At 32.5% G+C, this 144,179-nt stretch overlaps 12 protein-coding genes and 1 long non-coding RNA gene across 16 annotated transcripts; 11 read left to right on the forward strand and 2 right to left on the reverse strand.

The window, feature by feature from the left end:
• Positions 1-1,248: 1,248 nt before the first annotated feature.
• On the reverse strand, positions 1,249-3,764 carry LOC132750335 (small integral membrane protein 29-like). Its single transcript, XM_060740296.1, has 4 exons — positions 3,493-3,764; positions 2,905-2,930; positions 2,480-2,594; positions 1,249-1,757 (listed from the first exon to the last, which is right to left on the reverse strand). Exons 1-4 carry the CDS (start codon positions 3,646-3,648, stop codon positions 1,716-1,718), a joined length of 339 nt encoding a protein of 112 aa, XP_060596279.1. The 5' UTR covers positions 3,649-3,764; the 3' UTR covers positions 1,249-1,715.
• Positions 3,765-4,022: 258 nt separating this feature from the next.
• LOC132750334 (UBX domain-containing protein 6-like) lies at positions 4,023-13,114 on the forward strand. Of its 2 annotated transcripts, none has more exons than XM_060740295.1 (4): positions 4,023-4,150; positions 7,984-8,109; positions 9,046-9,220; positions 9,698-13,114. In XM_060740295.1, the coding sequence occupies exons 2-4, from the start codon at positions 8,053-8,055 to the stop codon at positions 10,810-10,812; spliced, it is 1,347 nt and encodes a 448-aa protein (XP_060596278.1). In that variant the 5' UTR covers positions 4,023-4,150; positions 7,984-8,052; the 3' UTR covers positions 10,813-13,114. The 2 variants fall into 2 exon arrangements, with proteins under 2 accessions (XP_060596278.1, XP_060596277.1); XM_060740294.1 differs by having other exon boundaries at positions 4,029-4,360.
• Positions 13,115-18,325: 5,211 nt separating this feature from the next.
• Positions 18,326-24,703, reverse strand: LOC132750336 (inactive selenide, water dikinase-like protein). The gene is made up of 8 exons (XM_060740297.1): positions 24,558-24,703; positions 24,217-24,460; positions 23,023-23,126; positions 22,121-22,270; positions 21,484-21,596; positions 20,891-21,081; positions 19,839-20,051; positions 18,326-18,705 (listed from the first exon to the last, which is right to left on the reverse strand). The coding sequence occupies exons 2-8, from the start codon at positions 24,218-24,220 to the stop codon at positions 18,521-18,523; spliced, it is 960 nt and encodes a 319-aa protein (XP_060596280.1). The 5' UTR covers positions 24,221-24,460; positions 24,558-24,703; the 3' UTR covers positions 18,326-18,520.
• Positions 24,704-32,419: 7,716 nt separating this feature from the next.
• On the forward strand, positions 32,420-36,154 carry LOC132750337 (uncharacterized). The gene is made up of 3 exons (XM_060740298.1): positions 32,420-32,561; positions 33,621-33,771; positions 36,031-36,154. The coding sequence occupies exons 1-3, from the start codon at positions 32,451-32,453 to the stop codon at positions 36,141-36,143; spliced, it is 375 nt and encodes a 124-aa protein (XP_060596281.1). The 5' UTR covers positions 32,420-32,450; the 3' UTR covers positions 36,144-36,154.
• A 98-nt stretch (positions 36,155-36,252) lies between these two features.
• Positions 36,253-55,734, forward strand: LOC132750326 (GRAM domain-containing protein 4-like). Its single transcript, XM_060740284.1, has 16 exons — positions 36,253-36,419; positions 37,494-37,549; positions 38,078-38,258; positions 39,850-39,875; positions 40,296-40,387; positions 40,643-40,734; positions 41,436-41,484; positions 41,847-41,915; positions 43,802-43,845; positions 44,607-44,716; positions 46,318-46,472; positions 46,963-47,101; positions 48,989-49,085; positions 49,610-49,691; positions 50,563-50,637; positions 54,810-55,734. Exons 1-16 carry the CDS (start codon positions 36,253-36,255, stop codon positions 55,005-55,007), a joined length of 1,632 nt encoding a protein of 543 aa, XP_060596267.1. The 3' UTR covers positions 55,008-55,734.
• Positions 55,735-55,738: 4 nt separating this feature from the next.
• Positions 55,739-57,114, forward strand: LOC132750338 (uncharacterized). The gene is made up of 2 exons (XR_009628532.1): positions 55,739-56,381; positions 56,534-57,114. It is a non-coding gene; the product is annotated as an uncharacterized LOC132750338 (long non-coding RNA).
• A 13,094-nt stretch (positions 57,115-70,208) lies between these two features.
• Positions 70,209-78,116, forward strand: LOC132750339 (mediator of RNA polymerase II transcription subunit 15-like). Its single transcript, XM_060740299.1, has one exon. It carries the CDS (start codon positions 71,422-71,424, stop codon positions 72,949-72,951), a length of 1,530 nt encoding a protein of 509 aa, XP_060596282.1. The 5' UTR covers positions 70,209-71,421; the 3' UTR covers positions 72,952-78,116.
• Positions 78,117-84,877: 6,761 nt separating this feature from the next.
• LOC132750340 (interferon-induced protein 44-like) lies at positions 84,878-91,892 on the forward strand. 2 transcript variants are annotated; one of them, XM_060740300.1, is made up of 7 exons: positions 84,878-85,034; positions 87,131-87,701; positions 88,226-88,296; positions 90,308-90,505; positions 90,748-90,891; positions 91,155-91,326; positions 91,560-91,892. In XM_060740300.1, exons 2-7 carry the CDS (start codon positions 87,170-87,172, stop codon positions 91,874-91,876), a joined length of 1,434 nt encoding a protein of 477 aa, XP_060596283.1. In that variant the 5' UTR covers positions 84,878-85,034; positions 87,131-87,169; the 3' UTR covers positions 91,877-91,892. The 2 variants fall into 2 exon arrangements, with proteins under 2 accessions (XP_060596283.1, XP_060596284.1); XM_060740301.1 differs by lacking the exon at positions 84,878-85,034 and adding an exon at positions 85,468-85,601.
• Positions 91,893-95,047: 3,155 nt separating this feature from the next.
• On the forward strand, positions 95,048-98,688 carry LOC132750342 (interferon-induced protein 44-like). The gene is made up of 6 exons (XM_060740302.1): positions 95,048-95,146; positions 95,794-96,370; positions 96,712-96,782; positions 97,643-97,840; positions 98,078-98,221; positions 98,554-98,688. The coding sequence occupies exons 1-6, from the start codon at positions 95,063-95,065 to the stop codon at positions 98,686-98,688; spliced, it is 1,209 nt and encodes a 402-aa protein (XP_060596285.1). The 5' UTR covers positions 95,048-95,062.
• A 14,960-nt stretch (positions 98,689-113,648) lies between these two features.
• On the forward strand, positions 113,649-115,615 carry LOC132750327 (interferon-induced protein 44-like). Its single transcript, XM_060740285.1, has 3 exons — positions 113,649-113,654; positions 114,980-115,177; positions 115,439-115,615. The coding sequence occupies exons 1-3, from the start codon at positions 113,649-113,651 to the stop codon at positions 115,613-115,615; spliced, it is 381 nt and encodes a 126-aa protein (XP_060596268.1).
• Positions 115,616-115,901: 286 nt separating this feature from the next.
• On the forward strand, positions 115,902-116,624 carry LOC132750343 (interferon-induced protein 44-like). Its single transcript, XM_060740303.1, has 2 exons — positions 115,902-116,032; positions 116,258-116,624. The coding sequence occupies exons 1-2, from the start codon at positions 115,999-116,001 to the stop codon at positions 116,512-116,514; spliced, it is 291 nt and encodes a 96-aa protein (XP_060596286.1). The 5' UTR covers positions 115,902-115,998; the 3' UTR covers positions 116,515-116,624.
• A 9,600-nt stretch (positions 116,625-126,224) lies between these two features.
• On the forward strand, positions 126,225-129,911 carry LOC132750324 (interferon-induced protein 44-like). The gene is made up of 4 exons (XM_060740282.1): positions 126,225-126,476; positions 126,781-126,924; positions 128,355-128,526; positions 128,745-129,911. Exons 1-4 carry the CDS (start codon positions 126,261-126,263, stop codon positions 129,065-129,067), a joined length of 855 nt encoding a protein of 284 aa, XP_060596265.1. The 5' UTR covers positions 126,225-126,260; the 3' UTR covers positions 129,068-129,911.
• Positions 129,912-133,556: 3,645 nt separating this feature from the next.
• LOC132750344 (calcium-activated chloride channel regulator 1-like) lies at positions 133,557-143,578 on the forward strand. 2 transcript variants are annotated; one of them, XM_060740305.1, is made up of 13 exons: positions 133,557-134,009; positions 134,969-135,260; positions 136,528-136,710; positions 137,478-137,617; positions 138,153-138,407; positions 138,829-139,026; positions 139,929-140,085; positions 140,362-140,453; positions 140,933-141,157; positions 141,461-141,728; positions 142,046-142,165; positions 142,666-142,905; positions 143,148-143,577. In XM_060740305.1, exons 1-13 carry the CDS (start codon positions 133,830-133,832, stop codon positions 143,414-143,416), a joined length of 2,619 nt encoding a protein of 872 aa, XP_060596288.1. In that variant the 5' UTR covers positions 133,557-133,829; the 3' UTR covers positions 143,417-143,577. The 2 variants fall into 2 exon arrangements, with proteins under 2 accessions (XP_060596288.1, XP_060596289.1); XM_060740306.1 differs by lacking the exon at positions 133,557-134,009 and adding an exon at positions 134,286-134,407 and having other exon boundaries at positions 143,148-143,578.
• Positions 143,579-144,179: the final 601 nt, after the last annotated feature.

A 144,179-nucleotide genomic window follows, 5' to 3' on the forward strand; every position in this document is an offset into this window, starting at 1 on the left:
TACTGTTGGAACCCATCTTTCCTGAATACCAACTTACAAACATTCAAAGTAAATATATGAAATGGTGGTTCTTTGGTGGGAATCAAACACTTTCAGTGCTCTTAAAAAAACTTCACAAAATGTTAAATGTCTGATAAAAATGTACATGTCATACTTAAAATGGTAATATTTTATTTTCATAAAAGTGTTTTTTCAAAAGCATAAAAGATGCTTTTGTAATTTGTATAACTATTGATTGTCCAAATCTTTTGTTCATATGTATGAGCCTCGTCACGACAAAACCAACGTAATGCATTTGCGACCAGCATGGATCCAGACCAGCCTGCGCATCCGCGCAGTCTGATCAGGATCCATGCTGTTCACTATCAGTTTCTCTACTTGTTATAGGGTTTGTAAGCGAACAGCATGGAGCCTGATCAGACTGCGCGGATGTGCAGGCTGGTCTGGATCCATGCTGGTCGCACACGCATTATGTTGGTTTTGTCATGGCGCGGCTCATATTTAAATTTAATAGTGGCTGATGCTTCCTCTTTATCACACACCCGTGCCGATTTTGCGGCTCCGCAAATATGGTATTGCACGACCGTGCAAATATTTTGATGTGACGTCATTAGTGTAATACAAACATAATGTTAAGACGCGCTAAATGTTAGCGTTATACTATAGGTGCGTCAATGAAAAATGAGTCTCGCCAGAGGATCGCATAATATAATTTTATTCAACTAGTGCAATAAATTCAGTCTTGAACTTACACTCATCCATTATCCTCTATTTATTATCATTATTCTTATAATTGTTATTATTATACATTTTGCTTAATTTGTGGTAACAGAATTAGAGAATATAAACTTAGAGTTCCAATGACAATCAATGTTGTGACCAAAAAAAATAAATATCTTAAATGGTAATTAATAACAAAGATATTAAAATTCCTTAAACTTAGAATCAACTTTCCTTAATTCAAAGCACATAAAATCTATAACACAAATTTAAGTGGTCAAGGGGTAAAGAACTTTAGTAATAATTACATAACAATCAATGTCCGATAATATTACAAACATCACAACAATACGGACAATTATTAAAAAATACACAAGTGACTTAAAACTTATCATTTAACAAAGAGTATAAAAGCAATACTAACATTCACATTTGTACAAAGCAGTATAAAATATTATGAGCTCTGATAGTGTGAAGCAATACTGCTAAATAAACAAATCAAATTTGTTTTTTTTTACAATTTCACACACATGATTTGATAAGAAACATGTACTTGTACTTGCAGGAATATATGCGCTGATTGTAATATTATGGTGATCAAAATACAAAACTAACAAGAAAGTATTATCTATAAATTGTGAAACGGTGGTACTTTTAAGTTTATTTTGCTGAATATGTGTTACTGTTCCAGTCATGATTTGTGATATTTACAATGATGTGTCAAAATTCGTATTTAAAATATTTATCATGAAAATTGTTTTTGGAGCAATGCAAAATATTGAAAATTTTAGATAATAAAGTACAATGTGTTATTAGCATTCCTTTTAAGACCATTTTTGAAACCCATATAATAATATCTGATGTACAAGTATAAAGACATTGTATGATGAACAAAACAGCGGTGATCATATGTGGCTCTAGTCCAGATATTGTAATCTTTATAATATCATTGATTGAGGGAATATAACAACTTCTCATCTGAGATTCTTTTCCTGCTAGGTATTAAACTGTAACTGTGGTGACATTGAACTTGTGCTCTGAAATAAAGAAATATATTTATATTAATGCAGGAAATGTATACTTTAATCCGTAACCTCTTGAATGGATTTACCCTGAATTGAATTTGGAACAGTCTATTTTCATACAGACATTATCAAAAGCAAGATTATCTTATACTAAAGAAGTGAAATTCTTGTATGCAATAAGCAATTCTTTAGTAATAAGTTTCTAATGTCAGAAGCATGGACAACCCAAAATAAAATAAAACATAACTAAACTTGCAAAAACTACTCTATGTAGAAATCTAAAACTGCCATTATAGTTTCTGTACATAACATTGCTGAAATAAAATTACATCTTGTGGAGTATGAAATGTTCTATTGCACCAACAGTGAGTTTATGTCACTGGCAAGATCACACTTAATAATCTTCTTCATTCAAAATTAAGTTAAATAGGATAATGTACATGAATATATGTGGGGAAATAAAAGTTTTTTATACACACATAAAGTACTCATAAAAAACTGAAAATTTAATATCATTATTTTAAGTTTAAATTATTTGTAATAACAAACATTTGCATGAGCTGATTTTTTTAACTGATGCAAAGTTTACCAGAAAAAAAACACACACATGGCTGTGCAGATCAACAGGCATATCTTCTTCTGAATCTTACAGTTGTATACAATATCAGGGCTAATAAGTTACTGAATATGGAAATAAACACATATTTTTATGAGTTTATTGGACAAGTTCATACCCCTTCTTTGTTGTACATTTTTCTGCCTCTATCATCAAGTAATTCAGATTCCCAGTCTTCTTCTTGTGGATCAAAATTATACAATGGCATAAGATGATGTCGTAATCTGTCAATTCTGAAAAATGAAATAACAAACATTAACAGTCATATATAATTATAAAAACAAAATACATACACGGAATGCCATGATTCTATATGACAACTGAATGAATTTTTTTTTACAATTCTATTAAAACAGCAGATATGGCAAAAAGAAGTTTACTTTTAAATGATATTGAAACAAATTCTTTAGTATAGTGTTTTATATTTGATAAAATACTTTGATGATTTTCAAGTCACTTTAGATTTTCAAAAAATAAAACAGCAATAAAAAATCAAAGGTTATTAAATAACAATTTATAATCATAAGAAGTTACAATACTTACCTATTTTTTCTGACAATTAACATTACCTGAAAAATGTGTAATTTATTTTATTACAGTTTTAGAAAATGAGTTTTATCCAAGGCATGTACAAAGTTTAGACAGTGTATATATATAAAAGATGGAGAAAGAAAATAACAATTATCACTAATAACTTGATGACAAATTATTTTAGCATTTTCATCAATTCTTTTCATTAAAAAAAACTAACAACTTTTTCATCATATCAATAAATCATTAAAACTTAAATATTTCCTTTTTAAATGTGCATGAATTCAGTCAATAATTTAAAAAAATGAATAAACAACAGCTCTCCATAAGAATGCATTCTTGACTATTGTCATAATAACTCAGTAAAAAGGGGAACTCAGAGTTATGGTACTGTGCCCACCATATGAAATAATCACCGAGAACAAGTGTGTAAAGTTTCAACCCATTCCCTTGAGTAGTTTTAAAGATCTGCACACAAAACTAAACCAAAGTTTGCCAGTAACACTGACATGAGTACAATAGCTATCCCTATTCTTCGGATAGGTTGAGCAAAAAACAACACTCATTATTATATGTTAACATAAAAAAATAATAACTTACTACAAATGCGATAATGACAACAACTGCTAGAGCACTGAGAGGCACAACAATATAGGCTAGAGTGTGACTTTCTTCTTTAACTATTTGTCCAGTTGACACAACTTCCACAGAACTCCCTGTTGTTATTATAGCAGTTTCATTAGTTATTGAACCCATATTGTCAAACAGATATCAACTATATAGCAATTATAAAACCTTATCTTCTGCAAGCTGTTGCCTATATGTCAAACGCGAAGTTCTGATTGGCTAAATAGAGAATTTCCTGCTACAGAAGCTTACTAGAATTAGGTACATGCAAATGCAATGATTGCTTGCAGTTTGATTCTGTCATTTTTATTCAAATTTTTACATTTTCAAAGAAAGAAGAACAAATGACAATCATCTAAAATGGTTCTTTATATATTTATACAACTGACTTGTCTTTTATTCTATAAAAAATCGACGCAGATAAAACGTAAAACGAGATTCTCTAGAAATAATGCAGCCTGACATTTCTAATTTGACATTTCACCGGAAGTCAATTTTGCCGAAGATGTCCGAGTACTCCGCGTGAGAATGTATCACTTCCGGGTTCACAATAATATCAAATTGTATTTATCAAACTGACAAATGGTCACATTTCTTCAGAATATAGAAACAGATTCAGCTGAGTCAAAAGGTATAGGCGATAAAGCATTGACGGACATTGTCTTTGACTATATAGATTTGGCTCGTGTAGCGTTAAATGAAGTCTGGGGGGTTGTTCTGGATTTTAATGTTCAAATAAAAGTTCTTCTGCTTTTGATTTGCTGGCTGATACTGACAGTTGTTTCTGTTAACATTGCCTGGAAGATATATTGCCCAAGTATACGCAATCCAGATATTCCGGGTAAGTTATGTTTGTGTTGTGTACACTGCAGTAAGAGTTCTGTTCTATCTACCCTATAATTTATTCCAAAATGCTGCCAGATATTACAATTTACATATCCTACCACTTTAACATTAATTGACAGTGGTTTAAACAATTGACTGCATTGCAATGATATGTGATAGGATTTTTATTGATAATTTATAAATGAAAATCCTATCACATTATATCATTGCAATGCAGTCAATTGTTTAAACCACTGTCCTAGCGGTTTCGAGACGTTTCGGCCCCAAGACGTATCGGCCCCAAACTACCCAAGACGTTTCGGCCCCGGACGTTTCGGGCCGGCCCTTTACCAAATCGGCCCCAGAATAAGTACTGTATTTTAAACCGATATATTAATAACATTTCAATAAAAAAATTAATCAATTTATATATATATATTTAATCATTTTGTATAAAAACTAGATTATTATAGTAGTAGGGGGAAAGTAATCAATACAAACAGAACAGAACATAAACTTTATTTGAAAAAATATATATACACAAACAAAAAATTATAAACCATATATAGATAATATTTTATTTGAATGATTAAGAAGCAAGACACAAAACAATACTGCCAATTAGCATAAAGTATAAACAGTTAATTAGTTACACTTTGAAAAAATTACGTATAGTTTAATTAAGATCAAAAGATAATGTTTTCTAAGGAAAAATTGTAAGTTAAACTTTCTTAATCAAGAAGTTTTAGTGGTTTGTTTTATAAGTAAGTAACCAGCCTTTATTGTTTGTTACACCTTTAAAAGCATTAACGTATATCTAAATGGTTCAAGAGATCAAAAGATAATAAATAATTATTCAAAGAATTAAAGTGTCATAATTGTTTAATTGTAATTAAATAAATTGTTGTAAATCAATCAAGCAATACACTATAGTGGGGCCGAAATGTCTCGCGGAAAAGGGCCGAAACGTCCAGGGGCCGATTTTTCGACTGGGGCCGATTTGGTTTGGGGCCGAAACGTCCTGTTTGCGTCCTAGCCCTTGGGGAAAGCAGGGACACATAGTCATTAAATGACCCTTAGTCCAACTTATAGTACTACAAGTACAATAGTCACCAATACATTTTGTTTGTAAATTCCTTCAAAAGGATTTTAACATAGTACAAAAAATATCTAGGAATCTAGCCTTTAGATGCCAAAATATTTTGACTAATGCCCCCCTCACAGTGACTGCAAGTTTGACAAAGGTCTTGCTGTTTTGGCACTTGCCCAACAAATTTTGTGCAGGGTTTTTTATTATATAAAATAAAATGATGGTTGCCTTTCGACTTTATAATACATTTGACGAAGAGTACGTTAAAACAGAAAGCTGTGTAATATCTATAAATAGTTTGTACATGTAAAAGTTGGTCTTGCAGTTGAAACATTGAAACTTAAAATGCTACCTTGATACTTAGTATTAGAAACCTGTTAAAGTACCTGAAGTATGTTGTGGGATTTGAACCCAAAGTAGTGAAAGGCAAGAGATTTGGTGTCAGCTACATGAACCCTATTAATGTTCAAAGATACTTGAACATAATATTGATGGGAGCTTACTGGTATATAAGATATGTGCGTCCTTATTAGCTCGACTTTTCTATGAAAAGGGGAGCTATCCTACTCGCCCCGGCGTCGGCGTCGGCGTTAGCGTTGGCGTCACACCTTGGTTAAGTTTTTCGTACCACCCCACTTTATTTCAGAAGTATTACAAGTATGGCTTTGAAACTTACCATACTTGTTCACCATCATAACCTCCATCTACAGACAAGAGTACATAACTCTGTCAAGGTTTTTGACAGAATTATGGCCCTTTTTTGACTTAGAAAGTGTATTGAGCTTGGTTAAGTTTTTTGTACCACCTCACTTTATTTCAAAACCATTGGAGGTATTGCTTTGAAACTGACCATACTTGTTTACCATCACGACCTTCATCAACAGACAAGAGGACATAACTCTGTCAAGGTTTTTGACAGAATTATGCCCCTTTTTGACTTAGAAAATACATTGAATATGGGTAAAATCCACTTATTGCCTTAACCCTTTGAGATATTGCTTTTGAAACTTTTAATGCTATTTCACATCATTACCCCCATCTGTACGCAAGAGAAGGTAACTCTGTCAAGGATTTGTTTTAAAAATTAAGGCCTTTTATCGACTTAGAATCTTGGTTAAGTTTTTAGTACCAGTCCACTTTTTGACTGAACTGTTTGAGATATTAATTTGAAAGTTGGAATACTTGTTTACCATCATGGTCCCAAAACATGGGCAGGAGAAGGTAATTCTGTTAAGGATTTTATTTGAATTATGGCCCTTTTTGACTTAGAAACTCAGTTAAGATTTTCATTCTTGTCCACTTGTTGACTTAACCATTTGAGATATTACTTTGGAAGTTGGAGTTCTTATGTGCCATCATGAGACCTATCTGTAAGCAAGAGAAGATAACTCTGTGAAAATGTTTCTTGATTTGTACTTAGAAATTCCTAGTTAAAGTCTTGTGTGCCCTTAACTGTCAAAGTTTTGTTTTATAGGCAAGCACTAAAAAAGTCGAGCGCGCTGTCCTTCTGACAGCTCTTGTAATAATGAGCCTGAGTGACTCAGAGTTAATGAAAAAATAATGGTCTAAATTGGGTAGATGATTTTATCACCTTTGGCTTTAAACTAGTGATGCATAAAGAATATTGAATGGGTGTCAATAACTCAATACTGAATTTATTGAGAGTTGAATAAAATTATGTGAGTCTCTTGCAAACATAGTATTATTTTATTTATTTATTTCATTCAGCAAGTTTTAATAAAATTAGTAATGAGGCTAACGACTATGATATTTTATCCAAAGTAAGACCTGTTCATACAGTAAAAAGAATCCTGTTTTCATTCTGTTGCTGGCTTTTTCGGCATTAATTGCAGCTATTTTTGGCAAACTGTGATTTATGAACAAATTGGCTAAAAGTCATTCATGAATACTTTACCACTGATGACTATTTGAAATTTTAAAAAGTCTGGAGTGCACTTAGAAATAAATAGTTCAAGTCATCATTTTATTTTTGGTCAACTGTTTCATCCTCAAGATCTGCTATTATCTTTTATTTACTTGACAATATACAGTATAGTGTCTTGCCATGAATCACTATGATTGAATAGACTTACATGTTCTCAGGAATTAAAAATATTTTGGGTTCTCCCAGCTAGTCCTGGGCTACAAACAAGCTGTTACAGTTACAGCTTAAAAAAATAATGCACTTGAAACAAGTTGACTTACCTATTGTGAATGATAGTATACCATGAAGATATTGCAGATAAAATTTTATTCTAACGGAGATTAGCTTGGAAAAAAGCACATTTTTTCACCTTAGTGCAATAACTGATTAACTCCTATTAAATCTAGAAGAACGTAATCTCTTACTGCATCTAAGGTGACGATTTGCTGTGTTCCAGATAACAATTACTGTCAGAATAAAACATTTCAATTTTGATGCACAAGTCTAAATTTTATAGTACGGCTGTCAATGTAAAAATCAATATGTTGAAAATTTTCAGATGCAAAAGTTACTATTATAATATGAATAATTTGTTGACTATGATCTCATTTTTGTTTGAATTTAGGTCTTGTCTCAAAATATTCCAAGCTGAATTCAAAGGAGTACAAGAACAAGAGCAGATAATTAATACATCATGGCTTCAGCAATCAAGAAATTCTTTCAGAAAAAGAAACTGGATGTCAAGTTTAAGGTATGAATCCCATTTCAGTTATAGCAGTGACTTGAAATTACACATAATTTACAGATCATTTTTATTTCATTATATGAATTGAACCTTAGATATCAGATGATTTTACTGAACATTTTATGTTCAGTCTATGTTAATTATAAGTAAGTTGCCAATGAAATAAATCAAGTTTGTGACATAAAAATATATTTCATATTTTGCTGGTAACACATGTATGGCTTTAATTATTGCTTTACAGTAAGGTACATTTATTATCATACATGTTATTAAGAATATATCTATAAGTGTGTTTATTTAAACATCAGTGCTGTGATATGTATATACGTGTGTATATGATTACTGAACCTGAAAATACATGTTTTTTATATCTTATTAAACTCCAAATGTGTTCAATTTAAAGTTCACACAGTATGTGAATTCTTGGTATATACAATTGTTTTCTACTTTGAAATTATGTGCATGTACATTTGACTTGGTTTTTCTGCTGCAGAAAATCAAGTTCATGTATAATATATTGTACATGTATATCCATTGTGAATAAGGATATGTATAGTAATTGTACATTACTGACAATTGCAGATCCTATTTACCATTAACATTGAATTGGAAATATATACATGCATAATATCTAATAAATATACTACTAGTATTTCAAAAATTTTAAACTTATTAATAAACAATAAATATACCAATTGTGTTCATTACTCACTGGTTGCAAATCATCCAATCACATTTCAGGAAGTGAAACTTGTTTTCTTTTAATACAGTCATGTAAATGTATAATGAAGATATAATATGTGTAGTTGTGAAAGTTAAGAATAATTTTTGGTTAATTAGCTAGACAGTTCTATGGTCACCTCTATTTATATGCTTTTACATAATGCATTTAAAATAATTAGTTTAAATAATTGTTAAACAAATGTTATTTGTATTTTATAGAAAGCAGGTGAAGGTCACAAACTGAGTGAAGAAAGGCCATCTAGCTCTCGCCAACAAGCATCAAGAGCAAGTGGGAGCGGACATAGAGACGTCAACTATGAAAGGTCACTGTCAGAGGAGAAAAAAAGGGCTGCTGAGGCTGCCCTTGCTAGAAGTGAGGGCCAGGCAAAGAGAGGTTTGTTCTGTTAGCCTGTTTGATATAATTACTAGATTGTTCACAATTGAATAAACTGAAAAAAAGTTTATAAAAAGTTATATAAATTTGATGTTTGATGTTTGTACATGATATAAAATTTCATGTTAATGCTTAGGCCACCATTAGAAATATGTTTTGGTTTTTCATCACAAGGCCCAATCTAATGATACTGTGTATGTAGATTTGTTGGCTTAAATCATTCATTAGTATTTATTATGCCTAAAGACCTTTTAAGATTTTGGAAAGAACTTTTGTACATGTATTTATTATACAACTGCATTGCTGTTAACAAAGAATTTTTAAAAGATCTCCTAAAAAACAAACTTATCACTACAGACTATACAGATTATGTGTTAACTATTCATGAAAATGAATATTTTGTTATTTTGCAAAACATAATACATTTTGTAACAATATTATGTTCTGTCAATGTAACACTTTTTATCACTTTCATAGGTCCAGACCCTTCAATGGCAGCCAAAGCCAGGATGAGACGAGAACACGAACTAGAGAAAAAGAAGGAGCAAGAAGCTATGGCCCTGGCAGAGAAATACAGTGAACCACAGGAGATTGTCAAGGAAAGTGCTCCAATGGTCCACCTTTTATTTAAATGTCCTGAAATCGGGCCAGCCATTTTACCGAAACACGAGATTGAAGCCATGATAAAGGAGTTTTTGCTGAGTCAGCTTGCGGAGGAACCCGAGATGGCATCTGCTTTAATGATTCAAACTCTAAATAAAGACAAAGAAAGAGTGAAGATTTGTATTGAAACATTGTGTAAGTATTTAGACAATGTTATGAATAATCCAGGTGAAGAAAAGTTCAGAAAAATAAGAATGTCGAATAAGGCGTTTACTGAAAGAGTTGCACCATTGGAAGGTACAGAGGAGTTTCTGCAGGCAGCTGGTTTTGAAATGAAGATGTTGCCTTTTGAAGATCACGAAGAGAGGTTTTATGTTATGGAAGAAAACTTAGCAAATGATATTGATAGGCTTAAGAATGTAAAAGATGTCTTACAGGCAGCGGAGCCAATCAAACCTCAACTTGACCGTGCAACCAAAGTTTTTTACCCGTCTAACTCTGCTGCAAACTTTACCATTCCAACAGAATTTTATATGATATCCCCTCATGAACTAAAAAAGGAACAGCAAAGAAAGCAAGAAGCTGTTGAAACACTCGGGATGTTGAGAACTAAAGCAATGAGGGAGAGGGACGAAAGACGGCAGCTGTTAAGATATAAATTCACACTCATTCGAATTCGATTTCCAGACGGTAACTTACTCCAAGGTACATTTAAAGCAACAGAAAAATTACCAGCATTGCACGAATTTGTGCGAGAAAATTTAGAAAATGACTGGATGCCTTTTCATTTATTTACCCAAATTGGTGCAAAATTGGATGACGAAAATAAAATGCTGGCCGAGTATGGCCTAACACCAGCTGCTGTTGTGAATTTTGAATGGGATAAAACTGTGTTACAAGAGGTGACGGCTCAACAAGGAACAACAGATAAATCATCACCATTAAAAAAAGAAATCCTGTCAGAAATACGAGAATTAGGAAATTGTTGATTGTAATCATGCATGTTTTATTTGATGTGTAAACTTTTATACGGAATGGAAAAAGACAGAAAAGTTAATTGTAGTTTGATTAATTAACTGATTAATCTGTTGCATTAAAATCAATAGCTTTAGAAGCCAACCCAATTAATCATAATTAATTTTCATCATCATTTGTTTTGTTAGATAGGTTGAAGGCCAAACACATTGACACTTACTGAAAACAATTTTTATTTGTCTTATTAACTTATGTAAAGAATTTTTAGAATTAAGCAAGAAAGTCTGTCTATTTGTCAGGGAAACTCCGGTGTTACATGTATATTACAAATGTAGGAGCATGAATGATCAAATTTTAACACATCATTAGAGTTTGTCAGATATATGTTAGAATTAATGCAAGATCCAGATAAAATCATTATACTTTTCTTGGTGGTGTAATAACTGACATTTTGCTTCTTCTTGTTGAACAAAGGTTTCATATTAATGCATCTAAAGTTCTTATGTTAGGAAACCTGTATGTGTGCATTTTTATAAAAGCTTAACTTTTATTCTTTCGTGTTGTGATTATTGCTTGCTCATATAGGTATAAAATATACTCTAAATTTTATAAGTAATTTTTCTTCAAATATGATAATGTGTTGCTATCCTTAATTATGGTTATTACTTATTAGTAGGAAGTTAAATTTGAGTTTTTAAGAGAGAAAATTTTACATTTGGCTGTATTTGTCCTGTATATTAATTGAGCCGTTACCATATAACCTGTATCTAAGTGTGTTTATTTATATGCAGACAGGGTTGTAAAAATTTAAGTTTAATCAAGATTTATTTCTTGCCTATGATGTAAAAAAGATATTGTGATATATAATGATTCAATATACTAGTAATTGCTTCACTACAGGATATTTTAGATGGTCTATAATAATAATGAATGGATTATAAAACAAAACATCTTTTTATAAAGACATAACAGTGGCACCAACAGGGTATAGGTCATATGACTTTCCAGCTTGACTGGTGGAAGAAAACCTCAGGTGTCCCTTTGTGCATTATTTCAGGCACAAACAGGCACCCGAGTAGAACTACTGATTTCTGTACCCTACCTGGATAGCTTCCTCACATGAAAGCATCCAAAGTCCCTTCCAGGATTTGTACAAACAGCGGTGAGGGGCAAGTGGTTTGATGTCAAGGACCTTAACCACTCAGCCATGGACGCCCCTGCATCAAGTAATATTTGATTTTATAACATTGTTGTAAAATGAAGCATTGCAGTTAATTAGATAATATAGTGTAGAAACCCAATCACTGTATCATTTATTGCAAGGCGATAAAATTCAATGTGTATGCTTTATTGCGAGCACAAGCACCTGTTACTCCTGATCATTCTATCATTAATTGCAAGCTTTCATATGTATGATTTCTTGCGAGCATAGAAGGAAGATGTGTTTACCAAGAATAAAAGTTGGTGATATCTGTATTACATAAAGAGTGCTGGAATATGAAAGACATGTATAATCATATATATATTGTCACAGAGATATGTAACTGTCATGTCTAATAGATATAGTGCTTTAAATTTCATTTTGTAAAAATGTTTTCTGACATAGTTATATTATGATTAGCTATTATATGTACAAGTCATTAAATGATGCGAGTCTGGTATGAAATCTGTGTTTAAATGTTATAACTGTATGCATGGGAAAGTAATTTATGAGTATTTATTAAACTAGGTCATTGATTTCTCTATTTCATGTTATGGGTTTAAAGCTCTACAACAGTTGTTTGCATAAATTTTATTTTTAATTCTTTGTGTCCATTAAACATAGAATTTAATAATGTTTTGTGTCTCAAAATTTAGCATTTTCTTTTTAATTCATAAAAATGACTTAAAAATGAACATGTCACTCCAATTGTGCTAAGAATCTAACAAAATGATGATTCTGGAAAAACAGGAAGAAAGAATGATTTTAAAAAATTTCACACAAGTTAATAGTTTAGACCTTCATCAAATGGTGTACAAATCTCGGAAAATATATTTTCAGTCCAGTCATGCCAAAAAACTTCAGTGGAGTCCCTTTAAGGGCTAATATTGTACAAATAGAATTTACAGTAAACAACTTTATATTTTATACTGTAATAATCGTGATTTGCATAATTATTTGAACTCTGTAAGCGGATGTGTGTAAATGAATACTGAATTGTCTTTCCCTCGCTTTCATGGCATTCCTTGAAAAAATATATAACAGGTGTAAATATTTCTTGCTGATATGTTAATGGTATATGTATGTATTAAGGAATAAATTTTGTTCAAATTAAATACATTTATTTGTTATTTCCAGCTTTATGTTGAATGTTAGGAAGGATATACTAAATTTGAGCTTCCTTACAGCAGCACCTGCAATTATTTTTAAATCGCAAGGTTCCAAGGTTAGGTATTTTTATTTCAATAACTGAAATTGAGTTACCCTTGGATTTTTCCCAGGCTTGGTCTTAAGCAGTAAACCTCTGTATAGTTACTGTTCGCAGAAATTATTTGTAACATCAGAATATGCAGATGTCTCTTACTTATAGATGGTAGAATTTTGGTGAAAAACTAAATTCTGTCATGTTCTGCAAAAAACATTCAAAATTTCACCTGCATTGAAAACATTTATACATTTCTTAAATCACATATATATTTTTCTTAAGTTTGATTTTTGGAGATTTTACTAGGTAAAGGTGTCGAGATCCACATCCATGTGATAATACATGTAGATAAGTTTGGTAACTAGGGGTTGCTGTAATTAAAACAAGAGAGTCATGATGACCCTGAATTGCTCACCCGTGATTCATGCAAGAAGAGTAAAGCCAGTTATGAAGTCACATTGGGTTCATTGTAACTTGGTGCTTGATAATTTCAAAAACATTTGAAGATGTCTATTACAATATGCTTTGTGACAAATATCTAAGCTCTTGGCATTGTAATTTCACACATGAAGACCGTTTTACTATGAAAAACTATATAAGTGACCCCCAGGGTGGGCCAGTTTTGACCTCAGAGGCATGATTTATAGATTTTTTTGTAGAGGACCACAAGCTGATGCTTCATGCAAAATACCTTAGCTCATTGCATTGTAATTTCTGAGAAGATTTTTTAAGACATTTTTCCTATTCAAGTCAATGTAAACTAAACAACCTCAAGGGTGGGGCAATTTTTAACATCAGGAGCATGACTAACTGAACATTTGTAGAAGTCTATTTGGCAAGGCTACAAGCCAAATATTTAAACTCTTGGCATAATTGTTTCACAAAAGATGACCTCAATATATTTTTCTATAAAAGTTTATAAATATTCTTAGTGAAACAAATGGTGGGGCCAGCTTTAATCCAAGGGGCACGATGGACCATAACGAGATGCTTCATGCAAAATACTAAAGTTCTGGGCACAATCTCACCAGAAACAACTGTTTTTCAGTGTTAGAAATAAATTTTTAAAACGAAAATATTCAGTAGAATCTACAAAACTGCAGATAAAATATGAAGGCCAAGATCGCTCACCTGACCAATCATACACATCAGAGCAATTACTTAGGTTTGATGACAATTGAGTCAAAATTGCAACTACTAGAGTAATAACAAGGTTTTTCCATATTTGGACAGTGTGATCTAGTTTTTTACCCCAGGTGACCCATATTCGAAAGTGATCAAATCATCAAATCAAACTTGCAGACCAATTTCCAGGATATTTGGGTAACAGTACTTTTATATTTATAGCTCCTGTGACCTAGTTTTTCATTAGATGACCCATATTTGAATTCATTTGAGCAATTATCTAGACAAGCATCCGGACTACTCCAGATTGGGAATGGACATTTTAAAATTCAAGGACCATCCCGGACCGGTGGGAACCCTTTTTACAAGTCTATATAAACAGAGTGACCATTGGACAGGGCCGATTTTGACCCCAGGGATATGAATTATTAAATTGTGATGCTACATGCCAAATTTCTAAGCTGAAGGCATTGTTGTAGTTTCTGATAAGTCGTGCAAGTTATTTTTACTATAAAAATCTATGTTAACCAAGTTACCTGTGGGGAACAGCCATTTTGACCCTAGGGACATGTGGCTAGTTGTCATGTATGATACTATCAACAAAACATTTTGTGGAATTATTGACATTTCACTTTAAAATTTAATGGACAGGTATTGATATAGACCAATTATTCTATCATATCTATTTTTAAGAAACAATGCCACAAAAACTCACATATTTTGATAATTCCATTACTTATATACATGTACATGGCAGACGAGCACCATTCCTGTCAAAAAGTGCTTGCTTCCCATTAAGAAGTGCAATAGGTTAGCAATTTTTATTCAATTTGACAAGCTTTATTTATTTATACGTTTTGAAAATGTCATTTTTATACCCCCTTAAAATACATGGATATGGGATAATTAAACTTGACTGGCTCTCTGCATATTGATATATACTCGCATTTCAAATATAAATCAATGCAAGTCTTTCCAAAAATACTGTGCAAATTGACAGACCAACTGAACGCTACAGTAATATGTTCTAAAAGGAACTGTGGCCAATAAAATTGTGCAGAAACTGTCATCTCTGGTTTTCTTCCAACAGTAGCAGGTAAACTTAGGCATATAACAAGAGTATAACTGCAGTTTTATAACGACAACAATAGGATGCAAGTTATATTTTAGAATAAAGCAACAACAAACAAGAATGACATACTTTCTTGACTTCTTTACTTTTTCTTGAACAAAAATGTGATAGCAATGAAATGGTAATATGAGGCAGAAAAAGTAGTCCCCAATTTAAAATGGCTTTTGTATAAATGAGCATGGGAACAGTATAGCCTCCTGTAACCACTCCTCTACCTTTGCTCAGACTCTTCAGTTACCTCCCCTTGGAAAGTGTTTTTCTGAAGGGCCGTCAAACAGAGAGAAATGGCACATGATGCAACACTGAAGGAATCTCATCAATGTTGTACGTCTGTGTGAGACCTGCTCAAAATCTCCACGTTCATACAGCAAAGATGGATCCTGGTGATAATGATCTCAAGGTTTGATGTACAGAATATAGCCAACATTTTGCCAGGTGTTCGTTACCATTCTGAACAACAACGTTCTTGATATGGAGGTGAAATCTGGGGACGTACTTATTCAGATCATGCCAAAACCCACAAAAAAGCAACAAAAAAAATGAACATGAATGTGTAATGGAGATATAAAAATGAAGAAAGCATGAGAAAAGTAATATGTACGCATAAAAATGACAAGATGTTGATATCAAAATCTACATATGATGTTGTATGTGTAAAAAAATCTTAAACAAGAAAGTTTGCTGGAAAAAAAATAATCTTAAACATGATTGGTTAACTAACAAAACAGATTACCAATTTCATCATGGTAGAAAGATCATTAACAGAAATTTTATACAGTCAATTTAACAAGAGGGCCATGATGGCCCTGAGGTCGCTCACCTGTATAGGCCCTGGAGTGGGGCCAGTTTAAACCCCAGGGCTTTTATTTGAACAAACTCGGAAGACACTCATTAGAAGATGTTTCACAATAATAAGTTTTAACTACACACATGTAATGAAAAACAATGATCTCACCCGCCCCCGTCCGGTCCTTCCCCCTCTTCCCCACCCCCCCTGGCAGGGCCAATTTTCACCCAAGGGCTTTTATTTGAACAAACTTTGTAGACATCCATAAGAAGATATTTCATGCTAAACATCTAAGCTCTAGCTCATTGGGTTTTTTAAAAGAAGATTTTTAAGTTTTTACTACACACTTATAGTTAAAAACAATGACACCCCTGGGGCGGGGCCAGTTTTGACCCCAGGGCTTTTATTTGAACAAACTTTGTAGCCGTTTACTAGAAGATGTTTTATGCTTAATATCTAAACTCTAGCTATTTAGGTTTTTTCAAAGAAGATTTTTTAAGTTTTTACTATATGCATATAGGGAAAATCAAGACCCCCCGGGGCGGGGCCAATTTTGACCCCAGGGCTTTTATTTGAACAAACTTTGTAGCGCTCACTAGAAGATGTTTCATGCTTAATATCTAAACTCTAGCTATTTGGGTTTTTTCAAAGAAGATTATTTAAGTTTTTGCTATACACATATAAGGAAAATCAATGACCGCCGGGGCGGGGCCAATTTTGACCCCAGGGCTTTTATTTGAACAAACTTGGTAGACACCCATTAGAAGATGTTTCATGCTGAATATCTTAGCTCTAGCTCTTTGAGTTCTTTCAAAGAAGATTTTGTAAGTTTTTACTATATGCATATAGGGAAAATCAATGACCCCCTGGGGCGGGGCCAATTTTGACCCCAGGGCTTTTATTTGAACAAACTTGGTACACACTCATTAGAAGATGTTTCATGCTGAATATCTTAGCGCTAGCTCTTTGGGTTCTTTAAAAGAAGAATTTTTAAGTTTTTACTATATGCATATAGGGAAAATCAATGACCCCCTGGGGCGGGGCCAATTTTGACCCCAGGGATTTTATTTGAACAAACTTGGTAGACACTCACTAGAAGATGTTTCATGCCAAATATCTAAACTCTAGCTATTTAGGTTTTTTCAAAGAAGATTTTTAAAGTTTTTACTATATGCATATAGGGAAAATCAAGACCCCCGGGGCGGGGCCAATTTTGACCCCAGGGCTTTTATTTGAACAAACTTTGTAGACACTCACTAGAAGATGTTTCATGCTTAATATCTTAGCTCTAGCTATTTGGGTTTTTTCAAAGAAGATTATTTACGTTTTTGCTATACACATATAAGGAAAATCAATGACCCCCGGGGCGGGGCCAATTTTGACCCCAGGGCTTTTATTTGAACAAACTTGGTAGACACCCATTAGAAGAGGTTTCATGCTGAATATCTTAGCTCTAGCTCTTTGAGTTCTTTCAAAGAAGATTTTGTAAGTTTTTACTATATGCATATAGGGAAAATCAATGACCCCCTGGGGCGGTGCCATTTTTAACCCCAGGGCTTTTATTTGAACAAACTTGGTACACACTCATTAGAAGATGTTTCATGCTGAATATCTTAGCTCTAGCTCTTTGGGTTCTTTAAAAGAAGAATTTTTAAGTTTTTACTATATGCATATAGGGAAAATCAATGACCCCCTAGGGCGGGGCCAATTTTGACCCCAGGCATTTCATTTGAACAAACTTGGTAGACACTCACTAGAAGATGTTTTATGCCAAATATCTAAGCTCTAGCTCTTAGGCTTTTTTAGAAGAAGATATTTAAAGTTTTTTCTTTCGGTTGCCATGGCAACCAGAGTTCTGCATGGAATTAAATTCTTTGAACAATTTTTAAAGGTGACCACCAAAGGAACATTCCTGTGAAGTTTGGATGAAATTGGCTTAATGGTTTATGAGGAGATGTCATTTAAAGTAAAAGTTTACGGACGGACGGACGGACGGACGGCCGGACGGACGACGGACGGACGCCGGACGAAAAGTGATCACAAAAGCTCACCCTGTCACTTTGTGACAGGTGAGCTAAAAATTGTAAGAACTAGTCTGTGTTAGAAAACACTTTATAACTGAAGACATATGTTTCAATGCAATCTGTGTGGAGACTGTTAAGACAAAAGAACTAAGTCTTCTTTTGAGAATAAAATTGTCTTAATAAAGGCGCTTAATGAAGGAATGTTTATATATACACATGACTGCAGTTGGTTAAAAGTTTGAACATTGGCTACCAAAGTTCTCCTTCACGGTCTTTGGCAGGTACTTCAATGACTCGAGGCTTGTCGATGATGCGTGCTGTTCTGTTTCCTTTCTCCACAATACCTATGATCCATGACTGATAACCTTCTTGTTTTTCAATGTCCTTACAGAAGGCTGCTGCTTGTTCCCTTGGCAATGCTATCAAAAGGCCCCCTGCATCGAAAAATATATTAATGAGAATTTATCATGATTGTCATTAATTACAAACTTTGATCAAAAGGAGACTTCTTGGTATTGTTAAGATCTCCAGCCAATCTGACCCTGAATAAAACAAGCTCATCATCTTAATTTAATTTTTAAGGCCTTTAATTGTTTGAAATTGTGGTCTTAAAGTTAACAGCTGATATTTTTAAAACTACTTATATTTAGGGCTGTCATTGAATATTGCAATATCTATGTATCATCGATATTCGTCATCCGGTACAATATTGATACACACTTTCAGATATAGATACAAGCTAAAATAAATATATTTCCCTCTCTTTTTTGCCTAATTAGAGAAGTAACTTTTTCTAGTTTTCTTGGCTAACTTGAACTTTAAATTTGGTTTTCAAATGTCAGTGACAAAAATAACAGAAAAAAACAAATTTTCTGTTATGTTAGTTTGAAGTATTTGCAATGTCTAATAGATGCAGGCATAACACCATGATCCCAATTTATAATATACATTTAAATGTTTTTCATTGCATTACTGTCAATGTCAATATATCGATATATCGTCGATATTTGTCCCTCGATATATCGATACAAAATATTCCATCAATGACAGCCCTACTTATCTTTATTACAGAGATGCACAATGAGCAACTGGTGGTAAAAACCTAACTTATGATGTATTTATAATCTTTGTGTCAAGATTCACACAACATATGTGTATGAAAGAGAATAAAGTGGTCACAGTGTTTTGAAACAGTGAAGAAACATTTTTCTAGTTCTTGCAACATTCTTGTCAATATAAAAAGGCTACTTAGCTTATCTATAATTTGTATAGATCTATAATAGTGACAAATAATGACAATGTTTTTAAAGGAATCCACATAGATTTTTGACATGACGGGACTGGAAATATTTTTTAAAGATTTATGTACCATTTAATGGATGTCTGGAACATAAACTTGTGCATAAAATTTCAGATCACTGACTTACTCTTGTTTATCCAGAATAATCATTATATATGTGCAAAATTGCCAAGTCACAGTTGATCTATGCAAAGATTTCAAATTTCATGTTTTTCTGTTTTTGGATCTCAGTAGAGCTCCTTTATTAATATAGCATAGTATAATTACCAGAGGTTTCTGCTGACTGTCCTTGGAGAAGACCAAACATGTTCCCACAAGCCTTGCTGATGGCCGCCATTTTTGCAATGACTGGCAAATTATGGATCACAAAAGAAACCTCATTTTTCTGGATGGACGCCAGATTCTTGGCATGACCCAGCAAGCCAAATCCTGTCACATCTGTTGCACCATGGGCATTGAACTTATGCATTAGTCTTGCAGCTGTAACATACATAATGTCTGACTCACTGACAAATAATGATGTATTCTTGAAAATGACAAAAAGCTATTCATTTTAGATACCCCTAGTGTATAATATGAATTTACATCAATTGAAATCTAAATCTGCATTATAAATTACTTCAAGATGTCCATATTTCATTCATTATCACTTTTCTGCAACAGAAAATAAAGCAGATCCCATAAGTCAGAGTAAATTAACAATTTTGCTAATGACGCAAATACTGTAGTTTAATTTATTATCACCTATACATTCTCTATGGTAATTCGTTTTAATCAATTAGACTTTATTGACTAAAATATTGCTCCTCCCCCTCTCAAAATTTTTATTTGAGTTCCATCACTTAATATTTTTATTCCTTTAATGGTTTATTGCATGTCAATCCTTTAGTTAGACAACAACATTGCAAAATCTCTACACTTCATAACTCTGTCAACTGGAGCTAAATTTTTTTATTCAACATAAACCAGTATAACTCTATAAATACAACTGTTAGTTTAAGTCAAACTTGTGACCAATCATATGCTTGTTTCGTTTAACGGTGCACTAACACAAATTAGGTCATATGGGGCCGAAACATTAAAGATGATTTTGACTAACCTTGCGTTTTACAAACTTAGAGCAACACCAGGGGTCAAAACCACCTCACCTACTGGCGTGAAGAGATGCATAGACTCGAGTAATTCCAACCCATTTTGTAGCCTCAGGCAGGGATAAAGAGTGGCTGCAATGCCGATGCCTCAACCCTTAATGACAACCCCTCAGCCACAAGGCAGGACAAAAAGTGTCAATATAAATATATATTGAAGTTGTTTATTACCTGTTCTATTAAGTCTTGCCATACTAAACATTGCACGCTGGTAGGCTTTTCGGACGTCATCTTCTGTGACAACAAGTTTTATTCTGTTCCAGCGTTCAGGTTGATCTAACCATTGGTAGGCATTGACAGCAACTTGTGTTCCTAGAGGTTTAGTCAAAACTAGAACATCACCGACCACTGCATTGTCTGGCCTGTAAGTAAATATAGAAAAATAACAGTAAAATAATAGAATTTGAAATATTCCTAAACAAATGGTTGTATCCCTGGATTTATTTCTTATTTAAGGTAATGGGAAATTCAACATTATACTTTGAAACATTCAATTTCTCTTCCCTAGTTACATCAAATTATCTTACTCGGTTACTTTTTTATGTCTTAAAAGTAATATACACCCTGCTTGTTTTAAATGTTAACCCTTTCTCATTGCAGGTTCTCAAGAAATGAGACACAAACTAACCATCGACTCAAAAACAAAAGACAAGTCAGTAAATTGAATTTGAAAGGTTGTATTAAAGGCACATAAAGCCTCAGAAACTAATGAAATTTTATCCCTGTATAAAGGTAAAGTAGATTTCAGAGTAAACACAACTTACATGATGAACTCATTTGGCTGACAGACTGTTGTCCCTACACCACCAACAGTTAACCACGGGTTCATCACAGTTTGACCTCCAGTTACACTAGTTCCTCCTTCCTCAGCTAGATCCTGTATAATATAATACCATCTGTTAATTATCTATAGAAATTTGACTTGAATCATTATTTTAAGATATGCATTGGAATTTAAACAATAAAATTTACCTTGGTGGTAACATTTTAACACATATCTGAAGATTATTGCATAGAATAATAGCAAATTGCCACATATATATTCATCATTGAAATCAGTTTTGTTTATTGGGTTTTAAGTAACAAGAACAGTTTGATGGTTATATGTGACTGTTGAAGAAAGACCTCAGAGGCCCCTTTTTGCTTTTTATCAGCAACAAGTAGAACCCCAAACTTTTAGCTAGCTTACATGAAATAATTCAAAGTCTCTAACTTATTGAAATCTACTTTATCTAAAGTTCTACAAACAAGACATATTGCCTTCCCCTGCAAGTACTGAAACAGAATCTTGTAACATTTTATCAAGCTTCTGCAAACTATTACACCATTTCCAATTACATTTTTAGCAACAACAAATTTGGCCAATTGCGTTGTGAATTAGTGAAGAATTACGAATCTTACCTTGAAGCCCCTCATCATCATAGGTACCACAACGTCCCTCTCCTTTTCTGACATCTTCTGACTGACAGCCAGTAACATCAACATGTTGTCACAGTCTGTCACTCCCATTGCATAGAGATCACTCAATACATTAGCACAAGCTATCTTGCCCTGTAATAATTATAATCATGTTGACCATGTTGAGGTTACAAAAAAGTTTTGTTTGTTTGATTTTGGGTTTTACGTTACACAGACACAGTATAGGTCATTTGGCGACATTCTAGTTTTACTGGTGGAGGAAGACCTCAGGTGCCCCTCCGTGCATTTTTTCAGGCACGAAAGGGCACCTGAGTAGAACCACTGACGTTCCGTAAGCTAGCTGGATGGCTTCCTCACATGAAAAAATCCAAAGTCCCTGTCGGGATTCGAACCCACAACGGTGAGGGGCAAGTGGTTTGAAGTCAACGACCTTAACCACTAGGCCATGGACGCCCCTACAAAAAAGTAATTCATTGGACATGCTTCTATACAGGTGTCACTGTATCAACTTAAGTTTGTACAGCTTCATTAGGTTGGTGTACAAGGCTTTAAATTGCTTTCCTTTAATGGATTCTAAATAATATACATGTATTTACACTAAACAGTTAAAATTGCCCAGAAGCCTAATAATAGTATTGTATGTGTATTTGTTGTTTTTTTTGTCACTTCTCCAACATCTCATATTGCACTGTACACATTAATGCAACATTTCTTCAAGAAGGACAAAGAATGAAAGATACCTTTATGCTAGGCATAAAAAAGTCTATAGTCTTCAATTCAAGTTAAAATATTTGATCAGACAGCACAAACAAAAATTCAAGAACGGTTTGAAATTTAAAGTAATCTTTAAGTCATGCAGTTCTTATAAAAAAATCAATACTTGCCATCATGTAGGGATCATCTACCAATGGATAGAAGAAATCTGTTGTCTGCACAAGAGACAGACCACCGTGTCGAAGTGGTGTCACCGATGCATCCATACCAATCCCTGGAAAAACAACAAACACATAAATTATTATCAAAAACACACAACAGTATAATAAATTTTATATACACAGCTGCTGTTTCAATTTTCTATTACATCTCACTTTTTTCTAAAAAAAAGAAGGAAGTTTGCTGTATTATAATTTGTTATATATATACCTAACAGGTTATATGACCGTACATACAGTTGCTTGCAATACAACCTGGCATGTCTGGTTATATATCCAAACAGACATTTATATAAGGGCCATATAACCCGTCAAAAATCTTGATGACTAATATTATAAATGAAAGTCAAATACATACAACAATTTTAACATTGCTTATTTACATTAAATAAAGATTTAAGCTAATACATTATTTGAAACATATCTAGACTGATGTCTATTTAAAGCCATTCAATCAAAATTAGAATTCTTAATTGACATATATATTTCAATTTGTTTAAGTATTGAATTATGTACATTTAATTTGTATTGACTCTATATCTAATTAAACACAACAAGACTACTAGGTCTGCAGTGTACAATTTTTTTCACAAGTCTATCACCTGTTAAATTATGCACACATAGAATTAAAAATATTTTAAGCATTTTCCTCTAGATTATCTTAAACACAACAAAACAATATTCTGTGGACAATATTTTACCAAATCAATAAATCTTTCCTGTGTTACTTTATTGGGTTAAAGCCCAAGTAAAGGTTGAATAGCAATTTGCATAAACATTTTGTACTTAAAATCAATTAATGAAAATTATTTAAATGACAACCGTGTTTGTACCACCTATAATACTATAAATAGAAACCATGTGACCACTAGACCAGACATCACGTGACAGCTCCACTTTTCACCGGCCATCTTTGTAATTTGAAGTTCGAAAGGAAAACAAATATTTCGCTCGATGAAATTATTTTACCAATATATGCTCATTCTATACATCGTAACATTATCACAAATTATAGTAACAAAAATATTATGTATAGTATGGCTTTGTCCAAAATATAAAGAATACATTTAAAAGAAAAACTATTTGACCAATGTAATTTCCGACAATGGCGAATGTCTCGCATAAAAAAAGCTAAAAAAAAGTTACCCATGCGCGGGATCTGGGCCACATACTGGAAATGCGCCTGTTCCTGAGCCTGGGCATTGCTGTCCTGTTGGAGTCCCTCAAGAAGCTTGAGCAGTGCTTCCTGAGGGACTTTACACCCTCATCCCTTCAGGTCAGCAAACTTTGTAAGTCGGAAATTAGGATCCAACTCGTGTGCCGCAGGATCAAACGGACGGCGCAGAGCCACAGCGGGTGCAGGTTCCATTGCCATGAGTCAAAACTAAATCTGAAACATAAATAACGAAACAATTATCAAAATGTATCAATGTTACAGCTGAAATAGTCTCAAAAATGTCAAAATATATTTCGAACACGGAGCACACTCTAAGCACTGCGCTGTAAAATATGGCGACCTCCCTCAACGGTGTGACGCGCACTTTCAGTTGCCCGGATGTCGATAAGTTTAACGTAAGATTTTAAATCACGTGATAGCTAAGGGATCAGTTGTTAATAATTTAAAGCTTAAGTTGCGAAAGAAAAAATGCGACGTATCTGTAGTGTTTTTTTTTTCTCAAAACAATATATATCTTACATCGTCAAATAAGCAATGCCACAAAGTAATACATGTATAACCACGGATTTATATAAATATAATGTAATATAAATCCGTGGTAAAACCCAGTTTAGACTGCATCATTACATCTAAAACACTGATTCGTTTTCCAAGGTAAACTTAATTAATCTTGTGGTAATTAATTAAATTCTGCATGTTCCTTTTTCGCTTTTTTTTTTAGTCTGCAATTTAACAGTGACAAACAAGTTAGCCTATTATATAAATATGATATTTCTTACATTATAAAATGCTGTCGCATAAGGCACGGAAATATAAAATAAATTGGGTGATTCAAGGTAATACAAGACACACCTGCTTTATAAATCACAGACTCTTGGGGGTGTTGAGCTCAAAACGCATTTAAATTCCAAATAAAATGTATATTTGTCAATCCCAGCACATGTAATTATCATTTATAATTTAACAAACTTATATAATATAAACCGTTTTGAAAAAAAAAACATATTTCAACGTTTATAATGATACACATAAATATAGACGTTGAAATATGTTTTTTTTTCTTTTCAAAACGACTTATATAAATTTTTTTATATATATGACCATTACATGTGCTGGGATTGACAAATATACATTTTATTTGGATTAGGCGTTTGAGCTCCACACCCCAAGTGTCTGTGTATCACAATAATTCAGCGCATCTAAATATAATTAGATCTATATGAAGTTCGCACATAGAGGATATATTTTAGTTTTCATGCAAGAATAAATAAATAAATGGCTAGGAACGTTTTGGGTCGATTTTGGCCCACAATTTTGAGGAAATTAAATGTTGAATATAAATAAATTATTTTAATTAATATCAATTAACAAAGCAACATAGACCCTATATGCAATTAAACAAAATATATTGACAAAATATGTACAGATGACATCAAATTGCAAAATGGTTGGCCTCAATAAATACAAGTGTAAAGTAAAGAAAATGTAATTTTTTGTAAATTTGTAAGATCGCGGCGAGGTCTAAAACTTAAAATGTGTGTGTGGATTGGAGTTGGGGTGGAAATCCTCATCACCCATAAGATTCGGTCTTCTTACGAATTACGCCCTTGTATTATCATTCGTTTTTATTTTCTCTACATCTCTACATCTACATCTACATTATACTGCTTAACAATCAATTCTGATTATGACTAGCACGCGCGTTGTCAGGGAACTGTTAATAAAAGAAATTATTTATATGCAAATTAAAAAGTTAAAAGAATAAAAGTACTACAAGACTATTAATTTAAAAGACATAGTGTGCAATTTAGAATTTATAGAATGGGTCAAGCCTCTCAGTAAAGATGTTTAAACTGGGACTAGACTGAACAGTTAGAGGAAGGCTATTCCAAAGACGTATGCTCCTAGGAAAGAAAGAATTTTGATGATATTCTGTGTCCTTGAGTAGGGTAGTTCAGATTTCTTGTTTGAGTAAGGTTTTTAATCATATTTTCAAACTAGTAAGAGGTATATCTATGTATTTATACTTGTACACGGCTACATTGAAGCTACATTGTATGTGTAAGTAACAAGTGGTACACGCAAAATGTCAATGGATTATTGTTAAGAGTCGAAGCCTTGTATCAATTGGGTCAACGCGGTTTTGGCGCCAAAAATGGCAAGGGATATGGCGATTACGGGGGTATAGTAAAATGAGCTAACAACACTATCAGATACAATATTTAGAGTTATATATTTCAAGTATTTGATATAACAAAGAAACTTATACCGAAAAACATGTAAAATTACGCATAACCAAGAAAAAGAAAAAGAAATAAGTTAACCGACCAAAAGATAATTAAATTTCTTTCTATTATTCCACAATAGATCTATCACTGAAAATAGTCTTAATTCGGTTGATATTTACATATCTCCACGGTAATAGTTATTGAATAACACGTTAGTACAATAACAAAGTCGTAATTTTTATCTTTTATATGTATATTGTCATATATTTACCAACCTAATTTAGTGTTCTCAAATATATTCATAAAATAAATTAGCGGTATGCAACCTATTATCACGAAACACTGTCGAGAACAAAATCTCAGGTAAATCTCTTTCTCACTTTTTGTTGGAAAATTTTTAAGCTATTATTTTCATCTTCTTGAAAGTGATAATCAAACGATGTAACTTAATTATCTAAATAAGCATTTAAAACTTCTTGGGGTCAATGTTTATATAGAAGTGTTATGTTTCGGACAAAACTTTTTTCGGATGTCAGCAAATTCAATAACATATAATTTTTATCGTACGTAGGTACGCATTTAATAAATGAAAATAAAACTTATATTGAAATTATTTCTGGTAAAATTTTCTTTTAAAATAAAATAAGCAAATAGCAAGTAAAATATTACATTTCAAGGGTGTCGTCGATGGTCCGGCCGGTCCGGCCTTGGCCGGACCAATATTCTGGCCAAAAATGATAAAAAAACAAACAAACAAAAAACGCATTTTTAGCGATTTGACACTTAACTAGCCCCTTATGCAAATTGCGCGGTAATATACAAACATGACGCGAAGGAACAACTGTACACTGTTTATTGACCAGGTACATGTCGGTGTCCGCCAAAGTGAAGTGTGAAATTATCTTAATTGGCATTAATTGACATCGACGTGGCTTCCAACAGTTCACTGTATTTTGTTTATTCAAAATAGTAACATCACAATTCTTTAAATTTTACCTCTGTTCACATACAAGTATCTTAATATGAATAGTTTAAGATAGTAAAATATCATGATGTTTGACACAATTCCATCGGAACCAAATCAACCAAAATCATTTTCGTTTCCGAAACGAACATTTGGTGAGTACATTGTTGGCTACCACCCCGTTACAGTGCAGGATGTGTTCCGCCCTAAGTACTTTGAAGCAATCGATCTTGCCATGGCCAGTGTTAAAGAGAGATTTGACCAACCGGGATATCGCGTACTTCAGAACGTGGAGGATTTACTTATTAAGGCCGCACAACCTTTGAAGACCGAGTACACTAGAGAACTTGGTTTTGTTTGTGATTTCTATTGAAATGATATTAACCGAGACATCTTAGAGGTGCAGCTTCAGCTGCTACGTTCACATTTTGACAAATCAGAAAATAGTACTATTACTCTACCTGACGTTTTGAAAACAACAGAACAGTCGGTGCTAGAACGAGCACTGTTCTCTTAGGTCGTTGTGTTGCTTAAGATTTTGTAAGTAATTCCTGCTACTAATGCTACCAGTGAAAGGTCATTCTCGGCGCTCAGAAGAATAAAGACATACCTGAGATCGACAATGTCTCAAGTACGCTTGAACAATCTAATGGTGTTACATATTCATAAGTACAGGACAGATTCACTCAACTTACGTGTAATTGCCGATGAGTTCATTACCACTAGAGAACGACGGCGATGTATTTTTGGCAAATTTACATAGAATGAGACTCTTTGTTGTGTAAGATGATTGTGAACAAAATACAAGTTAATGCTAAACAAACGGTGGTTATTGTTGACTCATAATGTGCTGTTCTTCCATCATGTCATCGATTGTTATTTAAGCTTATACCATTGTGTGATTTATGTTAAACAATAATCCTAGTACTGTAATATTTCTTGTATTTGTTTATTTATAATTATCAGATAAAATACATCTAAAGAATTATAACAACATCAGTTATTGTTTGCTTTTCATTTGCCAAATATCAATTACATGTATTCATCTTTTATGTACACCTATCCGTCCTTCACGACGCACTTAAATCTGTAAAAAATCGTTAACATATTACTATAACTTGTACTAACGGCAGACTGTAAACTGTGCCAAATATACGGGAAAACGGCCCTGAGAGCATCCTAGAATAAAAAATTTTCCGGGGGAGCATCCCCCCGTACCCCCCTAGAATCTGGCTTAAACCAAGCAAATTGGCCGCACCAATCCCAAAATCGTGACGACGGGCCTGCATTTTATAAACTTGATTACACTCATAACTGAACTGCTGAATTGTGTCCAGGGTCTTTCAGATAGAATTCTTTTTGAAAGACCCTGTTGTGTCTGAATTTGTAATGAACCATTGAGTTTATCTCATCTCTGTACTTACAATTATGCTCCCATTCGAAGAAGTGAGGGTATATTGCTTTGCATTTGTCTGTAGGTCGGTTGGTAGACCAAATGGTTTCTGATCAATTTATAACTAAAGAACGCTTAGGCCTTAGAACTTCAAACTTGGTAATTTAATTGTTCATGACCAGAAATTGACCCCTATTGCTTTTGGGGTCTTTAGGTCAAAGGTCATGGTCAAATTGACCTTGAATGTCAAAATGGTTTCAAATTAATAACTCAACAACTCATGGGACTTTGACCTTCAAACTTTACAGGTGCATTGGTCTTGGCAAGTAGATGACCCGTATTGATTATGAGGTCAATGGGTCAAAGGTCAAGGTCATATTGACCTTGTAGGTAAAAACGGTTTCCAATCAATAACTTGACAACCCATGGGTCATTGGCCCTCAAACGGCATAGGTGCATTGGTCTTGGCAGTAGATGAACCCTATTGATTTTGGGGTCAAAGGTTCAAGGGTCAAGGTCATATTGACCTTGTAGGTTAAAACTGTTTCCAAACAATAACTTGATTAATCATGGGCTTTTGGCCCTCAAATTTCCTTAGGTGCATTGGTCTTGGCAATGACCCCTATTGATTTTGGGGTTAAGGGGTCAAAGGTCAAGGTCATATTGACCTTGTAGGTCAAAATGCTGTCTGATCAATAACTTGAGAATCCATGGGCTCTTGGCCCTCAAACTGCATAGGTGGATTGGTCTTGGCCAGTAGATGACCCCTATTGATTTAAGGGCCAGGCAGTCAAAGGTTAAGGTCAAATTGAGCTTGTGTGTCAAAACAGTTTCCTACCAATAACTCGACAACCCTTAGACCCTAGACCTTTAAACTTCAGATGTATATTAATTTTGGTCAGAAGATGACCTCAATTGATTTTTGGGGTCAAGGGATCAGAGATCAAGATCACATTGAATGACCATATAGGTAAAAACAGTTTTTGATCAATATCTCAACAACTCGTGGGCCCTTTACCTTCAAACTTCATAGGTGCAAGCACTGCATTGGTCTTGGTCAGTAGATAACCCCTATTGATTTAAGGGTCAAAGGTCAATGTCACATTCATCTTGTACATAAAAACGTTTTCCGACCAACAACTCAACAACTCGACAACTCAAGTTGCCTTGGTTGATATTTTTATTTAACTAAAAATGCTTTTGGTGTACATATTTCAAGGTGTGATATAATAAAACAAGTTGCTGTCATTAATGTGGCCTACATGACTCAAAAAATTTATGCATATATTATTTTGTACTATTTGTGATAACTTTATCATAAAATTGCTGCACACAACCATTACTCTCACATTGACCTAGTGACTAGTCTGTCATGACCAGTTAATAGCCCCTATTAATTTTTGGTCACTAGGCCAAAAGTCAGTCACAACAACCTGGCCACATGACTAAAGCCCCAGTCACATTAGAGCTTACGACCAGTGAAGACCAGTTCACGATCACCAGTGACCTCTGGTCGCGGACAATCTTTAAAACGTCTTACGACGGTCATCGGTGATCTTTTAACAGTCGCAGGTTATCTTATTTAGGTCCCACAACCAATTTCAGTCGTAGATCAAAACAGGTCGCTAGTGATCTTATAAGGTCTTAAGGCTGTCCACAGGAACTTGACATTTAAGTGATATAGCCCTTATCTCTATATAAAAAACTATAGAGATAAGGGCTATATCACTAATACACGTATATTTTGTGATCTATTGATTAAATGTCAAGTTCCTGTGGTCTTACGATACTCGCAAAAGTAAATTTATCTGTGCAAAAATGGTTTTGCTCGCAGACAATCGCTGATGATCATCAGTTTTACAAGTCGCCGGTGGTCGCAAGTAATCGTAAGCTCTTTTGTGACTGGGGTTTAACTGGCTGCAGGTAGAGGGCATACATGTTTTATAAACAGTAAACTAAGCAAATATCTATTTGTAGCTAGGCATTGTGTTATATATTTGCAGCTGTTGGCTGCTAACTTAGTAAGAATTATGTTATATATTGTAGCTAGGAATTGTGTTTTACATTTGTTGCTGGAAAGTTTATATACCGTATTTGTTGCTAAGATTTGTGTTATTTTTAGAAGCTAAGAACTGTGTTAAATACATATAACAAAGAATATTGTTATATATTATAGTGAAGAATATTGTTTCACTTAATATATTTTTGTTGTTATGAAATTTTGTTATTTGTAGATAAAGTTATTTTCCCCTACATGTATTATATTTATGAAGACAATAAAGTACTGCACACTTTACTAAAACAAAATAGTAATCATTGTTGTGACTCATTGTACAATTTCAATCATATTCATTCTTGGTCACATGACTTAATATTTAGTCATTAAACAGTTATAGAATAAGGGGTATTGTTTTGTTAATGTTGTGAGTTGCTATTGTTCAGTAAACTGTCTTGTTTTATCAATTGTAATGTTGTCAAGTATTGTCAAGTATTGTCCAATAAACTTATATAAAACTTAAAAAGTCAACCATGTAGGTTTTTCCAAGCTAAAACCGTGGTACAAACAAACTCATAATGAAAATGCTACACAGTGCACTATCAGTCACAATAGATTAGTAAACCTGTTGCACTTATTCATGTATTCTTCAAAGTTTTAACCGTGAAAGTTTGTAACCCCTGGATTTGCTTGTAAAAACCAAAAAAGTTTCAATTTCCAGAGTAAGTCTTTTATTTATTTTTTTTATATTTGGTAAGAGTGCATATAATTGAATGAGATACTATTTTTTTACATTGAATATTAATTTCCTTATCAAGAGGTGCGAGAATTAAGAACTTAGCTTCAGTTGAAATTCATGACCTTCACAGAATGGTCTACTGATCAAATTCTATGCTGAATGTAATTTAAGTTACTTCTGTACAGAACATAATTTGATTTTATACATTGATTTAAAATAGAAGGTAAGCACATTGTACCGGGTAAGGTTTTTTGTTTCATATTAACTTAAAAAGAAATAATTTTATACTTTGAATTGATTTGCTTTCAATTATTTGGAATGAAATATTGAAGTGATATTTTAACCTATGTTCTATGTATTTATAAATGTGTTATTTATATAATGGGCTTTTATTATTTGTGATTACAATTGTAAAGCCAGGATATAGCATTGTTATCTATTCTACCAACTCTAGTCTACATTATATATTTGTAGCTAAGAAATGTGTGAAATATTTGTAGCTAAGAATTGCATGTTATATTTGTAGCTAAGAATTGTGTAAAATATTTGATTAAAACTAGGAATTGTGTCTAAATACTATCATATTTTCTAAGAATTGTGTTGAATGTATATTTGTAGCTTAGAATATATTGTTTGTTAGACAATAAGTTATCTCATCTGATGCTGTATTATAGCTGATAATTGTTTTATTTTTGTAGCTAGGAATTTTGTGATATATTTGTAGCTAAGAATTGTATTATATATTTCAAGCTGGGAATTATGTTATATATTGCAGTCATATATTTGTAGTTATGAATATTTTGTAGATAGGCAATAACTTGATCTCATCTCATTGTGGGTTATGTATACATGTATTTAGCTAAGCAATAAGTTTAATTCATTTATGTTATATATTTGTAGCTCAGCAATAAGTTTATCCCATCTGCGATCAAAAATCCACAGGAGGAAGGGAAAAAACTCGGAGGCCAAATATGCACCAATGTATGATGACCAGGTAATGATTATAGAATGGCTGTTCTTTACAATTGTGTTCATTAACCTTTAGTTGATTTATTTATTGATGAATTTATTTTAGTTGATTGTTTAGGCAGTTATAAGCTTATAGGCACACTCTCTAATCTGTTTCCGGAACAAAACAGTACAGAGCTATGAGTATAAAGTTTCTTGCTAAAGGAAACAATACTTTGCCCTGACAGGGTTTAAACCCACACAAAGATCCTTACATTACCAGTCTGATGCATTAACCACTCGGCTTTGTTGTGACAACCTTTTGTTTGAAATATTTGTGACTTTTCTTTCCTAGTTTCTGTGAATAATTTGAGTGATTGTAAGTTAATTGGTCATAAATACCAGTCATAATGACCACTCAATATTGTTTTCCAGTTAATAGTTTATGTTAAATATAGCACATTTTCCAGTTAATAAATATGTATTGTTACATCCACCAGTTAAATGAATCTGTACATACATGTACATCATGGTGCCCGTAAATATAAGTCATGATGACCCACATAGTTCCCTGGTAATAGAATATGTAACATACATTAGCTCCAAGATAATAGAAGGTGTGTAAAACACTTTGTTTGGTTCCCTAATAGAATTGAATATATAATAGCTATACCATGAGTGCACATATACATGTATGTGATTTCATAGACCTCAAACTTTTTTGTCACGTTAGTGTTTATACTTCCAAACTTGGTTTGTGAGTTCAAAACCTTGTTAAAACTGCAAATTCTAAGGGATGATTATTATTATGCTTAAACCCCAGAAATGATAAGCTTGATAAGCTGTAAACATTCAATATAAACAATTTGAAATTTAAGTGACATATTAGTTGGGCTTTAAAATCTCTATTTTAGGTTAAAAATGATGAGCCAGAAATTTCTATTTCACAATTTAAGTGACATAATAGTTGGGCTTTAAAATCTCTAATTTAGGTTAAAAATGATGAGCCAGAAATTTCTATTTCACAATTTAAGTGACATAATAGTTGGGCTTTAAAATCTCTATTTTAGGTTAAAAAATGATGAGCCAGAAATTTCTATTTCAGTTTTACGACATACCAAATGACACAGCAGGTGTGTCAGAAAGTACGTCTCCTTCCCAGTTTGTCAACAATGGTGAGAGAGAGGTATTTGAGGAACAGTTAGCCAAGATACAGGAGCAACTTGTGTCAGTGATGATAGAGAAACAAAACTTAGGTCAGTACCTGTAGTATAATTTTACTGTGGTGTTATAAATTCACATGTGTATAATTGAGCCGTATCATGACAAAACCAACATAATGGGTTTGCGACCAGCATGGATCCAGACCAGCCTGCGCATCCGCACAGTCTGATCAGGATCCATGCTGTTCGCTTACCAACTCTATTACAAGTGGAGAAACTGATAGCGAACGGCATGGATCCTGATCAGACTGCGCGGATGTGCAGGCTGGTCTGGATCCATGCTGGTCGCAAACCCATTATGTTGGTTTTGTCATGACATGGCTCAATTATAATCTTGGATATAATAAAATGGGTCAAGCAAATGGAGATAAGTGCTGTTTTATATTTAAGTCCATTAAGGGGCATGCTCTACCATTTTGTCAGGACCTTAAATTTTTGTGGCTTCACAGACATGCTTTTTTGATATTTACTTCTATTTATATCTTTCAAACTAACCAGAACAGTTTTTAAGTTCTTGACACTGACAATGTCATTAGTAAATGTTATAAAAAGATGTCACAGAATGAGGTAAAATGTGCAGTGTGACTGAGACTCTAACCCGGGACCCTCACAATAACGTATCAGCTGAGCCACCCGGCAACTTACACATTTTCTCTCCAGTTTGTGGACAGTTTTATTTACTGTGGCAAAGAAAGAGCTCTTAAAAATATTTTTTTATAAAAAATCCCCATATAAATGAGAAAATAGACCGTAAATAATTAAATTATTAAATATAATTCATACAAAAAAAAACAACTTAAAAAAAAACAATCATACATGACCTTGAAATAATAGAATATTAATGCATACCTGCGTTTAATCCTCTAACCATATATATCTTCTGTTAACTAAATTCTGTTCTGAAAGTAAGATAAATTTTAAAGTGTATAAATCTGATATACAAGTCATTATGGAGTTCAAAGTTCATTCTATACATGAATGGCTTAAAGGTGTGTAAAATCTATAAGCACCATTTACTGCATGTAGTATTGTATATCAGTATTGTATACATGTCAATTATTACTCTACAATAGGATTTGATTAGTAAGCATTTTAAAACAGTTAAGATATTGTCATAAATGTCAGAAAGAAAAATTGGTGAAAATATATATTTAGAAAATGAGTATGCATTGTTTTTGTGCAGGGTGTAGCATTTATCTGAAATCAATGTTCAATAAGTTAATCATTTGTACTGATTATTGACTTTTTCCCTTGGTAATTTGATCTTCCTCTATTAATACCAGACAAGGTGTTTTAAATAGATTTAAATAATTACATTGCAATGAGCAGTAATATAATATAATAAATGTCTGAAAGTAAATAAATTATAATATATAATTTTCTAGTTTAGCAACTTTTAATAAAGTCATGTTTAACAATGATAATAATTAAAATAAAAATTTTATTAATAGAAATGATAATTATAATATCAAGCCTTAAAATTGAATTATACTCTTCCCACAAAATGTGGAGAGGGCTATACTGGAAAGACTTTGTTATATAACAGTCGGTCAGTCCATCTGTCCGTCTGTCTCCATTGAGTTTGCACTATCAATACTATACCTCTGAAGGATTTTTTTTGAGTTTGGCTCAAATGTTCACGTAATGAGTGGAATCCATGTTCCAGCTGTGCTGGCTCAAGGTCATCCTGAAGGGTCAAATATCTGATTATTTTAGTGCCCGAATTTTAAATCCTGTACTTTTGAAGCACTATCTGAATGTCCAATTCAATAAGGCAGTGTGTGGAACCGAGATCAGGTCAACATGTTAGTCTAGTACTGGTGTAACTCTCCAGGAACGATGGTTAGGAAACTACCCGCCTATATGACTGAAATACTGTTGGGAAAAAGCGTAAAATGAAACAAACAAACAAACAAAACAAACAGGTCAACATGTAAGGTTAAAATTTAGATGTTTTGTGTCTGTTCTATAAATTGCACTATGTAATGTTTGTAATTGTAATACATTATGTCTTATGTCATAGAGATCGATCAGAGGGGGTATTTAAACTCCTGTGCAGCTCTAAATGGACATTACTGTCATTCTTATTATAATGCCATTATTATTGTAATTTTCTTCTTCTTTCTCTTCTTCTAATCTTCTTTTTCTCCTTCTTCTTTTCTTCTCTGTCTTCTCCTTAAATGATTGTATTTATGCTATCACTGTTCATTGCTATCACAAATCTTTATATAAATTTTATTCCATTGCTATACTTATCTTTATTTTTACATTTTTTTTAATTTTCCCCCACAGAACAGGAACTGAAACAGTATAAAGAAAATGTAGCTAATGAAAAGTTGAAGGCAGAATTAGAGGTAGAAAAGAAGAGAAATAAAACACTTCAAGATAAACTCAAGAGAATGTGAGCTTCCTTTTTAAGCTGTTTTGTATCTTACTTTGTTAGTTGTTTTTAGCTAGAACATAACTTCACAATTAATTTATTTACAATTCATAGTTTGAAGAAATGTTCAAAGTATGCATATCTTTGACTCTTTGTTCTGTACTAGTTCCCAACACTTACAGATTGTAAACATTGAGAGTGTAAGTTGTAAACGTGTTAGCAGGAATAGTGTTAGAATTAACAGCATTATAATCAAGAGTGTTAGCAGTAAACTTGTTAGTAGCAAGTTCATTAGCAGCAAGTGTGTTAGTAATAAGAGTAACTGTAGCAAGAGTATTAAGAATTAAAGAAAAAAAGAATAATAGATTCAAGTAATAGTTTACATGCTGTATACGATTAATGACTGATTATGCAATATTGAGTATCATATTTCTTCTGTGTGACTAATGCAATAAGGGCAATTTTTTCATCTGACCTCTTTTGGGAAATTAATATGGACTGTAAGTGCCATTTGCAATGTGTGAATTATACTCAACTTCACTAATTCTGCGTCATCACTTATTTCACGGTAATGGCATATTTTTATGTGACCAGTGTTAAAATTGGTCAGAATTGACATATTTTATTCATACATGTATAAACAGAGTTTTTGTGCAAAATATTTTAAATCTCTAGATTTTTACATTTTACAAATTTCTGCTAAAAACAATAATAGTCCATTAAATTTGTGCGTATGTCTGATTCAATCATCATTTTCCAAATGTTCTTGTTTGTTGAAAAAATAAATTTTGAGTTACAAAGTAAGGATAATTCTAATATTTAAAATCAAGCAATATAACATGTAGAAATTTTATCTGAAACATGAAAAAACTAAAATGTAACATGATTACCGCAATTTAAATGATGACATACTGTTTTCAAAATGGCCGACATATGGTCTACGTTTGGTCCATTAAAATTGACTTTGACTGAATATATTGTTGTTTCCTTGTGCCATACAGCAGAAAATACCTTTATGTTATACGTTATGACAATTTTTGTACCATAAGTTTCATTTGTTGTTAATTTTCTGGTTTCAAAGCATTAAGTACCGTGAACTAAGAGGAGCACAGTATTTATACATTCTTTGTTCACTTTTCAGTTGTTTTCTTTTAAATACAATTTCAAAATTTTCTTGAAAATAAGCAAGATTAATTGGTATGCAAAAAAAACAACAACAAAACATAAATTGTTCCAATATCTATTTTGTCATGGCATAATATTTCTCCAAAGTCCCAAATTTGTTGAGAGATTTTTTACTTGTTTTGTTAAAATAAAATGTTACAGAGAGAGATCAACATACAAAGGATTTTTATTTGTAAATTTTCTATTTTAGATCTCCAGCAGGGACAAGAGTGACAAAACCGAATGCTTCATCAGTAGGAGAGTCTGGTAATGATGATTTTTTCTTTTTTCTATTAAAAAAATTGGAGTATTTCATTGTGGATATAAATTGCGTGTGTTAATTAAATTCCCACAGACAATTACTTAACTTTTTAATTAAAGTAGCTTCTTTGAGCCTAGCAAGTGAAGGAACTAGAACATATATTATTATGGGAGTGTTGGCCTAGTGATTAAGGTATTTAACTCCAACTCAGGAATCTAGGTTTTATGCCATACTTGGGTTACGGCCATGTTTTTCATGTGACATCATTACTGGTGAGTTCCAAGACGCAGAATCAAAAGTGGTTGATTTTCCTTTTTGCATATTTCTTATTATAACAAATTTTTTGTTATCAAAATTCTAATTTGAAAAATCTAAAAAAAAAGAAAGAAAAAAGGGCTTGCTTGTAGTATGCATTTCCTATTCATTTTGTGATCCTTTTCATTCCTGCTCTATACTGATTTCTTCTAAACAAGGTAAAAAAACTTTCTTTAATCTTGTAAATTGAACTAAAGCAACAATTGTTTGGTATCTAGGTGAAGGAAGTCGGGTTGTACAGCCTGTTTTAGAGAATCAAGTTTCCCAGCCACGTTCCAGGTTTGATAAACTGTTTGAACGTACATGCGAGGTTGTTTATGATGTCCTTGAAGATTTTAATGACATGACCCGTCCAGATGACAATAAAGGACAACCAGATGAACCACTCAGTGTGAAAACGTAAGTTCTTACTGTTTCTATAGTTACTGTGTTATGATTTTTATACAATTACTGATGTTTTAAACATGGTTGAAAAGTTTTAAGCTTCATTTATTTTGAATCATTTATAACTTGTTCATTTCTCAGTCACTTATTAGCTCGACTATTCGAAGAATATGAGAGCTATTGTAGTCGCCCCGGCGTCGGCGTCCGCGTCTGCGTTGGTTAAAGTTTTTTGTAAAGTCAAATATCTCAATTATTGCTTGAGATATTCAATTGAAACTTACAATACTTATTTATAGTAACAAAGTACATCAGATTGACAAGTTGGATAACTCTACCTACAATATTGACAGAATTATGCCTCTTTTTAACTTAGAAATTTTGGTTAAAGTTTTTTGTAAAGTCAAATATCTCAATTATTGTTTGAGATATTCAATTGAAACTTACAATACTTTTTTTATAGTAACAATGTTCATCAGATTGACAAGTTGGATAACTCTGCCTACAATATTGACAGAATTATGCCCCTTTTTAACTTAGAAATTTTGGTTAAAGTTTTTTTGTAAAGTCAAATATCTCAATTATTGCTTGAGATATTCAATAGAAACTTACAATACTTATTTATAGTAACAAGGTTCATCAGATTGACAAGTTGGATAACACTGCCTACAATATTGACAGAATTATGCCCCTTTGAAACTTAGAAATTTTGGTTTAAAGTTTTTTTGTAAAGTCAAATATCTCAATTATTGCTTGAGATATTCAATTGAAATTTACAATACTTTTTTATAGTAACAATGTTCATCATTTTGCAAAATTGCATAACACTGTCTGCAATATTTTCAGAATTATTTGCCCCTTTGAAACTTAGAAATTTTGGTTAAAGGTTAAAGGTCTTCAAAAGATATTTACTTGATACTTTACACATGTACTTAGGGTCATAATTTGAGGGTCATAATTGTATGTCACTGAGCAAGTTCCATAACTCTATCTTGCATTAAGGCTGATTCATATCCCTTTTCTACTTAGTCTCTTGGTTAATGTTTATATGCAAGTTTTACATATCTCAATAACTATTAAAGATATTTATTTAAAACTTCACATATGCAATTAATGTCAGAATTGTAGGTCACTGACAAAGATCCATTAATTCTATCTTGCATTTAGGCTGATTTTTCTTCCCTTTTTCAACATTAGAAATTCATGGTAAAGTTTTTGCTTGTAAGCTGTTATCTCCAATAACTACTGAAGGGTTTGTGCCTTTTTGGGACAATTTTATGCATTCATTAATAATTAAAGCAGTGATTTACTTGATAAAACATCTTAATACCTTTTCTGTCAATTTTATGTATTCATAGGTAATTAGTATTATTATACTCAATAAAACACCCTTGTGACATTACCTTCCAAATAGTCAAGCCAATACTGTATAATTAGACTCTCTCTAAGGCCTATAACATGAATTTATAAAAAAATTTAGCCCTTTTGTGAACTTAGAAAATTTAACATTATCAAGGCTCTTTAACTATCAAGCACTTAGAATAGTCGAGCGTGCTGTCCTACCGAATTTTATTCATTAGTTCTATTTCTTGTTCTGTATATTTTTCAGGTTAAAGGAAAATATCAGAAGGTTCAGTAAGTAATGATTTCTTTTTGGACTTATTTTTTTTATAAGGATACTTGTATTTTTGGAAGAATGATAAAAGCAAAATAATGTGTTTACTATATGTAAATATTCATTTATATTGAGAAAATAAACCCCCAAAAACACAACTGCATCTCATATCTTATAAATATGTCCACCTAGAACTAAGTCATGTACAATTATTCAAGACTGTATAAATAAATGAATTATTAAAATTTATTCGAATTTTTATATGTTTGATTATGAGGCCTACCATTGATGGAATATTCAGATCAGAAATGTTAATACATGTACATAATGAAATTTGGTCAGAGTTATGGCCCCATGTAGAGCAATGCAGATATTTCAGAATTTGTTTCCATATACCAATAGTTTGTGGTAAACCAGTGTAAACTTGTTTTGTATTTCAGAGACTGCTGTGAAACCTATAACAGACACCTGGAAAGGTTTATTCAATCTTTTCAACTGGAGAAACCGGTCTTATACTTTATTTGTCTTCCTTGTAAGTCATGTTTCATATTAACATTTATCAGCTTAGCACCTATCTTAGTCTACTTGGGGAAAAATCTCCTGTAACAATAAAACATTGTAGCAAAAACATCTCACAAAAATACTGCGCTAGTTTGCTCTTAAAGCTCAATGAATTAGGAAATTTAGTGCATTCATCTGAATCCAGATCATTAACCTTCAAGGATTCATCTTCATCTGAAAATTGACATTTGATTTGAATTTGTGAAATTCTCATTTTTTATTTCAGATACATATGTATTGTGTTTGGAGAGGGTGGTTTTTGCCACTTCTTTTCTTTCTTGGTGCAGTTAGAATGGTTGTTAATTTTCTACATTTTAAGTAAGTTATCTTAAAAATCTTAACATTAACATTTCAGTCACAATGGTAATAATATTGCTAAGAATTCCTGCCAGGTTCCACTCAGAAATTCAGTGCCACACTAATGGTAAAATAGATGACATGTTACCTAGCAGTTTTTTTGACAATTATTTGTTTCAAACCATTGATTTACCACCTGATGGGGTATTTTTACATAGTGTACAAAAATGCATGGCTTAACCGGAGACACTGTTTCATTTACAAGTGTTTGTTTGTCAAAGGTCAAGGTTGAACAGTGATGGAGTACAATCAGCATATAGGGCAACCATATTTGGATAAATTTTTTTAAAAAGTATCTTAAGATTATTAACATTTTTGTAAGTTAACACTGATTTCCATCATCATAAAGTTGAGGTATATTTAGTGTGAACTGTATAGTTTAACATATTAATTAACTTGTTATGTTGACATACAGAAGTAAAATTCTCTACAGATTTATTTGAAAACTCTCTTGAAAGTTATTTGTTTAAAAGAAATGTGCTAACTAGATACATGGATTAGAAATATTGCTGATAACACTTTTAAAGAATCATTCATAATGGCCTTTGTATTATCATATATGATAATACAAAGGCCGTATGTGAAACATTCTACATTAATGTTGTGTCATTCTGTTTATATGTGTAATTATTTTTAGAAAATTTTGTGATCTATATTTTTAGAGGATACACATTCCATTTTGCATACTTGGATTCAGGTGAACTTGAGAAGGTAAATCAAACTTTTTAGCTTTTACAAACAAGAGAAAAATTTGATTAACATTTTACCAAAATATAATTTATCTGAATTTCTAAAAGTTAAATTGGATTAGACTTCAGGTTAAGTTTATATAAATATAAAAACAACTTTTGAAATATTTTTGTATGTCATTTACATCGAAGTTAATTATAAATATCTGCAAAAAATGTAAACATTGATGTTTGAATTATTTGAACAAACTTTCAGTGTAAAAGTGCTTAGAGTAATGTGTAATGGCCATATGTGGGTAGTTTACAGCACAAACTTGAATTGCGAAGGTTGATAGAATAATTGAATTTTAGTAAAAATAAACATTTTTTTTTGTTAATTTTCAGGAAACAGATGATTCTTTGGGTCTGTCAGATAAATTTAATCTTGTGTTGTTAGTAGCTACCAAAGTTCAGGTAAATATTTTTGTGAAAAAAAAATATAGGAGCTGAACATAAAATTCTAAGTTTGGTCAAAATGTATTTTTTTATGCTTTAAAAATAACATGTATATATTGTCACCCTCAAGCAGTAATGGGTTGACTCCAATTGAATTAAATAAGGAGTTACTGTTACTGTGCTAAGGTGACCATAATTATGTCTATTTTTAGCTCACCTGTCACAAAGTGACAGGGTGAGCTTTTGTGATCGCTTTTCGTCCGGCGACCGTCCGTCGTCCGTCCGTCCGTCGTCCGTCCGTAAACTTTTGCTTTAAATGACATCTCCTCATAAACCACTGAGCCAATTTCATCCAAACTTCACAGGAATGTTCCTTTGGTGGTCACCTTTAAAAATTGTTCAAAGAATTTGATTCCATGCAGAACTCTGGTTGCCATGGCAACCGAAAGAAAAATCTTTAAATATCTTCTTTTAAACAACCCTAAGAGCTAGAGCTTAGATTTTTGGCATGAAACATCTTCTAGTGAGTGTCTACCAAGTTTGTTCAAATAAAAGCCCTGGGGTCAAAATTGGCCCTGCCCCAGGGGGTCATAGATTTTCCCTATATGCATATAGTAAAAACTTAAAAAATCTTCTTTTAAAGAACCCAAAGAGCTAGAGCTAAGATATTTGGCATGAAACATCTTCTAGTGAGTGTCTACCAAGTTTGTTCAAATAAAAGCCTTGGGGTCAAAATTGGCCCCGCCCCGGGGGCTCATTGATTTTCCCTATATGCATATAGTAAAAACTTAAAAATTCTTCTTTTAAAGAACTGTAAGAGCTAGAGCTTAGATATTTGGCATGAAACATCTTCTAGTGAATGTCTACCAAGTTTGTTCAAATAAAAGCCCTGGGGTCAAAATTGGCCCCGCCCCAGGGGGTCATTGATTTTCCCTATATGCATATAGTAAAAACTTAAAAATTCTTCTTTTAAAGAACCCAAAGAGCTAGAGTTAGGATATTTAGCATGAAACATGTTCTAATGGGTGTCTACCAAGTATGTTCAAATAAAAGCCCTGGGGTCAAAACTGGCCCCAACCCCGGGGGTCATTGATTTTCCTTATATGTGTATAGCAAAAACTTAAAAATCTTCTTTGAAAAAACCCAAATAGCTAGAGTTTAGATATTAAGCATGAAACATCTTTAAGTAAATATCTACAAAGTTTGTTCAAATAAAGGCCCGGGGGTCAAAACTGGCCCTGCCCCAGGGGTGTCATTGTTTTTAACTATATGTGTATAGTAAAAACTAAAAAATCTTCTTTTAAAAAACCCAATGAGCTAGAACTTAGATGTTTAGCATGAAACATCTTCTTATGGGTGTTTACCAAGTCTGTTCAAATAAACAAATAAAAGCCCTTGGGTAAAAATTGGCCCGGGGGGGGGGGGGGGGGGGGCTATATACAGGTGAGCGACCTCAGGGCCATCATGGCCCTCTTGTTTTTAATCTCATAGAAGTATTAGTACAGCTTGAAAATAAAACTGTGCCGGATAATTTTTGCCATTTAGGATATTTCCTATGTCTCAGCAAAAAGGCAAAAGGTCAAGATGGGAAAACAAAATAAAAACTTGTTTTCAGCCTTTTATACAATTTCAAAAAAAATAGATAAAATATTACACCTGAAATTCTTCCATACTGGCCATAAAGTTGTTATGTCAAGTTTAACTAGTTGTTTCCTAGTAATGATTTGCCTGAAATATATTTAAGGCATTTCAAATTATGAGTTAAAATGTTTTTATTTTGAACCTTTAAGAAATTATGATTTGATACCATTATTTATCTGGATGAGATGTATTTGGATTTAGACTCAGGTATGAGAGAACTGTGCTATGAAACAACTAACATTTGTATGTTTTTATATCTACAGAATGGTTTAGGTTCTGTGGCTGACAATCTTGAGAAAGTGAAGAAGTAAGTTTTACATTTCTGCCAGTGTTTATTTACCATTTAACCAAGGTTTTATTAGCTCCAGTTGTCACACAGTATTATTTATATGTTTACTGTCATTTAATTTGAAAGTCACTTTTTGTGTGGATTTTCAAGTGTGTTAGATCGTAAAATGAATATATTTTTTTTAGTTTAAATGAATGATTTATCTTATTCCTGTAGCATAATGAAAACTTATGCCTGTTACTGATTAAACTAATGTTAAAAATGAGTGCACACCTACCTTGAATGCCATAAAGCCTCTTCACAACTGGTTCTTTGGCTCAGTGGTCTTATGTTTATATTTATTGTGAGTTAGTGGTTGTAAGTTTGAATCTCTATGGAATTGGGTTACGCATACAAAATTGTCAGGTCTTATTTAGCCTGCAGAATGTTGATGTTTCAACTTGGGTGCCCCTTTGTGCCTGGAACCCCCCCCCCCCCCCCCCCCCCAAGAAAAAAGAGGGGCACCTTAGGTCTGTCACCACCAGTAAAGCTGTAAAGTCGCCATATGACCATTACTTTGTTGGTTTGACATAAAACGTAATAAAAAAACAAAACAAAAAACCCAAACAACAACCTGGAGGCTAAAATAATATGGTATATCCACAGATTTCACAGAAATTCATGACTTAAAGATAAGATATAATATACATGTATATTGTTTATTTACTTTATTTATTGTTTATTTACTTTATATATTTTTTATTTACTTTGTTTATTGTTTATTTACTATATTTATATAGTATGTTAACATGGAGACATAGGGAAGGATCAAAGCGAGTCCTCCTAGTTTTATGTATGGGTTTTGTGATGACAGCTATAATGCCTACCTCAATATTCTGGAAATTTATAGGTAATACCATCTTCTTGTTTGATTTAGGAACAAACTTCACTAGTTCACACTTCATTTAAATTTCTCAAGACTGTTGAATAGAAAATTTTAAATAACTAAGAAGTCTTAAATAGAATCAATGTAAGAGCCATATGATTATTATGGATATGTAAACAGCTCTGTTAACCTTTTACCCCATGAGCATATTGCGAAAAATGGCCGTTTTCATTGAAAAGCCTCCTGTAACAAGTTCAAACTGCTATGAACTATGAATCATGCTTCAATACTGATGAAACTTGTCACAAATGTTAACTGGACCATAAGCTCTGTAACAGCATGCTCAATCGTACAATTCCTGTTACCATGGCAACGGGGGAACGTCTCAAAATTGCGAAAAATCACTATTTTGCATTGTTTTTATTTTCCATCAAAACTGATTTCAAAGTGCCGCAACTTCTCAATGAATTGAGATAGAGTAGAAGGCTACAAGTTACCCTAAGATCGACCTGAGGCCACTTTCAGCCTGTCACATATCCAAAATTTTCTTGGCGATGAGGGGGACTCTGCCCCCCTTCAAAACCCCCAAACAGAAGGGGGATGTGGCAACCCCCTGATGTAACATTTGGATTGGGGACGGCGCCGAAAAAGTGGTCAAGCCGAAAAAGTGGTCACTTTTTTTAACAACATTTCTCAAACGAAAACCAGTGTTTGAGGCCTAAATATGGCATTTTTTCACTGTTTGAGGCCTCAAGAAGGGGGGGGGGGGCAAAAAGCCGTCGAAACACGCTTTTATGAGGGAAAAGGTTAATGCTCGGAAATCAGCTCGTTTGCAGAAATTAAGCGGTCTTGATTACAGTGAACTCCTTAAGATTAAACCTAACAATGCTCATATATATCAATGTAAAACATATATCACTAGGTTGATTTGTTAACACTAAAAAAATAACTCTTTGGGAAAAATTGCAAATTAAGTTTTATGTTTAATTTTTTATGTTTTAATCAGTTAACCAAATAAATAAGTTGCCTAATTGAACTCTTGTCACTAATAACCACAGTCTTGCTTAAAATAATGACCATACATTATTGTACAGATTACATGGATGTAGAGCCCACCATCCCATTTTCAAACATTATTATTGAAAATATCAGGCATGTTATATGATTGTGGTCATTATTGACTAGTGTAGATTGTATTTAAAGTTGAATTTACCAAAATTAGGATAAGAAGTTGCTATAGTACCATGCTATAACCTTTGAATAATGTTTAAAATCAACATTTCTATTAGTAAAACATATACTTTTGAAATAAATCCGGTCCAAGTCATCAGCAGTCAATGCATACATACTTTACAACACTGTTGGCAGCTAAATTTTAGTATTTTGAGAGTCACAAGTTCAAAACTTCAAAGTCAGAACCAATCCTCATCATACAACATGAAATAATGATTAATCAGTATAGGCAGTGGACAATATTTTATGTTCTTGAACATTCCAGTGAATATGTCTAAATTCAAAGCAGCAACCAATCTCTCATCATACAAAACAAAAGCAGGAAATGATTCATCAATTAAGATAGTGTATAATACACTAGTCTAAATCATAACAATATATATAAATTCCAGGTCTAGGATTTGGTGTGAAGATATTTATAGTGAACTACATCTACAATCGTTACCCGAGGATCAAGAAAAGATATGATTCAAACTATAAACTCTGGATTACAGTGCCCACTGATGCTCAATATGAGAAAAACTTTGTTAAAGCTGAGATGGATAAGGTATTAATATAAAGTTTTTTTCTTGTTTAACTGGTTCATATGTTATTCAAAATTAATGAAACATACAAATGTTTTAAACAGCAATTATATCTTGATAAACCATTGCCTTGTTTGCTGACCATTAAAAAACCCATTAAATTGGAGCTATCTTACCCTGATGTTAGTGTTGGCCTGACACTTGCTAAAAGTTTTGCACGCAACAGTAAAAATAGAAGAATTTTGTGAGTGTGTATTTGCTTATAAAGATAAATGTGATAGTGAGGTTTCCTTTTAATAATATTGGTTTATATTATAATTTTAGTTCTAGAAACTTCACATATTCCAAAGTCAAGTCATTTTAACTACCAAACTGTTTCTGTATGTTTTACTACATGCAAGTTTAATGAATAATGTATGTTTTAGCTGAATCATGATGATTAAAAAAGTTTAATTATACATTCCAATACAGGAATATATATGTTTAAAGCAAACTCATCTACTTCATTTACAGTATATAGTAATCCCGAGATCGGACAGTGAGTTAGAGAGATCTATGGAACACTTATCTGATTTAGATTCTAGTGAAGATGAGGACAGTGCTGAGTTCAGACAGGTGTTTTCCTTGCCAATTACAGAATGTCCACAGCGAGGTAAATACTTTTATTCTGGGATATTGTTAGTTTGAAATGACAGTTGAAGTCTTCATTTAAAAATCAGGGAAAAGGGTGATCCATGAGGCACTAATCACAACAAAATTACATGAAATTTGCAGAGGGATAATGAAAAAGTGCAACATCCTTCACGCCCTCTAGCACCCACCTGATCAGTACAAGACAGTATTTCAGAGATAAACAGATGATCACCTCTATGCTCTGTCCCTTGCTGCATTTGGTGCTAATGTCAATGGCAGTGATAGACAATTGTAATGTAAAAACATGGCCCATATAGAAAGTTGTATAGATATGACATTTTTCGAAAAAGAATTCAAATATGTTTGTCATCTACTGGTTGGGGACCACCAAAACTGGACAACCACCAAACCCAGACGGCCCCAAAAATGTCTGATTTAGTTGTTTTCTTTGATCTACTAGTATCAGTCACTTTTTATCAACAATAAATGCATGTTTCTTCTATTATTAAGTAATTAAATTTATTTCAACTTTCAATAAACTGTAATATTTTAATGTCTATTTCAAAAATGTTGACGTTGGAAATTTAGACGTCAAGAGTGCAATGCCTGACCTCCTATACTAGCTATAATCATTTGCAGAATAAAGAATAATAATATCTGTCATATTTTGCGGTTCGGATCGGAATATCCGTCCCGAGGTGACCCGCCCATTGGGCGGTAACGAGGCTTGCCGAGTTACCGCCCATGGGCGGGTGACCGAGGGACGGATATTCCGATCCGAACCGCAAACATATGTCAGATATTTTTTCTTGCATATTCTACCATATTCCATTATATTTTAAATTCTTTATCTTTATTTTCAATGAAAATTTATATCATTACAACCGTAACTACTTTTTTTCAACAGCGTATGAAATACAAAATCATTCATAACGGTAAAATGACGTCTTTATCGTGCCATTGTACAGCACGCGACTCATCTGGAACCCCCCATGCCAGATGAAATTTCCGGCATGGGTAAAACTAACGGAAACACCAGTCTGATATGCAAGAATAGAATATCCAAAACTTCAGCATTTGCTGCGGATATATTGTATGTCATGTTAATTTAAAATAAAAACACCCAAGCTTTTATCTTTATTAAATCAATGTCATTACATATCTGTCCAGACACATGGTACTGAACCATGTACAATTTAGGTAATTTAGATACCCTCCTTGACAGGCCTTAGACATAAGTGTCAATATAATCAGAATTTAACAAACTAGTTTATTTATAAGGAGAAGAACCTAGCTATACTGTGTTAAATTTTCAGATCTGTAGCTTTGAAAATATGAAATCTGTATGGAAAAATGTCCAAAAAGTGTCCGGTTGATGTTGCCTGACCAGTAATCAAATTACTCAGAGAATTGACATTCTGATATTATGTATTGACAATGTGAGGGTAGGGAGGAATACTGCTTTAGCTATGTCTGTTTGCAGATTTCTGTTCCTGGCCACATCTTTATTATTAACGCTAGAGCTTCATATTAGGACACAACCTGATACTATATCCTTTACAGCTTTATTTCCACATCTTGAAATATGATTTCTACTCCCTAGATAACCTTGACCTTCAAGGTCAAAGTTGATCACATTTTAGAAATTCAGGAATTTGCAACATAACTGTTTAGTTTATGAAAACATTTTGGACTGGGGCATGTTTATGCTAATGTTGAAGCTATGAAAAGGGCATGACATAAATTATCTTTGGACATTATTGTTTGTTTCTCCCCATTTCAGGTATATGTCATTGTTTGTGTAGTTCTGATTTAAAAATAAATAAATAGGGAATTAATTTTTCTTTAAAAAAAAAATGGTATCAGCATTAATTCTAAATTGAACTCTTTTAAATTGACTTTTCAGGATGGTTAAGTGGAAAGAGAACTGTGCTGATAGGAAAAGACAGATCAGTAATTACCTTACTGTCCAAGAAAAGGGGAAAACTTTTCCTTACTAATAGGTAAAGAAAAAAACAACAGATAACATTTCTTAGCTTTAAACAACATTTAGAAATGGGTAGTCTCCCTTGGATAAGTATAGACCACAGCCTCACATCCTGCATGTAAAATTGTCAATCTTATTTTAGTGTCATACTTTGGAAGATTAATATTTTGGAAGCAATTATTGTTTTCCCTAGCATGATTAAAATGACTGCATTGAAGTGCAAGTAATTAAATCAACATTTAAACTTTATAACAAACAAGTTTTTTTATTATCATTGGTGGCGTTTAATATGGATATCCTGACAGGGACTTTGGAATCTTTCATGTAAAGTAGCTATACAACTAGCTTACCGAATGTCAGTGGTTCTTCCAGGTGCCTGTTTGTGCCTGAAATAAGAAATGGAGAGGCATCTGAGGTCTTCCTGCACCAGTAAAACCAAAAAGTCACTATTTGTCCCACATGTATTCTGTGTTGAGGTGATGCAGAACCCAAGAAAAATAATCATGTGGATATTTTTATATATGATCTTTCTTGTTACAGTTTCCTGTGTTTTGAAAGGGAGAAAACTCCATCTGCCAGGAATATTGTTATACCTCTTCAAGATATAGTCAGAGTTGACAAGGTTAGTTGTAACTTTTGTATTAGATTATGGTCGCTTGTTGACAACTATAACACAGAAATCAGATTGATATTCGCTCTAAGCAGCAGATACATGGCCCAGTGGTAACACGCTGTTCTAGTTATTGTGGGGCTGCAGGTTTGACTTCTGCTTGACCACAGAAAATACTTATTTTAGATAAAACATAAAAACCTAAGTTCCTATCAGGCTATGTATCACTGCTCTATGCAGGACATGTAAATTAATCAAGGTTGCCTCTGAAATAGGGCAAGTGACGTATCTATGCCCTTGCTTGGAGGCATCTAAAGTATGACAGTAAATAATTAGAAAATGAATTCACTCAAATTTGTTGATTGTTTACAAAGTTTTAATTTGATTAACCAAGAAATCTATGTGAAGTACAGTTCTAAATTGATAAGTGGTGAAAACCAACTGCTAGCATTAGACTTGTTATAATTGAGTCACATAGTTTATTGTTATGCTAGGTGCCACTATGTGATATTTCCATCCAATGTTTTATTTTATTGAAATCATTCAACATTAATTTGTTGATCATGTTATCTTTTCTATCTATGCATTTGACATATCTTATTTGCAGCTAAGATTTTACATATTTTAATAAGACATAATTTTTAACAGACTTATACCATTAGTCGTGAACCAGACCAGCTTGCTCATCAGTGCATTCTAACCTATATTATAGTAGTTTGAATCTTAAATCCCCTAAACTATTAAAGGACTATCCCAAACTCAAAGGCAGGAAAGTTTATTACACAGTATCATTAGGATATGGGTTAGAATAAGTAAAATTTAATCTTTTGCACTCAATGGCAGATTAAATAGTGTTTATTCTAATTTATATATTCTATTTCAGGTGAAAATAAATCAAAGGATGCCAGGTAAAGGAATGGCCATTCAAATACTCATAAATAGTGAAGGAAAAGAAAACGTATGTTAAATTTATTGAAAGTATTATTGTATTCAGGGCCTGTGAAGATCTTTTTCTCAAACAGTTTTTTAGCTTGACTATTCAAAGAATAGGGAGAGCTATTGTACTTGCCCTGGTGTTGGCATCACATTTTTGTTAAGTTTGTTGCATGCAAGTTGGTATCTCCAAAAACTGTTGAAGGGAATTTGTCTAAACTTCACACACTTACTTGAGAGTACACCAGGGGGTCGTTATCCAAGGCCCATAACTCTTAACTTGATTTTTGACAGAATTATGACCATTTTTGAGCTAAGAAATTTCTTCATTATCAGAGGCTCTTGTTTTACTATCAAACACTGAGAACAATCAAGCACGCTGTAATACTGAAAGCTTTTGTTATTTTTTTTACAGCTCTGGCAAACATATTTTTACCCTGTATTGATGATTTTTAACTCACTCTGATAATCTTATTATCTATAACATCAAAATACATGTAGCTATATAAGTATATATTTTTTTAAAGGAACATTAAAGTACAAGACTATTTTCTAAAGTAAAATATTAAAATGTGGTATGTTTGTGTATATACAAGTAAATCAATCGTTGACAGTGGTGTTAATTTAGATCTGTGAAACATAAAAAACCTCAACAATGACATTTTTGCTTGTGTTCAAACATCCACAAAAACTTTTTGATATAGCCAAGATTTCTTGTGAAATAGTTTCAAAAGAGAATGAAAAAATGGATAAACTGGTTGCACTTCCATATACATGAAGTCTTGGTATTGACCTTCCATTCTTCCTTCAGATTTACTGTTTCTCATAAAACCAACCTTTTATTGTACTGATATCTTATATATTTCATTGTTGACTTTAAATCATTTCTGATGGAAACCTTTGATTATTTCAAGCTGAGACACTATCCAGGTAGCTTTTGGTAGGTATGCTGTTCTACTCATAATTTGTTTCTTGCCTGAAATCATGCATGTAGGGTCATTTGATGTGACTTGAGACCCAACTAAAACAAATAAAATAAAAGTAAAAAGATAATAAGCTTCTAACATTTGTTAGAATTTCAGGCTGATTAGACCACAGTTAAGGTCACTGAGGGGTCAAACAGATTTTCTTACTTTTCTTCGTACATGTAGTTCAGCCATAAAATTTGTTGTGTTAAAGTCACATTGTGGAACGTCTATTAGTGTATATTCTCAGAGTATAAAAGTCTATGTTTATGATGCCTTTTTAACCCTTAACCTGCTGAATTTCTTAACTGGACTTGTCCAGCTTCCATTTTTGGGACAGTCCATTATCAATTTTGAAGATACCAAAATGAAAACTTTAATTGGTCAATTAACAGTATAGATCCTGGTCAGACTGCATGGATGTGCAGGTGGCCTGGCTCTATATAGGGGTAGCAAAGGTTAATCACTTTAGGTTCCAGCAGGTAACAGGTTAATGGGGTTTACTATAAATTTCTTTATTATGGATATATATCATCCTTCATAATGTACATGGTACAATTTTTTTTATGAAAGAAAGTTGGCAGATAGTCAAACTTTGATTGGTTTCTATTTCTCTGATGTTTTGTGTAATATATTACATCAAATAAAAACTGGTAGATAACATCTAAAATACTAAATGAATTATGTATTCTGATTTAATATGTTTAGATTTTTTTTAATGTCAAATTGAAGGGTGAAAAAGAGTAGGTTTTTGTAGGTTTCTGTTATGGTTGAGATGTTGTATTATCTGTAATAGAGACATCTGTAATAGTAGTGAAATAGAGACATCTGTAATAGTAGTGAAATAGAGACATCTGTTATAGAAGTGAAATAGAGACATCTGTAATAGTAGTGAAATAGAGACATCTGTAATAGTAGTGAAATAGAGACATCTGTTATAGTAGTGAAATAGAGACATCTGTAATAGTAGTGAAATAGAGACATCTGTTATAGTAGTGAAATAGAGACATCTGTAATAGTAGTGAAATAGAGACATCTGTTATAGTAGTGAAATAGAGACATCTGTTATAGTAGTGAAATAGAGACATCTGTTATAGTAGTGAAATAGAGACATCTTTAATAGTAGTGAAATAGAGACATATGTTATAGTAGTGAAATAGAGACATCTTTAATAGTAGTGAAATAGAGACATCTGTTATAGTAGTGAAATAGAGACATCTGTTATAGTAGTGAAATAGAGACATCTGTTATAGTAGTGAAATAGAGACATCTTTAATAGTAGTGAAATAGAGACATATGTTATAGTAGTGAAATAGAGACATCTTTAATAGTAGTGAAATAGATACATCTGTAATAGTAGTGAAATAGAGACATCTGTAATAGTAGTGAAATAGAGACATCTGTTATAGTAGTGAAATAGAGACATCTTTAATAGTAGTGAAATAGAGACATCTGTTATAGTAGTGAAATAGATACATCTGTAATAGTAGTGAAATAGATACATCTGTAATAGTAGTGAAATAGAGACATCTGTAATAGTAGTGAAATAGAGACATCTGTTATAGTAGTGAAATAGATACATCTGTAATAGTAGTGAAATAGATACATCTGTAATAGTAGTGAAATAGAGACATCTGTAATAGTAGTGAAATAGAGACATCTTTAATAGTAGTGAAATAGAGACATCTGTAATAGTAGTGAAATAGAGACATCTGTAATAGTAGTGAAATAGAGACATCTGTAATAGTAGTGAAATAGAGACATCTGTAATAGTAGTGAAATAGAGACATCTGTAATAGTAGTGAAATAGATACATCTGTAATAGTAGTGAAATAGATACATCTGTAATAGTAGTGAAATAGAGACATCTGTAATAGTAGTGAAATAGATACATCTCAAATATAGACATTTTAAATAGTGAAATAGACATCTGAAAAAGAGACATCTGAAATAATGATGATTGAAATATATACATCTGAATACAGACATTTAAAAATAGAGACTTCTAAAATAGAGTCATCTGAAATGTAGTCATCTGAAAAAAGAGACATTTGAAATAGTCTTATTATAGAGACATGTTTTTGAAATACAGACATCTGAAATCGAGACATCTGAAATACAGACATCTGAAATATAGACATCTGAAATAGAAACATCTGAAATAGAAACATATGAAATAGAAACATCTGAAATAGAAACATATGAAATAGAAACATCTGAAATAGAAACATATGAAATAGAAACATCTGAAATAGAAACATATGAAATAGAAACATCTGAAATAGAAACATATGAAATAGAAACATCTGAAATATAGACATCATTTACAGTGATAATTATATACCATCAAATTGCACAGCATTAAACGTGGCCTTTGATCTAATGTAGAGAATTAAACGCACAGATCCTCTTTCATAATTACATGCATGGTTGAATTTGAACTTTGACTAATTGATTTCACGAGAGTGTTGGATGTCTGAATGATACGTGGATAAATTGTACATTAAATCGCTCGTGTGTGAATTTAAAGTGGCTGCTAGATTATTTGATAATTTGATTTATGTTGTTATCAAATTTGAATCCAGGCATGAAAATATGTTAAATGTTTAAATCAAATTGAAGTTTTTAGGTTGTTTAATGAATATATTTATGTATAGAAGGGTTTTTTCTATGAAAAAGAGAAAGTTGGGTAAGGTTTGTTATAAGGTATGGGGCGAAAAATTTTCATTCTTTAATTTGTTTTAAACATGTACGTTCAGGAAAATTTTTCCCATTGATAATTATGAGTTATATTTTGATATCAAACTTCTGCTTAAAGTCTATAAAGCTGTTTCTGATGAAATATTATAAAAGAAAATAAGAACAGTGAAAAAAATGTTTTCATAATCTTGTGGTTTTGTCTTGAATGATTTGTAACAAAGAATAAGTTAATATACATGATATTGTACGTAAAAAGAAAAATGTTCTGGAACAAAATATTCAGTAAGTTTTACGCTGATTCCATATGTGCCCAACTTGATTCCAATAAAATATACTGACAAGTTTCTTATTTTAAATATTCTGTAATCATTTTAATCACATTTAAAACCCACAAGCAGCAAATATATAACATTTGCTTGTGAAAATTTATGACTTTTCTCTCTGTTTTTTTCTTCCCTTTTTATAACGAAATTGTGTTTCACCAACACATGTACAGTTGCTTTTATTATTACAGCAAGATTTAATTTTTCAGGTTCTTACATTTGGGGGTGTTATTGGTCGAGATGAAGTTGTCAAAAGTATAAACCAGTCTATAAGAAATGTAAAGCAAGAGAGACAGTCACCCAGACGTTCCAGTGATAACATCAGCAGACGGTCATTAGACAGTGTGTCGTCAAGGATACAGAATTTTACATTCGGAGCATATTATGTTGATTCTGATTCCGATTAAAATCAATCTATTTTATATCTTGAAATATTTTTTATATTTCTGAAATCTAATACTCGGCCATTTTAACTTTTATTATGCCAACAGCATAAAATAAAGTAAGACCCTGTTACACATACACCATGGTACAGTCTAATCAAACTCAGGTACTTCTAGCTGTGTAATTGGTGTGTGATTAAAATTTCTATCAAAACCAAGGAACAGTGTAAAAACAAGAACTATTTTTTTACACAATTTAGTTAGGAGTGGGTGGGGGTGTGTTTGGGAATAAATTTCAATGGACATTTCCAAATTTAAAGCAGGGCAAGTAGTGAAATAAAGTTATTAGAGATTATTTTAAAGACTACAGAGTTATTCCATTTAAGAAGTAACAGAAGGCTCTGTAAAGGTGAAGCCATTTGTTGATGTAAGCTTAAAGGGTAAATGAATAAATACACAGCACCTGGTTTAAAGTCAAATTTGAAAGAAACTGATATATGTAGTAATTTTAGAACGGGTAGAAGGAGGGATGAACCTGCAACCTCTTGTTTTGTAGTCATACAATGAAAACATTGGACCACTGTATGTAATTGTTTATCAGTTTAAAAGGCCATAAGAGATTGCTCACTTACATTGCTTTATGAAACATAACAAAATAGTGCATAATGAAACATTGCCCAATGAAACTGCTTCATAAAACATTGCTTTATGAAACATGGCTCCATGAAACATCACTTTATGAAACATGGCTTTTTATTATATGCCCGAAAGAATTTCGGACATATTATGTTATACCCCCTGGCGTCCGTCTGTCCGTCCGTCCGTCCGTCTGTCCGTCCGTCCGTTAGCAATTTGGTTTCCGGAGCATAACTTAAGTTCCATTTGGCCCACAATATTCAAACTTCATAGGATGATTGTCCATATTGAGTAGAAGACCCCTATTGATTTTGGGGTCATAAGGTCAAAGGTCAAGGTCACTATGACCTTGAAACTGAAAACGTTAGCAATTTGGTTTCCGGAGCATAACTTAAGTTCCATTTGGCCCACAATATTCAAACTTCATAGGATGATTGTCCATATTGGGTAGAAGACCCCTATTGATTTTGGGGTCATAAGGTCAAAGGTCAAGGTCACTATGACCTTAAAACTGAAAACAGTTTCCGGAGCATAACTTAAGTTCCATTTGGCCCACAGTGTTCAAACTTCATAGGATGATTGTCCATATTTGGTAGAAGACCCCTATTGATTTTGGGGTCACAAGGTCAAAGGTCAAGGTCACTATGACCTTAAAACTGAAAACAGTTTCCGGAGCATAACTTAAGTTCCATTTGTCCTACAGTGTTCAAACTTCATAGGATGATTGTCCATATTTGGTAGAAGACCCCTTTAGATTTTGGGGTCACAGGTCAAAGGTCAAGGTCACTATGACCTTAAAACTGGAAACAGTTTCCGGAGCATAACTTAAGTTCCATTTGGCACACAGTGTTCAAACTTCATAGGATGATTGAGGATATTGGGTAGAAGACCCCTATTGATTTTGGGGTCACAAGGTCAAAGGTCAAGGTCACTATTACCTTAGAACTGAAAACAGTTTCCGGAGCATAACTTAAGTTCTATTTGGCCCACAGTGTTCAAACTTCATAGGATGATTGTCCATATTGGGTAGAAGACCCCTATTGATTTTGGGGTCACAAGGTCAAAGGTCAAGGTCACTATTACTTAGAAATTGAAAACAGTTTCTTGAGCATAACTTTAGTTCCATTTAGCCCACAATATTCAAACTTCATAGGATGATTGTCCATATTGGGTAGAAGACCCCTATTGATTTTGGGGTCACAAGGTCAAGGTCACTATTACCTTAAAACTGAAAACAGTTTTCGGAATATAACTTAAGTATCATTTGGCCTACTGTGTTTAAACTTCATAGTATGATTGTCCATATTGGGTAAAAGACCCCTAATGATTTTGGGGTCACAAGGTCAAAGGTCAAGGTCACTTTTACCTTAGAATTGAAAACAGTTTCTGGGACATAACTTAAAGTTCCATTTGGACCACAATATTGAAACTTCAAAGGAGGATTGTTATTTGAAGGAGGTAATACTTTATTTTAGTCCCATGTCTTACAAATGCTTCATCTTTACTAAAAAAAAAACCACTTTCGGGCATATAATGCTCCGCCTAGTGGTGCTCTTGTGAAACTTTGCTTCATGAAACATGGCTTCATAAAACATTGCTTTATGAAACATCACTCCATGAAACATCACTTTATGAAACATGGCTTTTTATGAAACTTTGCTTTATGAAACATGGCTTCATGAAACATTGCTTTATTTAAACATTGCTTCCTGAAATATTCTTTGAAAGCCATTCCCATCCAAGTGCCATCATTTTTTTTTTAAATAACTCCTCATTTTTTTTGTCTGTCATAAAAGATTGGTTTATAATGCCCAATGGTGGCCCATTTTTAGCTCGACTTTTCTATGAAAAGGGGAGCTATCCTACTCGCCCCGGCGTCGGCGTCGGCGTTGGCGTCACACCTTGGTTAAGTTTTTCGTACCACCCCACTTTATTTCAGAAGTATTACAAGTATGGCTTTGAAACTTACCATACTTGTTCACCATCATAACCTCCATCTACAGACAAGAGTACATAACTCTGTCAAGGTTTTTGACAGAATTATGGCCCTTTTTTGACTTAGAAAGTGTATTGAGCTTGGTTAAGTTTTTTGTACCACCTCACTTTATTTCAAAACCATTGGAGGTATTGCTTTGAAACTGACCATACTTGTTTACCATCACGACCTTCATCAACAGACAAGAGGACATAACTCTGTCAAGGTTTTTGACAGAATTATGCCCCTTTTTGACTTAGAAAATACATTGAATATGGGTAAAATCCACTTATTGCCTTAACCCTTTGAGATATTGCTTTGAAACTTTTAATGCTATTTCACATCATTACCCCCATCTGTACGCAAGAGAAGGTAACTCTGTCAAGGATTTGTTTTAAAAATTAAGGCCTTTTATCGACTTAGAATCTTGGTTAAGTTTTTAGTACCAGTCCACTTTTTGACTGAACTGTTTGAGATATTAATTTGAAAGTTGGAATACTTGTTTACAATCATGATTCCCAAACATGTCCAGGAGAAGGTAATTCTGTCAAAGATTTTATTTGAATTATGGCCATTGTTCACTTTAAAAATACAGAGATTCTTGTATTGCCTTTTACTGCAAAAACTTTTTTTATTGGCAAGCAATAAAAAAGTCGAGCGCGCTGTCTTACGGACAGCTCTTGTTAAAAGTTGCCTAATCAAATGGACAACACTAAAATGTATTGTTGTGTTAAAGTTTAAATGTTGAGTGAGAGAATTGACATGTTAATGAATGTGTATATTTAATTTCAATGAATCATTGATGCCATATTTATATATTGTTACATTTTTTATGGTTAATTGTTTTTATATATGTTGATTTAGAGATTTTAGGTTGTTAACTTTAAATCATATGCCCCTTACTGCTGTAAGTTCGAATTCTGTTAAATAACACTCATTTTGATGTTTTATTAAAAAATTTAGATGTACATTGAATGTGCCAGTTAAAGATTAATATTTCAAATGTATTTTGTTGCTACAGCTGAGGTAGAGAATTTATATGTGGTTAACATGAAAGTTTCAATGTGATACTGAAGTAGAGAATTCATATCTGTATAACTATAATTGTTATACTGAATAAAAGAATTTATATCTGGTTATCCTGTAAGTGTAAAAAGAAAATTCATATGTGGTAAGTGTGTAAGCTTCAGTGTAATTCTTTATATTATTGGTTATAAAGATTGTTGACAGGTTATATGGCCCTATATAAACGGCTATTTGTAAATATAACCCGAGCTGCAAATAGTCATTTATATACAGCCATATAATTTGTCAGCAATCTTTATAACGAATTTATAATACTGCAAACATCATTTTTTAGAGAAAAAAGTAAGATTTCTTCATAAATCGACAACAGCAGTGTATAGAAAACTATATAAACGTCACGATTATCCAATGAATAGCGATGTTACAAACGTGCAGTATTATAAAGATAACATAATTATATGTGGTTTGTAAATATGTTTCAGTGTAATAAGTAATTTGAGAATTTATATTTTGTTAGTGTGCATGTTTCAGTCCTTTGCTGAATTAGAGAATTGTAAGGCGTGTTTGTATATGTTTCTTTTTATTGCTAAGGTTGAAAATCAAAATCATGTTTGTTATTTCATTAAATTCCTCAAATTTATATACAGCTAGATTAGGGAGCAATTTTGTATAGTTTTAAATATTTTTATAGAATTCCATTTGTCTGTGATAATTTTACCCATCATGCTTTGTTATGATATAGATATATTAAAAACAAATATAATAGCTTTATTTTTCATATAGAAATCATACTTATTGATATAAATTTTACTTGTTTTTTTTATAGATATAAACATGTATATGTGAATATTAAAAATGTTTTTAAAATTTATTTCATAGAAAAAATGTACCAAAACATGTTGTAATGTACTATTTTGTAATAATATATATACATGTTTGTTTTATTTAATAGACATTTTATTGATGACTATCAAAGGTTTGTTATGTTAAATTAACGTTTAATTTTAAATGTAAAGGTTTGAATGCTTTTATGTAACTTATTATTATCACACAAGTGGCTTGTTTTCAATTTATTAACTATTAACAAGTTCTTTATATATGTATTATACATAGTAAACACTTACCTCATTAAATATCTTAAATGGACTTGTCCATCTTTATAAAAAAAAAAAAAAAATAATAATAAAAAGATTATTGTTAGGGAGTTTTTCAAAATAAGGCCTTAATAAACCCAAACTGAATAGCAAACACTACAGACCATGGTGTGATGTACAGGCACTGATCACATGGATTGCTGCTTGTGAGTTAAAGGTTATTATTAAAATTGTCTGTCAAACGGTGTTCCAGCTAAACTTGGTCTGAACTGGTCGCATGGGTAGAAACTCTTGCTGATAGGGAGTTAAGGGTTAATTTTGAAATTGCCTGCCAAACATTGATCGGCATTCAGGCTTTATAATAAAAAGAATTTTGTATTTGTTTTCAATTGTATACTTGGCCACAGGCTTATTTTTACAGTTTCCTACACTTGTTTCATGTAAGTTAACAAGGAATGACAGCGCATACTAGATTCTATGTAATTTGTATTAATATTTTTGATAACAAATTTATTTGATTAAGAAATTATATTTACTAAGATCTGTATACATTTCATGCAAGATCTTAGAAAGACAAGACAATCTATGTCCATCAAATAAGGCTTATAAGCCCATGATGACATTATAACAGCATATTTACAAGATAACAAACAGTACATATGTAATGTACAAAACATTATCACCATATAATAATGACTTTAGAAATATACATGCCAAAAGAATTTTCTCTGGTTATGCTGTTAAAAAAGTCTGAGACAGAAAAAGTACAAAATTCAAACATTTTCTTGCCAATACTGATGATGAGAAATTTGTAAATCAATTCAATTTTGCCATATTATTGATACAATTTGTCTATGAATAAAATGTATGAATTATCTTAAAAATCTGTTTTTATTCGTTTCTATCGTTTCTATAGATACAATTTTGTATGGTACATATATTTATATTTTCGAGTTTATCCCAATTTCCATCCTATTCTCCGTTCTTCCATATTCTTTGCAAATATTTTGTAAATAAACTTTAGTAGGATCAAACAATGACTTGGAAAGACCATAATAATTAGAAAATACGATATATAAGCATAAATTTGTATGATCCCCTACAGTGAATCCTATACAATACTGTTGTAATTCTTATTTACATACAAATGTACTTAAATAATGAATGACTAAGTTACCGTACATAACTTAATGCCATAGTAATATAAAAAAAAATAATCTAAAAAAGATGCCCTTTACAATAAGAGTTATTTTAGCTTCAGGCTGCTCAATTTAGTGGTCTTTGTGTCGCTATATGTAGTCACGAAGTTCATTTCCATTCTTAGTACAAAATACTTAAAAGCCTTAATCTTGTGATTATGATGGGGATATCAATTAAATGGTTGTTTACATTCAACTTTAAACATACTTGAGTGGAAATATGGAATGTATAATTGTACAAATCATATGATTTTTTGCTATATCAACAAAGTGGTTACCTTTGCAACGAAACAAATTTAAAGTAAACTGTTGGTATAGTTTTCCATGAAAATTTGAAAATAGATAAAGGATAGATTAAGGGACTAATCTTTTTTTCTTTCCTGGATCAGTAAATCTTGTTACACGTTCATGATTTAACTTTATTGGAGGAAAACATTTTTTCAAGGAATAATCTTTATCTGATTTTTCAAGGAAAAATCTTTTTTTTCCCTGCATTCAATTAAGATCAAGTTAAAGATTTACCTGTCATTAAAATAATGTAGTTCATGGTACAAGTGGTAATCGCAAGGAGTAATGGGGTATGCAGACGACATTTTTGGAATAACGAAAACGAGGTTGTCAAGCGTCTCGAGGACATGTATTTACCGATAATTGATTTGGCCTAAAATTGTTCAGCGATTATATAACAGATATAGTGTGTCGGGGTAAGATATAATTGAGCCGTGTCATGAAAAAAACCAACATAATGGGTTTGCGACCAGCATGGATCCAGACCAGCCTGCGCATCAGCGCAGTCTGATCAGGATCCATGCTGTTCGCTTATAAACCCTATAACAAGTAGAGAAACTGATAGCGAACAGCATGGATCCTGATCAGACTGCGCGGATGCGCAGGCTGGTCTGGATCCATGCTGGTCGCAAACCCATTATGTTGGTTTTTTTCATGACACGGCTCAATTATGTATATTTGACATATATAAACATTTGGTATTATTTATGTGTTACCATGTCTGAAAACTGTAAATATAAAACTTTGTTATTGATGTTGTTTATAAACCGTGCATAGCAGAAAGTAAAAACTGTCCAAACGTGATATTATCTAAATTTTGCACACTAAGCTGTTTTTGATGCTAATGTTATATGCCATTGAAAATATATATTTTATGAAAATTAAGTAGGTGCTAAATAAGGAAAAGTAGGTGCTAAATTACCTTTTACTTGTAACAAAATGAAAAGGCAAAACTTGTTTCATATATTTCACCTACTTAATATGCCTTTTTAGTTGGAGGGACGTATGTTAGTATGCCAATCGTATGTTAGTATGCCAATCGACTTTTGCTGCGTTTCTAGTTTATATCTGTGCGCGTGCATTAAGAACTGAAGCATCAGAACCACAGGTGCTAGTCTCATATACTGTATTTTATCTAAAATGTGTTTAATATTGTTATTTATGCAATATAATATCCCATATATTCTGATTTTCTTTTATATTGTTATAAACCTTTTTAATATATGGATATTATATTGCATAACTAACAAGATTAAACATATTTTAGTAAAATCAATTGAAGCGACTAGCACCTGTGATTAGAACAAAGTGGAATTGTGTTTTGTTATATGGACGAGATACGTTCACGACAATCCGGATTTTACTACTAGGCGGAACAGAAAGTTGATCTATTTATAATTAGGTTGAATTAAAACATTTTCATTGTTCTATTTCATGATTTGTTCTCGAATTCACTTGTGCTGGACTGAAAAACGTTAAAGAAATAGACCAACCAGTCTATGACCCCGCATTGCTTGTGACCGGTCTTTTTTTCAAGACACAGCTGAAAAACAACAACCTTCGCAGCTACCGGTATAAAACTCTTCACTTGGCTCAGCAAATGACCGTTAAATAAGTATTTGCACTACGCATGCTTTAAATGACCGAGAAAAATCGTCCCTAATACATCTCTGACCTATTTCATTTCTTCTCAGATACGTACTTTTAACTACCTAACGGTAACGTTGCATTACCCCGAAGCAGATGATTATAACCTGAATAAGTCATCGCTAACAGATGTTAAAAGTAAAAATATATGTTACTTAATGACGCTGTCAGTCACTGTTTCATATGAATGTTGCCAAGGTACAGACTCATTTGTTCTCGTGTCACTTTTAACTTTATGTTACATTCTACAACATTTAAACTAATGTAATGATAATTAAAGTCATTTGTTTAAATTGTGTTGCTAACTATTTAAAGCGTTAAAAGCAAGGGGAGTTTTCTTACACGGCATAAAAATCTAAGACATCTCAGCTTACTGTCATTCTGTCCCTGTTTTAGGAGGAAGACCCCCATACTCTTCAGCGCATTAATTATTTCAGGCACAGAGAACTAACGGCCTTTCGTTCATGGACGAATAAAATATAGTGTTATTTAAAGTGAAGATTTGCATATCTTTGCTTTTCAAAACACCCAGGGTATATCGTTTTCATCTCACGAAGTAAGAAGATTCCATTTACGTAACGAACGTAACATAATGAACGTGAAGCCAAAATGCTCCTTTTACATCTAAGAACATAATGAGACTAGAACCAAAATGTTTATTTTACATATAAGAACAAAATCAAGATCTTAGAACATTCGGAACATGACCGAATGTTCATCAGAACAAAACGAACCAAAACTGCGATAAATTAAGCCAAAATATTTTTTTCATGTCTTAGAACATGATGAACTTAAAGCCAGGAACTTCTAGTTTTATTTATCTTGAAACAATATGAACATTAAATCAGAATGTTATTAGAACATAACGAATAAGAAACAGCAATGTAACATTTACATCAACGTTTAGTCAGAATGTTCCTTTCACAACCTAGAACATAATTAAAGTGTAGCCAAAATGTTCCTTGGATCGTGCAATGAAAACTGAAACATTCCTCTTCTTACCCGAGTTCCGTAAAATATGGGGAAACGGAAGCTTATGTTTTACTTAGACAAAAAAGAAAATGAAAGCGTATTTGGCAAACCCGGAAGAGTATGAATTCGAGACATTCTTCAATTAAACTGCATTTATCTTTACTGGTAGTTGTTAAAATTGTAACACAGATAATTATTGCTTGACAACAGGAAAACACAGGACAAAACTACCCCTGAAAAAAACATACGAAGAAAAAGAAAAGAAAAAAACCTACAACAAACAGACAAAAAACAAAACATATCAATTATACACGAGGGAACATTTCATTGCTTTTTTGCACTCTTTTAACCTTTGTTAACCTCCCTGCCTTTCACCATTTTTCAAGTTTTTTTTATCAGAACGTTACTTTACTGTACGTGATAATTACTAGAGAGGCGGCTTCAAACGCCCGTACTAACCTCTCAGGATGAGTTATTGCCCTTGTCCATCGTAAAGTAGTTATTTATCATATGCAAGTGAATTTAGCTTCATGCAAGTGCATGTATAATGTTAACGAAACATCACTCGAAATGTACACGAAAGAACATTGAACTATAGTTTGGTAAGAGTATTGTCTCGGCATTGTTTCTTAGTTTGTTCAGTAGTGAGACATGTTTGTGTATGTGATAAAGCCCACTTTATCGCTGTATATATTTATTTAGGAACGATATATTGTTTTCCGTCTGCATACCCTCACCACCCCACGTGGGTACTTGGGATTTTAAATTGTTTTATAAAAAAAACGAGAATATAATCAAACATGGAATCATTTTAACGACTTTTTTACACGCTCTGAAAACCTTCTAGATGTAGTAATTTCATTGATCTAACTCAGTAACCGGATGTTCAATCAGATATGGTTAGCACTTAACCACGTATATCCCACTCTACCCCCCCCCCCCCCACACACACACACACTTTCCCTCCATTGTTTTGTCGACATATTAAGGGCCTTGTGTCTGTTTTATAGGCAGATATCACTTTTTCTACAAACTTTTTTTTAATTTTCTAAAGGAGGGATATATTTGTAATATATATGTTATGTTATATATGAAACGGACTATACATTCACGCTTGACTAACGCGCACGAATAATTAATCTCTAATAATCAACACTTGTGTTTCTTTGGCTATACATTCAGCACTTACATTTGTGATATAACGATACCTTCAAAACAACCTCAAGTACGGCTGTTTTGTAATGTGATATTACATGTATCGGTTACTGTAAACAAAATAAAATATCCACACATAAACATGTTATACATCTCAGATTACATGTAAAATAACGTCGAATGAGTGATATATTGTATGATAAATAAAGATTTTATTATTTTATTTTATAAGTAATGATGGTGTAGATTTTAATCTTAATTTAATATTCACCATAAACACACCACCGATACGGAAATGATAACCAAAGTCGATTTTTATGACATTGAAAAGTAATTAATGCATATTTTACTGTTTTGAATTTTAAGTGAGATTGAGTGCATTTGTAAATGTAACACTGATATTATTATTTAAAAAATCAATTTCCTACATTTCTTTTAAAACAACAACACGACAACAACAACAACAACAACAACAACAACAACAACAACAACAACAACAACAACAACAACAACAACAACAACAGCAGCAGCAGCAGCAGCAGCAGCAGGAGCAACAACAACAACAACAACAGCAGCAACATCAGCAACAACAACAACAACAGCAGCAGCAGGAAATTAATAATCATACTGTTTGTAGAAATGATAACACTGTTGGCGGTTATGATAATATTGTTCATCGTAAAAATACTTTTGGCAATAATGATAATATTGTATACCATTGGAAGATAATAATGCGTATGGTCGTTATTATACTACTATTGATCTTTATTATTATATTGTTTGCCATCGAAGATATAATCTTAATATTTACACTAAACAAGGACTCGAACGTGAAATTCCTTTCAATCAAAATGGAGAGTTGGTGACGAACAACCACACATATATAGGCAATACGACCTTATGTGATTTGTCGCTCACGTATCTCATTTTTACGTTTAAAGGCACACCATGCCTCAGAAACAAATATATTTTTTTACGTCTTAAGAAAGGGCGAACGTAAGCTTTATATAATGTTTGAATAATGGTTTATGAGCAATGAAAAAAGCAGCACCGAATGTGAAATTATGAAGTCATGAAAGTAGCAAAATGTTAACAAAGTAGTATTTTGACTTCTATTGAAAATACGAAATAACATTTCAAATGAAATGAAAACTAAATGACTATAATTGTACTAATTTTCAAAAAAGCAAGAGAAGCAAAAGAATATTCAGGTTAATGGCCAATGTGTAACTTTTTGGAACTTATATCAGGACACCAAATATAAAAAAAGCTGTTAAGAGATAGAAAAATTGAAGCATTTCTGGGGCATGATGGGCCTTTAACAATATGCATTATGTGAACAGACAAAGAGCTAGTTCCAACATTTTGTTTGATTTTTTTTTTCAATTTTGTTTTAGGACATAATAAGGAACATTATAAAGCAAATAATATCAAAATATTGATATTGATTGGTTATCGTATAGACCAGGATGTGGTTATAATAAAATATATTGTAATTATTTGCTAATCCGATCAATAATTGAATAGAGTCATGTCTTAACGCCTACCTAGAATGTATATATCAATATGTATAATTAAAAACGCTAATTTGAATTTGCTGTATTTTTCGACCTTCAAGTCTTCTTGAGCGGCATTTATTATACATAAAAATATATTAGGACCTTAATAAATGCCGCTGAAGAAGGTCGGAATGTCGAATTCAAATTATATACGGCAAATTAGAGACTTTACCCCCCCCCAAGCAGTAGATAAATAAATAAATAAATAAATAAATAAATAAGATAAAATATATAATGGATATAGAATAAGTTTTAAGAATTAACAACACTAGTTGTAATTAAATTATTCTGGAACGGTCGGTTTTTCGTGATACTAATTTCTGATTATATGAGATGTAAAATGGAGTTTTGGAATGGTCAGTGTTGTATTACAAAACTGTCTCTCAAGTTATTTAATATAGAGGTTTCTATTTTTTCTAAAAGAGACAGATGTTTCACTTACATTTAAACAAACGTTTTGAAGTGACCATGTGTGAATACCTGTCATTGAGATATAACTAATGTCTCATTTAAAGAGTCCCCACCTAAATAAATGAAAGTATGTCAGTAAATAAAAACATTCATAATGGTAAAGTAGTAAAAGTACCAGCAAAGCGGTGGTACATTTCATCAGCCCAACTGATATGAAAACACATAATTGCTTTTTTATTATCTAAATCGTTTAAAAGGGGAAGGAGTCATTAATGCGTAAGTAAAATAGCACAAATGTAGTCATTGTTTAAAACATTAACTTAATTACAAAGATATGGTTTTGTAGTGTTGAGATATTTTGTGTATTGATATATAGGTAACCTTTAGTGTACTAGCAATTATAGTGGCTCGTCTATGCTATAGGTAAGAACCAACCCTGCCAGCAAGCCAGCCAATCTACCAGCCAGACAGCCAACCAACCAATCTACCAGCCAGACAGCCAACCAACCAATCTACCAGCCAGCCATTCTTATAGCCAGGCAACCAATCAACCAGCCAGCCAGCAAATCAACCAGCCAGCCATGCAATCAACCAGTCAGCCAGCCATTCTTATAGCCAGACAGCCAATCAACCAGCCAGCCAAATAGCTAGTCAGCCATACAGCCAGCCAATTTATCAACCATCCAGCCAGTCAGTCAGTCAACCAGTTAGTCAGCCAACTTCAAATTATATATCAGGACAAGTCCGTGTCGTATATGTATATGAAATAACTGAGCAGTTAGATCTAGGCACAGTTATTCTTTGTTCGAATAGTAATTGTACGTTGGTAAATAAAACAAAAAAAAACAACACTTTTTTTGGAGAAGAAGAAAAAAACCCACCAACAACATCTTGGTTTTCTCTAGTTTCGTAGCCGTGACCTTATATTGTAGAAGTAGATTATTTTTTTATGAACACTTAAGTAATTTGTCACGCCGGGGGGCAATGTTAACATAAACGTCTGTGACATTGAGATATATCTTAGTGTTTTTTTCGCGTCCGTCACATTATGTTACTGATGTAATTTATTGTTTAGACCTGAATGAAAAAAAAATGTAACGCTTTCATAGTTTTAAGGCATGCCTTCCCTCAGTTTGCCGCGTCTTTATCAAAGCACAGGTTGACGGATCAAAGGTTTCTGACAAATATTATTTTAACATGATTCAAAACACTCTATATTGTAGCTTATTTAATTATTACACACGCATCTTGATCATTTATTATTAACAGCATCAATTTTCACGCAATGTGTGGTTCTTATTTTATTCATTTTTCTTTTTAATATTCAAATTAATCCTTTTTTTACATTTTTACAGTATAGCATAGCTTTAATAATGATAAAAACGTAAACAATGAGTTAAGGGGTTTTAAGCCTCCCAGCTCAACTAGTCAAAGTCATATGGCTATGTCGTTATTATGAAACCATACCAGCCTGCGTATCAATTGTACTGCGCGACGAGATATTGTGCTATTTTCGTGTCTGGGCAAGATTCTGCCCCAGAACGAAAATATCTCAGAATCAAGCTTTGGCACGTCAATATATTTTGACTAGCGTATCAAGTAGCAACTCATCTATGTGCTTTAATCAAGAAAAAGAAGAAGAACAAGGTAAAGAACAAGAAGAAAAAGAAAAACAAGAAAAAAAAAAGATGAGAAGAACAAGATTAATAAAAGCAGAAGAGTAGAAGAAGAAGAAGAAGAAGAAGAAGAAGAAGAAGAAGAAGAAGTAGAAGCAGATGGAGAAGAAAAGATGAAGAAAAAATAACAGGAAGAACAAAAGCGATAAGTATAATGAAATGAAGACGAAGAAAATTAAAGTAGGTGAAGAAGAACAAAAAGAAGAAAACAACAATATAATTAATAAAAAAACAACAATAATAAAAAACAACAACAACGGAGGTAAATGATCAACATTTCGTCCTTCAAAATTAACCTTTTAAGGGTATGACTAGTGACATGTGTGAGGTTCGAACTCGACAGCGAAAGCTGCATTTTGTGCCTGAACGGTCAGATATAGACCCTCATTACACACATGCGACAACATGAATTATACAATACAATGTATGTATGTACCTCTGGAATGAAACCACCTGTATCATAAATTACATGCTTAAATGTGAACTTGATAGATATATATATAGCGCAGTATTATCTGTATCGTAAAGTGCCCATTGGTGTGATTCGAAGCATGTTTTTTATTCGCGTGTTTTTCCGTGCTCCTACTGATGCCTGCATTGATCAAAGTATCGCGTTTATTGACAGATCAGCTTTGTCGACATTTAATGATGATGCCCAGTTGATAAATTACATAATTGAAATATATTACGTTTTACTGGTTACTACAAAATATAAAGCCGCACCCGACTGATATGTATGGTGAGTAGTATTGTACGACTGTTAAATGTCTTAACCGGAAGTTGTTTGCGAAAATTAATTTCAAAACTCTTCTCGGTGATTTCCGTCAAACTTCGGATAAGAGAGATGTTCCGATTGAGTCTGATTCCCCTCACATCCATAAATATTGGAAAACTTATATTGAAAAAATATCTACCATTTCGTAAGAAATAAAACCCATTTATAGCAATTGAAGAGAACGCGAAAACATAGATTTTCTTTTTAAATCAGTATTTTCTGACGTGTTAATTAAATCTCGAACATGTAGTTGAAGATTTTCGGGTTCAACTAACCACTCCCTACCCACCCCCTTCCCGCCAAAAAGGACAGAAAAAAAAGATAGTATTAATGCAACCAAGCAAGTAACCAAGCGAGCAAACTTAAGAACGAAAGAAAGAACGTACGAACGAACGAACGAAAGAGCGAACCAACCCCAATTATTTAAAAGCATTAAATATTGACAAAGGCTTTAGATCTACTAACTGCTAATGTTTGCCATAAATCATATAAGGAGTCGAACTCTTGACCTTCGAGTCCATGGATTTTCAAGTCCATGGGTCTAACAGAGAGTAAAACACTACACATTCAGCAGAAATTTGCAAAATCTGCAGAGTGTCACAGAATAAATGATCAAGTGCGCAAAGTATTTAGATACACAATAAACATGGAGACACAATACGAAATTACTGCTTTTAACAATATCACTAACAGAGCAGAAATACCATTATGTCCCGTTTAACACACCGTGGAATGTGTTTGTCTATTTGTTAATCCATAGACTAACAATTAAACAGTATAAACTACATATTTCCGTATTTATTTTAATAGTAATTCGTGCTGGCATATTGGTGATCGATAGTTTGAAATAGTTATAGAGCTAAATATATATAAATGCTAGGTCCGTTGTGGATTATTTAAATAACATGTCAGTTATTTCAATAACGCGTTACATATTGTGTTCTACAAGAGACGGATTTAGATAATAAACTTCTTAAATGGAATTACAGTTCTGTTGATTTGTCGTTCTTTTCATGTAAGTGACGTAAAAGATATAAACTATAAAAGGCGTGAAGGATAAAAAACAAAGTGGAATTTTACGCATGAATGGAATCTATCTGTAATATATTATCTATACGTTATGTATAAAGGACCTATAATGACATTCTTTACTAAACAGGCCATTTATTATTATAATAAATCTCGCCCTGTACTAAAGGGATTGTAGTTAGGTAGTCTCTCATTATAGGTGTCCACTCGAGCGTGCCACCTTCTATTCGCTTATTTAGAAAAGTTGATATATATTTCACCACTGTAAGATTTTGGCCGGTTTAATTTATCTGACATTTGGAAAATAAAGTCTACGACACCTGTCTTGGATTATAGCATTTTTATTCTTTCACGAGCATTGTCGGTCATTTTTGACAGATCGTAATCGATCATGTACTATTGAACTGTTGGAATAAACCGAATTTAAGTGTAGGTTCGCACTGGAACTGGAATTATTTAATTTTTTAATTGCACCTGCGGTATAAATGAACACGGATTTTGATATAAAAATAGATATAAGTGATTACGTTAGACATTAGCAAAACAATAATAAAAAATAAACTGACAAAAAATATTTGTGTTATGTAAATGCCAGTGAAGATTGGACATTAGTATACGAATGACAGAGGGACGTTTTTTTGCGCTGACACTTGGGTGGGGGAAACTTAATGACTAATAGGTGTACCGTTTGTAAACAGAGGCCAAAATAGTGAAAGTGTGTGTCTTTAAAGTCCGCACCTTACTTGAATTGCGGCGCGTTCAAATACCAAAGAAGTGAAAAGTTGTAATTTATTTGATAAAAGTATCTGTAATTAAAATCATTGAGGTTTCACGCCGTACTGAGCCCGTCAATTGCTACTTTAAAGTGAAAGCCATTCTTTAAATTGAAGGATTATTGCGTACACTTTATGACTGGATTTTTGTGTGTTTCTAATGTAATCTAAGTGAAAGGAATTTAAATCTTATGATGGAATAACAACTATTATTGAAGCAAAAATGGATCCGAATCTTTATCAAAATCAAAACCTGGCGGGATCCATGAACTTTCAAAGTTCTGACCCCCTTAATATGTCTGGTAACCTTGGTAATCTACAGAGTTATACGCCGGAACAGTTAATTCAACTACAGCAGATCAGTCAACAGCAAATACAACAGTTACAAGCCCAGCTGGCCAAGGTCCAGCTAGCCGGTTCCACAGTTGCCTCGAACCCATATGCAAACACTTTTGCCGCTGTTTCACCTACATCGCCAGTTGGAATTAATACGGGACCATTGTATGCACCTAATGCTCAGAGTTCACCAGTTATCAATCCTAATTTTATACCGGCATTTCCGGTTGGGAATTCAAATCCAGCAATGTCACCAGGAGGCGGACCGATTCCACTTAACGCTTCTATGAACATATCTTTAAATGGCCAAATGCCAAATATTTCACAAACAAACATGAACACTTCAAGTTATAATCAAATGACTTATCCTAATACCTCTATAGGGATTAATGGTCAGTTATCTAACCAGATTCAGGTCCAAGTGCCAAAACCGTCAGAACAATTACAGGGTCAAGCACGTTTCGTTTCCGCTCCGAATAGCCTGCATCTTCAACAAATTAATCAACCGCGTAGTTTATCCAGTAGCAGTTACAGTTCATCGGCACCATCAACACCACAAGATTCCCCAGCTGTGTCGAAAAAGGAACAGCAATCTATTGCTACTGCTAACGACGTGCCGATCTTTATGCAACGGCCACGGCAACAGATAACCTCTCCTCCATCAGCGCGTCCCCCGCCAGCGACAGCATCTGACCGAAGTAGTACCTCTTCTTCCATCCCAGGCTCTCCATCGAGCTCGGGGAATCCACCGTTTTCTCCAGATGGAAGCTTATCCGACTCTTTTGGACCAATCTCTCCTGAAGGCACACCTAAGAAAGGTATAAATGGTGAAACAAAGCTCGGTAGCCAAATAAAGAATAAGCCGCTACATATGGAAACTAGGTATCCGCAGGACAAATGTTATCATTGTATGAAAAAAGTTTACCCGATGGAAAAATTAGGACCGGTAAGAGGGGTGGTGTTCCATAAAATATGTTTCAAATGTAGCACGTGTAATACTACTCTAAATATGAAAAACTTTTCTCATAATCAAAGTGATTCATTCGATAAATCTGTTTACTGTAAGTCACATCAGCCGGTCTCAACACATGCAGGCCCTAAACTTGATACAAACAGTTTTGAAATAAAATCTGCTCTCAAAGCACCAAAAACGGGAGGAGTTACTCCGGAATCAGAACGGGTACCGATACATAAATACAGCTATGACGTAACTAGCAGAGAAATAGAGCACGCGCGGAAGGTTCCAGTAGCAGACCTTCAGTCAGGAGTAAAGGCCAGAAACCATGCATGGAGTAAGTCTAAAAGGGAGAATTACAATAATTTACCAACAAATATTGTTAAACATGACGAACAAGTTCCCGAATATGACGAGGAAGGATATCGTAGGCATGTTGTAGAAACACAACCTGACTATTAACATAGATAAATTTACATGAAATCACATTTTCATGTTATTCACGTGGTTGAAACATAAATCTCTGCCAAATAAAGCTATCAATATAGTTATATATTTTTGAAGAATGTTTGTCAACAGACAGAAAAGCAATATGTTAAGTGTTGATAAAATCTGGGACTAAAGATAATAGTATTTAAGTCCCAGATAAAATGCCTTGGAAACCGCGATACAGGAATATTATCGCACACTTTTGAAAAAAGATAGAGAAGATTTTTAATGTATCTATGCAGAGTGATGCAAATACATGAATATCCAAGACAGCTGAGTATACCAAGCAATGTTCATATGCAGATTTAGATTAAAAGATGTTAGTAACGTTTTAGATAAGAACATCGCATGAACTGTTATATGTCTAAATATGTGTCCCATATGTATTACTGTAAGAACTCTGTTACTCTAGTAATATCACATAACATTTTACCTGTTATATAGGACGATCAACAGTCACAGTTAGTTATATTCTATAATATTCAACGATTTATGGCATACATGTACGATAGAATTATATTATCAATAATACGTATTTATATGTATATCTGTATAAATACACATTACATGTCATTTATCTTTCTTAAATATCTGGATCTAGCACAACAAATGCCATTCAGCATTTTGAACATTAATGTATTTTTTCCTAATTCAGTTTCTAGTTTCATTTCAAGTCTTAAATTAAATAAATCTTCCAAACTTTGGTAATATCATAACAGTGGTCCTATTTTAAGCCGTGTATTTATTTTTCGGATTTTGTTTTTCCTTTAGACGGTCTCCTTTTTGTCCATTGCTTTATTGAAAATGGTGAATAGAAACTGGCTTTAAATTCAATTTTTCTTAATTCTTTTTGAATTGTTCATATACAACTGTTTGTTCAATTAACTTAAAGACGGAAAAGTAAATATTATATTAATGTACTATTGCTGTTATTTGAAACGTTTCTGTTTCCTAAACAATTTTTACTTGCTTTTAATTCAGGCTTACTAATATAAACATATTTTGAAACGTTACATTTACAGGGCCTTTAAATTCTTAGAAACAGCCTTGAAAATTGTCATATACAGTTATGAATCAATATTTGCCATGTCATTTCATTAACTATATATAACTTGTACTATTTTAAGATAAATTGTATTGAAATATGATTTTCAATTCTTTTGAATCTAATGAAAGGTAAAAAAAACTCCAGTGTTCATGCTTAGTTGAACGAATTTAAGGCCACTATAAGAACAAAACAGATAAATGTCACAAACTTAGGTATATAGTGAGATTGTACAAAAGTATGCGATATGTTATACCATTGTGTATTTGTTTGAAATCGATATTTTTTCATGCAATGCAGACATTCAATACCCCCCTTTTTTAAGAAGCAATATTATAGCTTTTAATTGTGTGAAATTATTCAGATATCAAACTACTCTTGTATTTGTTTTGTATAAATGTATTCAATAGTAGATAATATGTTAAGTATGTTATTAAGTGTACCGATTTACAAGACCTAAATCTTTAAAATAGTCATGAATAAGAAATAAATAAATAAAAAACCAACCAAACAAGTGCCAAAAATGTACAGTTTAAAGTATATCTTGATAGTATATCGTAGAAATGTGGGTTCAGATTGTTCTACTGATTATAATGGTATAGTAATACATTTGTAATATGTATGTAATAGTAATGGTATACATAAATAGTCTACAGGGTTTAACAGGTTACAGGTGAATGTTGGGATTTTTGTAAGATTATTGAATTCCTTTATTTAAAGCTGAATTTGTTTGTCTAATATTGCTATTAATATAACTAGTTATAACACACACCTCAATGCGTAAACTTTTGTTACCGAATTTATATAGAAAATTCCAAATTTGCGTTTAGCGTAAAATACGTGAATAACATGCAGAATTGTGTTTTTATTATAATGTATGTAACCATATTTATGTTGTTAAAAATGTGACATGTATTAATTGTTTGTGGTATTTTAAGGCAAGGAAACATGAGTAGACGCTCCGATGACAAACATATTTTGTGTATTTTCCTTCTATTTTATGTCGCGGCAGACGATATATACATTGCATAACACGAGTGTTTTCTCTCTAAACTTTCGATTTAATCGGATATAGATTGCTTGCTGAACTGTGTAAATTTCATTTCAAATAATGTTTTCAAACGCACAAGTCCGTGTAAAAGATGTAGATTATTTCTTTAAGGTAAATTACATTCTCTTAATTGATACTAAAGTTGGTGTAACGCAAGGCGGTACGATTGTTCGCAGCATTTTAGACGCTTGTTACTGGCGACCTTTACTGACCGCTTTAATTTGCACTTTTAGTTTAGAGATACAATGCTTACCTTAGCAATAATCTTCATCCGGGAAATATTTTATTTACTACGACCCAATTATTCAAGAATTAAAATAAAAAGAAGGTATCTTACAAAATAAAGTATGGAGGACCGTTGCCACCAAAACTTGTTAAAAATCACATAACTCATCAGAAATGAAAACTATTTTTATTCTCTGAAGAAAATGCAAGTATGTGGATTTTATGATTTTTAATGTTTGAATACTTGATTTAGAACATGTTACATTATGGTCACGTGGAGCTAGAATGCCTTGTTGAACGGGCCACGAAGTAGCAAAAAATAGAGTGGCACTTTGTCTTCCATACAAAAATTAAATCGCTACAACTTTATTTACTTTTGACCTGAAAGCAAAAACGGATTCAGGGTTTTACGGTTGATGAGTACTATTTTGGAAACTGTAAAAGAACACCAAAAATAAATATGTTCTGAGATATAAAAATGATAGCATTCTTTATTTAGTAGACCTTAAATAAATCTATTGACGATAAGATCTATTAGAAAGTATATATTAATTTATGATCATGATAATTCAGCAGTTAACACTTTTTTATTTTAAAAAATCATTCACTTTATCTAACCATCTAAGCAATGACCTTTTAACCACCTAAAAGTAAACATTAAGCTTAACATTGATATAAAAGTTAGCATGATGTAGGAAAGAGGTCACTGAATTGCAGAAGTAAGCACATTTTCAAAATGAATTTACAACCGAATATGTAACTTATCTTTTTACTGTATATGCGTACCTCACATAATGTACAATACTTAAAACTTTTGTATGTGATCTTTACTGGAGACGTGAATACATATTTACATATATAACATAGTTTGTGTGTTTAGAGGTTTGAACATAAAACTGATCTATTTATATCATTTGTTATAAGGCCCCTTAGAAATGCTTTCATTTTATAGCTCAAAAGCTTTTTTATTTTGATAAACTTTTATAGTTTCCAAAAGCTTACTGATTGGCCATCTTTTTCATCTGTTTCTTTTTTGGCATTAAGTACAGTTATATAAATGTATATTGAATTAGTATTTTACATGAAAGTCAAAAATACTATTTTGTTTACATTTTGCTACTTTTATGACAAATTATTTCATATTTATCGCTACTTTTTTCAAGTAAAAAAGCCTTTACCATTCTCCAAAACCATTATTTAAACATTACAAAATTCATGCTTGACCTTTCTAAAGAAGTAAAAATTTATTTGTTTCTGAGGAATAAAGTGCCTTTAAGAAGGAACTGTGTAAAGAAAACACATGAACTATAGTTCAGAGATATGTCCCGCGAATGATTGATAAATGTATGTTTTCACAGCATCATGCCAACACATATGTTATAGCTTACACTATATGCCATATAGATTCTACATGTTATATATCATATGTATATTTAGTACACTTTTTGATATAGATGTTTTGTATGTTGAGCAAAATTAATATGTTTTATGTTTAATTTTCCCTAGTAATGATGATATTTTACCAGACTTTTTACACGGCGTTCATCACTTAAATATTTCTGCATTTTAAACACTTAAATTAATGAAAACATTTTGATAAGCGTGAAAAAAAAGAGATTTGAGTTTCGTCAGTCATGTATAAACCTGTGATATGGATTGTGCTTTTATATTGTATTCTTTAGTGTAAGAAATATATACATGTATTGTATTTATGCCTTGAATTGTTATCACTCGGGATTACCTGGCGATATTAACATAAATGTTTGTTTTAATACTCATAGATTCCAATAACCAAAGAATTTGTTTGTATATTTTGTTTGATATATAGTTTCAAATGTTAAGAGTACTTATGCTGGAAAGGACAAGAGTTTGTCCCAGTCTGCAATGTATTTTAGAAATGGGAAATAATGTTTTTGTTTTCGGGTAATATAAATATATAAGAACTGTGATTGATGTTGAAATGTCAGATAGACTGATAATTTGATGTTGCTTTTAGAACACCAATGTCAATAGTGTTAATTACTCCCGCAATGTTATCTTGATAAAACTGTTTTCCAGTGAAACATTAACGATCAACCTGTTGCAAAATTTGTCCAACTGAACTGACATAGCTTTGAATTCGGAATAGTCCGTTTAAATTTTTAAGGGTTTTCAAAATACAAAAAACTTGACCTGGCTCTATAATGGTCTTATAAGCTAAAAACTGTCGGTTCCGTTAATGTTTATCTTGCTTTTTGAAACAACCCCTCAGTTTGTTTATAATTTTAATTATAATATCAATTTTTTACTATTAAATTTTATGAGTTGTAGATCTACAGTTTCTTAAATATGAGAAGCTTAGACTTCACGTTTAAACTACGTTTAAGTCTAACAACAACAACAACAACAACTGATAGAAATAGTTGATATGCTCTATAAATGTCACAATCGTAACTTTTCGGCCCTTTCCGTCAGTCTTCGGATAAGGTTTCTGTTTACATCTGAAACTACTTTCTTGTTTCCGAGGTTATTATAGATAATAGCCGAGGATGTTCCGATTGTAAATGTCGTATATAAGAATTATCAAAAAAAGCTGAATGCTCGGTTCGCTGTAAAAAAAATAGAAATAAACCGTTTAATAGTAATGAGCTAAGGTTTATCCAAAATATGTAGGGGATGTTTCAATACACTTATTTTGTGTCAAAAAACATGTTATTTCTTATACATGTACTCACAGTAGTTTGATATTTATAATATTTATAATGATTTTATGATATTATTGTTACAATATGTTATTGTTATGCACAACCTTATATAAACTTGTTACCTATGTCATAATTTGTTGTTGTCATTTTTTAATTTCCATATGAATGGTGATTTTATAAACATCTTTATCTCCAAACAAAATGTGTTATACTTGCAGACTCTGCAGACTCTGCTATAGACTGATGGACAACGTCCAATCTCTCCGAACGTGGGATTGAAATTTGATATAAAAGATATTTTAAGACATTTACAATATTAATGGTATTAAAAATCACCCGCTGGTGTCAACTGGACTGGAAATTATTTTTCGATATTTGTGTACCATTTAATGAACGTTTGGACAAATAACTTAATGTAGGAACAGTAGTAAAGTAGTAGGACGCGCGCTTAGGGATCGAGAGGTCCCGGGTTCGAACCCCACCAGGGGCACTCCTAATTTCCTTGAGCAAGAAATTTACCTGCGATTGCTTCACTTCACCCAGGTGTAAATGGGTACCTGCGAGGGTGGTATAATTCCGTTGCGCCAAAGTGTCGGCTGCACTAAGCGGATTTAAAAAGACTCCCCAGGGAGATTGATAGATAGATACCAGTAGCCCGATGACCAGGGGTAATAGCTGTTAAGTCGGTGAACGTGCGTAAGCATGAAACTTAGACTATAAAATGCAATTACTTAAATCTGTAAATCCCTCACTCCATTTATTCAGAATAATCATTTTTATTGTGCAAAATGACCCAAAAATGAAAAACGTTGCAATGATTTTCTCTGAAATTTGGGTAAGAATCGCACAATATCAATATTCAATTCAATTCTGAGTATATTTCATCATTAGTCTTTGTGCAGATTTTTTCCATTTTAAGTGCTACTTGATTCGTGTAAGAATTTCCAATGATATATTTTTATGCTTTTTGATCTCCGCGGAGTTCCTTTAAAAGAATACCTGTTCTAATTTACTCCTATAATTAATAAATGATATTTTACCCAGTATCTGTATACCATTATTGACCTCTTTTAAGTATTGTCTCCAATTTTCCAAAAACATATTGATTTAGAAAGAATTCAGTTTTAACACTGTTTTTCATGTCAACATTAAAGGGACTCCATCGAGTTTTTTTTTAACATGACGGGACTGGAAAAATACCCATTCGATGTAGGTCTTGATCAATAAATAGAATGCAAAATTTCAGAACATTCGCTCATTACGTTTTTTTCAGAACAGTTTCACAAATTGTGAAAAATAACCCGAAACTGAAAAGCGTTGTAACGTTTTTCACTCAAATCGGGCTAAGAATATCCCAGAAATACGATTTTCAATTCATTTCTAAGTATATTTCTTAATCATCTTTTTCATATCCTTCTCAGTTGATTTGTGTAACAACTTTAAATTTTATGTTTTTGGTTTCGGGACCTCTGTGGAGTTTCATTAAATTTTCGTATGTTTTTTTTTATAAAAGCATTTCTTTTTCGGAAGCTGGAAACCAAAATAATCGACAGATTTACAGTTTTAGTCGGATTATGAGTGAAACTTTTAAACTGTAAAGATAAGAGTTGCTTGCTTCCACATTTTCCCCTTATAAATGATAAGCAACTTGAACTCATAGGAGAATGCACATTGCAACTTTATACATGATGTGGGGAGAGTTCAATGTTAGCATTTATATAAGATTGGCCAAAGATCGATTGTATGAACCACGTTATAAAAACGCCTGTCAACTAAACATGAAGAATAATTGAGAAATTATGAAGTGAATTTTTCATTATAATAAGTTATTTTAAATATAGACATCAAATTCTAAACTGGAGCAAGCATGACATCGCATTTTTCAGTCGATTGGGTTTTCATAATTTTTCAGTCTGATTCAGTTACATACATTATCAAAAGCCTTTTCTATGGAAACCAGTCACCCGAGTTCTTATGTGGACAAGTAGTTTGTATGTAGGTAATTTTGCATGATAAATGATCACCATCAAAGTAAAATGCTGGTGTTTTAAGTGACACAGTTTTTATTTCGAAATATGTTCTTATAACATTTCTGACGATTATTGCTCTGTAAAGTGCCCACATGAGTTGGTCTTTAAAATGAGGTATTGGTCAAGTTTCAGGCCTCATATAATAACTTAACGATTCCGAACTAAATATATCAAAAAGGAACAAGTATAAATAAAATTAAGATAAAACAGATCCCGACAAAGTCCATATTAACGGCGCATAAAACATGATGTATAAAACGCAGGTAGGTTATGTCATAGTTTTACTGAAACTTTAAAAGATGATCTCCCACATATTGATACTATACATGGTCGATGGTGATGAAGAGCCAGCGAATAAAATATCCAGCTTTGGTGACAAAAGTCTCTTTTGCTAGCCGCAGGTAAACTATAAGTCACTGGACTGAGTACTTCCGTGCCTGATATACAAAAGAATTATCTAAGTTCTTCTGCTAAAGTTCTTCTTCTACAAGAGAAAGAAAAGCTGAACCATCTCTAAATAGGCTTATATATAGTTCGGTTAAAACATACTTATTTAACCCTTTCACTGCCATAGGGACGGCTTAAGCCGTCCCTGTTATTTTCAGCGTATTTGCCATATGGACGGCTTTAGCCGTTTCTATAATAATAATAGTAATAATAATAAATTAATAAAAATAATAATAAAAATAATAATAAATATAAAGATAATTATACCATCGACAATAATTATTATTATACTAACAGATTTGGAAACATATATAATTATTATAATACTAATAACAAATAATAATAATTATATTAATTAATCATATAGTAATTTCTTAGAAAATCCTCTGGCAAATAGGTGATCAATAAATAAATAACCCTCTGGCAGTGAAAGGGTTAAGCTTGATTGTGAAATAATTTATATTAATCACTTTAGAGTCCGCATCCTGGAACCAACCAGTACTGGTGTCATATGAAGAAACATCGTCGTGACCCGAGATCTCTGGCTAAGGGGCAGACACCTTAAATGAGCTAATATATATATAATAGGCTTATATTACCTTAACAGTGCCATCGGGCTAAGAATAGCACAACAGATTTTTAATTTATTTCTCAGTACATTGCTGAATTATCTTTTGCATGCTTTTTTCTGTTTTCAGTGACCCGGTCATTTTTGTAAGAAATTCAAATTTATGTGTATTTTTTTTGCTCTTGGGTCTCATTTCAGTTCCTTTATTGTTATATTTTTGGGGAAAAACTTCTATTTTCAAAACTATACCATAAATACAAGCCATAAACCTCATATACGCTATTTTTTTCATTTTTAATTTTCTCTTCAAGGTGCCGTACTGTACACTATTATTTGAAGGGTAAACCGACAATGATTTTTGAATTTTGTTTTGTTAATATCCATGCTTAAACTTACAGAATAGCTAAGCTTAACGTTTAGACACATATAATAAGGATCTTACACTGGCTGCCGTAACATACCTAATTTGAGGGTAACTGTTTGCGGCGGAGGCCCAGTCGAGTTTCCGCTCAACAGTAAGCCGAGGGCTAGATATTTCCGTTTGTGACGACAGCCGGTGCTTGATTCGTTTTCTTGCATATTGCATTTTAGTAATATTTCAAATAAAGATTACGAAATATTTTTAAAAAGCATCTTTTCCCAATTTACAACTTCATTCAAAACGGCAAAATAACGTCATCATAAGAAACGTTCTTCATTTGTCGAAGGCACGCTAGAATGACGTTAATTTAAAATCATCTGACTTGTCTTGGATGGATATGGGGTGGGCATGGAGAAAGGCGGAGTGACATGCTTTTCTACCACCGGTATATACAAGCCTGTCTGATGTTGAAAAATGTTTATTTGAGTGTAAATGAACTTAACGTCATGAAGAATAGAGCTCTAATTAAGATCTAATGCAAAGGTATAACTTCTACTTTTACATCCCAAACACTGCACGATATTTATACTCAAACAGCAAACTTTTCCTTTTGAAAAATTGATTACATAAATATGCAGATAATATCAAAATAACGTGGGTTTTGATTAATGTAGGTGTTTAGGTAAGTTGTCAAGATTACCTTTTGCGATTTTTATGGTCATGTCGAGCTTTATATTTCTATTTACACCATGATGTGTTGTGTATTTTAGTCTATTTATTATCCGCTGTAAAGGGATATTTTGATGGGTAGACAATAATCTGGCAGTTGTAAACCGTGAATAGTTTGTGGACAGATAGTTAAAAGATGATTGAAAAATATGTCAACATAGGTTTTATCTATTCAATAACATGAGATAGGAAATACGATAGCCCATTTCATTGAAAACCAACATACCAATGAAAAAATTCAATTATCTACCTGATATAAGACCGTACCGTCTATAAATAAACATTTTAAACCAAGATTACAATCTATGTATACATTCTATAAATCGTTTTAAACATAGTAAATGAAATTTTTAACTTAAAATTTACCAACACACTCAGTCCGTTTAAGGAATTTAAAGGGGTATAGCTACTATTAAGTATGTAAAATGGAATTCTAAGTGCAATATATTGAGGGTTTCGTTTAAAGTCGGAGAAAATATGGCCGCATTCTAGCCACATATGACTAGAAATATATTAGTAATTTATCATATTAATAGATAAAATAAGATACTGTATAAACTAAATCGTGATAGAGGACCAAATTCTCCCCCGACCTGTCTGTCCATTGCCCGTGTGCTGTTTTATAATTTTAGTACTTTTATACGGACACTTAATTGAATCGCAGACATTTCTCAAACTAGACGTCAAAATACAAAATAGATTTAATAGATCAAATCTGTTATAAGTTACTGCTATATATGCCTGTATAGAACATATATACATTTCTTAAGTTTTACTGTGCGGATCACACAGCAAAATGCATTAATAAGTTCGCTCCTTGCAGTGAGATATTTATTTGTATTATTTGTGAATATTTTTATTCATAAATTTACGTACACAAAAATAGGCATGTTATTTTTTTTAGGGTTATATGTTGTATAAGATATATCTTCACCTAAACATTGCCAACCAGATTCAGATACCCGCAGAAACGTCAATAAATCAGCCGCGTTACGACAAAACCAACATATAGAGGATATTTGTTTGTTTGTGTGTAAGATGAAATTTTATTTCATCGAGTGGGCTTTAAAAACAGTATTCTCACGAGTGGCGAAGCCACGAGTGAGAATACTGTTTTTAAAGTTCACGAGATGAAATAAAATTACATCTTACACAACAAACAGACAAATTTTCTTTTTATTTTATGCTTAAAAACAAGTTAAAACGAAATTTCCATAATTTTAACGTTAATATTAAAACTGTTTCCCCCATTGAGAGCCCCATTTATCCGGAATTTCTCATAAAAAAAGAAGTCTTGAGCTGAAAAATAAGTCCGCCAATCAACATTAAATGACGGTGATATTTATTAATTTTATTAAAAAAATATGAATGATCGCTTGTTTTGATACTAAAAACAAACAATTCTTGTAGGAGAAAAAGTCCAACCATCCATCCATATTTCTGTTACTTAGTGCGAATTTATATTAGACCTGGCTTTGTAAATTGTAAGCGGCAGCCATTTTTTAAAGTTGTGTATTTCATGGGAGGAAAATAATTGTGTAAGATTCAGAGGGATATAATTTGGATTTGTTAGTCATACACATTTTTAAAAGAAAGAAAACTTATTTGAGGATTGTACAGATGTGAAAACATTCAGAAAAGGAGCTAGGAAAATGGAAAACTTGGAAACCTGCTCAAGAACGCTGGGTTGATTTAACTTATTCTTCGAGTTATGCCTAATGGCTGTCAATGCTTTCAATTTTTCATAAAGCATACGGCAGTTATTGCTCGTAGGATACTTTAATATGCCCAAATGTCATCAAGAGCAGTTTTGCATGGGGAAGGAATGTATTTTTTGAGACTGTCAAAATGAAACCAAAAAAACGAAAAATTGGTGATTGGAATTTCATGAATTTGAATGAATAGAAGTAAGTTTTTCTTCTTTTTATTACTTTTGACATTTAAGTTATTTATCAATTTCAGTTTTGCTTTTTCTTTAAACAGCCTGACATTGTCAGAATTGTCAGCAAAAATTAAAAATTGAGGTACCACATGGGGAAAATCTTAAAAAAGTAGTTTCGTCATTGAAAAGAGTGAAATTATATTTTGATAATTTTCACTGTGAAATTACCAAATATAATTTTCACGGATAAATCAGTAATCCACTGAAAAGCATAAAATAAAGTTGGTTATCTGTACCAGTAGAAAGCAAAATAGATCTGTCAGCTCGAAACCTCAGGTCACGTGTTCACTAAGATAAGATCACGATTACGATCAAATTATCCTAATTTTATTTCAATTGTTTTATAAAAAATAATCGTTAATAAAAGTAAACTTGATCGTATTTTAGCTCAAATTAAATGGTACATAAACAAAATGTAAAAAAAATGCCGATTTGCGGAAAGCTTCCTTTTTTGTGATAAAATTGACAAATAACAAAACAAATACAAAAATAATCGTATCAAAATAAGAATGAATTTTAAAACTGTAAGATATCCATATCTTGTCAAATAGCAATAAATTTATCCTAAAATTAAATTTCATTAACATGCTGTTTCAAGATAATTTTTATCAAGTTTATAATCTATTATGATTAATAATGAGAATATCTGAGTTTGATATTGTTCCTGATCTTTTATTCTTAGTGAAAAAGTTACTGTTGTGAAAATAACACATTCGAAAAAATATATCCTATTTTTAGATACAAGGGTCGTATATGCAACAAAGGGAAAGCAAAAAATGATGATAAAAATATAGAGTAGGAGCATTTATCTACCTTCGTCTAAACTAAACTGATAATTTCATACTTCAGTGGCTTCCGTATTTTTGGAAAATTGACCTTTAGATCACTGCCTTGATTAACAGCCACCCGGCTCTTTGCGGTATTTATTCGCCTGTCAAAGAAACTAAATATACGGCATTGCACTGTTTGTAAAGGTAAGATTTTTACTTATAATTATAATTATGTTAATTCTGTGTTTTTGCATATTTAAATATTATTTAATTAATTAGATTTAGCCCGTTTTAATAAGTTTAAGTCACGAGTTTCAGTCTTATTAATTCGTGTGTCTTGGTATGCAGCTGTAATTAGACATCGATTCCTAATTTCAACATATCAAAAGATGATTAAATGATTTTTATAAATGTACATGTCTACTTTCGGTTTCAACTTCCTTTGTTAAATAGAGTACGAAAGCCATAAACGCACATATTTAAAACTTGACAGAGCAATTGGAATTGACATGTCTTTTATTCTTCCTTCTCATGAGAAGAAAGAACTACGTTTCATGAAACTCACTGAGACGTGACGATATTAAAATTCACCTAGAAATCCAAAGCATTCAGAATGCATAAGAACTTGTTATATGTATTTTCTAGAACACGGGGGTGGAACCCCATGTGAATCTCAAAATTGAGCATCGGTAAACAATATATGTGAATTTCCGCTGCTCAGTATGTGCAGTATAACTCGATATGCAAAGGAGTAAATAGGTCAATCACAGGGTAAATTTTAAACATTTTAAACATTTATATAAAATTCAAAGCTTTTTTAATGAAAATCAAAATGTGATTCTACCCTCCTGGCTTTCCTCTATATTTACCCATTTTTGTTCGGAATTTTATGCAGTCTTCATAGAGATATTGTTTCCGTCGTGGGTTCAGGTGTGCCCAAAATATGCAGCGTGCTAAAAATGCCCTACCCCAGTGTAGAAGCACTGGACTGACAATTATGTACACATTAAAATATGATAACGATCAGATTTCAAGCTTCAGATCAGTAACGTATTGTCATAATTATATCATTTTACGGAGTATACGGAGATACCATAAATTTGACAATCGTATAAGATCGAGTTAAACTATAAATTATATGATATTTATAATAAATAGAATGCATCAAGTAATAGAAAGAGCACCGAAACACGAGGTTATCTGATTTGTACGAGGGGGCGTAGCCCCCGAGTATTAATCAGATTGCCGAGTTTTTGGTGTTCTTTCTCTTTTGTATCATAGTCAAACATAAAAACACGTTCCCTGTTGTCACAATATGAAACCCCGGCAAAAATGAACCAATGAACGAACATCTGAATATGATATTTCTGTCGCTTTCCCTTTCTCTGCCGTCACAAAATGTAAACCCCAGCAAAAATGAGCCAATCAATGGGCATGCTCTGGAGTGCGGGTAACTAATACCCGCACTCCAGTTAACGCACTGTGCATGTATATGTATACAATTTAACCCTGACACATTTTCAACAGAAAGGTCTCCAAACTATGATACAAGACATGTTTGTATCATAGTTTGGGGACCTTTCTTTTGAGTTAAATCGTATACATATACATGCACAGTGCGTTAACTGGAGTGCAGGGATTAGTTACCCGCACTCCAGAGCATGCCCATTGATTGGCTCATTTTTGCTTGGGTTTACATACTGTGACGGAAGAGAAAGGGAAAACGACAGAAATATCATATTCAGATGCTCGTTCATTGGTCACTTTTTCCCGGGGTTTCATATTGTGACAACAGGGAGCGTGATTTTATGTTTGACTATGAACATCAAAACACTCGGCAATCTGATTAATACTCGGGGGCTATGCCCCCTCGTACAAATCAGATAGCCTCGTGTTTCGATGCTCTTTCTATTACAAATCATATCACTTTGTCTAATGATCCTACATTCTGCATTTCCTTGTACAAATGGGGAAAATCAATTTTCTGTTTGGGCTGTAAAGTTAATGGCATATAATTTTTAGCTCGACCTTTTTTGAAAAAAGAAAATAGAGATATTGTAACAGTCAGTTCATATATGAGCCGCGTCATAACAGAACCAAGATAATGGGTTTGCGACCAGCATGGGTCCAGAACAGCCTGTGCATCCGCGCAGTCTGATTAAGATCCATTCTGTTCGCTTACAAACTTTATTGCAAGAAAGGAATCTGATGGCGAACAGCATGGATCCAGATCAGACTGCGCGGAAAAGCATTACTTTGGTTTTGTCATGACGCGGCTTATATGTATTTATCTGTAATAGGTATTGATCGTGATAATTGGCAACTCATCATTCGATAAAATGGAGGGAAAATTGACGGAAAAATATATGGACCAACTCGAGCAATGGATAGGTACAGGGCCCAAGACATTTACACTCCTCTATGCCATAACACGTGACGGATGTGACCCTGCGACATTCAATCAAATATGTGATAACAAGGGTGCCACCGTCACAGTTTTGTATAACCAACATGGGTCAGTTTATGGTGGTTATACTAGTGTCAGTTGGACGTCAAAAACTGGAGTTCGTGTTAAAGATGATAAAGCGTTTTTGTACCAGCTCAGGTATAGTGGAAGTGACAATATAAATAAATTTCAAGTAAAAACTCCGGATCATGCCGTTGTTCATAATAATCAATGGGGGCCATTATTTGGATATAGTAATGAGTTGTTCACATTTAATGGTAGAATAAACAGATCTGGAAACATCTTTCCATTAAATGGAGGTATGAATAATTTCGGAAATACATACAACAACCAGGGAATGACAGCTGACCAGATAAATAACGGTACAATGGAAGTGACTGAACTTGAAGTTTACATGGTAACAGGTAATATATCAAATATTATTCTTTCTTCATAACCTGATTAATACATATTCAAAATTGATTTCATTTCCTAAAAATCTAAATTGACTCAATTTTATGGAATAATGTATTTATCAAACTTTTCTTGTAGCATAATTTTGTATGGAAATAATTTTTTTTTAAAAGTTCATTGCAAATGAGTGAGACCTATGTATTCTGAATTATCATTGCTATTAGACGACATAAATTTTATTAATTTAATCTTGTAGGATTGTTAAATACAAGGAGTAGAGTATTCTAAAAAAAAACCCACAAAAAACAAGAGTTTGATATTTTAAACTTTGCTTGACCTTCTCATCGAAATAATATTACTTAAAATTAAATACAGTTCATCCTCACAAAGTTTGAATTGGGATATTGTGCTTCTTTTTTGTTGTGACTTATTATGTGTACTGTTTATGTATATGTAAAATGATTATGTACATGTACTTATATTATACATGTATGTATTTGTTCTGACAGAAAATGATATTATCATGATATTTTAGATGGTCAACGTATAAAGAAAACAGAGAAGAAAAGTTCACCTTGGCGAAAAATTAAGGACTGGAACGAAAAGGTAAGATAGATCAAGATTAAATAATTTTGTACTTGAAGGTAGGGTGTATTGTGTTTGTGCGGAACGACTTAGGTCTCATATATTGGCCGAGATTGTGTGAAATATGTATTAATGACATATAATGTAAATATAAAAGTTACATTTATTAAGATGTATTGCGGTAAATAAACACTTGATTTCAAGAAATGTTGAAGTTCTGTAAGGCAGCGAGAATAATTCTTTCAAGCAGAATTGTTATTTAGATAGCTCATAAGAAATTTGATGATAATAATGGGAGACAAAAAGTTAAATTGCCTTACCTGGGCCTATACTTTTGTTATGTATGAGAGGAAAACAATAAGAGACAAAATACAAAAGTACATATGTCTCATGATAAAAGAAAAAAGTACATATGTGGCATTATAAGGGAAATGTACATATGTCTTATGATAAGAGAAAAAGTACATATGTCTTATGATAAAAAAAAGTACATATGTGTCATTATAAGGGAAAATGTACATATGTCTTATGATAAGAGAAAAAGTACATATGTCTTATGATAAAAGAAAAAAGTACATATGTGTCATTATTAGGGAAATGTACAAATGTCTAATGAAAAGAGAAAAAGTACATATGACTCATGATAAGAGAAATAGGACATATGTCTTATGATAAAAGAAAAAAAGTACATGAGTGTCATTATAAGTGAAAATGTACATATGTCTCATTATAAGAGAAAAAGTACATATGACTCGTGATAAGAGAAATAGTACATATGTCTCATGATAAGAGAAAACGTACATATGTTTCATGATAAGAGGAAAAGTACATATGTCTTATCATAAGAGAAAAAGTACATATGACTCATGTTAAGAGAAATAGTACATATGTTTTATGATAAAAGAAAAAAATACATATGTGTCATTATAAGGGAAAATGTACATATGTCTTATTATAAGCGAAAAAGTACATATGACTCATGATAAGAGAATTAGTACATATGTGTCATGATAAAGAAAAAGTACATATATATCATGATAAGGGAAAAAAGTACATATGTCTCATAATAAGAGAAAAAGGACATATGTCTCATAATAAGAGACATAGTACGTATGTCTCATGATAAGGGAAAATGTATATATGTCTCATGATAATAGAAAAAGTACATATGTCTCATGATAATAGAAAAAGTACATATGTCTCATGATAATAGAAAAAGTATATATGTCTCATGATTAAAGAAAAAAACACAAATGTCTCATGATAATAGAAAAACAACGTATGTCTCATGATAATAGAAAAACAACGTATGTCTCATGATAGTAGAAAAAGGACATATGTCTTATGATAAGGGAAAAAGTACTTATGTCTCATGTTTAAAGAAAAAGTATATATGCCTCATGATAATGGAAAAGTACATATGTCTCATGATAATATGAAAAGTACATATGTCTCATGATAAGAGAAAAAGTATATATGTCTCATGATAATAGAAAAAATATATATGCCTCATGATAAGAGAAAAAGTACATATGTCTCATGATAAGAGAAAAAGTACTTATGTCTCATGTTTAAAGAAAAAGTATATATGTCTCATGATAATAGAAAAAATATATATGCCACATGATAAGAGAAAAAGTACATATGTCTCATGATAAGAGAAAAAGTACATATGTCTCATGATAATAGAAAAAGTACATATGTCTCATGATAATAGAAAAAGTACATATGTCTCATGATAATAGAAAAAGTACATATGTCTCATGATAATAGAAAAACAACGTATGTCTCATGATAATAGAAAAACAACGTATGTCTCATGATAGTAGAAAAAGTACATATGTCTCATGATAATAGAAAAAGTACATATGTCTCATGATTAAACAAAAAGTATATATGTCTCATGATTAAAGAAAAAAGACATATTGATACCTCCTCTGAAATGTAGTTTAAATGTAATGAATTGAAATGAAAAAAAATGCCTTATATGGACAAAATATACCAGTCTTATCAAGTGCTTATACTGTTTCAGTTTCATGATGACCTTAAAGAAGAGATGGTAAACTTTAAACCTATCCAAGGTTCGAATGTAAGCGATGCTCGAATCTTGATGTTAGGGCCGGTTGGTGCTGGAAAGTCCAGCTTCTTCAACACTATAGATTCAATTTACCGCGGGCGAATCACACAGCGAGCTGGCAGCGGAAGTTCAGAGCACAGTCTCACCACTGCAGTAAGTACCTATGATGAAATTTCAAGATCTGCACATACTATTTCGCATATAGTTTTTTTTATCTAAATAAAGGCTCCACAACTACCGTTCTAAAGATTTAACAACACATATTTGACAAATAACAACCAATTCTTCCATCAAAAGAGCAACAATGAAGCAAAAGAACAAAAGCAGACAATAAAGTGAAGAATTGATGACTTCACCATTAGTTAGATAATGTAACCTGACTATATTTGTTTCAGTTTGTTCCGTATTCTATCGAAATTTGTTCTGGGGCTACCTTGAACTTCCGGTTGTGTGATACACGTGGTCTAGAAGAATCCATGGGTATTGATGTACTGGAGTGTAACTATCTACTTGATGGAAACATACCGTACTATTACGAGGTATTTTTCAATAAGTTCTTTACATTGTTGAAACCACTATATGCTGAAAACATTAAAACATTACTGTGCAATATGTTAATTTCAATGTATTATAGCCCATTAATCAAGTCTAACTAAATTTCAAAACCTTATTAAAAAACAACCCAAAACAACAACAAAAAAAGAAAGAAAACAACAGCAACAACAACCCTCAAAAAATAATTTTCTAACTTTTAAAAACAACAACATTTTTTGTCAATCTCTCATGGCATATCTAATTTTAGTTTAACCCCACGAGACCAATTACTCCAGAATCGCATGGGTTCAAATCTGACCCTACTGGGAATGACAAAGTTCATTGTGCAGTGATTGTAGTTGACTCTACAACATTAGAGGTGCTGTCAACAAAAATTGTTGAGAAAATGAAAGGCCTTCGTGGACTTATGAATCAAAAAGGTAGATTTCAAAGTTATCAAATACATAGATTTTCTAAAAGGTGAGATTTTCATTATATTTAAAGCTTCTATATTGTATATCACTGTTACTACAATGCTATTGTATCATTCTTAGATTCCTGTTATGTTTGAAAATGTGTTTTATTCTCGCAATAAGGTAAGTTCATTTGATTTGATTTAAATCTTTGTTAATGTAACTCGTACGTTTAATGTTTCCCGTATATAAACTTTCAGGAATACCTCAACTTATTCTCCTGACAAAGGTGGATAAACTCTGTGATGACGTTCAGAAGGACCTGTCTCAGGTTTTCTACAGTTCAAAAGTGGAACAAGCCGTAGATAAAGCGTCACAACTTCTCGGTCTACCACGTGCTAACATACTTCCGGTGAAGAATTACGAAAACGAGGCTGAGCTTGACGACCACATTGATATACTTGCTCTGTTGGCTCTGCGTAAAATGCTTCATTGTTCTGAAGATTTCATGCTGAACATGAAACACAGGGAGAAAGATGTGCAAGGGGAAATGGGAAAACTGAAACTTGAAAAGTGATTTTGAATGCTAACATGTGAAACTTTACAAAAAAATTAAAGAAAAAAGAAAGGCTGTATAATGTACGCATTACATAAAATTGTTGTTGCATATTAATGAATAAACGAAAACAAAAATGTTTTGAAAATGTACAATACTGGAAATAGATTAATTGTTATATGTATGTCCTTGCAACATTTGCACATTTAGTGTAATCCCATTTTTTATTTGTATATATGTACCGGTGCATACACAGGCACATGCATGCACACACACACAATAAAATGCAATAATACATTATTACATAAATGTTAATATGCAAATAGCTTAGGCCAAAATTCTAACAACATAATCTAGGGCCCTCTATTGTTTTAATGTAATTCAAAGATGCTTTACTACAACAAGAATTATGTAAAATACTACATTTGTTTAAACTGAGTCATATATATGCAGAAAAAAGACAACATTACTATTCCTATAAAATTATAACATATTAACTCTTTAATGTTTATGAATTAATATCATCAGGTATCGCTTTTGGATAATGATAACAAAATTTATTTCACAACATATAAAGATAACCAATGAACTTCCAGCGTTTGCAACATTTCATGTCCCTATTTAAACATTGCTTCAATTTTCCCTCGTTTTCAATTTGCGAGGTGGAAAAGTTCATGTCAATTCATTATTGTACTTTGACTAGCCTTGTTTTATTATTCAGTGCCTATTTAATTCAAATCAAAAATTCAAAAATAAATAAGTCGACAGCTCTGTACTTATATAATATAATTTATAATATAACTCAGTATTATACTCAATAATAAATATAAACCTTAATAATATAAAATTTTCGTGATTGTTTAAATACCGTATAAATTGTATAAAAACAAAGCATATGTTGCTGACCAAAAATGTATCATTGTAAGAGCTGTCAGTATGACAGCACGCTCGACTATTCTTAGTGCTTGATAGTAAAAGAGCCTTGATAATGTAAAATTTTCTAAGTTCACAAAAGGGCCATTTTCTCAATCCATGTTACAGTTATAGGCCTTGGAAAGAGTCCTATTATGCTCTCAAAGAAGTGTATGAAATTTCAACTTGTTTCAAAGCAAGATGTCAATGAAAATATCTGAGGTAGTAAGCAAACTTTAACGTAAATTCTAAGTCGAAAAAGGGGCTTTATAATGTCAAAATGCTTAATAGAGTTACCTCCTTCTGTCTACAGATTGTAGTCATGATGGTGAACAAGTGTGCAAAGTTTCAAAGCCATATGCCGGTGGACTTTGAAAAAATTTACAGGTCTAAAGCTTATATTCAGTATGCAAAATGGAACCTATGCGCGATGTGGGCTTTGTTTGGGTTGGTTGGTTGCGTTTAAAGCAGCACGCCTTCAGATTCATGCTAATTTTCATGAAATGTTTGAAAATGTATTAAAAAGCAAAATATTGTGAAGTAAACAAAGAAAATAATTTTAACATTGCAAACAGCATTAACAACCCATGTAAATTACCCAAAAAGAGATAAAAATATGCAATAAGTAGCCCATACTGCGTTAGTAACGCATTAGAAAAATGGTAAAAAATACTGCAAAATCGGTCATAAATCGCTTATAACATAGAAATTTTACTTTTATCTTGAGTATTTTTACTTTTCTTAAAATCTCTTTTTACTCATGTTTTATTTTCTTGAAATATTTTTTGCTCATCTGGAGGCATGCAGATTTAAAGTCACATCGGCATTGTGGAGAAAATGCGACAACATTCTAGCCATATATGACTAGGGATATGTTTGTAACTTACCATATTAATAAATTAATGAAAAGTACTGTACTTAATCGTGAAAGAGGATCCAAGTCTCCCCCGTTCTGTCTGTCCATTGTCCGTGTACTGTTCAATAATTCAACTACTTTAATACGGACGCAGACATTTGTCAAAGTTACCACAATATAGAACATATACATCTCAAGTTATACTATGCCGATCCTACAGTAATGTACATGTATAAGTATGTTCCTTGCACTGTGCTATTTGTGAATAATTTATTTATAACATTACATCTACTAAATAGGCATATTTGTTTTTGGTTATCTGTTGTTTAAGATATACCTGCACATATCACTAAAAACTATGATTACAGTTCATTTATTGTCAACATGACCAGTAAGGTAATGTCTGTAAAAATTCATCGGCAAAAAAGTAAAAATTGATATAACTTGATTAATACAGTACTTAAGAGGGTTATACCCGCTTTAAACAGAATGGGAGAGTACATGTGACAGGAAAAATCAATAGCAAGAGGTAACCCGTGTCGCTGAGAAACCGAAAGTAAGGTGTTTTTATGAATCTAAAATACATTTTCCACTTTTTATTTATATTTGTCCGAGAATAATATAAAATATGATTGCATGTAAAATTAAAACATTGGTTCATTTTGGTCCAAAGAACATGCCGAGTCGGTGGGTGTGGCCGCGATTTTGTGTACCTTATTGTGGAGTTGCAGTAATTGAATAATGGACACATTCCTTGGAATGACATAGTTAAAACATTCTAGTGTTCCACGGTATCATTCTTTTCCACTCGGCATACAACCTTTATCAGTAGAATGAACATTTACTAGATTGGTGTATGTCGCTTACTTGTTTTCAACAGATAATGACCTGTGCATTTGCAAAGAGGGTACCGCTTTAGTAAATTTCGCAAACAGGGTACCGATATGGATATTCACCATGTCAATTCGACACTGAAAAAATAGGCATAATGTCACTTTTAGAAGTAACATGTAAAATAATTGCAAAAATACTTGTTATACATGTACATCAGTAGAAAGCACAATTACATAATACTTTTTGCTCATCAGCCCGAAACATATCATCGAGTTAACTGAGTGAAAATAACACAGCTAGAACACGAAAAACATTCATTTTTATTTCGGCTTAGTTTGTTACGTTGTCGTCACATGAGTCGTTACATGCAACAAAGGGAAATAACAAAATGATGACGATAATAATTTAGATTTGTAGTATTTATCAACCTTGGTTTGAACGTTTTATCTTTATTTCTTTACAGTTACTAAATCTGTGACCATAATATTCTACTATCTATGATCTAAATGTATTTATACAAGATATTATAATTCAAGGTTTGATATTACCAAAAACATGGTTGATGAGCAAAAACAAATACATACTTTACTCAAGTTATAGCCATTATGTCCTTCAACGGCTTCCGTAATTTTGGAAAATTGACTTTTGGGTTAGTGACTTCCTTTTTTTCGGAAAACGAAAACAAACAGGTAAATCACTTTCTGTCTTATCGTGCCAAATGATATTTATTTGCGTTTAAAGGAACTTAAATTTACGGCATTATTTACCATGATTTAAAGGGTAAAAAACCAATTGTTTTTATTCTTAGCACTAAGCATATCAATGTATTATCAATCGTGTGATTCGATTTTAGGTCATTTCTAATAAGTTTTGTCTTGAGTTTCTGTATTGATTAAGTATGCGTTATTGACTAGTGTGCCGTGGTATGTAGTTGTTATTAGACTTCATTCAATCAGTTATTTCAATTAACAACACATCAACACATAAATGATTCCATACATGTATTTGTTTACTTTCGGTTTCAACAACCTACGGAAGCCATTACAGAATTCGACGAAGACATTTTTATACATTTTATGAGACAACTAGCTCTATGTCACTTTTATTCCGTCATATATCATTTAAAGCAGAGTATACGTAAATGCCCGAAGTTTGACAATTTTGTTTCAATATCACATGGATAATCTAATGAATCTACTTCATGTACTTGCTGTGTTTCATGCAAGAAGTGAAAAAAATATTCATATATAAAATCATGTATGCGACGTTTGCTGCCTTAAAGAGAGTACATGCATTAATTATAAAAAATGTTGTTCCTTCTTCTTTTCTTTCACAGGCATTGATTGTAATAATTGACAACTCAACAGTCGTTAAAATGGAGGGAAAATTAACAGAGAAATATATGGACCAACTCGAGCAATGGATAGGTACAGGACCCAAGACATTTACACTTCTCTATGCCATAACACGTGATGGATGCGATCCTAAGACTTTCCATCACAAATGTAACAACCAGGGTGCCACCGTCACAGTTCTGTATAACCAACATGGGTCGGTTTATGGTGCTTATACCAGTGTCAGTTGGCAAGTAAATTCAGGGTCGTACATTTACGACAATAAAGCGTTTTTGTACCAGCTTATGTTTAATGAAAGCTGTAAGATGAATAAATTTCCAGTAAACAAGCCAGACAACGCGGTTATTCATAATGATAACTATGGACCAATCTTTGGCACAGGTTATGATCTACACACTTTTAATGGTAATACGACAGTACACAGATCTGGAAACATCTTTCTATTAAATGGAGACATGGCAGGGTTTGGTAATGTGTTCAATAACAAGGGAATGACCGCTGACCAGATAAACAACGGTACAATGGAAGTGACTGAACTTGAAGTTTACATGGTAACAGGTAATTTATCAAATATTATTCTTTGTCAACAACATCATAACCTGATTATATTTTCAAAATTTGATTTTTATATCAATATTTCATATTACAAACTCACTAATATCGAAAAATGGTTTCTCTCCCCCCCCCTTTACTTACCATACACAACTCACTGTAGCATGATTTTCTAACGAAATAATACTTAATTTCAAAGTTCACAGTAAACAAGTGAGACCAATGCTTTCTGAATTATCATTGTTATTTGTTTAATCCAATAATAATTTTGATATATACTATTTATGTATATGTAAAATGGTTATATACTTATAGTACAAGTCTTATTCTGACAGATTATATTTTAGATGGTCAACGTACAAAGAAAATAGAGAAAAAACTTTCACCGTGGCGAAAAATAAAGGACTGGAACGAAAAGGTAAGATAGTTCAAGATTAATTGATGTTGTACTTGAAGGTAGGGTTTATTGTGTCCGTGCGGGACGACTTGGGTCTTATATATAGGCGGAGATTGTGAGAAATATGTATATAATGGCATGAAATCTAAATATGAAAGTGACGGCTCGGGTTATATTTAAAAATAACTGTTTATAGAGGGCCATATAACATGTCAACGATCTTTATAACTAATAATATACACGTGATTTCAAGAAATGTCGAAGTATTTAAAAGCAGCGGGAATAATGCAAAATTGTCCTTATAGATAGCTCATAATTTGTAAGAAATGTAAGGAAAATAATGGGAGCCATTTTTTCTGCTTGTATGAGAGAAACTGCTTTCAATTGGTCTCATGATAAGAGTAAAAGTACATATATCTCATAATAAGGAAAAAGTACATATGTGTCACGATAACAGAAAAAGTACATATGTGTCATGCTGAGATGAAAAGTACATACTTGTATGTCTCATGATCAAACAAAAGGGTACATATGTATGCCTTTTTTTGACCGCCTACGTGGTCGAGGGGTTAGAGTCGATGACTTTTAATCAAGTTACCCCTCTGGCGTGGGTTCAATCCCCGGGAGATGCTTTGGTTGTTAAGCACGGAGGAAGGTAGTCTAGTAGTGGTGTAACTGTCCAGGAACGATGGTTATAAAACTAACCGCCTATATGACTGAAATACTGTTGAGAAAAGGCGTAAAATGAAACAAACAAAACCAAACAAACAAACAAACAAATGCCTTTTTTGTAACTGTAGTTTTATATAAACATTTTAGTGAAAAGAATTTGCTGTTGTAAGGACAAAATTACCAGTCTTATTTATTTTTCACTGTTTCAGTTTTATAATGACCTCAAAGAAGAGATAGTAAACTTTAAACCTATCCAAGGTTCGAATGTAAGCGAGGCTCGAATCTTGATGTTAGGGCCAGTTGGTGCTGGCAAGTCCAGCTTCTTCAACACTATAGATTCAATTTACCGCGGCCGAATCACACAGCGAGCTAGCAGCGGAAGTTCAGAGCACAGTCTCACTACTGCAGTAAGTACCTTTGATTAAATATTGAGATCTGCACATAATACTCCGCACACAGTTTTTATTATTTTTTAACGACTCCCCGTCCCCCGTTCTAAAAAGAAAACAACACATATAAGACACACAACAACCTGTCCATTGAAAAAGCAACAATAACACAAAACAAAGACAGCAGCATAAATAGTGAAGAATTGATGACTTCACAATGACTTACATAATGTAACCTGACTATATTTCTTTCAGTTTGTTCCGTATTCTATCGAAATTAGTTCTGGGGCTACCTTGAACTTTCAGTTGTGTGATACACGAGGTCTAGAAGAAACTATGGGGATTGATGTACTAGAGTGTAATTATCTTCTAGATGGAAACATACCGTATTACTACGAGGTATTATTCAATAAGTTATTGAATATTTATTCATTTGTTGAAACCTCTATATATAAATGAGTATCTGAAAATACTAAACACATAACAGTGCAATATATAAATTTCAATTTATAATAAACTCTATTTAGATAATCCAACACAATTTCAAAAAACAAATTATAAAAAAGCAGAAGGAAGAAAAAGAGAATAAAAAAAGAACCAATTAAAACCAACCAAGAAAAGAACAAACAGTTCATCCGACAGCAAAGATTCTAGCGACACCTTTTTCTTAGTTTTTTCTTATTTTCAAAATATCATTTAATGTCAATTTATCAATGCATATCTAATTTTAGTTTAACCCAACGAGACCAATCACTCCAGAATCTCCTGGGTTCAAATCTGACCCTACTGGGAATGACAAAGTTCATTGTGCAGTGTTTGTAATTGACTCTAACAACATTAGAGGTGTTGTCAACAAAAATTGTTGAGAAAAATGAAAGGACTCCGTGGACATACGAATCAAAAGGTAGATTTCAAAAAGATATGAAAAAATATAACCTTTTACCTTTTTGTAAAAGGTGAAATTTTCATTACGTTTAAAGCTTCTCTGTTGCATATGGCTGTCACAACAATGCTGTTGCATCGTTCTTAGATTCCTGTTATATTTAAAAAAAATGTGTGTTATTCTCGTATTAAGGCAAGTTCATTTGATTAAATGGTCAATGTAACTCGTATGTCTAATGTTTCCCATATGTAAATTTTCAGGAATACCACAACTGATTCTGCCTGACAAAAGGTGGACAAGCTCTGTAATGACGTTCAGAAGGACGTGTCTCAGGTTTTTTTAACAGCTCAAAAGTGGAACAATCACAGTAGATTAAAGCTTCACAACTTCTCGGTCTTCCACGTGTGCTAACGTACTTCCGGTGAAGAATTACGAAAACGAGGCTGAGCTTGACGACAAACGTTTGATATACTTTCTCTTTTGGCTCTACGTAAAATGCTTTCATTGTTCTGAAGATTTCATGCTGAACATGAAACACAGGGAGAAAAATGTTCAAAGTCGAAATGTGGAAAACTGAAACCTTGAAAAGTGAATTTGAATGTTTATATGGGAAACTTTACAAAGCATGAAAGAAAAAAAGCTGTATAATGTACGCATTACATAAAAGTCTTGTTGAATATTATGAGGTTAACGAATCAAAAATGTTTTGAAAATGTAACAATAATGGGCAAATAGTTAATTGTTATTATGTATCCAGTATTAACATGTACATATATGCTTCTTTCAACATATTACGTTGTTGCACGTTTTAAGTATAATCCAATTTTTTTGTAATAAATGTAACCGGTGAATACACACGCATACGCAACGCACGCACGACAGCACTCATATACACATAGCGCAATGTCACAATAATATGCAATGATACATATATTCATTAATGTAAATATACACAAAGGTATGGTAAAAAGTTTAACAACATTATCGAGGGCCCTCTATCGTTTAAATTTAGTTCCAAGATGCTTTATTACAACAAGAATGTACAATACTACATTTGTTTAAACTGAGTAATATACATGTATGTTTATTATTACTGTACTTTATATGCAGAAAAAGCGTTACTATTGATAGAAAATTATAACACGTGAAGTCTTTGATGTTGATGGAAAATAATATATTGTATCGATTTTGGAAAATGATAAAATTTATTTCAAAACTAATAAAATGTTATCAATGAACTTACAGCGTTTGTACCATGTGATGTCCCATTATTTACCATCTTTTTATTAAATCTTTAAATCAAATTGACCTCGTTTTCCATTACCAAGGTCAAAACATTCATTTCAAATTATAAATTCTTTAATAAAATTTGAATTTTATGAAAGTTTTATTACAAAACTGTACTATAAGGTTACTTTTGTGATCGCAGACGCCTTTTAAGATAAAACAACGCGTCTGAAAAACTACCCACATGATCACCACGTGACCAACCAGTGTTACACCTCTACCGAATATTCACTTTTATCTATAGTAGAACCTTAAAAACTCGAGTACAACGGTGGGCAGTGTAATTCCCATTAAGTTTGGTAAGATAACATCATTCAAAAAATTCAAATTTTATTAAACTTTTTATAATTTCATTTCATTCCTGTTATATTACCAAACTTTACTAGCAGGATAGATTACAAAGCAATACTCATCTAAACAGGTGTAGAGGTGGAGTCTTCCATCTCCCTTGCATACAGATGATCATAAAGACAACACAAATTTCATGTAAATAAAAAACCCTAGTTCCGCAAATATAATATAGATAGATAGAAGAAATAAATCTGAATTATATCTTCCATAAGATCCCACTTTATACATGTATACACATACATACACATATAAATAACATGTATCTCCCATTCCCGTCTGTGGGAATGAAGATGTAAAGTCTTCTATTTAGATGAAATCGACTCGCAAAAGGTTAACTCTTCTCTTTCAACATATTACCAATTAAATCTCTCAAATAGAAAAAAAACAAAAGTCCTGTCTGCAGAGTTTATAATAGATTCTACTGGAGCTACTCTCAATAATGCCAAAGAGGGTTCTAAACCTTTAAACTTTTGTTGTTTAATGTTAATCTCAAACATTCTACAATCCTATGAGAAATAGTCTGAGGTATAACTGGTTTACGAGGTTCATTAAGTGAGAGTTTCATTTTCGCCCTTAACCCATTGCTTCATGAGCATTTTGTGAAAAATGGCTGTTTTCATTGAAAAGTCTCCCGTTACAAGTTCAAATTGCTATAATACTATAAAAACTGCTTCAACACTAATCAAACTTGGCACAAATGTTGACTGGACCATTGCCCTTGCAACAACATGCTCAGGCTTAAATTTTCTGTTACCATGGCAACGAGGGGACATCTCAAAATTGCCAAAAATCACTATTTTGCGTTGATTTTTTCCATCAAAATTGATTTCAAAGTGCTGCAACTTCTCAATGGATTGAGATAGAGTCAAATGCTTTTCAGCGTTGGTTACACGTTACCTTATGATCAATCTGGGGTCATTTACAGCCTCTCACAAGTCCAAAATTTTCTTGGCGATGAGGGGGACTCCGCCCCCCTTCAAACCCCCCCAAACAGAAGGGGGCACATCCCCCTTCTGGCAACCCCCTGATGTATCTTTTGGTTGGGGGGCCGCGCCGAAAAAGAGGTCACTTTTTTTAACAACATTTCTCAAACAAAAACAAGTGTTTGGGGCCTAAATAAGGCATTTTTTCATCATTTGAGACAACAAAAAGGGGGGGGGGTGAAAAAGGCGTTAAAAGGCGTGTATATGAAGTAATGGGTTAAGATAATAATATAAAGTTTCAAAGTTTAATTCTTTCAGAACCTTTAGGCTTAAAAGCCCATAAGCCATACATAAACAAAACTTTATGACGAAGAGTTAATACATTTAACAATAATTTCATCATAGCAATATATCTTGCAAACATAATTTACTTTGGAGAAGGTTTTTTTTCAACTTTAGTCACTCTTACCAATTGTGACATACTTCGAACTTAATTTCAGGTTAACTCATTTCAGTTTAAAGTCAACCTTTCAATAAAAACGAAACGTTATCGTGACTGACTAGAGTGAACATAATATTAAGTTAAACTACATGACCAATATACTATTTCTATATGTGATTAGACTATTGTGGTACATATGAAGACACCTTAACACAATACACATTAATATCCATTTTATACACAATACTGCAACAGTTACTGTATAACACGATAAAGTGACAGTGCATACTTTAAATTAAAACTTAACATGATTTACCAATCTAGATAAATATCTATAAAACATATATTTTATTTAACAATTGACATATAATATTTCGTTGCGTTTTTTATAAGCAATGTGTATGAATGTTCCAAGCATTCTTACTGGTTTTCGTTATTCATCAAGTCTATAAATTTGTACATATTTGGCCTTCGCCAAAATTTTGATAATACAGTCGACATTGTATTAAGAGACCACTCAAGGGACTGCCAAAAAGTGGTCTCTTAATAAAGTGGTCTCTCAATAGAAATCTGGAAAATTCGAGACTTTTTTATATTACAAGTCATAGATATAATAACATCTTTTTTATAAAAACAAAAACTGTACAATATTATGTATGCATTACAGTTTCATAATTACATTTTTTAAGAAAAGTCATCAATATGTGTTTGTTTTTTAGTAGAAATTTGTGTACAGATGTGATCTACGCTCATAATACTATGAACAGGTCATTTTGACCATAAAATAAAGCATATTGTCTTATATTGTTAATATGTTCATACACATCTCCTGCTGAACATACTTTCGAATCATCAACCAGAGCTCCAGATAATTTTTCAGGCAATGAGTTTTAAACTTCTTATTTTTTTCAGCAATTGGTTTTTACACTACCATGATTTCAAATTCAATAAGGTTTTAGAGATCTAGGATTTTTTAATTTTTTTGTCGAAGGGTCATATTTAATGGGGTACGACATATATTTTATAAAGCATCAGATGAGCACCTACACCATCAGCAATGAAAGGCTCGGTTCTGTGATGTTTAGTCCACTACGTTTCACGATTTTATTTCGAATACAAACGATGACATTTCTTATTTACTCAGACTCAATTCCATGCACGATTTCCTCATTCAATTTATCCGGTCTTATAAGTTGTCTGTCATTTTTTCGCTCGATCCGACGTCATTTTCGATTTTGATTTTCTAGAGGGAGGTCACTCTGAGCACATGACAAAACTGTGCAAATGCGGTGTTGTGATACGTTATTGCTCTGACAAAATATGTCACAATAAATATTACGATCGGTAAACTGTTTCTTTCTTTCCGATTTTGAAACTATTGCAATTGTTATTCAATTCGTTTTTTTAACGACAATTATTTGTGACGGTCGTTTAATAGATACTTTAATACCAATTACCATGAAAAATATTTGTTTGTTTGCTTGTACACATCAAACCTACTCTCTGATTACACATTTGAGAATGCCCATAGGGCCGATTGTTTGTCACGGCCGTTTAATAGATACTTTAACACTTAATTTTGTACATTTGGGCCGACATTTAGTGGCCGCTGGCCGCGATATAAAATCGTCGTTTAATGGAATTAACTTATATAGTAAAAATCATCGGGAGGGATTTTATGCGGCCGTTTAATAAAAAAGTCGCTTAATAAAGGTGGACGCAAGTACGATGCCGACTGTATATAATTATGCCTAAGTGCATCGTATAACTTGCATTCTATAATAAAATGATATTCGTCTTCTAAAACGTTACAAAAGTTACATATTCTTTCATTTACAGGTATAGTCGCCGGTCTTGTTCTGTTTGCAGTCTATGTGACGAAACTTATACTCTAGCAAACGACTGACAAACTTAACTATTTGTAAAGAGTTCTAAGTATAGTTGAAATCTACATGTATATATAAATTCGGAATAGTTTGACAAAACAATGCTTTGCTAGAATTATCTAATCTATCATGCCAACTCTGCTTGAACTGATAGTACAAAATTTGTTTAGCCAGATACAAAAATTACCATTAGCAACATTTTGCTGCAGCCATACATCATAAAAACCAAGTGTACAAAATAAGTTTTTACTAAGAGCAACAATTTACTTAATTCGATGCGTTTTCTAGATCATCTTTACCAAAGACACATATTTATTTTCTTCTGTATGTACGACTTTACCCCAGTATTTTATTATATTATAAAAGTGTACAGTCTTAAAACTAAATCTACCTAGTTCACCCTAAATAAAATCATTTCTGTGTGGTCTTTTCACTCCAATTACTTTCTTGCAGAAAATATAAATGTGCCCTTTCTATTGTCAAATCTTAAGCAAAAACTACACACTTCACTTCCATATTTAAACATATCTTTGGATGTAGTTTTTCTTTTTTTTCTGAAAACGCCGGGTAAAAAACTGTGACTATTTATTTTCTTAAGCCAAACAATGCCCTAACAATGTAATACCTTTATTTTGAATTTTACAGATCCCTGTCCTTAATTAAATGACTGAAGATCAATGCACCTCCTTAAAGAAGTAATAGCAATCATAACAAGAACGTGTTTGTTAAACACAAATGCCCCTGGCCCAGATTCTTGTCAGTATCTATAATTCAAAAATGTTTACCCTTTCACTCAGTTAAGCACGGACACTTGAAATACTGTTATATAACTTGACAGAGTCATGGAGTTTTGTAATTGTGAAAAATATAAGTTGACAAGTTATTGCTATGACTTGTGATGAAGTTGAAAAATATTCAACTTTATCAATATCTTTACATGTAAATACAAGATTTTAACTTCAACCGAGCAACCCCAATCTCCATCTGAACTAAAACGACCACCTTAGGTATGTTCCTTGTAAATATCAGACATCAGACATTAGTAAAGAAATCAAAGGCTGTATAAAAAGTGTAAACAGATCTATTGTCATTACAAGTGCCATTGACTTTGTGACTCCCAGCACTGGACTATCCAAGGTAGGTTCCTTTGAAATATAAAAAAACTTACTTCAGAATGACCTCTTGCTCAATCCAAAAACTATGCAAGATATCTTCATACCAAACATCTGTCAATAAATAAATGTTACCGGTATTTGGGCAAAAGTGTAAAATTCTATTTCAGCACTGGTGACCTAGACCCAAGTGACCTATTACTCAATCCAAGAGTGCAAGTTATCATCCTTTCAAATATGAAAATATCAGTCAAAAAAGGCTGTTTTAACAAATGTATAGAAATCTATTATTGGTGTTCTTGACCTTGACCTACTGACCCCTTATTAAATCGAAAGGAAGAATGCAAGTTGACTTCCAACCAAATGTGAAATACATCTGTCAATAAATATAGGCTATATTTGCAAACAAATCTATTTTTAGCAATTATGACATTGATCCTACTGACCTCTAACTAAATCCAAAGGAAAAAGACCATGCAAGTTATCATCCTACCAAATATAATAAAAAAAATCAGTCAAAAGGTAAAGGCTGTATAAGCAAACATGTAGAAATCTATTTTTAGCATCCTTACTTTGACACACTGACCCCTACCTCAATCAAAAGGAAGAGTAAAAGGTAAGTTATCTTCCTATCAAATAAGAAATACATGTGTAAATAAATAACCGTTGTACAGGGAAATGTGTAAAAATCTTTTTTTAGCACTGGTGACCATGACCAAACTGACCCCTAACTACATTCAAAGGAAAATACCATGTAAGTTATATTCCTACCAAACGAAATACATTTGTCAATAAATACAGGTTGTTTGAGTTAAAGTGTAAACATCTATTTTTAAAACTGGTGACCTTGACCCAACTAACCCCTTTCTCCATCCGAAAAATACCCAATTTTATGCTCCTTCCAAATATAAGAGACATTTGTCAATAGAATAAGGTTAAATCGCCTGTAAAAAAAAGTAATAATCTATTGACATTGGTCACCTTGACCTTTTCCAAATAATCCCTAATTAAACCTAAAGGAGAGGACGTTCCTTAGCAATTTGTATTAAACATGAATGACATCAACTAAAAAATAAAGGGTGTATGAGCAAAAATGTTTAAAATTTGTTTATTTTACACCAGGAGATCCCTTACTCCATAAAAAATTAATGTACCACTTCAGGTATCCACCTACCAAATATCAAAGCTAAAATCAAAATAATGAAAGAGATATTTAAAATGAATCCAATTTGCCAGAATAGGTTAACCATATAAGGCCCTATTTTCGAAGAGATAAAAACGGAAATAACTGGGGAAAATGAGTGGCACAGTTATATAACTTGGCAACATCATGTACTTTGTTTAGAAAAGTAAGTGTGGTAATTATTACGCCATAAGAAGGGATAGAACTTAAGATATATCCAACTTGCCGTTTAAAGTTAACCAATTATTCATTTTCTAAGTGCTGAAAAGAGCAATAACTTGGTAAAATGAAATGAAAGCCATAGTTATGTCACTTGCCTAGATCATGTACTATGTGTTGATAAGTAAGTGTGAAATGTATGAAGCCATAGTATATGTAGAACTTGAGAAATATCCATCTTGCCGTTTAAGAATCCTTGTATGGACAGACGAACGTGCGGGAGCTTCTATTACTATATGCCCGGATGCATAAAAACAGTTTCCAATGTTATAATTTATAAAAGCCTTATTCAAATATTCAAAAATGTTTGTTTTGTTAGGCTTCTAAAACCTTTATTAGATATACTCGGGAACTAATTTAATTTTTGGTTGTCTAAAATTGAACACCCCTTTTAAAAGATGGTTTTGATAAGGATGTTGACCCATTTTATGATTATAAATACAGGGTAGAACATGCCCGGGGGCATAAAAACAGTTTCCAATGTTATAATTTATAAAACCTTTATTCAAACATTCAAAAATATTTGTTTTGTTAGGCTTCTAAAACCTTTATTAGATCTACTCCGGAACTATAATTTAATTTTTGGTGGTCTTAGATTAAACAACCCTTTTAAAGGCTGGTTTTCATAAGGATGTTGACCAACTTTATGGTTATAACTACAGGGTAGAACCGCATGGATCTATACCCATAACTAGTATTATATTCTAGAATTTTACTGAAAGGACAATAAAATCTGCAATCTATATTATAGTTGCGCTATAGGGATTTATTTGCCTTGTGTTACACCAGCTTCTGTACAATTTGAATTTGCTGACATAATCTTTACGATTTCTTGTTCGCCAAGCGGCCATAAGTACTTTCTTTAGACTGTTAAGAAAAGCCAATCTTATTGAAACGTCTAAGGACATGAGCCAGACTGCCAGACTGAAGATTTTCGGATTGTAGAATTCGCGTTTTTGGTTGTAACAAACGTTTCGGAAAAAGTTGTAACCTGAGTGGTTTGGCTATTGCTAAATCCAACAAATACGGATACCATTGTATCTTGATTTTTACAAAATGTTTCAGGTATAAAATAACTGCCTTCATTTCCAACAAATAAATATGGTGTCTTGATTGTTTCCTGGTCAACACATTGTCTCTTCTCTTCTGTAGAGTGGTCCAGTGTAGTGAATTTACCATCTCTGTGACACTGCTCTGGCGTGAGTAGTCGTTCTTGACAAACCGTGCTGCTCTTCTTTGTACAATCTCTAGTTGGTTGATGTGGCCGTCAGCAGCAGGTGACCATACAGGGGAGACATACTTGGCGGTACGTAGGTGTTGTAGGCTTTGGCTTTGGCATCTGGTGGGCTTGACCGGATGTTTCGGCGCAGGAAAGCTAGGGTTGAGTTGGCTTTTTTCGTTATATTGTCGATGTGGCATTTCCAAGATAGGTCTGGTGTGATGGTGACTCCAAGGTACTTGGCCTGGTTGGTTACGTTGAGGGTTGTCTGGTGTATTGTGTATGGGAAGATAATGGGGTTCCTCTTGGTGGTAATTCGGATGACCTCACATTTGGCTGGATGTTGCCACCAGACTAGATGATATTTGACATGTGATGTAAGTGGGTTTTGGAAATTTGAAGGTTGCCTGGAACATTTTCAAATTTGACTTGTTGGGCTTTCTTAAGGGATTCTTTATTTTTATAATTTTGTACTGCAGGTCTCAAAAAAAAGAGATTTAATAAAACTGGACGCATGTATGAACGGGCATTTGGCATCCATGCTATACAAGAAGCCATCAACCCTAATAAATGCAAAAATCTCTTGCTTTTGTATGATCTTTCAGATGTTTTGGTAGCTGTAATGCTTGGCCGAGTTTGAACCATGCTCTTTTGTAAATTAACGTCGGTTGAGGACTAGATTTAACTAAATTTATCATAAAACCTAGTGATATCAATAGACATTTGCTTTGATGGAGATCTATTTATATTTTTTCTCTTTCTTGGTTCCAACTCAACCAATCGTAAAGATACACAGCTAACCGAATGTGCATTGCTGCAACAACACTGACCATTTTTGTGAATACTAATACTAGTTGGTCCAAAGCATATTACCTTTCATTGGCAACACTGATCTTTAAAACAAAATCTCATATATTTTCTGCGAGGTGAAAAGATTAGTATGTGTATATAATTAGATATGCATCGATCATAATTATATGGACACTTTTAAATCGTTTGGTTTTGTCACACTTAATACTTTTGCAACTGTATCCATTTTGAAATGCATTATGCAGATATATTGATTGAGTGGATTTAAATTCATGACTGGCCGCATTTTTGACCACTAAAAATAAGGTACTGTAAAAACCGTGATGTTTCCGATTAGTTTGTACAATTTAAAGCATCTTTTTTGGTACTTATTTAGAGCATCTTTTACCAATCTGAGTGAATTTCTTCGAAAAACTTAATTTTCGTTTTTCTTTGGAATAGTCATTTTGATCATGCATGAAAACTTGATTTTTTGAATAAATTTCAGCTTGTACCCCTTTTTCATTATTTGATAAAATCCATTGATCTGAAGTTATCTTTCGTCATGCTGACTGAAATTATCTGAGTCGACCCCATACAGGGATACAAGATTTTTCATTACCGTGCCACTTTTTTTGGGATACGAAAAGTTGGGAGAGCAGTATCCCTATCCTTGCCCTTTGTAGATATGTCCGTGTTGTATCTGTAGCAAGCTGGATTGTAGACCGACTTGGTGTTCTTTCCCCAAAAAACTGTCAGATCTGTATTGAGAACTAATATATGACTTTGCAGTTCATATCTAGATTGTTCACTGTTGCTATGATCCATAAACTTTGTATTAGAAACAACAGGTAATTTCCGTTTAGGAGCTCGCTTTTCAAAACATTCTGCAATTAAATCAGAAAATTGATTTTTTTGCTCTTTCCTAGCTTTCAATTTGTTTGTCAGCGCTTTACCAAATATTGCATCAACTGATAAAGGTAAAAACATAATCTTCGTATGTACGTCTGTTAAAGTGTTGAGACCTGTATTTGATACAGCTGCTTTCCTTCTAATCATATGATTGAAAGAACCTGTTCTATCTGCTTGATCCAATACCTTATTCGAAATAACAAACAAATCTCTATTATTTTTGAACTGCAAGATCAAAATAACAATCTTCGTCTTGTAATAATTTAAGTAAGGCTCCTAAACCCTGCTGTATATAACATGTAGAAATAATGTTCATTCAGTATGTTAACATGCCCTGGTAACCTAAAGATTCAATAGTTTTAAAAAACTGAGTAAAAAGATAGTAAGTTTTAACCCAAGGCTTAAAAAAACTATGTCTCTTCTGTAACATAGCCTCTAAAATGTCATCTACACACGAACTTGCAACATAGAAGCACTTTAATCATTCACTGGAAAACATGTCCTGTAACTTGTAACTCATTCAGGTGCACGCCAGATTTGTTACAAAATACTTATTTGAGATTCATCAAGAATCAAACCTTTATCAGAACAAGGAGCATTTTCTGAAAGTTCATCACCAAATGACTCACCGAACATTTTGGCTCTCTCCGGGCTTTAGAATCTTTGATATTCGTATTATTTGTCCTCATCAGAATCGTTAGAAAGTGAAGAATGTTTTGAACGAGTGTCAAAATGAGCATTACTATTTTTCAAACTATATTAATACATCACGGATATGAATAGATAGAACATCATGTTCGGTATAGAGTTCTTGAACTCAATGACTTCACTTTTCAAAAACTAATTATGCGGTCTTACGCTCGCCTCTGTGGAGCAGTGATCTCGGGAAATTGACAGTAGACTTAGCTCTGTTTCGTGGCGGAAATACCCACGTATGCATGTCCGTCTTGAAAAACGAGCTCTCGGGTGTGACAAAATCACCCGTTATGCTTATCAGACTGTGTCAATTTTCCAAAATCTTTATTATAATATGCGAAAGAGTACAACTCATATTCGGCTCCATGCCGGAAATGCGTTTAATCTAGCTCCTTCAAGTTCAATTTTTAAAGCACGTGGTTAAGAAACTAGAACTTTTCCCTTTATCATTTTAGATAAATTCAATTCCCTCACTCCTGTTCGGACACGGCGTCCGTATTCAACACTGGCAGAATATCATCTGCTGTCTTTTGCGCCTTGGTTAAAACTTCCAAACATGAAAGAACAAATAAAACTAAAAAAATAATCAACAAAAAGTAACACTTGACCGGTACGTTGCAAAAGTAAAACTGATTATTCAGTAGAGGTAACACCGGTTGGTCGCGTGGTGATCATTATCATGTAGAAACTTATTGAGACACTTTGTTTTTATTTTAAGAAGTGTTTTGCGAGTCACGCCGGTAGTCAAAGACAGTATACTTATAGTATAGTTTGGTAAAGATAACTGAATGAAATTTAATTCATTATTGTAATCCGTCTAGTCTTGTTTTATTTTTCAGAGACCATCTGAGAATCGACAGTTCTTTACTTATCTGAAAAAAATTAGTATTGTACTCAATATTAAATAATAAACCTCAAAATATGAAAATGTGTAATTATTTCGATTTAAAAAAAAAAAATAGCATAAAGTTCTAGTCCAACAATGTAACTTATATATTTACAATAAATTTTTAAAAATACAATTTTAAAGCAAAGTAACTTTTTTCTTTTTAAAAATTTAAAACGATAATGATTTTAGAATTTCGTTTCGTATTATACTATTCAAGCTATAAAAAATAGCAAATCCAACGTTCAAAGAACTACAAGAAAAGAGCTTTAAGCTTTAATGAATAATGAAAAGATCTCTAAACTTAACCGACTATAAAAACAGAGTTCCCAGCTGAACGACCAGATGAATAGTGTTTATAACTTAACGACAAGAAGAAAAGAACGCAAAGCCTATAACGACTATAAGAAAAAAAGTTCTTAGTTTAACGATCAGATGAGTAGAGCTTTAAGCTTAACGACTAGAATAATATAGCTTGAAGCTTTACGGCTATAAGAATAAAGTTATAAGCTTTATGACTAAAATATAGAGCATAAATCTTAAAAACTGTAGGAATAGAGCACTTTTATAATAGAAACAAGTAGAAAAATAGAGCTCCAAGCTTATCGACTATAAGAATATGGGGATCTAAGCTTAATTATAAGAAGAATGAAGCAATAAGCTTTGCGACTAGAAGAAGAGAGCTCTTAGCTTACCGTCAAGAAAAATTACTTAGCTGAACTATTTGAGCAATAGATCTCTAAGCTTATCGACCAAACGATTCACTAGATAAATCGTCTTAACGCAAATGAAAACGATTTTTTAAATTATTACCTACGGACTATACCTCATATTCAGTAAACAAAATAGAAACTCTTGTTAGTGCTATGTGTGCGTTCGTTTGAGTTCGTAAATGCATTTTAAGATAAGTGCTTGAGTTATATCGACATTGCTAAATTCGTATCTCGATTTATTGGATAAAAGATCCAAGCCGCAACGCCCCCACAATTTTTTCTGGCATCACCTTATTGTTAACAGGGGAATAGATTTGTTAAAAGTGATGTGCAGGTCAAATTCTAATTTAGGTTAGAATTCAATCATGAAGGTAGTCATGTTGACTCAATAAATGATCTTTTTAAATGATTTTATTTCATATTTTATTTTATTAAAAGCATAATTTTACATTATATTTAATTCATTTCTTTTTTGTTACACGATGAATAATTTAGTAAGACACGTCGAGGTAATTAGGATAGGTTTTGCTTTCAAATTTTCATTGTTTGTCAGTCATTTCTTTAAAGTTTTGATGCTACCATATAGCACTGTATTACAATTACATGCAACTAAAGCAGTGCATAAACGACACGGAATTGCAAGATATGCACACACTTGTATCAGTTTTTTAGTTTAGTTGGACACGAAATAACTTGGGATACTGTACTATATATTTTTAACTTATATATCTTTACGTAGCACAGGTACAATTAGTTATTATATAAAGGTATATGTTATATAGTTTATTAATAAAACAAATAAGACAATATATTTTTCAACTTTACGCACATTTACTATTATAATTCGATTCATTTATGACCTATATCACCTTTTAAGTCGATTGTTGAAAAATCTGGTGTACACTTTACATTGAAACGTCACGCTCACATCTCATAGACAAACAGTACTATATTCATCTGTAAAGGAACTATTTATATTATGGAATATTTACTATTTGTAAAGGTAAGATTTTTGTTTTTATAATTAGAAGCATGTTAATTCGGTGTTTCACGTATTCAATATATTGTACAATTTATTAGATCTAGGTCAATTTTAATTCAGTTTATGTTACGAGTATCAGTCTAATTAACTACATATGTACTGTGTTTTTGGATATTGCGAGCATGCGTGTAATTAGACTCCCAATTATTCTCAGTCTCCATTTGTTAATATCAGACCATTATCACAGGATTGTTTAAACCAAAGTTATGATTATTTTTATATGTACATGTAATCTTGTTTACGCAAATATTATAGATACTAGACCACGAGACGAATTTGTAGACAATATAGTCTTTTAATTATATGATATATATATGGAAGACCACTGGCTGACAATTATTTATCATATTTAAATAATTGGTTAAACGGTTATCAGATTTTAAGCTTCTGTCCGATTAACGCGTTCTGTAGTATGTCTTTATTTATCGGATGTAAACGGAAATACCCGATAGTTATGACAATGTTAAATTATTCTAGATTATATTACATTTATAATATATTAGAATCCAGGATTTATGTAAATCTAGATGAACTAACATTCTCGCTTCTTGTGTAAGAACATGCGCACTAAAATTAATTTTCTGTTCTGCGGCTAAAAATTATCCACTCGTTCATAGTGACATTATGAGGTTTATTGGAATGTTCATTATTTATTGCCATGCCTTTAACAGGTGCAAGACAACATTATTTATCTCTAATAGTATGTGATTTAGTTGATTAAATTGGCGACTCATCATATCGATGAAATGGAAAGGAAAATTAACAGAAGAAATATATTTGGACCACTCGAACAATGATAGATTACTCAGTCTGCCAAGACATTTACACTCTTTTGCAAGTCCACAAGAGATGATTATGTGATCCTGTGAACATTCCATCAAAAAATGTGGACAACAGGGTGCCACCGTCACCGGTTCTTGTATAACCAACTGGGTCAAGTATTGGGTGGTTTTACCAGTATCAGTTGGACGTCTCAATAAAGCGGAGTTATTGTTAAAGATTGATAAAGCGTTTTTGGGTACCAGCTTCAAGTATAGTGGGCAGAGGACAAATTCTCAATAACTATTGTCGGAGGTAAAATTCTCGGATGGTGCCATAGTTTCACTATAATCAATTGTGGGTCCATTTTTTGTGAATCTGGTTAATGGCTCTTCACATTTTAAGGGTGAAATAACGATCTGAAAACATCTTTCATTAAATGGAAGTATGAATCAATTCTCGCGAAATACATACAACAACCAGGGAATGACAGCAATCTAACCATTAATAAACATACCGGTACAATGGAAGTGAGACTTTGACTTGAAGTTTTACATGGGTAGACAGGTGGGATGACATTGTGAATTAACCAGATATTATTCTTTGCTCCAACTTTTTTAACCCTTATGATTATTTTTTCAAAATTTGTTTCCATTTGCAAAAATCTAAATTTGACTCCATTTATATGGAATAATGTATCTATACCCCCTTGTCTTATTTAAAACTTACTGTCTCGTTTGATTTTGCTTATATGGAAACGATATTGTTTTTTTTTCCAAAGTTTATAGTAAACGAGTGACAGCTATTGGCACTTTTGAATTATTGTAATTAGACGACATTTAATAATTTTTATACTTGCATGATTGTTAAAAACAAGAAGTCAGAGAGTATTCTGAAAAAAAGGTTGACATTCTAAACTTACTCTTTCTCATTGAACTACTATTTTCTTAAAATTAAATACAATTCATCCTTTCAAAGTATGAATTTGGGAAATTGTGCTTACCTTTTTTCCATTATGACTCTTATTATGTGTACTTTTTATGTATTTGTAAAATGATTATGTACTTATAGTATATGTCTAGAGTAAAATATTATGTTCTGACAGAAAATGATATTATCATTATAATGTTATGATGGTGAGCGTAAAAAGAAAATAGAGAAACAGCTTTCACCTTGGCGAAAAATTAAGGACTGGAAACGAAAAGGTTAGATAGATCAAGATTAAATAATATTGTACTTGAAGGTACGGTTTATTGTGTCCGTGCGGGACGACTTAGGTCTCATATATTGGCGGAGATTGTATGAAACATGAATTAATGGCATGAAATGTAAATATGAAAGTTATAATAAGTAAGAAGTATTGCGGAAATGATGAAGTATTTTAAGGCAGCGAGAATAATTGATTCTTTCAAGCAGAATTGTTATTATAGATAGCTCATAAGAAATTTGATAATAACGGGCGACAAACAAACAAAGTTTTTTATTGCTTCTGCTTAGACAATATACTTTTGCTAAGTATGAGAGGAAAACGATAAGAGAAATAGTACATATGTGTCAAGATAAGAGAAAATGTACATATGTGTCATGATAAGAGAAAAAATACATATATGTCATGATAAGAGAAAAAGTACATATGTGTCAAGATAAGAGAAAAAGTACATATGTGTCAAGATAAGAGAAAAAGTAATATGTGTCAAGATAAGAGAAAAAGTACATATGTGTCACGCTAAGAGAAAAAGTACATATGTGTCATGATAAGAGAAATAGTACATATGTGTCATGATATTAGAGAAAAAGTATAGATGCTAAGAGAAAAAGTACATATGTGTCATGATAAGAGTGTTTACTGTTTCAGTTTCATGATGACCTTAAAGAAGAAATAGTGAACTTTAAACCTATCCAAGGTTCGAATGTAAGCGAGGCTCGAATCTTGATGATAGGACCGGTTGGTGCTGGAAAGTCTAGCTTCTTCAATACTATAGATTCAATTTACCGCGGCCGAATCACTCAGCGAGCTAGCAGCGGAAGTTCAGAGCACAGTCTCACCACTGCAGTACGTACCTATGATGAAATATTAAGTTCTGCACATACTACACATACTGCACATACAGGTTTTTTGTATTTTCTTTCTTTTTAAAAAAGCTCAACACCTACCGTTCTAAAATTAAACATCACATATTTGACAAATAACAATCATTTCTCTTCCAATAAAAGCAACAATGAAACAAAAAACCGATAGCAGACAATAAAGTGAAGAATTGATGACTTCACCATGATTTAGATAATGTAACCGGACTTTATATATTTCTTTCAGTTTGTTCCGTATTCTATCGAAATTAGTTCTGGGGCGACCTTGAACTTCCGGTTGTGTGATACACGTGGTCTAGAAGAATCTATGGGTATTGATGTACTGGAGGGTAACTATTTACTTGATGGAAACATACCGTACTACTACGAGGTATCATTCAATTTGTTTTTGAAAATTTATTAATTTTTTGAATCCACTATATTAGTCTGTATCTGAAAACATTAAAACATTACAGTGCAATAAGTAAATTTCAATTTATTATAGCCCATTTTACAAGTCCAACAACATTTCAAAAACGAATTATAAAAAAAAACATCAACAATAAAAAGAAAGAACGAAAAAACAACAACACCCCTCCAAAAATAATTTTTGTTACTTTTCAAATTAACATTTCATAACAATCTATCATAGCATATCTAATTTTAGTTTAACCCCACGAGACCAATCACTCCAGAATCGCCTGGGTTCAAAATCTGACCCTACTGGGAATGACAAAGTTCATTGTGCAGTGTTTGTAATTGACTCTACATCATTAGAGGTGTTGTCAACAAAAAATTGTTGAGAAAATGAAAGGACTACGGGGACTTATGAATCAAAAAGGTAGATTTTAAAGTTATCAAAATATGTAAGTTTTGTTAAAGTTGAGATTTTCATTATATTAAAGATTCTCTACTCGATTGCATTTGGCTGTTTTTACAATGCTATTGCATCGTTCATAGATCCCTGTTATGTTGGAAAGATTTATAAGTTCATTTGATGCATGTGAAATTCCAATCTTGGTTGTAGTAACATCTATTCTAATGTTTCCCATATATAAACCTTCAGGAATACCACAACTTATTCTCCTGACAAAGGTAGACAATCTCTGTGAGTACGTTGAGAAGGACGTGGCTCAGGTTTTCTACAGTACAAAAGTAAAAGAAGCTGTAGATAAAGCTTCACAACTACTGGGTCTCCCACGTGCTAACATACTTCCGGTGAAAAATTACGAAAACGAGACTGAGCTTGACGACAACGTTTTGATATACTTGCTCTGTTGGCTCTACGTAAAATGCTGCATTGTTCTGAAGATTTCATGCTGAACATGAAACACAGAGAGAAAGATGTTGAAGGGGAAATGGGAAAATTGAAACTTGAAAAGTGATTTTCAACGCTTATCATAGTATGTGAAACTTTACAAAAACGGAATTAAAAAGAATGCTATATTAATATACGCATTATGGAAAAATTCTTGTTGCATGTAAATAACTGAACGATAAGAAGAACTTCTTGAAACGCTGTACAATAGTGGAAATATATTACTAGTACTCGTTTTATGTAAACAATATTCACATGTACATGTATGCCCTGGCAACATATTTTTTGCACGTTTAAGCGTTATCACACACACACACACACACACACACGCACGCACGCACGCACGCACGCACGCACACACACACACAGGCGCGCGCCGCACACAAGAACGCACGCAATACACATTCATGAAGTTTCACAATAATGCAATACATTTTTTAATGTAAATATACAAAAGGGTTGGGCCAAAAGTTATAACAACTTTTTCGACCGCCCTCAATCGAGTTTTGATATAGTTCAAGCAAGTTATTTATAGTTACTGTTTTCAAGGGTAAACCGATAATATTTTGGAATTTTGTTTCATTGCTCAAAATATAGCAGAGCTAACGTTTATCTTAACGACTATATATAATAGATCTTTTAGCGTAACGTCAATCTTGACAACTATCTTTAAGCTTTTTTGAATCATTGAATTATTAGTCCCGCTACTTTTGAATATCTGTTATATATATCACTTCACGATTTAAGTACTAACCGCTTTAATTCATCCTAAAATTTCTGTTTTCTGTGTGTCATAACTTATAATCACGTCTTTTAAAGACTTCAACAACGTTAAATATAGTCTATCTTTATTGCGCTTTTGCTCTACGCAGAGTGCGCATGCGCAAAATGCAACATTGGTTGCTATGGAAAAAAATCGTACTGTAAAAAGGTCTATACAAAATAAGCGGGACTAATAATTCAATGATTAAAAGTCTTCTGTTCAAGGTTTCATTAAATAACTTTTTTATCAGTAATTTAAATTGAAACAGCAGGGTGTTTAAGATAAATTTTATTACCCATGTATTACATAACATTACACAATTGGTATTCCTTCGAAAGATTGGCAAGGCGGTAAGTGGGAAACGGATTGACAAGTGACCGGTTGTCATTTGTCAGCTTGTATACAATATCAACCGGGTCTTAAAATTATGGAAATCGTTATTTGTGTTACTTTTTATTTATATCAATCTCATCAATGTTTAATAATTTTGTGAAGTGACAAATAGTGTACGTGACATGCATTTTCATGTTAATCGATCGAGGAACCGGATAAAATGTGTGTTATTTCACCTCCCATTTTTACTTCACAAGAGTTTGAAATAAAATTTATATATTTATGTGACTTAAAAAATTTCTGTTTGGCATAATAGTCAAGTCGGATAAAGGATAAAATTAGGTAAATGAAAAATAAAAATGCATTATCACGTGTTCCGACTGATTTTCATAATAACCCATTATAAAACTTCTTAAGCTATTATATGGACGATTTAAACAACAATTAAATTGACTTTTTTATTTGCTAATTATATTTCCACATTTTTTGCAACAATTATCACAATGCCAGGTCCGTGATCGTAAGGGAGAATTCTTAAACAATCGTCTTTTTCATGCCTTTTTATGGCAATCTTGGCCACAAAGCTCTAAAGGTATCTTTTGTGTTTCTATTTAAAGCTATTTTATATGATTTTCGAATTTTTACCTTAAACTTACTCGGAATTGTCTATGAATTTCTACTACATTTCTATGAAAGGCAATGCTCTTTATGCCCTACGCAGATTGCGCATGCGCGAGAAAATACTTCTTCCGGTCATTTTTTCGTAGCAACGGACCGCGTCGTAAAAAGGTCTATATCTGTTATATATATCACTTCACGATTTAAATACTAACCGTCTTAATTCATCCTAAAATTTCTGTTTTCTGGGTGTCATAACTTCTAATCACGTCTTTTAAGGCCTTCAACTACGCTAAATGTATTCTATCTTTATTGCGCTTTTGCCCTACGCAGAATGCGCATGCGCAAAATGCAAAATTGGTCGCTATGGAAAAATCGTACTGTAAAAAGGTCTATAGGCTTACATCACAATTGGAAAAAAAATCTGAAATGTATCAATATGTCGGACACATAATTTAACCTCATCGTTCAAACATTAAACAACAATGTAATTCTTATTTCCATTGTCATGTAATTTCTTATTTTGATTAAGCTATCTTTCAATAAAATATGTAAGAGAAAAATAGTATTGACTGTACTATAATAAGATTGATAAGCAAAACTGAGCATCAGTAAGAATGTAATTTACAATTGCCCATTTTTCAAACGTTAATTTATTATTACAGTAAATAATTCAGCAAAACATCTTATCAAAGTAATACCAATGTAATTTGTCGATAAACTTTAACCCCCTTTTTTCAAAAACGGATATTATCATACCCATTGACCATGATTCAGGGAAATATTGCTTAGCGAAAAACAGCAAAATAACATGTCTAACGGTTTATCTAAAATATCGATTCCCTCTTGAAGTATTCGTACATAATTATAATCGAACGAACAATTTTTATTCGTTCCCAATAAGTTTAATTGCATTTCTTATTTCAGTAACAGGAACGGTGCATCTAACTCATCAAATGTAAAATTTATGTTTTCACGATTATCATAGCTATTTAAAAAAACGTTTCTATTTCAACAATTCCTTCTTCTGAAAAATAAGATGTAAAGTTCTTAAAATGATTAAGACACTTGTCCATTTCAATACTATCATCTAAACAGTCTTAATAATCTCCAAAATATTATGTTTTTTTTTATTTCTCATTTCTTTTTAAGCTTGTTGCTTGTTTTCTATTGTTTCTCTTTTCTACAGTGATTTTTATAATAATTTTTCTTTTTACAATATATATTTCTTTATTTTTAGCAGGTTTTTTGGACATTGAACTGCGATTCTGTATTTGTATAAGCAATATATTTTTGTTTACAAATTTCATCAAACCATTTATTGTTTATGTTGCTGAAAATCGTGTTTGATGAAGTCAAACTTTATGTTTCATAATATATATTTCCGTATATATATATCGAGACTCAGGATTAGCGACATTCGGCGAAGTAATATTTTTTAAAGAGAATGAAATCGGAGCGTGATTTGAGTGCGCTGTTAAATCGTCATTCTTTGTTAAAAGGTAATCAATTTCGCTGTTTCCGTTATATGTAAAGCATGTATATTTAGCGATATTTAAATCCATATCTAGTCGTCCGTTAACAATTCGGATTTCTGTAGATTTACAAAGATCAAGTAATTGTTTCCCACGTGATCTGTTGACGCTCGCGGTCTGAATAAGCCCAACACATTGTGTGCTTTTGGGCTTTTAATTATATAGACGTTGGCCGACGTCCGTGTTATATCAGTTTTTAATGTCGGTCGGTTTTGCAGTCGAAATATTGAAACCAGGTCTAAATAACCATGATCTGGTAACTGCACATTAAAGTTTATATAGTCAGGTTTTAAACATGTTCTTCACAAACATATACAGTTCCTTTATTTTGATACAAAATTAAATCAGCAAAAAAAAAATCACAGTCATAAATATTATGGACAGGAAAATTTTCTTGAGTAATGTATAAAGAACACATAACACATAGATATCACTAGGCAACATAAATATTCTTTAACTTATTTCACCCACATAAAGCAATTTACCAATTTCACACTTTTAACAATCTGTTTTTATTATATGCTATTATCCCACCACTGCTTCGCTTTGCTCTTTTATCCTGATATTTTCTTAAAGAATGGTATAACTTAAACCCATTAAATTCTATTTTTATGTTTAATTTGTCCCTGTTTTATTGCAATAAAATTCGTTAAATAGATTAATTGTTCTTATTTGGGATAAACCTATATTCATACCTGATGCGGTCCTATCTTGAACCCGAAGTCTCGCCGTATACGTTGTATTAATTAAGATTACCGAATGCTGGTGATAAAAAAGTCAAGTAGTATTTACTTTCTTTTCAGGTTTCTATGGTATAGTTTCATGTATTTTCTCAAATTTACGACTTGTTTTTATTCAAAATACTAACCCCCCAAAAGTTACATTTAATTTTATTTCAACCAAAATAATTTCTAATTCCTAATATCTATTTCCCGTTGGTACATTGTGTATGAATATCAATTTTCACAAGGTTGAATAGTCCATTATGTAAGGCAAATCAATTTAATTGATTCCGTATTTTTGGAAGTTAGGGACTTCATTGTGTTGGAACTTCATTGTGGAAAACGAAGCAGGTATGTTGTTTCCTATTCTGTATTTCTTTTTATCGAGACAAATATGTGTACGAATGAAATAAATCATTCAAAATCATACCTCCTTTAAAAAAATCATACTTTCTTAAAACAAAAACAAAAGAAAACAAACATTTTTTTTTCGTGAAATTGCAAAATATCTAATGTACATATATATTGGAATTGAAAGCTATTATTTGTTATTTGACTGATTTCTAAATACATGTTTTTATAAGTATATATATTGCTGTTCTGAGATTAATTAAGTTAAAGGGACTGCACTGAGGGTTTTTACATGAATTGATGGGACAAGTTTTTCCCCAAGATTTATGTACCATTAGATATAGGTTTGCTACAATCACTTGTATTCAAACTTTTAGATCATTACCATACCCCGTTTTTTCCGGAATAATCATTTATATTTTGTAAAATAACTAAAAACTGAAATGCAACGATATTTAAGGTTCGACTTGCACTAACTATCGATTTTCAATTTAATTTTGAGTACATTGCATATCTTTATTTTTCGTTTTTCCATTTTAAGTGTACGTGTATTAGCGTATATATACAACTGAACAACAATTGAAAGATTTTTCTTAAAGTTTGTGAATGCAGAATATAATACTGAAAAGATATGGCAAAATGTCAAGTTATAAATTACTTTTATCATCGCACTCAGTCTGTCCCACTCTTGTTATAAATTGAAGTTACCGATAATTTCCGAAGGATATTTATATAGATATTTATATGAATTATAGATTATTCTGGTGACGTTTATTATTATATTGAAAACAAATATAACAAAATGTAAAGTTCTTTTGAATTTAAACAGAACACCATGTACTGTTGGAAGGGCATAATGTAATTCACGCGATTCTTTTGATAATTTACTTTCAATTATTTTACAAAATATTGTACGCAAGCCAAACATGCGCATATAAAAAGCTTGACAAAAGCTATTGGAGAAAAAAGTTATGGATTGACAAGTTTTCGATACCATAAAATTGATGCAAAAAAAAAGAAATAAAAAGAAAAGAAAAAAAGAGATCACTTCTCTTATCTCACTTCTTTTTAATTAATTAATTAACTAAGATGAATTCCCAAAACAAATCATAATCATGTACATGTATACCATACCCTACCATACCATACCATACATACCATACCATACCATACATACCATACCATACCATACCATACCATACCATACCATACCATACCATACCATACAATACTGGCAAGCAACAGTCTTGATGGACACAGCAGCACCTTTCACGGCTCTGTATGCAGAAGTCATAGACTCCTCAAACGTTTTTCAGCAAAACATTCTGTAACAGAGTTTTTCCCCCAGAGTATAATGGAATAAACACTTTCAGTAAGTTTCCTGTTAAATCGTCGAAAACTGCCGTTCTCCATAATAGTGTCTACGGACCCACCTTCGGAAATGACCTGCTTACATTTTATCAGAAAAGTATAGGCTTAAATTCATACTCCGGTGGCGTCTATCCTTTAAATGGAGGTATGGAGCAGTTTGAAACTGGTTATACCGCTAACGGAGTGTCTGTTAAGCGAATAAACAACGATACAATGGAAGTGACTGAACTTGAAGTTTATTTGGTAACAGGTAATATATCAAATAGTATTCTTCGTGAACGTATTCTTTGTTTTATCTGTCTCTTTGGATTAAGCTTTACAATTAAAAATCTTCATATTGAATGTTAGACACACTGCTTACCACGCATATCTTACTGTAACATGATACATATATATGTTGATGAAATAATACTTGATAAAGAAGTAAAGATTCAGACAAATGTTGATTTTATCATTCTTCTTGTTTGATCTATTCCAGATGGTCGCAAGGAAGGAAAGCAGAAAACTGTTTCGGCCAAGACAGATGTTTCAGCACAGAAGCAGAAAGTACCTTCACAATGGCGAAAACCTAAGACTGGAACAAAAAGGTAGGATAGGTCAAGATATTTTGATTAAGGAATTGAAATGGTTAAGGTGACAACGGAGTCAATTATCACTGAAAATACCTAAAATGAGATTTTTTGCTTATTACATTTATCAACCTTTTCTGAACACATTCGTGATTTAATTTTGGAAGCAGCTAGTCCAAAAATGTGTTTTAAACGTTTTAAAACGGTACCGACATCATTTTTATCTGCTATTCGCGTAACCTGTCAGTTATCGATAACGCTCCGCCCCCTGTTGAGGCATCAATGAGGGAAATCGGTAGGTCCATATATCCGTTAATTACCGGTCCATACTGGTCCATACTACTCGTAATTCATGTATCGTACAAATACCGTACATGTTTTACGAATATATCAAAATTATATCGTCTACCTTTTATTTAGACTTTTTTTTTAAAATTAAGAAATTGTCGGCCAATGTACGTTACATAATGTATGAAACATAAATAATTAAGCATAGCGGCAAATCGCACGGCCACGGGGTTGATTAAAAATGTAGTTGCTAAAGTATCCATAATGTGTGAAAATAATTTGTCCCGTTAATCTGATAGATATTACATTGAGTTTATGGACTTTTGTACGGATTCAAGGGCTTGCTTTACATTCAACCTCGTTTTCTAACAATGTCAAGTAAAACAACAACAAAAATAGACAACATTTTTTATGTGAACGCCTATATGACTTGTGGTAAGGTGTCCCTGACAAATTTCTAAACCATTTTAGATTCTTTAAGGATGATTATTTCTCTATGGATCAATAAAAAAAGATATTTATATATATTATCAGTGAATGCTTCGAATAAATTGTTCGCCAGTAAATCGAACACAGTACTAATAAACCTGGGACAAAGTATGGAATTTATTGTATATCCCAGTAGAAACTGGATATCTATGCCGTGCACGGCATATTCATCATAATAGAAGTCAAGAAGGTCAGATCATAATGATCGAGTGATACCTTTTATTTCTATTAAAATATGTGAAGCATTTATATCAATTTGGAGGAAAAAATATATAATATCCCGTTCTTATTTGTACAACTACCATGGACTTTAAAAGACCGTCAGAAGCTCAGTTTTTTGTTATTTTAATTTATATTTTAACGGAATTTCATACACGAATACACAGACAGAGTGACACAGGTTTAATATAATAATAATCCTGATGATAATAATAATAAACTTCAAAGGTGAAACAATTAAATACCCCGCTAGCGGTGCGCAAATGCGTTCCATTTCTCCCCACCGAGCGCCTCAAATTTTACCGATAGTCACGTGACATGTGCGACAGATACCAGACGGACAGTAAATCACGTTAAGATTTGAAGAAATTTCTGTTATAAACTGATATTTATCAGCAGCTTTTTAATTGGTCAGATGTCACTGGGTCATAAAATGTTGTTAGAGTATTTTACCGCAACTTGTGACCCTCTCTGGTGCGATATTTGTGTATATTGCAATTATTTAGCGTGAAACGTAGGGGTCCGAGAGAGAACAGCCGATTTATGACACTTCGTTTGATGGGGGTCGGACTAACTTTGAATCGGCATAACTTTTTTAATAATCAAGCAATTAACATGCGGTTTAAAGCACATGAAAGGGAATTCATTTACGGAGGGAACCGTGTCAGGGATTTTTGTTTGCTCAATCAGCGACTTAATTATCTTTAATTACGTAATATGTATGGTGAAAAAATTCGCATAAAATGTTTGACGTTACGTAATATTTTTTTGAGAAAAGATAGAAAAATTTGAGACACGGTTCCCCACATAATATAAGTATGTTTATTTTCCAAAAGTTTGATGACAAAAAAATAAAAAATGACTTTGATATGACGATTTAAAATTTTAGGATTTTTATTAAAAATCAATCATTTACAAAGGCATTTTTTCAAATATGTTATTTTTTTATGATGATCAACGTCATTTAATGCACAAATATTAAATAAATAACAATTATTACTAAAATAAGTTGGTTTAAATGACATTTCTGTGAGTACCACGGAAAGGATCTGTTGTCACCTTAAGTACATTTCTTAGCCTACAGTCAGGATGACGTACGACATATTATACTGGCAGAGATTGTTGAAATTGTAAATTTATAGTCATGGAATTTAATGTCTATTTAAGATGAGAAGAGATCAAAAACATGTGTTATAAAGATTCATCACAAATTGATAAATGGTAATATTTTATATAAAAATTATATCTAGTTTAATACATTGTTGTTATAATCTACATACGAGGGCCAGTCAATAAATTACCAGCCTAACACATATACGATCGACCGAGACATCTTTGATTTTTTACGCATTGTTTCAATACATGTACTATACCTGGGTACAAAACTTCACATGCATACGGTCATTTGTTTGTCAGATATTGAATGTTAAACATGGCTAGTGATGTAAAAGCAAGCATTTCATCAAAAGTGGAGTATCGTGCTGTAATTCGGTACTTGCATTTAAAGGGTAAAACTGGTAAGGACATACATGCCGAGTTAGTTGATATGTATGGGTCTTCTGCAACATCTTATTCGCAAGTTAAAGTTTAAACGCGGAAGAACGTCTTTAGAAGATAAAGTAAGGTCTGGACGCCCAGTGGATGTCACCAACGAAGAAATGTGTAATAAATTCGGAGATCTGGTATACTCAGATAGGCGAATTCAGGTTCAAGAAATAGCACAGGCATTAGGGCATTTCACACGGTAGCGTTTCAACAAGTTTGCATGCTCGTTTAGGGATGCGCAAACTTACAGCCCGTTGGGTCCCAAAATCCCTTAGCAAGGAACAAATGGCAACGAAAGCATCAGTATGCAGTATGTTGTTGAAGAGCTTGAGGTCAAAAGATGGATTCCTTTTGCATCTAGTTACTGTGGAGTCTTGGGTGCATTATTATAACCAGAAAATAAATCCCAGAGTCGTCAGTAGGTAGGGCCAGGATCCCAAAGGACAAAGAAGTTCAAGACTCAATCATCTGCTGGCAAAGTGATGGCCACAGTATTTTGGGACACAAAGGGCGTTATTTTGAGGAGTAGTTCCATGGAAAGGACCCTGACTTCTTCACTTTTGGGCTGATTACACTTGAACACCATTGGTCTAAGTGCATAGCACTGGAGGGAAATTATATTGAAAAAGTAGAGGCAGATCTCAACCCGAAATAGGTTAGGCTGGTAATTCATTGTCTCGCCCTCGTATAAAAGAAAGGTTAAAATATTACTTGAGTGCGATAATAATTTAGGTTGGATACATGGAAACATCATAATAAATTGTTTTAAGTAATAATAATTGAGAAACTGTTGAATCTTTTGAAGGTTTAAAATGTTTATAATACTGAGATGGCATTGTTTGATAATACGGGGATTACATTGCCCCACGAATAATAATTATTTGCACTATACACATTTTGAATGATTTGATAAGCCCTGACTATGACAAGAATAATTCCAGTCTTATCATGTATTCACTGTTTCAGTTTCACAATGAACTTCAAGAAGAGATAGTAAACTTTAAACCTATACAAGATTTGAATGTAAGCGAGGCTCGAATCTTGATGTTAGGGCCAGTTGGTGCTGGAAAGTCCAGCTTCTTTAATACTATAGATTCAATTTACCGCGGGCGAATCACACAGCGAGCTGGCAGCGGAAGTTCAGAGCACAGTCTCACTACTACAGTAAGTACGGCAATTAGTAAAGTGATATATTAACATGTTATTTTTATTAAAGTTTCAATGCTTTAATTTCTTATCATGCAATAGGATCAATATTTTTCGCTTGAAAACAATATTTGCACCAAGTAGGAAGTAATAGAAAATCAGCAATCTAGACGCATTATGCATTGAGGTATTTTTCCCCATATTTTTACGAATTTAATGGGCACTATAATGCAATCATAAGAAAGTTGTTTTTTATTAAGAACTTAGTCAATTTATTACTTACAATGGCTCAAATAAAGTAACATGACATTGTTTCTTTTAGTTTGTTCCATATTCGATTGTAATAAGTTCTGGGGCTACATTGAACTTCCGGTTGTGTGATACACGTGGTCTAGAAGAAACTATGGGTATTGATGTACTAGAGTGTAACTATCTACTTGATGGAAACATACCGTACTACTACGAGGTATTATTCAATTAGTTTTTCAGAGCCTCATTTAAATCATCAATTTATTTGTTATAAGAAGTTTTTTGAAATGATTAATGTTACTTAAAAAACAGCAACGCACGCACGCAGTATTGGTTAGTATTAGGCACTAGACTGAAAACGATGCGCATGGTTGTTTTTGAAATTGAACGGCGACACCTTTATTTCGCCAAAGGGTTTGAGCCATTGTTCCTCTATAATCTTTGAAACCCTGAAATGAAAATGGTATTTCATTTTACCTTTTTAATAAAGCAATGAAATTGAAACAAATATTTCATTAGCGTTTGATTATTTTGTTATTTCCCGAGAATTTCTACGCTCTAATCTTCAACGAAGGTCATTATTCTGCTTTTGTTTCCAGCAATACACTAGTTACCATGTTCAAACCAGCCACATGACATTTTCCCCTAAAACCAAAGCTATAAAACTTCCATGAAAACTGCATTAAAAAAGAAAACTTTTTCTTATGTTTAAATGTTGATAACTGAGTAAATCGATGGTAGGGGTGTTGATGGTAGCTTTTAATCACCAGTACCATCCATGAACAGACTGTATCATTTGGAGCCTGCAACATTTTCAATTTTGCCGTTTTTGACGTTCTTTAGGGATTCTATCTATCATGTGTTCAGTGGATCTTAAGTTATATTTGTTTTCATTACCACAATCTGCGTCTTTAGTGGTGCATGATAATAGTTCGATGATATTTGTCTTATGTAGGGTATGAATTAGTCAAGCTGTTAGGTACGTAATTAAGATGATTGCAAATAATAGATCAGATCACGATCATAACTGCTTAATGGACTAACATTGATAACATTAAGGCTAATATATAATGGTCTGTTTGGTTTGCAAAATGTTGAAAATGCTGATTTGCACAAAAACGTTTTGATCGGTATACCTTTGAAAATTATCAATTTAAATGTTTACAAAATTAACAGGAACAAAATAAAGATCAAATTAAGTCTCAGAATCAATATTTGGATCATTCTTCAGAAAGGCATGTCTTGTAGTTCTAAAACAAAATGAATTATGTAATCTCAATCCCTCTTTTAAGATGCTATTATAATAAACGACCAAAACGAATTATAAAAAGTTACAACAGGCAAATGGGTATCAATTTATTGTACCGTAGTTACATTTTACAGAAAAAGTGCAGGAAAAGCACATTTCTGGCAAAAAGTGTCATCGGCAAATATGTCTTCTTAATTAATTGGTTGGGAGAATAAGTGAATTTGAGAAAATAATGTCCTGATTGAGCGTGTTAATTTTTAAATTTGATGTTATCACATTAAACTTCATCACTAAAAACATAAATTGTCAATTCATACGACTGTTTTAAGCAAAGGTGTTAGTGAATCTGTATTTTCTCAATTTTCTGATTACATATCTAATGACCTTCTATCTTTTAGTTTAACCCAACGAAACCAATCACCCCAGAATCGTCTGGGTTCAAATCTGACCCTACTGGGAATGATCAAGTTCATTGTTCTGTGTTTGTAGTAGATTCTACAACATTAGAGGTGTTGTCAACAAAAATTGTTGAGAAAATGAAAGGACTACGTGGACTTATGAATCAAAAAGGTAGATTTCAAAGTTATCAAAATATATATGTTTTGTTCAAGATAAGCTTCTCTATCATATCTGGCTGTTTACTTCAAAGTTGATATAAAACTCTTTTACTCAAGTCATGTATTGAAATGATTGGTATTTTTGTATTAAAGTATACATGTGGGATGAAAATGCCAAACAGCTAATACGTTTTCCCTAAAATTTATTGCTATATATGTATAAACTTTCAGGAATACCACAACTTATTCTCATGACAAAGGTAGACAAGCTCTGTAATGACGTTCAGAAGGACGTGTCTCAGGTTTTCTACAGTTCAAAAGTGGAACAAGCTGTAGATAAAGCGTCACAACTTCTAGGTCTTCCACGTGCTAACGTACTTCCGGTGAAAAATTACGAAAACGAGGCTGTGCTTGACAACAACGTTGATATACTTGCTCTGTTAGCTCTGCGTAAAATGCTTCATTGTTCTGAAGATTTCATGCTGAACATGAAACACAGGGGGCAAGATGTCCAAGGGGAAATGGGAAAATTGAAACTTGAAAGTGATTTTTAATGCTTATAATAACAATTTAAAGAGGAAACAAAGACAACTGTATGGAGCATTTATTATATAAAATTCATTATATTGCGATGAATGTAAATGTATATTATGCTACATCTTAATTCATATTAAGTATCTGTAAGTTATCAAAATTGATTATTTCCAGTTGGGGATACATTATGTAAGCATGTCCTAGAAGATAAATGAGTTGCCAAGATAGCTAACTGATCACTACCGAAACCATAAAATTACTGAGCAGTCTTATTTGTATTGAGTCTTAAACTTAGAGAATAATTAGAACATATATGTTCATTATTGTTCATGGAACAATATACTTATAACATGTTTGATCGTTAATGTTAATGGAAAATGATAGCATAACTGTAAAGTTCTGGGAAAATGAGAAAATTTATTTCACAACTCCGCTAAATGACCTTTTCACAGAGGGATGTTTTCCAAAAAGCTATTATGATGTTTAAAATAATGAATAACCAGGAACCTGCCTGTTTATTGAATAATTTCTATAATAATTTTTATAGTGCATTTAACATTCATCATCTGATTTTCAATTTTAAACCCCTAGACCAAATACTGAACAATTTCGTAAGTCTTTTATTTATTCTGGATCTTGTATTTGGAACGGCATTTCTGATTATATTAAGTCTGCTACATCTGTGAACCATTTTAAAACCTTATACTTGAGGTATTATCGCACATTGATGTATTCAAATTGATAATCTGCTGTATTTATTTACATTTATGTATTTTAAAAGTTTGAATATGTTTAATTTATATTGTTCCTTGTTGAGGGTCTCATGGAAAATTGATATGTTTGTTCAAATGAGTTCTCTAGTTAAATAAAGTCTTTATTATTATTATTATTATTATTTTTATTATTATTATTATTATTATCATCATCATCATTATTATTATAATTATTATTATTATTATTATTATTATTATTATTATTATTATTATTATTATTATTATATCAATGAACTTCCATGTGATCCCCGGATATAAATCATTGTTGGATCCAGTCTTTGTAATTTAGTCACGATTTCATTCCCCGAGTCCAAAAAATCTGAATAAAATCACTTTTGTACTACAATTTGAATAATATCATAATGTCAAAAAAATTGGTTATATGAAATAAAGAGCTCGAGGGCAATATACATTGTTAAAAACAATACACTATTAACTTCGACTAACGCCTCGTCCAATGTAGTTTTGAACTCGTCCAATAAGATTTTCATTATAAAAGTCAACAATAATAATAACCTGTTATATAATCGTTTTGTTTAGAAAAAATGTATCATATATTTTTGTGGTTGCTTTCAATACTACAAATAATCGTTATAATAATAAATAATTGCAACAATTTATATACATGTACTTATATATACGTAAATTTTCGCAAAGCACTAGTTATTACATAATAATTGAATAAAATCCTAAAAGTCATGTTAAGACATACTCTAAAAATTCGATAATGAAACTCGATTTTGGTAAGAGCTTGGTGGCTTACGTTATAATCGTGGGTGAAATAAAATTCTCATCCTATTATTTTGAAAGCTATTTCACAAACATAGAAAAAGCCTGTTCCAGTAGCTGGAGTTTTCAATTATATGAAATAAATAAAAATTCATGTTTAATGATTTTTATTTACAGCGTGAACTAAACTCTAAATATTACGTTACTCTTATTTTATCTGAAAAAAATAACATAACTGTTTTCTATTTTTTTCCCCGTAAAATGTTTATCGTGCATTGTGTCTGTTCAAAATTTTAATCCATTTGGTCATCAAAATGAGTTTTGTCATTAGTAAAAGTGTTGTTTTTGTTTGTAGAATTCACTAGTTTATCATAGCAAAAATGTATCCCTAAGTGATACATATTATTTGTGTAACACAGAATCCCTTCATTTATTTCAAATCTGAGATATTTTGAAAAAACATCAACAAAACATGGATTTCTCCAAATCTGTCACTTTTAAATTCTCTCAAAATATTTTAGTAACTAGAGAAACGAGTCCAAAATCACCTGATTGTATTTTTTGGTCATAAGACAGTAATTTCATAGCATTGGAATTGTCCTGATGTACGTGGAATTGATATTGCACAAAATTTATAAACTATCTGTAGTAATCAGTAAATTTTTGCTCTATCATCACTGCAGCAATCTGTCATTACACGTCCTTCTGAACGTAATCACGGGGCTTATCCACCTTTGTCAGGTGAATAAGTTGTGGTATTCCTGAAAATTTATACACGCTGTTTACACGCTTTCAGGATAGTCAGGCCGCGTTAAGGCCTCATCAGACGGTAGGATTTTGCAGTACAACACCAATTAAAACTAAGATGTACAGACAAATCTTAATGTCTTAAATCATGATTTCGGAAACCTTAAGTCTAGATGTAAGGGATAGGACATGTTCTATTTTGAAAATCTTGTCGTACAGATTTTTACAGACCTCCCACAATGACAAGTAACAGATAAGCAAATTATCTCCTGATAATGGGTGTTATGAAGGAAATTCCAGAACAATTAGGGCTAAAAAGGTAAACATAGTAGTAAGATGGGGTAAAATGATGTTGAAAAACTCTTCAGGAGACCGAAAGTTGTGTTATGTTCGAATCCCAAATTATTCCGAAAATGATTATGTCACGGTATTGAATTGTTCTATAATTAGGGGAGGAGAGGTAGTTTGTAGGCGGCCAGATAGCTTAGTCAGTAGAGCCGCAGTACGATATTCTGAGGGTCCAAGGTTTGAGTCTCGGTCAGGCTTCACATTAAAAAAAATATATATTTTTTTTTCTAAAATGAAGGTGTTTCAATCATTACTCATGGCGAAAAAAAGTATTTAGTGAGTAAAATATGTAAAGGATCAATGTAAAGGGATCCTTTTAGGGGAAACCTCAGATGATTCTTACAGTGTAGAATTAGCGTCTGAATGCAAGTGTTGTATAGCTTTGAAAATTGTACATCCTTTCTCCAATTAGTGCTGTACAACTAAACCCTACCGTCTGTTGAGGCCTTTAGATAGTAGCAATATGGTGCCAACGTCCATTTCACTGTATGCTCATTCTCAAACAAATGAAGCATTTTAGGATGAAAAATTTTGAAAATCTGATGTTGTCGTTGTGTCATTCTTTTTCTCTGAAGTATAAGTAAGCAAGAAATATTTTCAACAAGAAACTATATATGACAGGATTGCATTTATTTCTTCAGTTACGTAGAAATCAGATCTAATAGTGTAATATATTGGTTGCATATAAATAACAAATGTCTGTACAAAATATCAAAATCAATAAAATTTCTATCTAGAGGGATTTTTCATCCTCGGAAAATACAAATAGGTATCTCGCTATGTTTTGAGCAAATTACTTCAAAATTACACATTAAAAGACAGCAAAAAATAGTCAGTTTTGGGAATGGTTATTATGTATATGTCTTTCTTCTAAAGTTATATATAAAACATATTCTATGACAGGCTGAATTCATACACAATTTTCATATTTAGCAGCCTTTTAAAAAAATATCAACTTTTATTCATCATTTGGATATTCTATTGCGAAGCAGTTCGATATTTATCACAATATAGAATGTCAGGTGTGTTTCATTTTATTCAAACACAAGAAAAACATTGTTATTTTTTTTGTGAAATAATTAATTGTTGGATATTATTTTAACATAACTATATAAAGAAATTAATATGGCCATTTAGCCGTTATCAGAAACGAATAAGTTGATGTAGAAAACTTGAACAGCTTGTAATATTTTTTAACATTTCTGCTGGTACATCTACTCATTATGAAAAAATATCATTTCTTTAGCTAAAACCATTTTTTGCATCTCCCTTCCTTTTAAAAAAGGGTTTAATCCTTTAAACTTACAGACATTTTTAATTTTCAAATTGATCTTTAATTGTTTTAAAAATTGTTAAATTTTTAAATGTTGGTGAAAACGTATGTTTCATTATTTGTTTTCCCTTTATTTACAAAAGATCCCTTTTAAATTTTCCCGGAAACCATTGTGCATCACTGTATCTAACTAAATTTACGGGGGGACTGAAAATTTTAAAAATTTTTATTTAAATAAAGATTGTTTTATTTTAAATTAAAGTGAGGGGAAATTCTTTTATATGTACTTTTACAACAGGGGTTAAAAATAAAAAACGACCCCAAAACTATCTATATTTTAAAGTAACAAAAGGGGTTTTTTAAAAAACAATTTTAAAAACTTAAAACAATTTTAAAAACGGGGAATAAGATATAATTAAGTACGAAATTTAGATACAGTTGTAACCACAGCAAAACAATCAGACAGTGTCCCATAACTAGAATTTATTTCTGTTTCTTTATGTTCGTTTATTCGGTGTCATTCATTAACCTTATACTACTATTAATTTAGATTCTACAATACAAGTACACCAAACATGTTTTACGTTACAACGTAGTTACGTACCTGGTATTGTTTAATACTAACCAACGTAGCCAGGCGCAAGTATTCGCTCTCATGGCGACTTTGGCACTTAGACCTGATAGTAAACGCTTTAATGGACTTCTGATAACCGGATGTACCCAGTTGTACCGCTATTATAATATTACAATAACAGCAACAAAAACATTTTAATAATTTTGTGTAAACAGTATCTTGTAACATTTGCTAATCGGACAACGATTATTGTACAAAAAGTATTAAAGTTCACGCGCTTGACTTGGCGAGACTTTGATTTTTTTTTATTTTCGGTTAAAACTTAAATAAAAAAAGAAATGATTGCAATGAACGTGAAATCATTTACATTTGTTATATTAGTGTTAGGATATGTAATAGATTCGGAAGGTTTAAGTCGTCCATCAACCATGACTTTAGAAAACAATGAATACAAGAACGTTGTCATAGCGATACATGAGAGCATTCCTGAAGACAAGACTTTGATCGACACGTTAAAGGTAAGTTTATTTATTACATAACAGAACATATATTTAATCACCCAGGTACAAGAAGATAAACACGTGCATAACGTGAACATGAAAATGCTTATTTGCTTGCACTTCATCGGAGCTGAAACGATGTATACATGTTAATTCCACGTGTTTTAGCCTTTAATTCGTGTTTACACACCACCTCTTTTGTTTGTGACATGTCTATATATTTCGGATGGACCTGCATAAACTAAAGAAAATCCGTTATGAAGTTTACTTGGTGTGTAAAAATTAGAAAATCTCGTGGAGTTGACAATTCCACGAGTTTTACTTTCTATCAGAAAGACCGGGGGAAAACCGAACAACGGAAATAATGAGCTGTGATTAGTCAATTCGGAGCGACTGTGGTCTAATATTTGAATAATGTAACACAATTTAATACTCAATGCATAAAATTGCGCTTAAAAACAACGCGTCATTTGGACTAATGACGATGTCAAATTAACACGCATAGTTTGATTTCTCGCGTTGCCCAAGTAAATCACTCCAATGTGATGCCTAGTTTTTATCATTTTATCTTTTTTTCATAAATGGGAAAATATTGTTTACGCTAAAAAGTTATGTGTGCATCAATGATACACTGCAGTATAAAACTGCTAAACGAAATGAAACGATTGTATCATATCCATAATTGTGATAAACGTTTATGTTGCATGCTTTGACTTTAAACCGTATTTGATATAATGATATTCTATCAAATTTTTTTTTCGCTTTGATTGAATAATATGCACTTAAATAAAAGTTGCCACCGGTAACCCATATGAGCGATTCACTCCAGAATTTTGTAAGAATTTCTTTTTAAATAGTCTCATTTTGTGAAGCGGGGATTGATCTTGCGGTCAGTAGATTTTGTATCACCATATCGCTACGCTGTATATTGTTACGGTCCTATGTACTATGTCAGGATCTATTTTATTCTATTGTAGGACACCATGACGAAGGCATCCAAATATCTGTACACGGCCACGAGGGAACGTGCATTTTTTAAGGAAATAAAAATTTTACTTCCCGCAACATGGTCGAGGGACCCAAGGTACGTTACTGCTACGTCAGAAAATTTAGCATTTGCTGACGTCATAATTACAGATCCAATCAGAGGAAAGCGAAGTTTGCCACAGGCAAGATCGTATGACGGTTGTGGAAAACAAGGGGTCCATGTACTGCTCAGCAAAGAATTTCTGACAATTCCTCGTGCAGAGCCTTATTTCAACGACCCGGGTATGTTACCACGTGCATGCACGAAACTTCACGTGTACAATTATTTTTTTATTATTCTTAAATTATTTGTTATATATCAAAATCACATTTTATAACATTCTCCTTTTAATTATAATATGTTAATTTGTCGTGTACTGAATTTATCTAGAAAACAAAACATACCTCTAACTTAATTCCATGATAATGATTGAATCTGACTTTACAATTCATAATGTAACTATGTAATAACTATATGTATCATATAACTTACAATACTGGTCTTAAATGGTCTATTTAAGGCCCATTATGCCTCAGAAATGCTTTTATTTTTTATTTCTCAAAATCTGTTTCAAAATGTTGGTGGACTTTTATAGTATCCCAAAAGATACTAATTGGCCAATTACCGGAACAATACACATTAAGGGGCGTCCGTGGCCGAGTGGTTAAGGTCGTTGACTTCAAATCACTTGCCCCTCACCGCTGTGGGTTCGAATCCCGACAGGGACTTTGGATTCTTTCATGTGAGGAAGCTATACAGCTAGCTTACGGAACGTCGGTGTTTCTACTCAGGTGCCCGTTCGTGCCTGAAATATTGCACGGAAGGGCACCTGAGGTCTTCCACCACCAGTAAAGCTGGAACGTCGCGATATGACCTATACTGTGTCGATGTGACGTAAAACCCAAAACAAAAACAAAACCGGAACAATATTTACATCTGTTTATTTTTCGCATAAGAAAAGGTATTTGTTATGGAAGTCAAAATACTACTTTGTTTACATTTTGCTGTTTGTTTTTGTGTGTTTGTTCTTGATTGGGTTTAACGTGACAACGACACAGTCAGGTCATATGGCAACGTTCCAGCTTCACTGATGGATGAAGACCTCGGGTGCCCTTCCGTGCATTATTTCACGCACGAGCGGGCACCTGAGTAAAACCACGGACGTTCCGTTAGCTAGCAGGATAGCTTCCACACATGAAAGAATTCAAAGTACTTGTCGGGATTCGAACCCAAAGCGGTGAGGACCAGATTGTTTGATTGTTAATCACAGAGCCACGGACGTCCCTTAAATTTTGCAATTTTTATGACAATTTATTTCACATCTATTGCTACTTTTTAGGTTTCAAGCATCTAACATTTCTCAAAAACTATTATTTAAACATTATTAAATTCATGTATTCCCTTCAAAAGAAGTAACAGTTTATTTGATTTTAGGCATGATGTGCCTTTAAAGCAATTTATGTCTATGCGGTCTTAAGAATAATGTGTCACAATCCTTGTTTATTTTAGCAAAGTATTTTATCCACGCTTTTGCCCAATTCCGCTGGGGTGTGTTTCAAGAATACCCAGAAGAAGGTGAAAGCGAGTTTTATATATCAGTGACAAATGGGCGACCAGAGGCAATCAGATGTACCATACAGCTTAGAGGACTGGTACAGAAAAATGATTCCGCCCACACTATATGTTACTTACGTAAGTATTTTAATGTACAATTATATATTAATTGTTTTATTCTTGTGGAAAGTCGAACGGAAGATACAAAAACATTGTAGGGTTTCACAGCTCACTATAAAATAATTTTAGTTCACCACCACCATCATCATATTCATCATTACCATTATGATATTCACCATAATTATATTTATCATATAAATCATGTTTACCATCATCATCATATCCATCATATAGATCATGTCCATCTTTATCATCATCATCATCACTTTCATTTTCATCATTACCATCATCATATGATTCATGTTTAGATCACTATAAAATAATTACAGTTCATCACCACCACCATCATCATCATATTCATCATTATTATCATAATAATAATAATCATAATCATCATCATATTCTATGGTCGTTCATGGTCATCCTCCTATTTATAATCATCATCTTTTTGCTGTGGTCATAATGTAATCACAGCAACAGCAACACAAATATTAGTAAACAGTTATTTAGTGAACTCATTAATTTTGAGAAGGATACAACAGAGTAAAATGATTCTCAGGAATTTACAAAAGTGTTTACAGTCACATATTGTCAAAAGTTTTATAGACCTAGTTGCAGGTTTATATATACAACTGTGTTTAGCTATCATCGTCTTTGGAATTTAATAAAGAATTGAGAATAAAACTATTTACTTGAAAGCAATAAAAGAAGAAATACGATTAAGTTACCGGTAGAGCGAGTTGACATTTTTTTTTATTTCTATGTTTAAAACAATTATATTTAAGCATCTCAGGCACAGAACGCTCATGTGGTGGCATCCGTCGACAACGTGACAGGCTTGTATGAACGCGAGTGTCTTTGGAGACCGTATCCTACCAGACAGAGAACAAAAGCGTCTATAATGGATCACCAATACATCACAAATGTAACATATCTATATTTAATAATTGTGTTGATTATCTTAAATAAGAAAAGAAATTAGATCAAAATAGTAAGTTGGATTTTAAATGGAAAAAAATAAAAAAATGAAAAACCAAATTGCAACCGGTAATTAATGTTATGATTGAATAAATGAAATACTCATGAAGCCCTAACATGCGATTTTTACTCGTGACAATAATTCAATTCTGATTATAAATAAGAATATTCAAAAGGCTGACAGTATCATTGAGGACACTTATGTTTTACGTTCTCTTCCTTCAACTTTAATTTCAACTTTAATGAATTACTTTTTCAACGTCACTGTTGTCATTTAGCTACTCTCTATCTTCCGTAACGACAAAGTTCCAATAACTACAACCGTACTCCGCAGACGATGTTAACATTTTTTTTTAAATTTTCAAGTACCACACTGAAGTAAGATACATAGTAAGATACATAAACAATAGGTTTTCTAAAATACATGTGCCATGATTAATAAATATGATACTGAACATTTTCTGTCTTTGATATCTTTTAAGATCGAAACATTTTGCGACGACAACCATACTGACTATATGACAGTGCACAATTTTGAAGCTCCGAGTAAACACAACAGACTGTGTGGACACAGAAGCACGTGGGATATTATTACACAAACAGATGATTTTAGAAATGGAAGAAATCCTCCTCATGGTCGTCTAGACGCTCAACTAGAACCGACTTTTATTGTAATGAGAGCGCCTGGAAGAAAACGCAGGGCAGCCATTTTGATAGACCCTTCTTTGACGAAGCAGGTATTATGTTATACATTTATAACATGTTAACAAAATAAGCACCAAGAACTTTTAAAAAGTCATACCCATTTTAAAGAATATAAAGTTATATCCTTTGAAATATTTTTTATAAAAATTATCAACAGTAAAATTGTTTTGTTTCCATAATCTTATGGTCGATTCTAGAAAAACTTGTAACATAGAATGTCTCAGTTATTTAACACATGAATATTGTACGTAAACAGAATAAAATGTTCCCCAACAAAATAAAATGCTGCTATTTCAAATAGGGGCAATGTTTTCATGCATGTGGAGTAAAGGCAATATACTATTTTACACCATTTTTCTTTCATACAAACATTTTTGAAGTATAAGTTTTCAAAATTTAAACAATAATTGTTGCCGCAGATATATATCTAACATCAATCTGTTTATATTTTAGACTGACATTCATCTAACCATCGGCCATCTTAAGCAGGAATCATCCATCCATGATATAGAGATAGTTCTAGTAAAACATGTGGACGGCAGGATATCTCACCAGCAACTTCAATCTGTTGAAAATATTGAATCATATCTGAAACACCATTCACCTACATACAAAGTCAGTTTGACTGACCAAATTACACAGACTGTACAGGTAACTTGGTACAGAAAGATAGGTTAAAGTAGCATGACTCCAGATTTTGCTAATTTTCACGAAAATTTTAAAAGTAAAAAAATATGAAGTAACGAAAAGGAAGCAATATACAGCAATCAAGGCAACGAGGGGACATCTCAAAATTGCCCAAAATCTCTATTTTGCTTTGATTTTTTCCATCAAAATTGAGTTCAAAGTGCTGCAACTTCTTAATTGATTGAGATAGACTCAAAGGTTTTTCAGTGTTGATTACACCTAGGGTCATTTCTTGCCTCTCAAAAGTTCAAAATTTTCTTAGCGATGAGGGGGACTCCAAACAGAAGGGGGCACATCCCCCTCTGGCAACCCCCTGATGTACCTTTTTGAAAGGACGCGGCGTCGAAAAAGTGATCACTTTTTTAAGCAACATTTCCCCAACCGAAAACACAGTGTTGGGGGTCTAAATACGGTAATTTTTCACTGTTTGAGGCCTCAAAAAGGGGGGGGGGTCGAAAAGCCGTCAAAACACGTCTATATGAAGTAAAGGGATATTCGTACATTACATGTAAACTATTACTTAAATCTTGAATCTTTTTACCTAAAATCTTAGTATATTTTTCTCAGATTTGACTCTATTGAAATATTTTGGCTTATCTGAAGGTATGAAGCTTTAAAATAACTAACCATAGACATGAAGTATAGTTGAATAGTGGCTTATAAAATATACTCATTATATTCAACAACTATCAAACTATAAACTACTGCAAGAAACTTTTTTTCTTTTCAATCTAATGAATTTGGCTTTTCGATTTTTCAAAAGAATATAAGAAGTGAGTTTTGCGTGTTGAGTCTACACTCAAATTGACTATCTTAGCTCTTTTAGATCTTTATTCTGTTTCATATACGTACTTGCTTTATTAAAGATGATGGAAGAAGAGGCAAAAGGAAATGATACACACTTTATACTTGTCACGGACAAGGAATCATCTGAACTGAAGAAAATGCTGACCGAGTCAAAACAGAACGGTTTAAAATTCTCGGCAATATTAAACACCCATAACCCCTTTGCTGGTAACCTAGGTAAATATTTTTTCAACTTTCAAAATTGTTAAAAATGAAACTATACGAGCATCTTTTTAGAATGCTGTTTATAGTAAAATAACACATAATTTCAAATTTAAACGAAAATTATTTGAATTAATCGAACGCAATAGCATCGTTGAATCCTTTGTTAACCCACGGATCATAATTACAAAAAAAACGTGGTTAACCTTTTAATTCAACATCATTTTTCTTTACATTCATTCGTTATGTTTTAAACAATTTTTAAACAACAACTGCGATTTTTCATTTCAGACAATCTTCATACTGTAGGAAAGGAAGTTGGGCACACACTTTTGGACAGGTTAAGAAATATCATCCTTGAAGAAACACCAAGAAAAATAGTTGTTAGTATAATTAATACATTCGAGCCGTGTCACGACAAAACCAACATAGTGCGTTTGCGACCAGCATGGATCCAGACCAGCCTGCGCAACATCCGCGCAGTCTGATCAGGATCCATGCTGTTCGCTTACCAACTCTATTACAAGTAGAGAAACTGATAGCGAACAGCATAGATCCTGATCAGACTGCGCGGATGCGCAGCCTGGTCTGGATCCATGCTGGTCGCAAACGCACTATGTTGGTTTTGTCGTGACGCGGCTCATTTTTTTAAAACTACAGTCAAACGTAATGAAAACACCACAAATGGTCGCTAAATGCAACGGTTTCTGAAAAAAAATCGTGAGGAAAAGCAAACTTTTATAACTGATAAGTATTTATTTTTTAATTTCAAACAATAATGATTTTGTAAATTATAGGCAGCAGATATTTTATAGATAGCTTTATACACATACATAGCAAATACTATATTCTAACATTTCAGATTACCACGGATTCAATACATCTGTCCAACATGGTACCGGTTTCAAACTCTGTATTGATTGATCAAACATTGGTGAATCACGTGACATTCATATTTCACTATGACGTAGATCAGCCGAACATAGATCTCAGATCACCGTCTGCTGTTATTTACGGTGTGGAGGATGACGTATGTACTGTAGATTATGATCTAAGAGTGATTAGATTCCATCTGGAATTCACAGAGGTAAAGGTGATATGTATTTTTTTCTAAGCTTTGCAATCTTTCGTAGAAATTATCATTGTAACTCAAGAGTAATGGTTTTGGAAGTAATTACAATTCAAAATATATTAACTTTTAATTTGAAACTCATAGCATGTCGATAATTTTCCTGGTATAGTTTATTTTTTAGGCCCAGTTCTTTCTTTCTAATATCTTTCTAACCCGACTTTTTTCAAAAGTAGAGTATAACGAATAATATGTGCAAATAAACATGTGCTTACGGAATTGGCATATTTGCATTCTTATAGACTATGTACTTTATTAAAGGTAGGTACATGGACATATACGGTGATGCAAACATCCCGGAGTTCTCAGAATGTGCGTGTTACAGTAATATCAGAAGAAGAAAACATAAAAATAGATCCAATTGTGTTGAAACATTCAGTAAAAACTGACAAAGAATACGAGAACGTTATTTTACTACATGTTGATGCAATGCAAGGTTCGAGTCCATTAACAGGTTTAACAGTTGTGGCCAAAATAGAGACACCGGAGATGAAAGTAGAACATGTCACTTTACTGGACAATGGAGCAGGTAAATTAATCTCCTTAAAATTCAAATAAACCAAATCCCTAACAGAGTTACTTAAATCTTACCGCTTAAAACCTGCTAGAACCGAAAAAAAATAAACTAAAAACTCCATGGTTACTTTAACAATTTTCATATCTTTTGACACTGCAAAACAGCGAGATTTACCGAATTGCACACATTATTGCAATCTAGACTTTGAAAAATATGATGTTATATAAATATTTTTACATTTCTTATTGTTGAAAAAATATGAAATATTATAGATATACAACAAGTTATCATCATCGTCCAATTTACTAATTTGCACTAATCTGATTCAGGAGTCGACATTTCTAAGAATGATGGAATATATTCACGTACATTTATTGCTCCAAGGATCAATGGATCATATCACGTGACTTACATGGTTACAAGTAACTCTACAGGAGACACACAGAAAGGTAAAGCATCCACCAAAGACAAAAAGGTTATGGTTTATGATTTGTTTGATTTGTTTCCCTCTATATTTTTTCATAGTATATCTTTACACAAACACACAGTGTACAAAAAGTTTCAATCATTTAATATTTTACCAAATGCAAGAAGAAAAAACAAACTAATTCTGTGTGTTAAAAAATCAAAGTAAGTGTATACCACGACTTTTGTGTAGAAAGTAATAAGCTGAAAATAAAGAAAAACGTTCCATTGTTATTGAAGGAATGTTAGAAATGGCAGAAATGGAAACAGAACCCATAGATCCCTATTCTGACCTTTCATTTGAAAACCACAAACATTGACATGTGTTCTTTTGTAAACAAATACTTTGTGATGAAATTCTTATTGAAATGCACTAATAATTTGACTTAGAAAGGTTAGGGTCATATAAAGATCTATCCATTTACATCAAATTCAGTTAAATAATTCTGATATTTTACTTATATGTGATGTTCTTTATCAACAGAAAAAGGTTACACAAAGAAGGATAACACTCATAGTCTAATTGAGAGCAATTTTCAGCGCCAAATACCAGCTGGTACAGTACACATCAGTCGTATACGGATAAACGATATGCATGCCAAAGATCGTGACGTCATACCTCCTTCCAGGATGACCGACTTGGAAGCAGTGACGTTTATTCCATATAGGAACAGTATTGTACTAAAATGGACAACACCTGGTGATGACTTTGATCATGGAAAACGTGAGTACTTCCCCTTTATGTGCTTCTCTCATTATACGATCTGATGTGTTTTATAATTTATAGATATAGAAGTGTTTATATGGTTTTATATCTTTTTTAATTAAAGAAAAAAGTAAGGTATGAAATTATGTTAAACGGATATAGATATACATGTATTAAGCTTTAACTTCATTTCATGTATGCTTCAATCAGCACAGCTCTTTTTGAAATATTCAAATAAATAATTATTTGTATTATTTCAGCTTCCGGCTACCACCTTTATATAGGATATGACATCAATAACGTACGCTCGTTCCTAAAATATATTTCTTCCGGAAGTTATGATGGCACCGGACATGTTGCAAATGAGACGATTGCTGCGAAATCAAGCGCCACAGAGACTGAGATCTTTTTGTGGAACGTCAAGATGTTTGCTCGGACATATGTGTTCGCTGTGCGAGCGTTCGATGACAGTGGTAACATCGGGGATATTTCAAATGTTGTTACCACGACAACTTCTTTAAGACCATAGCGGTTTCGTGACTTCCTGTAAAAAAAGTTATTTTTAGATTTGTGTATCTATCACTTTTAGTATGACCTCATTGTTTTGAATATTATTTCATGTCTCAGGTTGGCGTTTCTATGCTGTTATTTTGATTGATATTATAATTAATTGCTCAGGTACATGAAGTTGTTATGATTATTTGTTGAATAAATCTAACAAATTTGTAGACTGGTAAAGTTTGTCTTTTATTTATGCTGAAAATGACAATTTGTCCATACATACTACCTAAATTAAATGAAAAGTGATTTTTGCTGTTAGTGAGAACGCTTTACATTACGATATTCTCAACGCAATGGCAGAAATATTTTGAACATGTGTGTTCCGTATAGGACAAAAAGTGAGATCGTTGTGGAAAGTGGAAGACTCAATTTTATGTTCCTATTTATATTACAGCCGAAGATAATAATTTGAAAATGTATAAAAATGCATAAATGTAATGAAAATGATTGAAACATTTTCTAAAATTCACATCAATCTACTAGGTTACATTAAGCTGTAGGAATATTTTTATTGTTGTTATAATGTAGTTTGAACATGTTAAATGATTATCACACGAACAAAGCAAAAAGTGCTGAATGTGAATAAGATAAAGGTATTAAAATGTAAAAAATAAATTGATATTTTGACCCCATACAAAAAAACTAAATCACTATAACTGAAGTAATTGACAAAACGCAAAAGACGCAAAAGATGATGGCGCAGCTTTATTGTGAATGAGTCACGTCTTGGA

This window comes from Ruditapes philippinarum, unplaced genomic scaffold (genome assembly GCF_026571515.1).
Source record: "Ruditapes philippinarum isolate M1 unplaced genomic scaffold, ASM2657151v2 ctg3574_1_1_1_1, whole genome shotgun sequence".
NCBI classification, from domain to species: Eukaryota; Metazoa; Mollusca; class Bivalvia; order Venerida; family Veneridae; genus Ruditapes; species Ruditapes philippinarum.

Coding starts and splice junctions, on each gene's coding strand:
- LOC132750343 (XM_060740303.1), top strand. CDS start 115,999: ATGAAAGGACTACGGGGACTTATGAATCAAAAAG. Junction 116,033..116,257: donor GGGACTTATGAATCAAAAAG/GTAGATTTTAAA, acceptor ATAAACCTTCAG/GAATACCACAACTTATTCTC.
- LOC132750340 (XM_060740300.1), top strand. CDS start 87,170: ATGGAGGGAAAATTGACGGAAAAATATATGGACCAACTCGAGCAATGG. Junction 88,297..90,307: donor TTAAGGACTGGAACGAAAAG/GTAAGATAGATC, acceptor ATACTGTTTCAG/TTTCATGATGACCTTAAAGA. Junction 90,506..90,747: donor AGCACAGTCTCACCACTGCA/GTAAGTACCTAT, acceptor TATTTGTTTCAG/TTTGTTCCGTATTCTATCGA.
- LOC132750342 (XM_060740302.1), top strand. CDS start 95,063: ATGTCCTTCAACGGCTTCCGTAATTTTGGAAAATTGACTTTTGGGTTA. Junction 96,371..96,711: donor TGAAGTTTACATGGTAACAG/GTAATTTATCAA, acceptor ATTATATTTTAG/ATGGTCAACGTACAAAGAAA. Junction 98,222..98,553: donor ACATACCGTATTACTACGAG/GTATTATTCAAT, acceptor ATCTAATTTTAG/TTTAACCCAACGAGACCAAT.
- LOC132750344 (XM_060740305.1), top strand. CDS start 133,830: ATGATTGCAATGAACGTGAAATCATTTACATTTGTTATATTAGTGTTA. Junction 138,408..138,828: donor ACCCTTCTTTGACGAAGCAG/GTATTATGTTAT, acceptor TTTATATTTTAG/ACTGACATTCATCTAACCAT. Junction 139,027..139,928: donor AAATTACACAGACTGTACAG/GTAACTTGGTAC, acceptor GCTTTATTAAAG/ATGATGGAAGAAGAGGCAAA.
- LOC132750337 (XM_060740298.1), top strand. CDS start 32,451: ATGTTATATATTTGTAGCTCAGCAATAAGTTTATCCCATCTGCGATCA. Junction 32,562..33,620: donor CACCAATGTATGATGACCAG/GTAATGATTATA, acceptor TTTCTATTTCAG/TTTTACGACATACCAAATGA. Junction 33,772..36,030: donor GATAGAGAAACAAAACTTAG/GTCAGTACCTGT, acceptor TTTCCCCCACAG/AACAGGAACTGAAACAGTAT.
- LOC132750326 (XM_060740284.1), top strand. CDS start 36,253: ATGCATATCTTTGACTCTTTGTTCTGTACTAGTTCCCAACACTTACAG. Junction 40,388..40,642: donor ATACTTTATTTGTCTTCCTT/GTAAGTCATGTT, acceptor TTTTTATTTCAG/ATACATATGTATTGTGTTTG. Junction 43,846..44,606: donor AATCTTGAGAAAGTGAAGAA/GTAAGTTTTACA, acceptor ATATTTATATAG/TATGTTAACATGGAGACATA.
- LOC132750336 (XM_060740297.1), bottom strand. Junction 22,271..23,022: donor TAGATGATCCCTACATGATG/GCAAGTATTGAT, acceptor TAATTATTACAG/GGCAAGATAGCTTGTGCTAA. Junction 20,052..20,890: donor GGCAAGACTTAATAGAACAG/GTAATAAACAAC, acceptor TGTATGTTACAG/CTGCAAGACTAATGCATAAG.
- LOC132750339 (XM_060740299.1), top strand. CDS start 71,422: ATGGATCCGAATCTTTATCAAAATCAAAACCTGGCGGGATCCATGAAC.
- LOC132750335 (XM_060740296.1), bottom strand. CDS start 3,648: ATGGGTTCAATAACTAATGAAACTGCTATAATAACAACAGGGAGTTCT. Junction 2,931..3,492: donor TTGTCATTATCGCATTTGTA/GTAAGTTATTAT, acceptor CACATTTTTCAG/GTAATGTTAATTGTCAGAAA. Junction 1,758..2,479: donor AAATGTACAACAAAGAAGGG/GTATGAACTTGT, acceptor TCTTTATTTCAG/AGCACAAGTTCAATGTCACC.
- LOC132750324 (XM_060740282.1), top strand. CDS start 126,261: ATGTATTCACTGTTTCAGTTTCACAATGAACTTCAAGAAGAGATAGTA. Junction 126,477..126,780: donor AGCACAGTCTCACTACTACA/GTAAGTACGGCA, acceptor TGTTTCTTTTAG/TTTGTTCCATATTCGATTGT. Junction 126,925..128,354: donor ACATACCGTACTACTACGAG/GTATTATTCAAT, acceptor TCTATCTTTTAG/TTTAACCCAACGAAACCAAT.
- LOC132750334 (XM_060740295.1), top strand. CDS start 8,053: ATGGCTTCAGCAATCAAGAAATTCTTTCAGAAAAAGAAACTGGATGTC. Junction 8,110..9,045: donor AACTGGATGTCAAGTTTAAG/GTATGAATCCCA, acceptor TGTATTTTATAG/AAAGCAGGTGAAGGTCACAA. Junction 9,221..9,697: donor TGAGGGCCAGGCAAAGAGAG/GTTTGTTCTGTT, acceptor TCACTTTCATAG/GTCCAGACCCTTCAATGGCA.
- LOC132750327 (XM_060740285.1), top strand. Junction 115,178..115,438: donor AGCACAGTCTCACCACTGCA/GTACGTACCTAT, acceptor TATTTCTTTCAG/TTTGTTCCGTATTCTATCGA.